Genomic DNA, 112,425 nt, shown 5'->3' on the forward strand with positions numbered 1-112,425 from the left:
CCAAGAAGCTGAGCGCTAGACTACAAAGGACTTTCAACAGTGTAAATCCCCAGTGGCTGCGTAATTAGACTGTCAAAAGCAGGCTTATTAATATTTCCCCTGGAAAAGCAGCCTTGTATCAGAGAACCCTACGGTGACTGCTCCATCCTTTCCGAAATCTGGGCGTGAAGGAAGAAGCTGCACCCCCTTGCCGCATTGTGAGCTTCACTGAAGGTGTTGCACTGCAGTGGTGCGAGTACGTTCTGCAGGGACGCGCTGATAAGGCCCTGCCGCGGCCTGGGCCAGCTGGGAGGAAAGGCAAAGGTAAACAACCTACGGCAAGTGTGCCGTGTGACTGGGCCGTCTGCGCATGCCTCTCACCCTGTGTCAATACAGGTGTGTGCATGTGTGAGTAAGAGCGAGCCAAAGAGAGGACGAGAGGCAGGGTTGTGGTCTGTGTAAACAGCCACAGGCAACTTTAGCTTTAGCGACTCAAGCCCATCAGACTCTCAGAAGCACAGAGAATAAGGGCCTGAGACGTAGAGCCCAGACTTCAGCTTCAGACCAGTCCGCTGGGGTTTTATGTGTAATCCCTCTCAGCCTGTAGATGGTGGAGGAACCCAGCCAACAGGCAGAGCACGCACAACACTGGCCAAGTCCGCCTAGGCCGCCAGACTGTGGGCAGTTGCACCGTAAACATGATGTGAATCCAGAATACGTTTTCAATAAAGCACTCGGGCAGTAGGACTTCTGCTGAACACGGTGTCGTACTAATTCCTAAGAACAGTCACAGTCAACGCAGTGATAAGGACCAGTTTTAGGACCGGTCAGAGGGAGGTCTAAGAACAAACGTGGAGGTGATTAGGACCAAATACAGTCCGAGGGAGGTCTCGGGACAAATTACAAAAAGATTAGGATCAATTCCAGTCAGGAGGAACTCTTAGAACAAATGAGGAGGTGGTTAGGACCAAATGCAGTTGGGTGGAGGTCTCAGAACAAACATGGAGGTTATTAGAACCAATCACAGTCCTTGGGAGGTCTCGGGACAAAGTACGAAAAGATTAGGATCAATTCCAGTCAGGAGGAAGGTTCAGGACCATCAAGGAGGTGATTAGGACCAAATGTAGTTGGACACAGGTCTCCAAACAAACGTGGAGGTGATTAGAACCAATCACAGTCCGGGGGAGGTCTTGTGACAAAGTACGAAACAATAAAAATCAATTCCAGCCAGGAGGAAGTCTTAGAACAAACATAAAGTGACATGACAAGAGACAAGTTGGAATTACAGGGAAGGCTCAGAACTAACGATAAGGTTACTAGAACCAATCCCAGACAGGAGAAAGGGTTCAGAACCAACAAAGAGGTGATTAGGACCAAATGCAGTTGGGTGGAGGTCTTAGGACCAGTCACAGTCAGGAGAAAGGTTTAGGACCAAATGCAGTTGGACGGAGGGCTAAGAACAGACATGGGGGTGATTAGAACCAATCACAGTCTGAGGGAGTTCTCAGGACAAATTACGAAAAGGTTCAGATCAATTCCAGTCAAGAGGAAGGTTCAGAACCAACAAGGAGGTGATTAGGACCAAATGCAGACAGGGGAAGGTCTCAAAACAACCAAGGAAACGCTTACGACCAATGTCAGTCAAAGGGAACAAACAAGGAAGTGATTTGGACCAATCACAGGCAGGGGGAGGTAATTAGCACCAAATGCAGTTGGGAAGTACGAAGTCTTAGAACAACGGAGGAGGTGATTAGGACCACAGCCTGGGAGATCTCAGGACACACGAGTAAAACAACGGCTTTCAGAGACCTGAAGCCTTCTGCTACTCTATATCGTACACAGTGGTCCAATCAGTCAGGCAAATGTAGACACATGCAAATGAGGATGGGTAGAGGGCCTACTCTCTTACTCTGGTGGTCCACTGGGACCGATGAGTCATTGCTGGGAAAAGCAGCAGAGCTTTTTAACACCGCAGTAAACCCACACGTGTCCTCAGAGTTTCATATGAGAGACGATGGGATGTATCCCTGGACGTATCCCTCCACCATGACGTATCCCTCCACTACGGCCAAATAAGCTCCGTCCCCCATGTGCATTTAAGAGAGGTTGCAAGAAGGGACAGAAAGCAAACCTGGATTGACCAGTCGTCTAAATGTGACTGAAAACGGTGGAACCCCCCCCGCCCACCCCCCACCCCCTTCGACCTGAGCCTCGGTTAGCTGGAACACCCCCTGTGCTATGGTGTTAGTTAACCAGCTAGTCGGCAGAAGCTGCACTGCAGTGTCTGATACTCTAGGTGGAGCCGTAGCTGAGCTAGCTAAGCAACAACGGCCAGCTTTGAAATGGGACAGCCTAGATCAGACGTGCAGGAGCACTCCTAGAGAATTGATGGTGAACCAGTCCATGTGGTGGGAGAGTGGCGGAGAAGAAGGTGGGGTGGGAGAGCGACAGAGCAACAGAGCAACAGAGCGAGAAAGAATCTCTCCTCATCAGCCAGTGACATTTCCAAGCTCGCGCACTCCTCCATTCAGTACATTAAACCTGAATGAAGCGCTAAAGGCGCACAGTTAGCCCTACATTGCCCTCCCGCCCCCCACCCCCCTCAATCCTCAATCCGCAAAAGGCCGGGGGGCATATTTACTGCCAGCCCGAGCCGTGTCTCCCACGTTTACTCCAGTCAGCAGTGTATTAACTGAGCACTGCAGGTGTTACATTAACGCTAACGACACTTCTTCTGTTCATCGTCTACGTCTCGGGATCTCTGAGGCGTGCATATGCATTTTCAAATGCCACGTACACAAACCAGATGACTCACGCGAAGCAGACCCTCAGACTCGCAATCTGACTCTCTCACACACACACACACACAAAATGACATTACTCTCTCTTACTGATGTGCAAATAAAGCTAGTCCGCTCACCGACACCTAAAGCTAACCCCAACTTTAGCAGCGGTTTGGACATGGTCCTAACTACACCCCCAAATCATCAATCATGCCTTGGACAACCTTCGTGTTAGCACTAGACTAGCACCATAACTTGTGGACGGCGTGTTAGCCTGGGATTAACATAGTCGTTTGTGATCATCTTAGTCCCAGACACTAGCTACAAATGATCATCTTAGTCCAAGGCTAAAACACTAGCTACAAATGATCATCTTAGTCCAAGGCTAAAACACTAGCTACAAATGATCATCTTAGTCCAAGGCTAACACTTTAGCCACAAATGATGATCTTAGTCCCAGGCTAACACACAAGCTACAAATGATCATCTTAGTCCCAGACTAACACACTAGCTACAAATGATCATCTTAGTCCAAGGCTAAAACACTAGTTACAAATTATTATCTTAGTCCCAGGCTAACACACTAGCTATAAATGATTATCTTAGTCCCAGGCTAACACACTAGCTACAAATGATCATCTTAGTCCCAGACTAACACACTAGCTACAAATGATCATCTTAGTCCAAGGCTAAAACACTAGTTACAAATTATTATCTTAGTCCCAGGCTAACACACTAGCTATAAATGATTATCTTAGTCCCAGGCTAACACACTAGCTACAAATGATCATCTTAGTCCAAGGCTAAAACACTAGTTACAAATTATTATCTTAGTCCCAGGCTAACACACTAGCTACAATTTATCATCTTAGTCCCAGGCTAACGCACTAGTTACACATGATTAACTCAGTCCAATGCTAACACACTAGTTACACATGATCATCTTAGTCCCAGGCTAACACACTAGCTACAAATTATTATCTTAGTCCCCACTGATTAACAGTAGTTTGTGGCTAGTGTGTTAGCCTGGGACTGACATAATCATTTGTCGCTAGTGTAATAGCTTGGTGCTTACACATTAGATACTGGCTAGTGTGTTAGCCTTTGACTAACATAATCATTTGCAGCTAGTGTGTTAACCTGGGACTAACGTATTAGCTTGTGGCTAGTGTGTTAGCCTGGCACTGACATAGTAGTTTGTGGCTAGTGTGTTAGCCTCTTAATAACACAATCATTTGCGGCTAGTGTAATAGCTTGGCACTTACTAATTAGCTTCTGGCTAGTGTGTTAGCCTTTGACTAAGATCATCATTTGCAGCTAGTGTGTTAGCCTGGGACTAACGTATTAGCTTGTGGCCATTGGGTTAGCCTGGTACTTGCTTTATTAACTTGTGGCTAGCGCACCAGCCTGGGACTAACAGACTAGCTTTAGGCTAGTATGTTAGCTTGAGCCACTATAAGTAGCTTTTGCTTGAGTTGTTGTACTTTTATATTGTTTAATAATATAATAAAATAATATGGTCAATTTTTCAGTTTGTAACACTAAGCATGAATTATTCATTTGTGGCTAGCGTGATTAGCCTGGGGCTAGCTTGGCAATTCCGTAGTAGTTTGTGGACAGCGTGTACGTTTGGCATATCCACTATATGGACAAAAGTATTTGGACACCTGCCCATTCATTGTTTCTAAGAAGGCTTTCGACTAGATATTGGAAGAGCATTGCTGTGAGGATTTGACTGCATCCAGCCACAAGAGCATCACTGAGAACACAGTTCCTCCACTGCTCCACAGCTCAATGCTGGGGGGCTTCATATCCCCCTCTAGCCAACGTCTGCCTTAACACATGGTACCAATGGGTTAATGTTTATCTGCTCCAGAGAGTCCTAGTCTATTGGCAGTGCGTCTCTACAGGGACTAGACAAGCTGTGTGTGTGTGTGTGTGTGTGTGTGTGTGTGTGCATTTATTAGAAGGGGTGTCCACAAACATTTGGACATACCAGCTTGTGGTTAAAATGTCCACATTTTTAATACAGTAGCACCAGAGCGGACACACACACACACCTACAGCATAGTACATTAATCACGCCACACTGGAACCAGCGCAGCAGGCGGGGCACAGCTGCTGAAATTTGAGAACTATGTCAACACTCAGCAGTGGAGTTCCAGCTGGAGGCGTGATCCAATAAGACGCGTGTTTGATTGATCATGTTAAAATCCAGTTTGGGACCCAGTCTCTCGGTACGCTCTCGCCCTTTCGCTCGGCCGCCTGCTGGGCGAAATTTAATGAGTGCCATAAAAGACAAGGGGGGCCCTTCAACCCTCCAACAAATCAGGCCGCCTTTCTTGTGCAAACAAGACACCATAAAAGTCTGGACAGTGCCAGATAGGCCGCGAATTGGACCACCCTGACTAGACCATGATAACCAAGCCAGCAGCAGACCAGGATGACCAAGCTGGTTCCATGCTGCCTGACCTTGCAGGTCCTTCAGTATGACCAGCTTGAGCAAATTAGCCATAATCAAGCTGGTTATGCTGCTGGACCGTCTAACACATTCCACTGAACTCAAATAGGAACCTACGCTATGCTGGATCAAGAGCTACACAGGTCAACCAGGTTAGCTACCTGATTTACGAGCATAGGGTATGGGATCGGCTGGATTCCCAGCTTGACTACTGGTCCAACTGTCCAACTCAAATGAAAAAGGCACCCGGTGCTGGTCAAGAGCTAGGGTGGTCAACCAGCTGGCTCACCAGTTTAGGGTATGTTATCACCTGGATGACCAGTTTTTTTAACAACCTTGACCATTAAAGGCCAGCATAGACCTTCTAAAACCAGCTAGCAGCAAAAACTGGGCTGCTTTCATGGGTTTACTTGTTTACATTTACACACTAGCTACAAATGATCATCTTAGTCCCAAGCTAACAAACTAGCTACAAATGATCATCTTAGTCCCAAGCTAACAAACTAGCCACAAATGATCATCTTAGTCCCAGGCTAACACACTAGCCACAAATGATCATCTTAGTCCCAGACTAACACACTAGCCACAAATGATCATCTTAGTCCCAGGCTAACACACTAGCCACAAATGATCATCTTAGTCCCAGGCTAACTAACTAGCCACAAATGATCATCTTAGTCCCAAGCTAACACACTAGCCACAAATGATCATCTTAGTCCCAGACTAACAAACTAGCCACAAATGATCATTTTAGTCCCAGGCTAACACACTAGCCACAAATGATCATCTTAGTCCCAGGCTAACACACTAGCCACAAATGATCATCTTAGTCCCAGACTAACAAACTAGCCACAAATGATCATCTTAGTCTCAGACTAACAAACTAGCCACAACTGATTAACAGTAGTTTGTGGCTAGTGTGTTAGCCTGGGACTGACATAATCAGTAGTCTCTAGTGTAATAGCTTTGTACAAACATATTAGCTTCTGGCTAGTGTGTTAGCCTCTGACTAACATAATCATTTGTCGCTAGTGTAATAGCCTGGTACTTACACACCAGTTTAGGGTATGTTATCACCTAAATGAGCAGTTTTTTTGAACAACCTTTACCATTTAAGGCCAGCTCAGACCTTCTAAAACCAGCTAGCAGCAAAAACTGGGCTATTTTCATTGGTTTACTTGTTTACATTTACAAAATGTTGGATTTGTATTCGTACAGTATTCGTAGAGTAATCTCTAAAATGGGAACATTAGTAACTTTCAATAGAGGACAATATATTCAAGTCATTTTAGCATTTCTATTGATCCAACAGCCAGATTCACGTTGTAAAAATAAGAAAAAAAAATCGATTATTTGAGATTTCAGATTTGTCTGCTTGATTTTTTCACATACAGGAATGTAAATGTCACATACGATCTTGCTAAAAGCTGTAATTTTACTGTAAAAGCGTTTGTGCCTCAGTTTTACACCATTTCCCGTGTGAAACCGATGCCCAGTCTTCGATTATTCTACACGAAGCAGCGATCAGAAGTGGTTTACTCCGTGTTTATGCTGGTGATCGATTATCGTGTCCCGGCAGAAACGCTCGCGTACGCCTGTTCATGTATCAGTTATGCTCGCAGAGAAGTGAAGTGTTCACTTCGGGTCGATTATTTGCCATGCAGAAATGCTGCCCGAGCCTCGATTATTCCCCTGCAGAGATACAGTATTTACTTTCTGCTGCTTTATTTCAGCGACAGAAGAGCACCCACCTCCTTCTTCACGTTCCTCACCAGCTTCTGGCGGGTCTCTGCCTCTGTGGAGAGAAGCACAGGAGTCAGGCCGGCGATAAACGCTGGTGAATCGAGTCGATTAAAAAGCTCTGCTCGGTTTTAATCGCTGGCTTTTATTAATATGTGCTGCTTTTCCTTTGTTTCACCCACCTGTCGTTGCCATGACTGCGACTCCTCTCCTCTCCGCGCGACTGAGCGCCGTGTGGATGGAAGGGAGAGTCACAGAGTCCGGCCCCTCTCGTTTGCATACCACGCCCCCTTGCCGGACAGGACGCGCCTTTTAAAGAGACATGAACACGAATAGTTCTGCTCTTTGATGTAAAGAAGAACTGTGAATTGATACACTTTGTTGCTTATTATAATAATAATAATTATTATTATTATTATTATTATTATTATTATTAATTCTTCTTTACAAATGTACGTTCCCCATCTACAGTCTTATGCTAAGGTTTTGGCACCATTGGGCATATTACATGTTGTTAATAAATAGCTACATGGTTAATTAGATAGAAAGTAAAGTAAATAAAATAAAGAATAATAAAAACATAATAATAATAATAATAATAATAATAAACTGTATGCAGTGGTGTAAGGTTACATTAAATGTGAGATAAAATGTGCACAAATAATGGTCATGATCAAATATTAAATATGAATGTTTGTTTATATACATTTACATTTTGATCTATATATATATATATTTTTTTTTAAACTCACTTAAATTTAAGAAAATCAACCAAAATTCAAGGTGCTTCACAAGTGACTGACGAAATAAGGATAGGATAAAGAGAAATAATAAAAAATATATAATGCAAATTAAATATTTAATATAAAAATGAAAGATAAATAATAAAGATGATAAAAGTTAAATAATAAAATAAAATCAAACAAACTTTATAAATAATACATTAAAATAACAGACAAAATAAAACATAAACTGTTGCAGATAATAAAAAGAGATAAAATACAAATCAAAGTATATGAGTATGGATATTAAGAGAAATTCAGATTTAAGAGAAAGTTTATACAAAACACATTTGACCAGGGGTGTACATATGTAGGAGTATTTATCACTGTATGTCCAAATGTTTGTGGACACCCCCTCTACTTCAAGTTGCATTGCCCCTATTGCTGACACAGATGTGTCCTACTGGCACCATGCTGCCTAATGCCAGACGTGGGCTATAGAGGGGTATAAAGACCCCCAGCACTGAGCTTTGGAGCAGTGGAAGAACTGTGTTCTCTGAAATGATGGATGGTGGTGCTCCATCCAGTACATTTGGGATGAGGTGGGGGGTTGATCCTCCAACATCCTGACATCACTGATGCTGTTGTGGCTGAATGCAGTCAAATCCTCACAACAACAGTAAGCCTTCTTCCCTGGACTGTAGAGACAGGGTGAACTCTTACTTAATGCCCTAAAGCAGGTGTCCCAATACTTTTGTCCATATGTTGTTGTTGTTGTTATTATTAGCATGATTAGCTTCTGCTGCACCATTTAAGGTGGACCGGAACATGATGTGAACAGGAAGTCAGCTTTAGCGTTGCCAGGCAACCTTGAATGGCTGATTGAGAGTTAGCTAACTAAGTGTGTGTGTGTGTGTGTGTGTTTCCCTTCCACCAAAGGCCACCGATGAAATGAAATTCTCCTAATCTGATTTCTGGGAGATAGCGACTTCACGGCGCTGCTAGAAGAGCCGCTCATGTCAACATTAGCATGATTAGCAGGCCTAACTCGCCTGTGTGAATCAGCACCGTCATTAAAGCGTCCAGCCTCAAACAATGTCTTTATTTATCTGAATTTATATATCACACACATTATTATATCCTCTAAATGGCTTTTAAAAAGCCACCAATAAAAAAAAACACACACAGGCAAAGTAAAGCTTTGCGCACTGCGCCACCGTGTGTTAAAGGGGGGTGTTACAGTACAGTCAAATAGATTTTGTACGTTTTCTAAGGCTAAAATATGCCTACATAAAAGATAATTACACCGTATTTCTTTGATAATATTGAATTTCTTAAATGATTAGTATGTAAACAAAGCCAGTCATAGTGGAGGTGAATGGAACCAGACCTCTATGGCACCTAATGGCTATGAATACACTGTTTTATGAGGCACTGTTTTACCACAGTTTGGAGAATATTCTGGACTTAAAATCTACTGCTGGTGGAGGGATACATGCATTGTTAGGCAAAGTAACCCCCAAAGACTTGTCAGATTTTCCACCATTTTATCCTCAGTAACATTATACACTAAATGTAGAAGACTCATGTAGGTTCACTGGTGGGTTTGGATGGTAAATGGCTATATTTGTGTAGTAATCGGGATCATTCTGTGTAGTTTGTATGGTAAAGTAGTAAGTCTGAGGTAAAATTGGTGGAATTCTCCTTTAAAACCAGTATTTGATGAGATAAGAAATGTGCAGGGATGGTTAGACACCATGGCCTTGTTGCACTCTCTTTGTTTTCACAGACTTTGACCTCAGAAAACCTGAGTAAAATTGAGTGCTAATGAAAGCTAAAGAAAGATGCTTTTCCTTCAACGCCATTACTGTCCAGTAGGTGGTGACTTGCACATACCGAATGCTTATCACACAAAGCAACAGTCCGGTACTACATGGTGGTGGTCACCAACTTCTAAAGGCCTTAAAAAGCCTTATTAACCTAACACAACTCATCACGCATTGCTATTAAGTGGCCAATGTCACCTCCAGACCTTGTATTATACCCCTTGTATTATATATATTATTATTGTCATGGCATGGAGGATCTTGCCACCTTATTTTACTTAGGAAAAGAGCAAAAAATCAATGAGGTGGGCCGAGGAGATGAGGAGGCTAGCTATCGTAGGTGGGCAATGGCGTGATGCTTCATTTGGCAAGCCTTGGGCTATCTACAAGTTAGCATAGGCCAGGTATATTGGGTTGATTGACAGGTTTGATTGCCATTATAGGTATGGTAGGCTATGAGTGTTCGGTCAGCAGTGCAGGTAGATTAGCCTGGACCAACTAGGCTGGTGTGGGCTAGCCTGAGGGAGTAGCTGTCAGGTGCATTAGCTAGCGAAAGAGCGGGCAGCTAATGCAGAAGGACACGCGCTACATCAACATCAGTCTTCTATCAGCCCACTACTCTTAAACACACTCGGCCCACAAAAAGCTCCATCAAGAGCTCTATTGAAGGCACACGTTTAGTTATCGGTTAGCTGTACCGCAACGGCAACTGTCATCAAGCTCATTACTCCAAAAATGAAACTAGCACGCTAGCACAGTAGCCTGGACGCCATCTGCCATTGATTTCAATAGCTGTCGACAGAATGAGCTTAGAGGCTTTCAGAGGAGATAACTGAACATATGCCTTTAGCAGGTCCTCGCACGGCGTTTAACATCCAGGCGTACGCTTTTTTTCACTTTCACACTCTCGGGAGGTGCGACTGAAGATTTCCCCTGAGAGTTCGCAAACACCGCATGGACGAGCTAGCAGTATTTTACTCAGACTTGCTAATGGGAATCCATGGGCTGAGATCACCCTGCTAGTCACCTGGGTTGCTAACAAAGTAATGCTAACAGTGCTATAATGAATTATAGATCAATGTTTGTCAGTGTTAAGTAGCTTCCATTAGCTTCTAGCGAACATAAGCAAAAGAGGGACCATTCCGGAAAGGAGCAATGCACACAGCAACAGTTCGCTAGCAAGCTAACATTGTTTTATATAAAGATTGTGACTAGCGGTTGTGAATCATGAAATATGCTATTATCTTAGTATGATTGGGACCAAAACCTAACATTGCAGCCACACATCATCTCCAATATCACTATACTCTGATCAGCCATAACATTAGCATTGATTAGCTTCATCTACAGTGGCTTCATCTGTCAAGGGGTGGATATGTTAGGCAGCAAGTGAACAGTCAGTCCTGGAAAATGATGGGCTATAAGCCGGAAAGATGGACTAGCGCATTGAGGAGCGACTGACTAGCTAGCTAGCGCTAGTGATTTTTCATATTAAAGGCACGTTAGCTGGCTTCCCGCTGCCCTGCACTGATTGTCAGCTACTGTAGAATTACAGAGGACATGCACGAAGTGGACAAAAGTATTGGGACACCTGCTTATTCATTGTATTGTCTCTACCGTCCAGGGTAGGTCAGTAAGGTCGGGATGTTGGACGATCAGCAATAAACCTCATTCATCCCCAACTACCCATCTTGTCATACAAGTATTGGATGGAGCACCATCCATCATCCCAGACAGAACACAGTTCCTTCTTTACAGGTCAAAGCTGGGGGGCTTTATACCCATCTAGCCCACGCCTGGCATTAGGCATGGTGCAGATAGGTTCACCTTTATCGCTTTACACTTCAGAGAGTCCTATTCTATTGGAAATACGTCTTTATAGGAACAAGACAAGCTGAATGTGTTCATTAGAATAGGTGTCCACAAACATTTGGACACAGATGGTACTAACCCAGCGATTTCTATGATTTCTACACATTGAAGGAATATTTTAGCCGGCTTTTATTCTGGCTTTCGTTTAATGTTAGCCATTGTAGAAATTAGACGCTATAATCGCAGTGTCCGGCTCCTCTCTGGAGACACGGTCAGTCTGCGACTCCTCTCAGACGCAACCGACCCCGACACAGCAGGATCTCCTTTCACAAATGCGATTGTGAGCGGAGAGCTGTTATCAAGTGGTGGCTAAACGGTGGACGACACTCTTTAAACGGACTGTAGAACTGGAATGGACTGTCTAGCGTAGCTCAAATGGCAAAGTGCACTCTGATGTCACTCTGGCGAAGATGCTAAGATGCTGCGATGTGATACAGACTTTGGGATTAGCATGAATAGCTGTGTCTATGGTTGCAAATGTCCTAGCATGTTACTCCTAGGTATGAAAGGCCTAAACCGATCAAAGAACCTTAAAGAAACTCACGATCGAGACCTAACTTAGACCAGTTCGCGGCTTCACATGTGTTCCTGGAGCTAGCGTTGCTAACTGAGCTAGCTGAGGCTAGCTCGCTACGTCTGGACTTTGATTGCATTTGTGTGTTTGGACACACAAGCTCCACTGGTTCATTCGGCTGTCGTTTGCTGTTTGGAAAACATCAGATAGGCCTACGGGGGAAAAGCCCTCAGAGCTTTACCCTTCTTCTCTGGGTTCTTACCCATGTTTCCAGGGTCTAAAAGTTTATGGACACTAATGAATGCATTCAGCTACTTTGGGTTGCACCCATTGCTGACAGTCTAGTCCCTGTAGAGACTGAGGTGAGGTGGTGATCATCATCCAACATCCTGACCTCACTAACGCAGCTCTTGCAGTTGCTGAATGCAATCAAATCCACACAGCAATAGCAATGCTTCTCCAAAATCTAGTAGAAAGCCTTCTCCCCTGGACAGTAGAGACAGTTCCTCCAACAAAAGCAGGATAAAGGCTTTTTTATGGCCTTGATTTCAGAAGAAACAAAATGAACAAACAGGTGTCCCAATACTTTTGTCCCTATAGTCTAAACCCATCAGGCTATCATACCGTTGTTAAGCATTAGACAGCAATGCAAAACCAACAGATTCCACCAGAAATCAGCTGGATGTGAGGCAGAACACACGTAAAGGTCTTGCCCTTTGCCCTTTGTGACCTCCGCAGCACCCTTGAGTTGTGGGGATTTAGGTTGGCGGCCGGCGGCTAAGGCTAATTCCCGGCTCTGTGGGGTGTTAGGGGATTTTCTCCTGACGCCTCGTCCCGTTGGAAGCTGTGGCTGAAGTGCGGAGACATGGCTAACCGCCTTCATCAGGACTTAAGCTGCCGCGTGATGATTAGCACAGATCAGCCATAACATTAGAACCACCGGCATGTGTAGGGAATACCATTTGATGATCTGGTTCCAGTAGTAGCTGTTGAGGGGTGGGATCGACATGTTAGGCAGCATGAACAGCTGGTGGTTTTAATGTTATGGCTCTAACAGCATGCACTCGTACATTACATTACAACTAGCTGTGAGCATGTCTCTGCTGTGTGTAGTCTTTATTTAGGCCACACAGATGTAGAGCAGGGAAATGAGATGCAGAGCAGAATCCACGGCCCCCTTTAAAATAGATGAGTGCACACACACACACACACACACACACACACACACACACAGAAGCACGCACACACACTCTTCTGAATAGAGAATACATTACAAAGGTATGATCTGGTAAAGAGAGAGAGAGAGTACCAATATACCAGCAGCTGTTCATTCATAGTATAATATAGGTATTAAACACACACACACACACACACACACACATACACACACACACATACACACACACATATACACACACACACATACATTGTCGGATGCTCTTATAGATCTTTACAATTAAGATCAGCAATGGCCTTAGTTAAAGCTTCATACTGGATATGAATGTTATTAGAGCTTCATACTGGATATTAATGTTATTAGAGCTTCATTCTGGATATTAATGTTATTAGAGCTTCATACTGGATATTAATATTATTAGAACTTCATACTGGATATTAATGTTATTAGAGCTTCATACTGGATATTAATGTTATTAGAACTTCATACTGGATATTAATGTTATTAGAGCTTCATACTGGATATTAATGTTATTAGAACTTCATACTGGATATTAATGTTATTAGAACTTCATTCTGGATATTAATGTTATTAGAGCTTCATACTGGATATTAATGTTATTAGAGCTTCATACTGGATATTAATGTTATTAGAGCTTCATTCTGGATATTAATGTTATTAGAGCTTCATACTGGATATTAATGTTATTAGAACTTCATACTGGATATTAATGCTATTAGAGCTTCATTCTGGATATTAATGCTATTAGAGCTTCATTCTGGATATTAATGTTATTAGAGCTTCATTCTGGATATTAATGACATTAAAGCTTCATGCTGGATATTAATGCTATTAAAGCTTCATTCTGGATATTAATGTTATTAGAGCTTCATACTGGATATGAATGTTATTAGAGCTTCATACTGGATATGAATGTTATTAGAGCTTCATACTGGATATTAATGTTATTAGAGCTTCATACTGGATATGAATGTTATTAGAGCTTCATACTGGATATTAATGTTATTAGAGCTTCATACTGGATATTAATGTTATTAGAGCTTCATACTGGATATTAATGTTATTAGAACTTCATACTGGATATTAATGTTATTAGAGCTTCATACTGGATATTAATGTTATTAGAGCTTCATTCTGGATATTAATGTTATTAGAGCTTCATACTGGATATTAATATTATTAGAACTTCATACTGGATATTAATGTTATTAGAGCTTCATACTGGATATTAATGTTATTAGAACTTCATACTGGATATTAATGTTATTAGAGCTTCATACTGGATATTAATGTTATTAGAGCTTCATACTGGATATGAATGTTATTAGAGCTTCATACTGGATATTAATGTTATTAGAGCTTCATACTGGATATGAATGTTATTAGAGCTTCATACTGGATATTAATGTTATTAGAGCTTCATACTGGATATGAATGTTATTAGAGCTTCATACTGGATATTAATGTTATTAGAGCTTCATACTGGATATGAATGTTATTAGAGCTTCATACGGGATATTAATGTTATTAGAGCTTCATACTGGATATTAATGTTATTAGAGCTTCATACTGGATATTAATGTTATTAGAACTTCATACTGGATATTAATGTTATTAGAGCTTCATACTGGATATTAATGTTATTAGAGCTTCATTCTGGATATTAATGTTATTAGAGCTTCATACTGGATGTTAATATTATTAGAACTTCATACTGGATATTAATGTTATTAGAGCTTCATACTGGATATTAATGTTATTAGAACTTCATACTGGATATTAATGTTATTAGAGCTTCATACTGGATATTAATGTTATTAGAACTTCATACTGGATATTAATGCTATTAGAGCTTCATTCTGGATATTAATGCTATTAGAGCTTCTTACTGGATATTAATGTTATTAGAGCTTCATACTGGATATTAATGACATTAAAGCTTCATGCTGGATATTAATGCTATTAAAGCTTCATTCTGGATATTAATGTTATTAGAGCTTCATACTGGATATTAATATTATTAGAACTTCATACTGGATATTAATGTTATTAGAGCTTCATACTGGATATTAATGTTATTAGAACTTCATACTGGATATTAATGTTATTAGAGCTTCATACTGGATATTAATGTTATTAGAACTTCATACTGGATATTAATGCTATTAGAGCTTCATTCTGGATATTAATGCTATTAGAGCTTCTTACTGGATATTAATGTTATTAGAGCTTCATACTGGATATTAATGACATTAAAGCTTCATGCTGGATATTAATGCTATTAAAGCTTCATTCTGGATATTAATGTTATTAGAGCTTCATTCTGGATATTAATGACATTAGAGCTTCATACTGGATATTAATGTTATTAGAGCTTCATTCTGGATATTAATGTTATTAGAGCTTCATAGTGGATATTAATGTTATTAGAGCTTCATACTGGATATTAATGGTATTAGAGCTTCATTCTGGATATTAATGTTATTAGAGCTTCATACTGGATATTAATGTTATTAGAGCTTCATTCTGGATATTAATGTTATTAAAGCTTCATACTGGATATTAATGCTATTACAACTTCATACTGGATATTAATGCTATTACAACTTCATACTGGATATTAATGTTATTAGAGCTTCATACTGGATATTAATGCTATTAGAGCTTCATTCTGGATATTAATGCTATTAGAGCTTCATACTGGATATTAATGTTATTAGAGCTTCATTCTGGATATTAATGCTATTAGAGCTTCATACTGGATATTAATGTTATTAGAGCTTCATACTGGATATTAATCCCTGATTTATCAGATCTAGCAACTTAAATGATTTTGTAATTAATAAACAATGATTTCATGTCATGTTTCATGTTTGGTCAGTACTGGCCCTGGTCCTGAACCTCTGGCCCGGAGCGTTACCTCACAGCACTTGGGTATGTATCATTACCCCACTGCTGGAGCAATGGCATCCGTCAGCTCCTTGTTCGGTGGAGTTCTGTGCACACCACTGTGTGATTGGAGTAGACAGTCAGTAATGGTGTTCAGGGCATGTTGAAGGAGCTCCTGTCAGACTGATGTTCCTTTAGCTGTACGAGTCAATGCATCCTGACAGCAGCGTCCATCTAGCATGTATGAACCACATGCTTCTGGTTGTTTGGGCTGCACCTTCAGGCCTCTGCCAGTCGTTCTTCAGTACAGTCCCAGGACCAGTTCTTATTGACCTTCGTCTTCAGCACCACCGTGGAGGAGGACCCTGTGTAGCTGGTCTTGAATCAGCATTCTGCCCCTGGAGGATGTTCCTCCCCCCGACATGCTGTTGCGTTTGTGGTCGTGTCGATGGACGTGAGGAATTTCCGAATGTTATGAAATGCTCCACATTGCGGCAGGGCTGACGTCGCCACGTGGGTAAATATGTCAGATTGCTTTAGTTGACGTGGGCCAGGCTGCCTAAAGGACGTGCCTGATGTTGCTGTTGCGAGAATCACTCTATACCTCTGCTCTCCAAAAGAGCAGCAAAACGCAAGTCGATCAGTCGAGACACGTTTGGTGTCCAACATGTGCTTCTTTATTTTAGAACTGGAAATGCTAGGCTAACATCGCTAACAAGGAAAAAGAACGTAGGCAGCCACTGATCTCATCTTAGTAAGCGCGTCAAAGAAGATTGGGGCCAGTCTGGGCCCGGTGTTTGTTAGCAACATTAGCCTAGCATCTCCCATTAAAGAAGCAAAGCTTAGACGTCAAGCATGTCTTAGCTAACCGACTGCTCTGGGATCCACAATCAGTTTTTTTTACAGTATTGACTATAGGGACAAAAGTATTGGGACACCATTCTTCTGAATTCCAATTCAGAATCCAAGCCATTCAGGTCAGAATGCTGGATGATCACCATCCCACCTCATCCCAAAAGTACTGGATGGAGCTCCACCATCCATCATTCCAGAGAACACAGTTCTTCCACTGCTCCACAGCTCAATGCTGGGGGGCTTTATATATACCCCTCTAGCCCAAGTCTGACTCTATTAGCTTGACAATCTTATGTGGTTCTGGTCCTGAAAATCCCTCAAGAATCGGGGATCTCCAGGAATAGGGTTGACACCTACTGCCTTTGCCTCTGGGCAAGTCAAGAGTACTGGCACCAATTGCCCACCTGTTTGCCAAGGGCCAACCTGAGGCGAAATGTAAGGAACTTCAGGAGAACACAGTAGTTTTGGGTTCAGACTGGGTTCTCTCTGTTTCAGAACACTGTGACCCTAACCCAAAGAGTTGGCCAACAAAAAGAGCTCCATCGCCCCAACAGCCATCCATCATTCCAAGCCATTGCGCTCCAGAGCGAGGCACTTTACCCTGCTGGTTCCCTCCAGAGAGATGGTCCCTTCAATTGGCAATTGGGAACCACTCCGGGAGAAAGGATCAGCCATGTGACATAAGGCTAATATCACTGGACGATACACTTGCAGACGGCCATGGCGCTAGACTTCCGGCTGTGGCGGGATCAGGTCACTGATTGTAAATCCATACGCCGGGGCGTCCATCTTGTAGGCCTAACCTTATTTCCTGCACTCTCGAGCCACTGACCTGCGCGATTACTGTAGTCTCTGAAGCCACTTAGGACTTCTTCAATTTGCCCGTACTAAAAGCGGCGGATTCGATTTCCTACTCGTTTTATTAAGTTTGGCTAACGAGGCCGGTTAGACCGCAGAGCATCTATTCTCGGCCTTCCAAATGCTATTACAGCCTCTGGGAGCCAGAGGTTGCACTGGTAAGAGTTTCTACGAGAGCTGATCCCAGGACAGTTTCTGAAAACTCATTCCTTTTACTACAATCCGCTTTTAAAAAGCAGGGGCTGACTGGAGATCAGGACGCGCTTTGCTCTGAAAGGTGAGATCATTTAGACCCAGAGTCAGGTATGCAGTGGTCAGTACCTACCAAGAGTGGTGTTCCAAGGAAGGACAACCGGTGATCCGGCGTCAGGGTCATGGGCACTCACCGATGCTCATGGAGGTCCCATCTCACAACTTACAGGACTTCATACTGGATAGGACATATTTGAGGTCAGGTGGAGTCCATGCCATGACAGGTCAGAGCTGTTGTGGTTGACCATGGTCATACATGTGAAAACCTTCCACCTGCTGGTAAACCATTCGTTTGATTTTGATGGACTAGCTGGTCTACCAAGTTGGTCATACTGGTTGACTAGTTTCGTAAAGCTGCTTAACCAGCTTAACCACCATGACCATACTGGTTGATCAGCATGACCACTAAGTCCATGGTCATCCATGTAAAAAACCTGCTAGTAAACCATTCGTTAAACACATAGTTTGATGGACTAGCTGGTCTACCAAGCTGGTCATACTGGTTGACTAGTTTAGTAAAGCTGCTTAACCAGCTTAACCACCATGACTATACTGGCTGACCAGCATGACCATAATGACCATGGTCATCCATGTGAAAATGTACCCCCTGCTGGTAAGTAATTTGAGTTTGATGGACTAGCTGGTATACCAAGCTGGTCATACTAGTTGGCTGGTTTTGTAAAGCTGGTTGACCATCATGACCATGGTTAACTGTGTAAAAATCTACCCTATGCTGGAAATTCATTTATTTGATTTTGATGGACTAGCTGGTCTACCAAGCTGGTCATACTGGTTGACTAGTTTAGTAAAGCTGGTTAACCAGCTTAGCCACCATGACCATACTAGTTGACCAGCATGACCATAATGACCATAGTCATCAGAGTAAAAACCCACCCTGTGCTGGTAAACCATTTATTTGAGTTTGATGGACTAGCTGGTCTACCAAGCTGGTCATACTAGTTGACTAGTTTAGTAAAGCTGGTTGACCAGCATGACCAGCATGACTATACTAGTTGACCAGCATGACCATCATGACCATGGTGTTCAGAGTGAAAACCCACCCTGTGCTGGTAAACCATTCATTTGAGGTTAATGGACTATCTAGTCTACCAAGCTGGTCATACTAGTTGACTAGTTTAGTTAAGATGGTTCACCAACCATGACTATACTGGTTGACCAGCATGACCATAATGACCATGGACATCCATGTGAAAATGTACCCCCTGCTGGTAAATAATTTATTTGAGTTTGATGGACTTGCTGGTCTACCAAGCTGATCATACTGGTTGACTAGTTTAGTTAAGATGGTTCACCAGCTTAACCACCATGACTATACTGGTTGACCAGCATGTCCATAATGACCATAGTCATCAGAGTAAAAACCCACCCTGTGCTGGTAAACCATTTATTTGAGTTTGATGGACTAGCTGGTCTACCAAGCTGGTCATACTAGTTGCCTAGTTTAGTAAGGCTGCTTAACCAGCATGACCGTCATGACCATACTAGTTGACCAGCATGACCGTCATGACCATGGTCATCAGAGTGAAAACTTATCCTATACTGGTAAACCATTCATCTGAGGTTAATGGACTATCTAGTCCACCAAGCTGGTCATACTGGTTGACCGATTTTACCGAACAAGTCCACTAGTCTGACCAGCTTGATAGACCAGCTAGTCCATTAAGTTTAAATGAGTTTGAGTGTTGGACTTTTGTCCATCGTCCTCACTGGGGGTCATTAGGGGTCGACTAAACCAGTAGAAGCTATGAGATCGGTTTGGTCTGCAGGTCAACGTGAAAAACGTGAAAAATTCGTGCGTTTAAACGAAGTCTCTTTGGTTCGAGCGACGATGTGCTCATCGCTCTTGTCTGGTGGTTGCCCGCTCGCTCAGGTGGGTGGGATTGAGGGTTGGGCTGGTGGGGGGTCTCCCTCGCTCGCTCGCTCGCTCGCTTGCTTGTCCAATCCTGAAGATCTCACCTCACCTCGCTGCTCCACACCGCAGCATGACCGCACGGACAGCCTGACCGGCAGTTTTTTTTTTTTTTGGGCTGAACTTTGGATTCCTTGCTCGATCAGCAGCGATGCCCCACCAGGAGCAACCGGTGGCCCGTGGACCTGTACCCGTACCCGTACCGGTACCGGTACCGGTCATCATCCAGACCGACTCCCGAGACAAATGGAGCAAGAAGATCGACTTTCTGCTGTCCGTGATCGGCTTCGCGGTGGACCTGGGGAACGTGTGGAGGTTCCCCTACATCTGCTACCAGAACGGCGGAGGTGAGAACCTTCAACCAGTAAGCCGCAGAGAACCGAGGTGGGCTCCTCAAGCGCTGGGGGACAGGGTCCGCGCGCTGGGTGGGAGTGGGTTTAAGTGAGTTTACACTCGTTTCTGGAGTACTGGAGGGTTTCCAGTGCTCAGAGAAACTGGGAGAACTGGGATGGAGGCTGTAGAACCAGGCTGGGAACGGTTCAGGGCTCGGTACCGGTGAGGATCAGTGTAAGACCTTCAAAACTCAAGTTCAAGTTTTTTAAATATTACATCCTGACTAATAACTAAAAACATCAGAATTTGATTGTTTACAGTTTTTAGAGCATATAATATTTTTTTCTCAAAAATAAAAGCAATCTAAATATCTTCTGGTGTTTATAATATTAGTTTTTTTCCCTCTACATGTGATTTATTAAATGTAGTGAATGAATTTGTTGAGAATCCAAGTGAAAAAAATACGTTAAAACGTTAAAATGACCTTTTCACGTTACATTAAGCGAATAAACGTCATTTCTAAAAATACTAAAAACACATTAAACTAAACTACAAAAACTGTAAGAACTACCACCACCGTTTGTGCCCTAAGTCTTCCACATTTCTCCAGTAAATGATGCTGATTATTGTGCGGTAACGTAACTGGACCACTATAGGTACCGTCGTTTTGAACGTTTTTAGCCTGACCAAAACGTTTCTAAAGTTTATAAGTTTATAGACACCTGTTCACCCAAATCCAAGAATCCGGGGGTATTAATAGGCTCTGCAGTGTATTTATTTGTTGAGAAAGTCAACAAATAAATAAAATACAGGCAATGAATTATAATTGAAAAAATAAAAACGCAATTTCTATTTCTTCTAAAATATAAAACTAAAATATAAAACTTTCATGTGTTTTTTTTTTTTTTTTTTTTTACTTTTTTACAATATGTAACATTAAGCGAATAAACAATATTTTCTAAAGATACAAATTTTCCACATTTCCCCACCAAATTATGCTGATTATTGTATTGAATCACTTTAAATACAAAGACGGTAAGAGTATTAATCGGCTCTGGAGAAACATCTCCACTGTTCTGGCAGTAAGTCAAATTTTTTAGCTCAGAAAAACTGGGGAAAACATTAAAAAAATATATTAAACAAAACGTATTTATGACATAATTCACTTTTCACTGTATGTAAAGGAACTAAACCAACAGTAACTCTGATTCGGAATGTGCAGAAGTGTTTCATATGTGTACATATTATTTTTTTTTTAAAGATGCAAGATTAAATCTAACTGCAAGAACAAGTGGTTACATAATTTCCACACTGAAAAAGTCTCCATATTTCACCATGAATACAAAACGGGAAAGTTTATAGACACCTGATCATACAAAGGTAGAAATAGGCTGTGCAGAAACAGACTTCAGTCTGTTAAATAAATAAACAAATAAAAAGGTAAATTTAAATTTACATTTAAATTAAATAAATTAAACAAAATGTATTTAACGTGCCATTATTTTTCCACACGTTCCACATTTAATGTTATTTTATGTTAAATTAAGCATTCATTTATTTATTTCCTTCCCCAAGCGAGCTGGTCATGGTGCTGATGTTCTTTTAGTAATTACTAATAATTACTAATAATTCCTCTTTTGATTTTAATATCAAATCAGCAAGTTGATTAATATGACTCGAGGTGATTCCAAACTTTTGAACGGGGTGATGAACGCTTCAGTAAAGCCCAAAGGCAGCACTAGGCACTGGACTCCCGCAGTGCCGGCCACCCAGTGAGCTGTCCATGGTGCTGAATCCCATTCCTCCTCCTCCTCCTCCTCCTCTTTCTTCCTCTTCTTCTTGTTTAACATTTTTAATATTTCTTGATTTATTGTTTGCAAAAACAATTTCCATGATTTCCATGTTGTTGATTCCCAAATCTCTGGTATTTTCCACAGCTTACAGGTACAGTTCCCTTTTCTTCTGAAGCTGAAACCACTGCTTTCAAGCTTTGAAGAAAAATCAATCCCATCCAACCTGTTGCCCTTGGAGACCACAAGCAACCCATTTATTTACATAGAGAAGAACTACATTTACATCTACATTCAGCATTTGGCTGACGCTCTTCTCCAGAGCATCGTACACTATACGGACAAAAGTATTGGGACACCTGCTCATTCATAGTTTCTTCTGAAATCAAGTATATTAAAAATAGGTCATACAGGGGCATTGCTGTGAGGTCGGGACGTTGAATGTTCACCACCCCTAACCTCATCCATCCCCAACTTCTTCCACTGCTCCAGTGGGGGGCTTTATACCCCTCTAACAGCCCACGTCTGACATTAGGAGGCATGGTGCCAATAGATTCATGTTTATCTGCTACAGGGTCAACAACGGATGTGGCCTATGTAACTGAAAGCATTCATTAGAAGGGGTGTCCACAAACATTTGGCCATACAGTTGGTCCTCCAGGAATACAAAACAAAAAAGTTTGTGGACACCAGTTGAAACACACATGCAGCCTCTGCAGTAACAACCTCTACTCTTCCAGGAAGGCTTTTCGCAGCATTAGACAGTGTTGTGAGGATTTGATTGCATGCAGCCACACCAGAGCATTAGCGAGGTACTGAAGTCGGATCGGATGGTACTGGATGGAGCTCCATCCCTCCAGAGAACCCCACAACCCAACGTTGAAGGGGCTTATGCCCAGTCCTGTGGAACTATGACATAGTCTTCATGGGTTAGCCACCATAGCAAGGCCTAGCAGGACCTATAAGGGATTGCTTTTTAAATGAGGCTCTAAACAAGGCAGCCAATCATAAAACAGATCATTTGCATATCATTTCCACGATCTTCAGTCAGTTCTTACTCCGACACTGTCAGGTCTCTGTGATGACTAACCCCCGTCTGGTCTGTGTGTTGGTACAGGTGCGTTCCTCATCCCCTACGTCCTCATGGCCGTGTTCGGGGGCGTGCCGCTCTTCTACATGGAGCTCGCTCTTGGGCAGTTCCACAGGACCGGCGCCATCTCCATATGGAAACACATCTGCCCCATATTTAAAGGTAATGAGCCCACCTCCTCTGTCTTGAAGCCCCGTGGACGTATCTGCAAGAAAATCAAGCAAAGTCAGGGCTCCCTAGAGCTCCGAGTGGTCCAGAGGACTATGGTGCCGCCACCCAAGAGTCGTTGGTTCAAATCCCGGGTCATGCCGCCTGCCTCTCACAGGTGTCTCCTAGCCAATGCTTCAGAGCTGGGTGCCCGACGCTGGCCAGTGATGTCAGGAAAGAGAGCCCCTGAGAGTGCAAGGGTGCTCAACTGTTGTGCTCCCTCAGGCTCCGGCTGCTGATGGCAGACAGCATGACCTGGGATTTGAACCAGCGATCCTCGGGCCTTAGTCCGCTGGACCACTCAGAGCCCTTGACAAGGAGTCGACAAGTAGATGTTGCACCTAGTTTACGTCTTCCTTCTACCCTCTTCTTCCTCCAGGCATCGGTTTTGCCATCTGCATCATCGCTCTGTACGTGTCGTTCTACTACAACACCATCATTGCCTGGGCGCTCTTCTACTTCTACTCGTCCTTCAGCAGCACTCTGCCCTGGACCAGCTGTGACAACGCCTGGAACACGGAGAACTGCACCAACTACTTCGGCAAGGACAACGTCACCTGGACCAACTACTCCCGCTCGCCCGCCGAGGAGTTTTACACGTAAGTGCATGTAAGTGGAAAAAGGAGAGAGAGAGAGAGCGAGAGACAGGTCATGCGTTGTCCTCTGAGTAAGCCTCTGATCCCTGACTACAATAACGGGTTCTCCAGACGGTTCTTTGAGCAATGAAATTGGTAAACCTTTAAAAAGCTCTTAGCGACTGGATAAATGAAGGTTCATGCTCTGAACCTCGGCCTGTCGGTTTCTTCTGAACAGGAGGAACGTCCTGGAGCTGCATGAGTCGTCCGGGCTGGGGAACGTTGGGGTGATACGCTGGCAGCTGATGCTCTGCCTCTTCCTCATCTTCACCATCGTCTACTTCAGCCTATGGAAAGGAGTCAAAACGTCTGGGAAGGTACACGAGACCCCGCCGTTACTAGTCAGTTTTTGAGCACAGGAGCAGTGGCATGCTAGTGCTCATGGTATGGGGTGTGGTGCGGGTACGAAAGTATCAGGCACAGCAGTGTTGCTTCCAGGTACAGAACTAGTCCACCACCACCACCACCACCAAATATCCAGAGAAGAGCCACTCAAGGGACACGCCGACCCCTGAGAAAGGGCTGGAAGATGACTAATTGATTGAGCATCAGCAGATAAGCTACTTTCTCTAACTGTACACCGGGTTTCTGTTAAAGTGGCCATCTAGTGGGTAGGCACTTGCCTGATAAATAAATGACCTGTAGAGGAGGCAGTCATGCTCAGAAACTGACCATAATCTGTTCTGATTGGCTGCCCTGTTTTGAGCTTCATTCGAAAAGCAGCCAAGGCTGAAACACTCCTTATAACTTCAGTATGAATGGGCGGGGCTAAACTGCTGTAAGCTGAATAGGTGGGTTTATGTAAATATGCTAGTTCTTAGTACGTCACAAATACAGATTTTTTTTTTTTGGTGCTGATCACTTTCCAAATACTTTTTTTTTTTTTTACTTTTATTTTGAAAAGCGAAAATCAGCCTCATTATGGTCTTATTATTTCATATTTCATAATAAGAGTATTCAAGGCCTAATTGCGCCTTAAATTAAGCCGATTAATTTCACACCCTCTCTTGCTCTCTCTCAGGTAGTGTGGGTGACTGCCACTCTTCCGTACGTGGTCCTGTTCATTCTGCTGATCCGCGGTGCGACTCTCCCCGGAGCCTGGAGGGGTGTGGTCTTCTACCTCCAGCCCAAATGGGAGAAACTCCAGGAGACAAGTGTGAGTGTTCTGATGAAGAATTTAATTCCTAGAAATCCCGGGTTTGGTACCGGATAACTACGTAAGGTGAAACCCAGCTTTCCAGGGCAGTCAGGTCAGGTTTTGGCCGTATCGCTCGTCCTGCTTTGTGCTCTGCTGCTGCAGGAGGCGCGGGGATGAGGCGCATGAATAAAGCCAGCAGGGCTAATCAGATGCTTAATTGGTTTTGCAGTTGTTTTCCATTATGAAAGGCCCCCCTCACCCCCCCACCCACCCTCACATTCACTCGCGCTGCCCTTTAGATCTTTCCCTGGCTCTGGCTTGCTGCTCTCGCCCCTGTTCTTCCAGCTCCATCACCTCCCAGATCACAACTAGCATAGCTAGCATCCTTTCTTCACTGTTAAACATGGTGTACTGGTTTAACTGGTTTACCTTCTACAAAACGAAGCTGTATGGTTGCCTCATAATATCCATAATACTAACCTAACCTAATAGCACAGCATGAGTCTTAGCTTTAGCAGTCAGCGCTAACAAGATTTTTCTGATATTCTAAAATCTATGGCTGTTACCTGTGACTGAGATTGCTTGGTAGGCTAATATACTAGCCAATTGTACAGCAGGGTAAAATGCTAACAAACCTAGCCAGTTTTAGGGCTGTTCTCTACATTGGGACAAATACTACCATGCTAGCCAACTAGCCCGTTTCAGGACTGTTTTCTAAAGTTGGACAAAAGTGAAAGTGCTAGCAAACTAGCCAGTTTTAGGACTGTTTTCTACATTGCGACAAATAGTGCTAGCAAACTAGCCAGTTTTAGGGCTGTTTTCTACAGTTTAATAAATATCAACATGCTAGCAAACTAGCCAGTTTTAGGACTGTTTTCTACATTGGGACAAATAGTGCTAGCAAACTAGCCAGTTTTAGGACTGTTTTCTACAGTACAATAAATATCAACATGCTAGCAAACTAGCCAGTTTTAGGACTGTTTTCTACACTGGGACAAATAGTGCTAGCAAACTAGCCAGTTTTAGGACTGTTTTCTACATTGGGACAAATAGTGCTAGCAAACTAGCCAGTTTTAGGGCTGTTTTCTACATTGCAATAAATATCAACATGCTAGTAAATTAGCCAGTTTTAGGGCTGTTTTCTACGTTGCAATAAATATCAACATGCTAGTAAACTAGCCAGTTTTAGGACTGTTTTCTACACTGGGACAAATAGTGCTAGCAAACTAGCCAGTTTTAGGACTGTTTTCTACATTGGGACAAATAGTGCTAGCAAACTAGCCAGTTTTAGGACTGTTTTCTACATTGGGACAAATAGTGCTAGCAAACTAGCCAGTTTTAGGGCTGTTTTCTACAGTTTAATAAATATCAACATGCTAGCAAACTAGCCAGTTTTAGGACTGTTTTCTACATTGGGACAAATAGTGCTAGCAAACTAGCCAATTTTAGGGCTGTTTTCTACATTGCAATAAATATCAACATGCTAGTAAATTAGCCAGTTTTAGGGCTGTTTTCTACGTTGCAATAAATATCAACATGCTAGTAAACTAGCCAGTTTTAGGACTGTTTTCTACACTGGGACAAATAGTGCTAGCAAACTAGCCAGTTTTAGGACTGTTTTCTACATTGGGACAAATAGTGCTAGCAAACTAGCCAGTTTTAGGACTGTTTTCTACATTGGGACAAATAGTGCTAGCAAACTAGCCAGTTTTAGGGCTGTTTTCTACAGTTTAATAAATATCAACATGCTAGCAAACTAGCCAGTTTTAGGACTGTTTTCTACATTGGGACAAATAGTTCTAGCAAACTAGCCAGTTTTAGGGCTGTTTTCTACATTGGGACAAATAGTGCTAGCAAACTAGCCAGTTTTAGGACTGTTTTCTACATTGGGGCAAATAGTTCTAGCAAACTAGCCAGTTTTAGGACTGTTTTCTACGTTGGGACAAATAGTGCTAGCAAACTAGCCAGTTTTAGGACTGTTTTCTACATTGGGACAAATAGTTCTAGCAAACTAGCCAGTTTTAGGACTGTTTTCTACATTGCGACAAATAGTGCTAGCAAACTAGCCAGTTTTAGGACTGTTTTCTACGTTGGGACAAATAGTGCTAGCAAACTAGCCAGTTTTAGGACTGTTTTCTACGTTGGGACAAATAGTGCTAGCAAACTAGCCAGTTTTAGGACTGTTTTCTACATTGCGACAAATAGTGCTAGCAAACTAGCCAGTTTTAGGGCTGTTTTCTACGTTGGGACAAATAGTTCTAGCAAACTAGCCAGTTTTAGGACTGTTTTCTACGTTGGGACAAATAGTGCTAGCAAACTAGCCAGTTTTAGGACTGTTTTCTACGTTGGGACAAATAGTGCTAGCAAACTAGCCAGTTTTAGGACTGTTTTCTACATTGGGACAAATAGTGCTAGCAAACTAGCCAGTTTTAGGACTGTTTTCTACATTGCGACAAATAGTGCTAGCAAACTAGCCAGTTTTAGGGCTGTTTTCTACAGTTTAATAAATATCAACATGCTAGCAAACTAGCCAGTTTTAGGACTGTTTTCTACATTGGGACAAATAGTGCTAGCAAACTAGCCAGTTTTAGGACTGTTTTCTACATTGGGGCAAATAGTTCTAGCAAACTAGCCAGTTTTAGGGCTGTTTTCTACAGTACAATAAATATCAACATGCTAGCAAAGTAGCCAGTTTTAGGACTGTTTTCTACATTGGGACAAATAGTGCTAGGAAACTAGCAAATTTTAGGACTGTTTTCTATATTGGGAAACATGGTATTAGCCAATTGGCCAGTTTTAGGACTGTTGGTACTATTGGTACTGTTGGTACTTGGTACCATTACTAACATGCTAACAAACTAGTCTTAGAGTTAGAACAAATATTACCATATGAACAAGCTCACAAACACAGGGGCTGTTCTCTACATTGGGTCAAGTTCTAACATGCTAACAAACTAGCCAATTTTAGGGCTAGTTAGGGCAATTTAATGTTTCCTACATTGAGACAAATACCAACATGCTAACAAACAAAAAATCACTTTTACAACAATTTTCTTACTTGTGACAACAGCTAACAGCTATTAAACAAGAAAATGTTTCCACACTGATAAAAAAAAATCACATGCTAGCAAACACTTAGCAACAATAGCACGCATGAAGTACAGGCAGATCTCTTTCATTAGCGGTTAAGGGGGAGCACATGCTAGCCTTTAGCCTAGTTAGCAGGTCTAAAAGGGGAACGTTGGGTAAGTATCCTAAAAGAAAAAGGAAAGGTGGATGCTGGTTATTAGCATGTTAGCATTTGTCCAGATCAGCTGTTTTTGCTCAGGCCGCTCTGTAAACTACTTTACCCATCATGCTGTGCAGGTGTGGGTGGATGCTGCTGCACAGATCTTCTTCTCTCTGGGCCCTGGCTTCGGGGTGCTGCTCGCCCTGTCCAGCTACAACCCCTTCACCAACAACTGCTACAGGTACACCAACACCTTCATCCACACCGTTGCTCATGTGGGGCTCACGAGGGTGGAGCGTGGGCAAGGTGGGTTCCAGGTGGGTTCCAGGTGGGAACTGCGACTGGTAGCTGGGCTTTCTAAAAGGGCCTCATCATTTAGGCCCCATATGAAGTGTGGCCCCTGACCCTGGTGGGGCCAACATGGAACCCATGGACTACCATTTGTTCGCACCTGGCCCCTCCATCCGTCCGCCAAACTGCAGGAGACGCCATCACCATCAACTTGGCTTCTCTGGTCCGCAACGGGCAGATCCAAGCATTTAGCAGGAATTAGCATCTTGCTAACTTCATTTTATCGCCCAGTGTTTTCCCGCTCAAATAGTTCCAGAGCGAAATGTAATGAAAGAGGGTGAGCGATGGTCAGATGGTCAGGCCGAGGCCCCGGCCAGGGCAAATTGAATTGGGCCCTGCTGTACATCTGCGAAACAGGGCATGTTTAATGGGGCCCGTCTGGGACGGTGACACGTGAGGAAGAGGAGGAGGAGGATGGCGCCTTGAGCGAATTGAATTTGAGAAGCAAGCGAATGACTTCTAATCAGTGATGCCCGGAAACTGTAGGTCCAACGACTGGGACATCGCTAGCTTCATCCCAGGACGGCCCTCCCTCTCCCCCCGACACTTAGCACGCCCACAGTGTGTTAGCACCGCTAACGTGTTAAACCTAAACGTGCCTCCTTCTTTTCTCTGTCTGTGCTCCAGGGACGCCATCGTGACCAGTCTGGTGAACTGCCTGACCAGCTTTGTGTCCGGGTTTGTGATTTTCACAGTGCTGGGCTACATGGCTGAGCAGAGACACGTCAACGTAGAGGACGTAGCCAAGAACAAAGGTGCGGACGCTTAGTCCACTGTAGGGGGGACATACGGTGAGAGAAGACATGGCTGAAGCAGCTGGCGGTGCAGCTAATTGCTGTATAGCAGCATAGCATTATTAGCTAACTCTGCTAACTTGTAGGTAACTAGATAGATAACTACCTAGTTTAGCTTATTGTTGCACATTGGCATTAAATAATTGCTAGCTAACTCTGCTAACTCTTGCGTACCAGCGTTATATATTAGTGTTCGCTAACTCTGCTAACAATAATATAAGCATTATATTATATAATACAATATAAGCATTATATTATTGTTCGCTAACTCTGCTAACTTTTGCGTACCAGCGTTATATTATTGTTCGCTAACTCTGCTAACTTTTGCGTACCAGCGTTATATTATTGTTCGCTAACTCTGCTAACTTTTGCGTACCAGCATTATATTATTGTTCGCTAACTCTGCTAACTTTTGAGTACCAGCATTTGATTATTGTTTGCTAACTCTGCTAACTTTTGCGTACCAGCATTTGATTATTGTTCGCTAACTCTGCTAACTTTTGCGTACCAGCATTTGATTATTGTCCGCTAACTCTGCTAACTCTTGCGTACCGGCATTTGATTATTGTTTACTAACTCTGCTAACTTTTGAGTACCAGCATTTGATTATTGTTCGCTAACTCTGCTAACTCAGCATTTACTAAGCATTTACACCAAGAGTGATGAAGCTTCCTGTTTCCTTTACTGACTGCAGGGCCAAGCCTCCTGTTCATCACCTACCCAGAAGCCATTGCAAACATGATGGGCTCCACCTTCTTCGCCATCATCTTCTTCGTGATGATGATTACTCTGGGACTGGACAGCACGGTGCGTCCCAACATGACCACACACACACACACACAGTGAGGTTGGTTTTTGTTCTGGGGTCTGTCTGGTAACTTCCCTGTTGTGTGTGTGTGTGTGTGTGTGTGTGTGTTTCAGTTCGGTGGTCTGGAGGCTATAATCACAGCCGTGATGGACGAGTACCCAGACTTCCTGTCCCACAGGCGAGAGCTGTTTGTCCTAGGATTGGTGGTCGTGTGCTTTTTGGGCTCTCTCAGCACCCTTACTAAAGTGAGTTCTCCTCAAACACTGCGCCAGGTTTCCCAAAGCATCCACTTCATCAGTGGAAGGGCCACTCACTGGCCACTTTATTGGAAACCCCTACCTTGTGCTTCTTCCACTCACTGGCCACTTTATTGGAAACCCCTACCTTGTGCTTCTTCCACTCACTGGCCACTTTATTGGAAACCCCTACCTTGTGCTTCTTCCACTCACTGGCCACTTTATTAGGAACCCCTACCTTGTGCTTCTCCCACTCACTGGCCACTTTATTGGAAACCCCTACCTTGTGCTTCTTCCACTCACTGGCCACTTTATTGGAAACCCCTACCTTGTGCTTCTTCCACTCAGTGGCCACTTTATTAGAAACCCTTACCTTGTGCTTCTTCCACTCACTGGCCACTTTATTAGAAACCCCTACCTTGTGCTTCTTCCACTCACTGGCCACTTTATTAGAACCCCCTACCTTGTGCTTCTTCCATTCACTGGCCACTTTATTAGAAACCCCTACCTTGTGCTTTCAGACTGGCCACTTTATTGGAAACCCCTACCTTGTGCTTCTTCCACTCACTGGCCACTTTATTAGAAACCCCTACCTTGTGCTTCTTCCACTCACTGGCCACTTTATTAGAAACCCCTACCTTGAGCTTCTCCCACTCACTGGCCACTTCATTAGAAACCCCTACCTTGTGCTATAACAAGCAAAGAACTCTCCAGTAGATCCGATACATCAGAACGTGATGGTTCCTGAGTGCAGTTTGAACATTTGTTGGTTCTGAAACTAAGCCTCGGTTACGTAACCTTGGTTGCCTTCTTTGGTTTCAGGGAGGCGCGTATGTGGTGAAACTACTCGAGGAGTTTGGAGTCGGCTCGTCTATAATTGCCGTCGTCTTTCTGGAGGCCACTGCCGTCTCCTGGTTCTATGGTAAGGAACGAGCTCAAATGGGGGGGGGGACATGTGCTAGATGGGTCCCATCTAGGCCCACCCTGATCTCACATGGGTCCCGTCTAGGCCCCTCTGTAGAGCTACCTTGCCATAGACTTTGGATCCAACCCTCATCCACCCACCTGATCCAAGAACTCACTGCCTTTCGAGGGTCTTGATTGGAGGAAGGAGGTAGGTCTCCAGGAAGAGGGCTGGAGACCACAGCCATGGAAAGGCCTAGTCTTGGCTCTAGAAAGGGTGAAGCATTGTTTCAGGAGCGTCTGAGCAACGCTTTAAGGGTGTGGACGGGCGGACTCCATCATAGGTCAACAGATTGTCCAGATGTAGGGTCAGTTTTTGAAGGTCAGCTCTCCTGAACAGCCTGTTTTTTTTTTCTTCTCAGGTATCAACAGGTTCAGCAACGACATCAAAGCCATGCTGGGCTACACTCCTGGACTGTTCTGGAAGGTGTGCTGGGTGGCCATCAGCCCGGCGTTTCTCGCTGTGAGTTTGACGTGTCCACATGTCCAGTGTCCATCTGAAAAAAGCCGAATAGTTTAGCCGTTCCGCAGCCACTGAAAGATCAACAGGGTAGTAAGCTTACTCTCCACGATTTTCTCATTCTCTCTCCTTCCCCGCCCCTCGTGACACCCTAATCCCTTCTCAAAAACGCCGCGGCACAAATGTCAACCCCATTCACCTCCGTAACCTAATACCGGGCCCTCCTCCCCGCACGCGCAAACCCCTAATCTGTGGACGAGCGAAAGCTGACATTTCCCCCTGCGTTCTCTCCATCAGATTCTCCTTACCGCTCGCTCTTCTTCCCTGGACGTGATAAATGGCCTCCGTCTTCATCTCCACAGGGGTTTGGAGGTTATTTGAACGTTGAGGCGAGCCGGCAAGCCGAGGGCATCCGTCACTGTCCTGCCGCCGAGTTCATTTAGTCCGTCATTTCCAGATGAGATATGTGTAGATGCCTCAGTAGAGTGTCAGAAGTATGCAATCCTTGAGGATGTTTTGGAGGTTCTTCAGTTTGAAACTGTGGAGGAACCTCTCGGGGTGCTTCAAGGCGTTCTTCAAGGGTCTTGTACTTTTAACAGTACCTGGGGTGGGGGTGATCTTGCATGTTCTTGAGCTTGGAAATTGTACCATACAAATGCCGTTGTACCCCATGAAGAACCAAAGGGTTCTTCACACAGTGCCATAGAAGAACCTTCTTAAAGTTCAGCAAACGTCTGCATAATGTGATGGCTCTAGAAAGAGCCAATGGTGCATTTTTGGTTCCAAAAGGTTTTTTTTAAAAGGTTCCAAGAACCTGGGATATTCTCATCTCATTTTCAAATTTAGAGAACCAAATGAGGTTCTTCTTGGAGCGATGTCACTATTTGGTACATTCATGTTTAATAGGAATTATAGGAAGGTCCTTCCAACCTGTTGTAGGTTCTTCACATGGTTCCTCAGTGGCATCTGTCCTAGAACCCTTGGTGGCACCACCTTTTTTCCGTTGTTCGAAAGCTTAACCGAAGATAAAAAAAAAACTGCTTTCTTTTTCTTTGTGCCTCGTCCAGTACATCATCATCAGCTCCCTGCTGAACCCTGCACCCCTCACGCTGTTTGACTACGAGTTCCCTGACTGGAGTATCACTGTGGGCTACATTATTGGGATGTCCTCCTTCATGTGGATTCCCATTTACATGGTGTACAAACTGGTGTGGACCCCCGGCTCCCTCAAGCAGGTGAGTCACGTCTGGTGGCAGTTCCTCACTCACTGAATCATGCCCGAGTAGCCTCAGTCTACTCACTGGAGCTCAGAACATTTGTCCTATTTGGACATAAGTATTGGGACACCTACTTATTTATGGTTTCTTCTGAAATCAAAGGTGTTTAAAAGAGCTGCTTTTGTTGGAGTAACTGTCTCTACTGTAAATGGAATTAAGGCTTTCTACTAGACCTACCTCATCCTTCCCATCTCTTTAATGCTGGGGGGCTTTATACCCCTAGAGCCAGTAGGTCCATCATGTTAATCTGCTTCAGGGAGTCATATTCTATTAAAAATACTTTTCTCCAGGGACTAGATAAGCTGTGTGTGAGTATATATATATATGTGTGTGTGTGCATTTGCACATCTATGTCAGCAATGGGTCCACATGTCCCAGAAGGTCAAAGCTTGGAGGTCTTGCTTGATGTTTTCAGTACGGTTGGCAGCAACATCTGACCTACTGATCGATAACTGACCTTTTTTTGTTATCCCACCTCTACGATTTCAGCGTCTGGCTGTTTGCTTGCGGCCCGAGAGGACGCTGCCGGACATTCACGCGGACACGCTGGGACTCACTCCTGTACCTTAGCCTGGTCCAAAACCTCTCTGGAACCGAAACAGAACCTACACACAAAAGGGGGTGTCCAGACTCCTCTGAGTAAAGAAGCAATAAGTAGCATCTTTCGTCCGACTAAAAGGTTGCAATATGAAAGGAACTGGAGGTTACTTTCCAATTTTGGGCCAAAACGGCGATGGAAGGCTTTTCTGTAACAAGCAGATACTATTATTTTTCTAACATTCTAACGTTTCTAATGATCAAGTGAAATACAAAAGGATCAACGCCACAATCAAAAGGGCGACCTCTATTTTCCGACGGTATTAGCGCCGAGCCAAATTCACTTACTTTACGTAAACTTTTCATTGCGCAGCGGAAAAAGTGCTACTTATTGCTCCTCATCACACCACTTGATGATTTGGGAAGACGAATCATCGCCGTGGTCCATGCAATCTAATCAGTTTAATAAACATATTAACATATTAGCTTATAACGTCAAATATAATCCACCCCCCCTCCATCCGAATTAATACAATACAATGAATAAATGGTTGATGTCTCATTCTTTGTTTAATATTTAATAAAGGAGTTTACTCATTTTTGTCCCTCATCATCAAGTTCAATCAATGTAGTAAGTGACGTCAAGAACGGCAAGTTGTGAAGAATCATGCAAATGAGAATACCTCGTTGCGAGAGTTGCATTTTTTTTTTTTTTAAGAGCGCTTGTGTTCTGCCTTAACTCTGCCTGAAAATCGTTAGCTATTCTATGTTAAAAGTCCATAATCATCTGTACTGGTAGTGTGCCTCTGGGGAACTTTACCACGTTATAAAGACTGTTGAAAATTCGTAAATTCCCTGACGAGACTTGAGCATAAATATATATCACAGAGAAAGATCTTTCCCATTAAGCGTTAGCAGCGTTCAGTCACTTTTAGCATAAAAATAATTACAGCCCAAAGCGATAAATTACGCCACCTAATCTTTATGAACTGGATAAACTGTGGAAGGCAGCAGTTAGCCAAGAGAGCTAACCGCCATTAGTAACACTCTAGATTTCCAAACAATGTGGCTATCGTATACTGTTGTTAGCATCTGGCTACATGCGGTAGCTCCCCCCAAAAAAAGCTCTATTTGGTTTGAATTCATTCCTTTTCTTTCATAATTTGCCTGAAACCTAAATCTCATGGCACAGCTTAGCACAGTATCTGTACCTGCTAGCCTAGCGTTAGCTACCAAGCATTTTTTTTTTCTCCCTTGCGTAAACCAGGGATGCTAGGGAAGGTACAGCAGGAGTAGTTAACAGAAAACCCCATTTTTCCTGTCAAGAAGATTTTTGGTATTATTTTACCTGCGACAGAGAGTAGCTTCATGCTAGCTAGCTAACTAGCAAAAACTGTTTAAGTTTACCTCAGCTGACTTGACCATTCCTTACCGTCATTTTATGACCAATCTGACCGAAATAATTGTCCCAGGTTAGGATTGTTAGCGATATCAGTTCCTAAGACGGCAATATATGGTATTTTTTTTCGCAGTTAAACGTCATGAAAACATCGGAAAATCTGACATCTTATTTTAAATGGAAAGCAGCATTAGTTAGCACACGTTAGCCTTATCCCAGTCGCCCACACTTTATACGCAGCGATATCTAGTTTGGATGGTTTGTTGTAGTCCATTATTACGAGGAATTTTTCACTCGGGACTGCATGAAAGCTAAAATTCGGCTGTTCTGCTGCAGATGCTTGTAGAAGAAGTGAATAAGCGCTGCTAAAGCTTGATCGGTGAGAAAGCTCTAAGGTCCGAGAGTCATGACGTGTACATTTCCTTTCGTCCTGATTTTCAGGTCTAAGCTAAGGATGTCACCAAATTCCAGTTTTCTTTGCTATGAATGTTCGATTCTGATGAGAAGTGTGTTCTTCGTATCACATGTACGGTATCGTAAAAGTTGTGACCGAGAGTCTTGCTTGTATAAATGTCTGAAGTAACAATAAAGATGTAAACAACGACTAAGCTGAATATGACGTTGTTATGAAGCTGTTACGAGGCCTGCTAGCAGCTAGCTAGCTAAGTCCAAGTGCTGGTGACTAACTTAGCATGTGTTCAAAAAAATTGTATTTGTGAATCAAATTCTTGCATTTTGACTTCATGTGACTGAACGTGATATTTGATTAGACTAGAATTCTATATTTTGACCATAATGATCAAAATTAGCTTAGCTTATTAGCTACTATTGACCTTAATTTCACGTCACTTCATTTCAAAAATAGTTTTAAAGGAAAAGCAATTAATGTAATTCTGAATTGAATTGATGAATGTCAGTAAACAATTAGCAAAAATGCTAAATGTGGTTAACTAGCGTAGCTAACAGCAAAATAAAGGGCATTAAAATACTAGAGATTTATTTCACTTTTATTTATATCTATAGGTTAAGTTAGGTCAGTGATTTAGGCCGAAGGGCTTCAGCTGACACGAGATCCGCTGGTCCAGATAGCTTAGCATCCGCCGTAAAATATATTCCTGCCGCTGGTTCCAGCAAAGGGCTTAGGCTGTGTGTGTGTGTGTGTGTGTGTGTGTGTGTGTTTGCTAGGTGCTTCAATGCTCTCCTTTAATCACAATGTCGATTTGCATCGGGCTGAGAAGCGCATTGTGTCAAGCGTTCAAATGAGATGTTTTATTAAAGACTGCGGCCATCGCCGGGCCCCCCGTCGCACCGGCCTCAGGTATGGGGGTCAGAGAATATGAAAGAGACCACGCTAGTCCATATTCAGCCACTTCTACAGGAACAACAGAATGGATCAAAGGCTTTAGAGGTGGGTGTGTGTGTGTGTGTGTGTGTGTGGGGGGGTGGGGGGGGTGCGTTGGTGGATTTAAGGTTCAGAGATGGGGGAAGGAGGTAGGTAGGGACACAAAAGACTGTTCTGTTAATTATCACCACAATGAATAGAGCTGTGGTCCACATGGCATGGAGTACAAATCAGGTACTGATCAGGTTAAATGGAGTAGGATGGATGCGAGCTGCCATCGCAGGGACTGACGGAGGGGACAGGCATCCCAGGAAGGGCAATTAAACCAAAACAACACAAGAGGCCTGAAAAGCTCAGGCGAATAGAAGAGATTGGGGTAACAAGCCTATTTACAACCCTGTTATTTAAAGCTCTGCTTTGAGCTCTGCTGTGATCGGCTGGTTCACGTCAACGCAACAGCTTACAGCCGCATAGCTTAGCCTCGCCTAGCATTGTTTTAAGGCTTGCAACATTGCAACACTGTGGTGATCCTCTCTGGGTCCTCTCAGTGACCTCTCACCTAGCTAGGCGAGTAGTAGGTAGTAGTCTGGTAGGGTTAACTTTTAGCCTAGCACACACACCCAGCCAACACGTTCATGTGGCTCTGAGTTTGTACTGGGTTTGTACTGGGTTTGTACATGTCATTACAGTCCACCTTCATCTCATCAAGGGTCCCATCTAGGCCCCTTGTGCATTTTACAGCCCAGAAGGGTGCCATGTTTCCAGTTCCAGACCTGCTACGGATAAACTGATAAAAGATTTATTACATTTAGGGAATGATTTATGAAATTATATTGTTTTTACTTTGATACTTTAGTGGATAAATATATTTAAAAAAAAAATAATAATAATAAATAAAAATAAGCAGTTTTGGTCTTGTTTGTAATCGAACCCGGCGGCGCTAGGACCCAACCCAGCAGGGCGGATGCAGTGCTTCTCCTCCGCCTCCTCATCCAGCCATAATCCTGAACGCTGGCTACGATGGCGGAGCCGCTCCTCGTTTCTGCCGTTGCTGGCTTCGTGTGGCTTTGTGCGGCTGTTTCGGCACAACCTGGCGAGGTGAAGTCCAACGAAAGGCCGTATGAGGTGTTGAAAAGTCAGAATTTAGGTGAGTAAGTGTGTGTTTATCGCCTTACGAGGCTGAAATATGGTGTGTTTGGAATTGTCCGTTCCACCTTAAATGGCGCAGCAGTTACATTAGGGCGCCTGAGGCGCCCTAATGTAACTGCTGCGCCATTTAAGGTGGAACGGACAATTCCAACAAGAAGCTCCAAAATAAGAAGCAAGCTTCAGCTTTTTAAGCATATAAAGCCACGAAATATACACAGACATGGCTGCCCACCCAAACAAAGTATAATAAGACTTTCTAAAAGCTTTAAAACCCTTTGTCCTCCCCTCCATCCACCTTGCACCTCAATTCAGAGGCCATCGTATCTACTAGCAGGCTTCCAATTTGACCTGTGTCCCCATTGTGTCTTTCCTTTCTTCACCCCCCTCCAGTCCTGTCCATCAGCGTCCTGTCCATTCTCCTGCTGGCCATGCTCGTCATGGCCGTATGTGTCTACAAGCCCCTGAGGCGGCGGTGATGGTGATGAACGACCAACCGGGACAGGGTGCTTTACGGACCGCTCGGCTGGCCTGCATCCCACCCAGGAGTGTGAAGACGACGTCCCGCCGGCTGGTGTATAAATGCACACTTTCACACATTAGAAAAAGGCTAATCGGAGGTTTCTGCTGACTTTGCTTGGCTAGGATTATTACTAGTCTAGTCCCTGGAGGATCCCCGTCCCCCCCAAACTCCACTCAGGTGGTCCGCATTTTTGCTCAGAATTGTGGTGCATGTGTTGTGGATTAATTGGAGAGGCTTGGACAGGCTTGGATGATCTGTTATGGCCTTCCGAAATTATCGAGATATTATTTCAGAGCATCTGATGTGAGCGTTATAGCGCCCTCTACTGCTTCTCAGTGATAATAGGCGCATGTTAATGGTTGGGGGGCGAAAAAAAAAGCAGTACTTTTTTGATTGGTGAATCATTTTTTGTAGTTACCGAGTTGAAGTATTCAACATAAAAAAAATTAGCTACCTCACCAATTATAAAAAATCGCTACGAATACTAGCGTCTGCTAAACATGTAAATGCACTGTTTACACCCATATGTGTGTATTTAGCGTACAATCCATCCCATGCTCCGATAAAAGCTTGAATGTCATGGAAACTAGCTTAAAGCAAGTAGCTTAAAGTTTCAATCTTGAGATATAGTGTCTTTTAAAAAAAAAAAAAAAAAAAAGAAAATTATTTTCTTTGGAGGAGTAGGAGGCACCTCTTTACCTCAGCTTTAGCTAAAACTACAGCTAAACATTACAAGAGTGGATGCTAACGAAGAATCATCAGTCCAAAATCCAAAATTGTTACGTAACAGGCTTGACTTATATTATCTATATTTGCACCCTGAGAATTTACATAGACCCCGCCCACTAGAGAAAGCTCTTCGAGTCTAAACGCAACGGCTACTTTGGGAGAAAATTGAGGTGAGATAAGCGATAGCTAATAAGGAGTCGTCGGCTTCTACATAAGCTTTTTTTCTCCTCAGCGAACAGCGTGCCAGAGTGTTTGTCAGAGTTTGTCTGATAAACATTTTTACTTGTATGCTAACAGCGCCCCATGGTGGAGAAACATCAATCAGAAACACTAAGCAGTAAATTCCAATGTCCAACTTCACAATTGATATATATATATTAAAAAAAAGCTGCCGTTAATTTGTTCATCATTGCCTATATCGGATTGACAGCCAGGCCTGGAGTGAATTACAAATAATCGCTGACCCCAGATTCAGTCAATTGGCCAAGGCATGCTTGATGATCTGATGTGTGCTTCTTTAGTTTACATTGGGAAATGCTAGGCTAATATTGCTAGCCAATACTATACTCAGACTGTCACCTATTTCCTGTGAGTACATGCCCAAAAACATCACCCAGATGTTTGTTTTGAGCATGTTGTTTCAAAAATGGCATGACTTGCGTACTTTAGTCTATAAACACAAAAATAAACATTTCAGGGCTGAGCGGTGGAGTAATCGGAAATACTTTGACCTCAGGACGGCGTGTGGTATCACTCCGCGCACAGTTTAAAAGCCAAGTAGCACTACGAATCAGGACATTGTGTGAATGGTAATGATAATGTAGTTCCAACATTAGTTTGTACTACATTTGCATAATCTTTTGATAAACCGTTAAGTCAATTAAATGAAGATTTTGGGTGTTAATATTGCAGAAATTAAATTGGTGACAGTCCAAGTCCAGTGTTTGTTAGCAGCATTAGCCTAGCATCAGACATGTCTTGGCTAATCGACTGAATCTGGGGTCGGTCATCAATCCTGATCAGTTTTCATCTAGATTTCATCTATTTATTTATTTGTTTTTGCACACTGATCGCTGATCCCCACCACCTCTGGAATTCTATACTGGGGAGTCCCTACCCAGAACACACCTGTACCAGGTATTCAGAACAAAAATGTGGACCAAGGACTGCACCAAGAGATGCTGGCTTTGAAGAATTTTATTTACCACTTCAAATCATTAGAATCGTTACTGTTACTTTCCCACTAGTTGGACACTGTAGGCCACCTACCTGTGCTTGGCTCAGGGCAGAATTTCTAGACTACTGAATCACGTTTTAATGGTTTCTTGATTTCTTGTGAAAGCTGCTAAAGGATCTGTTCTACATGATTACCTGCACTTTGATTTTATGTGACAGTTGTCATGAATGTCATGTTTAGTATTTATTCTCAGATGTTTATTTCATGGTTTTATTTTGTACCTCTGTGTCTTTTGAACTTTGATATGCAAATTAAATCTCATTTCAGTGAAGTCTGGTCTTCATTCCTGAACTGAAATATGGAGGGAAGAAAGGGAAAATGTAAGAGAGGATGCTCAAGCCCTACTGAAAAAGCAGCACTATGGAAAATAGGGTCCCCCTACAGCGGAAAGTGATCTTTTCTCCTCAGCGAACCGCGTGCCAATATGTTAGGTTGTCAAATAAACATTTTTACGGAAGTAACTTGCATGCTAACAGTGTCCCATGGTGGAGCATCAAATAGAAACACTGAGCAGTAAATTCCAATGTCCAACTTAACTACGCATTTAAAAAAAAATAATAAAAGCAAACATTGCCATTAACTCATGTTTGAGGAAAGGCGGTATATAAGATGGGATGTTTAAGTATACCACCACTGAAAAAAGCAACACTATGGAAAATGGGCTCCCCCTATGTCTAATTCGCACTTTGAGTCTCCAATAAAGGACATGTTTTTCTGGACATGCTGAGAAGCATGTGGATTGAGGCGGTAAAGTTATAACACTGAATATTACACAAATATGAGATGCAGTGTTCCACAGTTCTCACAAGAGTTACATGGTGCAGTTAGCAGCAAGCCGAACCCAGGGTAGCACCGATAGCGACTGTTACAGATCAGTGAAGCATCAACATGATTTTGAGGTAAACATTCTACATAGCGTTGCTTTAAGCTAACTGAGCAGCTAGGTCATGTTGTCCCATGCAGATTTGGCTAGACTACTAGCATGGCCAAGCTTGCCGAGTAGTCAGGACCAGGATGTCCAGCCTCACAACTAGCCAAATGAAAACATACACCATGCTGGTCAATAGCTAACCAGCTAGCTTACCGGCACAGGTTATGTTTCATCTGGATGTCCAGCTTTCCAATCACCATGTCCATCTTAGACCATCTGAAACCAGCTGGACTTGGATAGTTATATATCATCAGAAATGTATACTACAGGCCACCGAGGGCGAACGCTCTTGTGCTATTCTTTGCTCTCCTTCCGCTAGCCTGTTTATGTGTGCTCACTCCTCAACACCTAGCAATGCATTAGCGTAGCCTGAAGGGCCCTTTTGCTAATCTAACACTACTCTCATTAACATGGAGGAGGGAAGCAGGGCTTTCTTAGAGTCTTCTTAATACACAGCCATGACAACAGAGTGCGCCGATGGAGCCGTTCCCACAAAGCTGAGAGACTGAGGGCGGATGTTATACTGTATAGCGTGTTTTTAGGTTTAGCCTGAACCACCGTGTTCAGGATCATTAAACTTATAAGCAGAAATTAAAAGCTACAACATTTCTAGTGGAGGTCTGGACTGTGATTTTCCAAAATTTCAAAATGTTGAAGTAATCCTGCTTTAACCAGTTCCTTGTGAGCTTATGGTCACTGTCCTGCTGCATGGCCCACTTTTAGCTCCAGTTCATGAACATATACCCTGACATTCTCCAGTAGAATTGCCTTATCCAATCCAGAATTCAGAGGGCTGTCAGTAATGGCAGGCAATACTGGACCCAAGGCAGCAAAGCACCACAAACCATGACACTACCACCCCCATGCTTAACAGTTGGGAGTAATTTTTACTTATATTGTTATTTTCTATTGGTTCATTTGTTTTGTTATTGTCTGTACTTTTTAAAAATGATATTTCCCAGATTCTAAATTATTTATAATTGTATTATATTTCTAACTATTATTCTTATTATAACACCTGACTTTAGTCTTTTTAAATGTATTGGACATTTGTTGGAATATACTCTTCTCGTTCTCTCGTCCACACACTCCTCATACATCAGTCAAATGAGTATTATTTTATTTTTATATTTTCTGAATTATACATATATATGCATATATATATACACAATTATTTTCTAAATTATATATATATATACATATATATGTATTTCATTTATTTCATTGTTTTATTTATTGATTTTATTGTCTAATGTTTTTACTTAGTTTGAATTCCTTTTAAAGTGACTTTCTTTTTTATAATTTTATTATTATTATATCATTTATTATTATTATTACTACTAATAATAATAACAATAATGGTAATAATAATTATTATAAGCGTTCACTTAAGTCTTTTTAAATGTTTTGTACATTTATTGAAATATACTCTGCTCTTTCTCTCTCCTGTCCACACACTCCTCATACATCAGTCTGATGAGTATTTTTATTTATTTATTTATTTATTTATATTTAAATTATATTTATTTATATATATATTGTTATTTTATTTTGTATTTGATTATTTTGTTTTATTTTTATTGTCAAATTGTCACTGTTTTTACTACTTTTTATTATTTATTTTTACATTTTCTATTGATGAATGTTTACCTTATTATTATTATTATTATTTTTATAACAGCTCCCACTAGTCTTTTTAAATGTTGTAATTGCACATGTATTCCTGTCCACACTCTCAGTCAGATGGTATGGCGTCAGCTAGTACACTAACTCTGTAGGCCACATGTGGGCTAATGGACCTAACCAAATCTGGGCTTCTATCTGCAGGCCTGTGTCCTCCTACACAACCCTGGGCCTACCTGGGTGAATCATACAGCCATAATCCTGCAATCTGATTGGATTAACACGCGTGGTAACCACCGGAGGTCATCAACGTCCACTTCTGCTGGAGGGCTGATTAGATAGACAGGTATCTGGTGGTGTGGATGTGTGTCAGAATGGAGATGATGAGTGATCTCCAGCAAACATGGCCATCAGGTGGGTGAGTGAGTGAGTGAGTGAGGGAGGGAGATTTCTGCATTAGAATACTGCCATCTGCTGGTGGATGTGAGGAGCACAGCCTAGAATGAAAAGGTCCTAAGTAGGCCTTCAGCAACCTAGAGAGTGTTCTTCGCTTTTAAGTCCCACACCGAGACTGTTCATTCTAATAAATGGCCGAAATTTAATGGAAAAGATCCCTGTGTAGGTTTAGCGTAGCGCAGCTGTGTGCCAATGCTTTGCTAAACTAGTTTGCTAGCTATAAACTGCTGAAGTCGTGTCGTTAGACTGTAGAATTATCTGACAGAAGCTTTTCAAAAATCGCTGCTGTCACGCCCTGTGGTAAACAAACCCATCCTAAGAGGCTGTGTGCAAATTTTACTCCCATATTTACCCTGATTCAATGATTTACGCCGTCCAAATATCTTCGCTATACCTCTGCTGGGAGCAAAGGCTATGACGCTTTTAGCCTTTCGAAATATCCTACCATGGTAGCATGCCTTACAATCCGGAGTAGGAAACGTCAGGGGTCCTAGTGTAAGGGTCTTATGTCCAAAGCGCAAGAGAGTTTATCATGAGGGGATTTCTAATCATCTAGAAATTCCGATTTCTAGATTTGTCTAGACAGAATCTCCGGTGCACCTCTAGAGAGAAAAAAAAAAGAACAGTCCTGAAATCCAAAGTCATATAAAGTGCTTTTATTGAACTGAAAACCTTGTTTTGTTTTGTTTTTTCCTCACACAGACATCACAGTTTTACAAATGTCTTCTGGATTTCTTCAATACGATTAGATTTTAACACATACAAACGCTCGCTTCCAACAGGACAGTTATTCCGAAAAAAATTAGCCTGTGCTAACCCTGATATGGTAAAGCTCGTTAGGTCATTTGGCAATTAGTTTCTTGAAAAAGTTCAACGAAACCCCCCCTCAAAAAAAAAAATCCCCACCAGAAATAAAAGGCCGCGGACGTCTTCGTCGGGCCCGGTAACGTAAAGACGATCTCTTCGGTTAGAAAACGAGTCACACGTTTCGACACTGGCACTGCCGTAGGTTTGGTCAGTTGCACTACGAGCAACGTTTGCTACATCAGTAAAGGTGGTGCGGCGACCTGCGGCCCATCCCAGGGGGTCATCGCACAGTGACGCCGAGGAAACGGCTGACATATGACGGAGGTTCAAGTTACTGGCACCTCCCAGAAAGCAAAAACGTCCCCACCCCACCTGAAGAAACCAGACATAATATTGTTTGTTTTTGCGTTGGCAGCTCTTGCGCTGGAAGCTGAAGGAAAGCACCTCTAGAGCGATGGAAGGCGAATTTACACCCCAGTTCCTGAATACCACAGAACAGGCTCTCCCACGTTCACCATCCTGCTCAACCACCATCAGTTCACATCACCCTGAAGAGCTTCGTTGAAGGCACGTGATTTCCCCCGCTCACCCAATTGAGCTATGATGCTAATGTAGCTAACAGGTAATGGAAGCTTTTACCTCACCGAATCACAGTGTCTTAGGTACAACCTATCAGACTAATATGGCTGAGGGGGGGGGGGGGGGCTTGTGTGGTGGCCACACCCCCTGCTCAGATGACTGTTTTTTTTTTTATTCAGAAGAGCGTAGAAACGCTGGGGGATGTGAAGAAAAAGTCGGAGTTTATTGATCTGGGCAGAACCAACGTCTTCGGATTAGCATTAGCAAGGACAGTTCCTACATTTTTCAGAGTTGCTCTGTTCTAGACAGAACTGTTCACAGTGGAGAAACTTCACAACGTGATTAGCTGCCATTTTTTTAGGTGGGACACACTTTACAGATTACTGGTGGCTACTGTTGAGAGTTTGTAGAGAGCAATAGCTACGAAGATTCTGTAAAGTTTGTCTGTAGCGAATGTTTGCTACGTTGGATGAACTTTGCAGAACATTGGTTGCTACTACTTGCTAGGTGGCACAAACTTTACAGGTTGTTGAGAACTACTGTTAAACGTTCGGACAAGCAATAGCTATGAAGATTCTGTAAAGCTCCATAGCTAATGTTTGCTACGTTGGACAAACTTTACAAAATATTGGTAGCTACTATTGACGGGTTGGACAAGCTTTACACAACACTGGTTGCAACTATTTGCTAGGTGGGACAAACTTTATAGATTGTTGGTTGCTACTGTGGAGACTTTGGATAAGCATTAGCAACAAAGAGTCTGTAAAGTTTGTCCGTATCGAATGTTTGCTACATTGGATGAACTTTGCAGAACATTGGTTGCTACTATTTGCTAGGTGGGACACACTTTGCAGGTTGTTGAGAACTACTGTTAAACTAATGGACAAGCAATAGCTATGAAGATTCTGTAAAGTTCCTCCATAGTTAATGTTTGCTACGTTGGATAAACTTTACAAAATATTGGTAGCTACTATTTGCTGGGTTGGACAAGCTTTACAGATTGTTGGTAGCAATTGTTGAGATTTTGGACAAGCATTAGCTACGAGCATTCTGTAAAGTTTGTCCATAGTTAATGTGTGCTACGTTGGATAGACTTTATAGAATGTTGGTAGCTACTGTTTGCTCGGTTCAGGGGTCGGACAAGCTTTACAGAATGTTCTAGCTAGTGTTGCTAGGTCGGACAAGCTTTACGGTATTCTGGTTTGCTTCGCTCTAGACGATTGACAGTGGTTAAAAAAATTAGATGTCTGAATTCTACAATCGCAGTGTAGGTATACAAGCAAGGCTTTGTGCAAAAAAATAGTCCCCAAAGGCCCCATTTTTTCAGGTTTGCCCATGTTTTACAATCATCAATGGTTCACTGGTGGTAGAATCCATACAAGTCTTGATGCTAACTGGTGCGGCGGTATAAGCGTCCATTAGCCTTGTAGCTCCATTGCAAAACAAAAGAAACCTCAGACACCAAACACGCCTCAGCTGATCGGGGTGAGGGGGGGACTGTGTGCCAGACTCTTGCTTTAAATACCAGTTAAACCAACAGACTCTTTGTTCCATATCTGGGGTGAAAACGAGGCAGCGTTGAAAAAAAGCTTGAGGCCCGTTTGTATCACTGGGTGAGTCTACGGTAGAAGAGCTCAGAGCAGGACGAAGTCTCTAGTCTTTTTCACAGTGAGGAGGCACAGTGGTTTCAGTATTGCTATCGGAGGCGGAGCACTCTCGTCTGAAGCTGGGGTCAGATATGTGGAAGCCTTTTGGCCTAGAGAACGCCCAGCGTTCATCCTGGAGACTGACCACCCTGCAGAGTTTGGCTCCGAATCCAATACAGCACATCTGGGATCATCCAGATCATCATCCAGACGCTCCAGAAGACCTTAATTAGCTGGGTAGGATTGAGGTTAGAACTTAGGCTGGACAAACTTTCCAGAAGGCTGGTAGCTACTGATGCTAGATTGGACCAACTTTACAGAAGGCTGGTAGCTCCTGCAGCTAGGCTGGATAAACCTTGTAAAACCTCAGTAGTTTCTGTTGCTAGGCTGGACAAACTTTACAGAAGGCTAGGGTAGGGTAACTTCTGCTGAAAGGCCTGTTGCTACTTTTGATAGATCGGACAAACTTTAAAAAAGGTTGGCACCTACTGTTGAGGTATCACAGTAACGATTTAGACGAATTAGACCCTGCAGGGTGGTAGATCTCTAGTTGACATACTTCGGAACTTTCCAAGCAAAAGGGGAACCAAGTCCATATATGCTTATGTCCCTCTAACCAGAATGTCCCATCACCAGACTCCTCTACACTGCTCCACCCACATGTGTTCTTTCATAGGCACTCTGGCTAGGTTGGACAAACTTTACAGATTGGCGGTAGCTACTGTTGAGAGTTTGGCCAAGCATTACCTACGAACATTCTGTAAAGTCTGTTCGTAGTTAATGTTTGATAGACTTTACATAATGTTGGTAGCTACTGTTTACTAGGTTGGACAAACTTTACAGAATGTTGGTAGCTACTGTTTGATAGGTTGGACAAACTTTACAGATTGGTGGTAGCTACTGTTGAAGGCTGGGACAAGCATTAGCTACAAACATTCTGTAAAGTTTGTCCGTAGTTAATGTTTGATTCGTTGGATAGACTTTACAGAATATTGAAAGCTACCGTTTACTAGGTTGGACAAACCTTGAGGGTTGGGACAGCAGCTAGGTTTTGGACAAACTTTACAGATTGGTGGTGTTGCTACTGTTGAGAGTTTGGCCAACCATTAGCTACGAACATTCTGTAAAGTTTGTCCGTAGTTAATGTTTAATACGTTGGATAGACTTTACATAATGTTGGTAGCTACTTTTTGCTGGGTTGGACAAACTTTACAGACTGGTGGTAGCTACTGTTTGCTAGGTTGGACAAACTTTACAGATTGGTGGTAGCTACAGTTGAGGTTTTAGACCAGCTTTACAGAATATTACGTTGCTAGGTCGGACAATCTTTACGGACGCCATTAAAAGTACAGATTAAAAGTTTGATGTTAATTTCAGTTATTAGTCAAGTGTGTTGTGCTAGATGTTTACAAACAAAAAATCCCGGTAGCTACGAAAGAACACATTTGTTGGCGGAGCCTGTATAAGTTCTTTTCCAAGCGTTTCTACAGGAACCAATAAGAACCCTGAGATACTGTAACGACAGGAAAGCCCACGCTTAAAAAAAACTGAAGACACCTTACTTTTACAGTTCTGCTACTTATACCACAAACATGAACATTCATACATTCGCATACAGAAACACGCCGCCGCGTTTGGCCTTTCAGGGACACTGACGACCACATACTCCGTTATCAACATAATCTCAATGAAGCAGCTCGGAGGTCCTCTCCGAATCTCGAGAGAGGCAGAAAAAGAGAGAAGGTTATCCATACCAAACCATACATGTGAGAAATCTTTCAAAAATAATCCTTTGTGATCATCAAACAGGAGTTAGAGGAACTGTGTTTTTACACTGAAGGTTAAGAAAGGAGACGGTTCCCGTATGAAGTATGGAGGCGAACGCTAGTCAGTGGCAGAGTAGGACGTGGCTGGCTGCAACGATTATTAAAAAAAAAAAAAAAGATTCGCCCTTTTGTCCTTTCCCGTCTCCTCCACCTCCTCCTCCTCCGTCTCCGGTACTCGCTCGTCTCATTTCTCCGTGAGCGAAAGCTGCAGGATCCTCTCCAGCTCCTCCTCCTCCTCTTTCCTCCTCTTCTCCTCCTCCTGCTGGGCGCGGCTGGACAGCTCGAGGGCCAGCCGCAGGTCGGAGTCTGGGCTGGAGGCCGAGCCGGAGCTGGTGGGAGTGGTGTCCAGGTCCGGGACGCCTTCGGAGACAGTCCTGAGGGACATATATATATATATGGGTCAACATGATGCAGAAGCAAGGGATAGAGAGACGTGCTATAGATTTCGTTCACAGATGACTGGCGAATCAGATCACCGCATTGATGAGTAGGGGTTTAGGAGGTGTGTGCAGCACTCACCCATCACTGAGGCTATTTGAGGCCATTCCTTGTGTCAGAATCCCATTGGAATCCCCCCAAGATTCCTAGATATTAAAACACATAAAATAGCATTCAATAGCACAAAAGCACCGGCATGTTTACGGTTTGAGGTGACGGGTGATTCAGGACGTACACGGCGTATTGTATTCTGGACCAAACGGACTGGGCGAGTGGACGGTACGCTTTGAAAACCATGTATTATCATAGTAAAATAAAGATGGAGGTAAATTACATAATAACCCAAATACGAGCGAATAGCTGGTGTCTGACCTGTGGACTGTAGCCGCCGGACTCCAGCAGGCTCTGGTGAATGGCGTACTGCAGCAGCTCCTCGTCGTGGTTGGACGCATGGTGGCGTGGTGCGCTGTGTCTGTTGCCCCCGCGGATGCGGTAGTGAGAAGGAACGGTGAACACGGCGGGACACACCTGGAACGGGCCGGCGCATAGAGCTAGCGAGGGAAAGCGCAGCACAATATTTATTGATGTAGTTTTAACATAAATAGCACCTAGCAGAAGCTTGTGCTCTCCCCGGCCCTGGACACCGATGGCAAAGCGGCATGCCCTACATCAGCAAGCGTTAGCTGGAGCGACGTACCTTCTCTGGACTCTCTGTCATTTTCTCCGTTCTCGGATGTTGGCGAAGGAGTTGCAGATGCTTGAGTCTCGTCCAAAGGCTCATCAGTACTGCACTGGTTGACGCTTCCGAACGTGATGCGGGCGTTGAGAACGTGGAACAGCGGAATTTCTGACGAGATAAACAACGACAAAGCTCGGATCCACCACACCTGTACCTCCTATATCCAGATTCAGGCCCTGAAGGCCTTCACTACCTGGGCCAGGTGTTTTGGATTCGTGTGCAACTGCTGCTGGGTGGGCTGTGGGTTGCACCGCAGGACAGAGCTTTCACTAATTGATGAAAAAAAGGTCCAGGCTGAGCTTCCCGAAAGCATCCAAGCACAAAAATGACCCTTGGACCCCATGTCTATTATATATCAGGCGTTATATATATATATATATATATATATATACATTCGTAACTGCTGCGAAGTGCTTGGACCCCCATGATTGCCACTTGTGATTTATAGCATGTTGGGCACCTACCGATCTTGACGGGGAAGCCTGGGGGAAAGCGGAGGGTGATGAAGTCGCGGAGGCGGGCGAAGTGCGTGCTGGTGCGGGCCATCAGGTCGATGATGGGGGTCACCTGCTCCACCAGAGAGAGGGGGTGCTCCTCACTCATCCACAGCGTGCCCTTAAACCTGCCACACATGCACACCAAGTAAGTAGTCAAACCACCAACTGAACTAACAGTTAACTAGCTGGTAGCATCGTGCGAGAGGTGGAGTCCTAGCTAGAGGGTGCGGTGTGAATTAGCCATGATATAAACTAAACTGGTAGTGGTGGATTCGACCTTTGGGTTCTGATGGTGAGCTCGATGGGCCGGCCAATGTCCCGGTCTTGCAGGTCGAAGTCTGGGTTGAAGTATTCCTCTGGAGTGATGGCTGTAGGGTTTGTGGCCGTAGCGAACTCCAGGGTCAAGTCCTGCCAGTTTGTGCAAAATAATAAAGAAGAATTATTATTATTATGATGATGATGATAATTCTAAGATGCTGGAAGGAATTTATGTGAGCAAACAGCCCTTACCCCTTGAGCGCTGACCTGCTGCTCTACTGTCCCGAGAAAAGACTCCAGGATGTTCCGCTTACCTGCAGCAGAGAGAAACACACCTCTGTACTTTAACCCGCATTCCTTCCAGAGGAGGAGCACAACCACTGCGCCTCATTTACAAGTGGGCCGACCCGAATCGAATAGGCCGTAAAAAGGGGGGACTTTTATTTTGAAAAGCATCGTTTCTCGCTAATCGCTTGTGACAGGCTCACAGAATTATACTTAATAGCCTAATAAATTAACTGAATTGGACCCATGCACACTGACAAGCCCAATGGGTGGGTCCAGTTACTTTTGATTCGGGCCTTTTCCTCGTCAGTGAGGTGCTCCGTTCTTGTCCGGATCACGACGTTCACATTGTTGACGGAGAATACCTGCCAGGAAAAAAATTAATAAATATAAATAAATAATAAATAAAAATAAATAAAAATATCAGTCATTCTAATTATGTGATAGCTTGAAGACAGCTTGGTTATAACCCTCCCAGCTCCGCAGCCGGCCACACTACATACTTCAGCACTAATTCTGTCAGCTATTATTAGCTCTGCTGTTGTTTCATAACAATACACAGGAAGGAATGAGGATGAGGATAAATGTCACACTTGGATGTTTTACAGGAGGTTAAATACGAGTTAGTTGTTGTGATTCGTTGGATTTGATTCAGTAGTTAAATCCCAATGAACTGCATTTGATTCTTAATGCATGATTAAGTCATTAATCACAATGAACTGCATTTGATTCAGTAGTTAATCACAATGAATCGTATTTGATTCTGTGTTTAAGTTGTGATGAATCTGATCTGATTTAGTAGTTAATCACAATGAACTGCATTTGATTCAATGATTAAAGAATGATTACTTGGATTTGATTCAGTAGTTAATCAATTAATCTCATTTGATTCTGTGGTTAAGTTGTGATGAATCCAATTTGATTCGGTAGTGAATCTAAATGAAGTTGAAACATTGGACTCTTCTTGGATTTGATTCAGTGATTAATGGCAATGAACTGCATTTGATTCTTCACTCACCTTCGCCTCGAACCCGTTCACTGCTTCCGTCCTGTCCGTTCTCCAGCCCCAGATTCCAGACTTGCACCTGGACACACAATCAGCATCACAAAACAAGCCTGTACTGCCTCGAAGCGATCGATCGATTGATCGACCATGACCTGGAACTCTACCCAACGAGCATCACCTCTCGAACGAGATGTCCTTGGTGTCCAGGTATGTGTTGACGATGGGCGTGGTCAGTCGCTTGGCTACCTCCTGTTCATTGGGCTCCATGGAGTCGAGTGTGACTTCCTCTATCTCGCGGGAGATGTCGAACCTCTCCGTGTCCACCACTTCCTCCTCATGGTTCACCTCCATCAGCTCAGCACAGCTGTCTGCACACACAAAAGAGAACAGGGTGAGGTCTCGGCCCCTCCGGACCTCCAGTCACTGGTTGCGGCCTATCTTTAAGGGCTCGAACCCCTTAAATTTCACTCTTCAAGATCTGAACTTCTGTCTGTATCAGTTTGACCAGCAGATAGCGCAACTCTGCTGTAGCACTGAAAGCTGAAAATCACACAGAAGGACATGCATGTGTGTGTGTGTGTGTGTGTGTGTGTGTGTACCGTCTCCTTTGAAGATGTAGCTGCGTCGCCCTCTGACCCAGGTCATGTTCTCGAAGCCCAGCAGGGTGGCGTCCACTCTCAGATTGGCACCGCTCTTCCAGATCCGACACACATCGCTGGGACACATGTGGGACACCAGGGGGACTGCGGGCAGGCCGGACAGAACACCATCAACACAAACACCAACCACGAGGCCTTCACATAGGCCGAAACGGGTGGGGCTAACCTGCTGTAAGCTGAAAGGGTGGGGCTAAAATGCTGTGGGCTGAATGGGTGGGGCTAAACTGCTGTGGGCTGAATGGGTGGGGCTAAACTGAGACAGAAATAGAAACAGTGCAGCACTTACTCCAACTGGTGAACTCCCACTTCATCTCCATGTAGAAATCTGGAGACTGGAGCAGAGGGAAACTTCACATGAACACACTCAGACCACTGCAGTCACTCACAGAGCTACTCCCTCCACCACACCGCTGTTCGCCAACTCTGGAAGACTGTCGAAAGCTTATTCTAACCAGTCTTAGCCATGTTTGACATGTTGTTAGCTAGCTAAATCGATCAAACTGCTGGTCACCAACTCTGGAAATTAGTTTTCAGCTCATTCTAACTGGTTTTAGCCATGTTTAACATGTTGTTGGCTAGCTACATCTACAAAAACTTGTTTTTTAAGCCTATTCTAAGTGTTGTTAGACATTTTTTGCTAAAATCTCATTAGCTAAATCGTCCAATCCGCTGTTAGCTAACTCTGGAAATTTGTGTTTAGCTTATTCTAACTGTTTTTAGCCATGTTTAACATGTTGTTGGCTAACGAAATCTACAAAATTGCAGTTGGCTAACTCTGGAAAACAGTTTTTTAAGCTTATTCTAAGTGTTTTTAGCCATTTTTAACATGTTGTTAGCTAGCTTAATCTACCGAACTGCTGTTCACTAACTCAGGAAAACTGTATTTAGCTTATTCTAACTGATTTTAGCCATTTTTAACATGTTGTTGGCTAACGAAATCTACAAAATTGCAGTTGGCCCACTCTGGAAAACTGTTTTTTGAGCTTATTCTAAGTGTTGTTAGCCATTTTCTGCTAAAAACGTATTAGCTAAATCGACCAATCCGCTGTTAGCTAACTCTGGAAATTTGTTTTAAGCTTATTCTAACTGTTTTTAGACATGTTTAACATGTTTTAGCTTATTTTATCTTTTGTAAGAAATATTTTACAAAAATGGCTAAACCGTTTTCAGTGTTTCTGCTGACTTAGCGAACCGCTGACAGGAAACCCACCTCCCGGATTTTGCACAGTAATTCCGGCACGCCCCCGAGCGCCGTGGAGGCTTTGAGGTAATCACGCCGCTGCAGGATCAGCTGCACCATCTCCGGGTCTCCAGTACTGACTGCCTCCTGGAGGACTGGGTAAACACACACACACACACACACTTTATATAAGTTTCAGATGTATTATGTATATGTAATATATAAAGACAGTTATTAATTATTATTTAATAATCATTATTAAATCATTAGAATTATTAGAATGACCACATCCTCTCTGGGAAGTGATGAGCAGCGCCTCCGTCCTCCTGCTCTAGCAGAGCGCTCGGCTTCCTCACTGCTAGTTCGGGTTTCTGTTATCTGATGGTGTTTTTCCTCTATGGGAGAAACCCTCGAGCTGCACAGAGCAGCCGTGCATGCAGAGCGTTTACTTTTACCGTCACACACACACACACACACACACACACACACACACACACACACACACACACACACACATATGCCAGCAGCTGTTTCTCGAGAGTTTATATTTAACTCCTTAAACTCAATGGTTGTTATTCACTTATTAAATGATTCAGTATCTACTAGGATTCTTTCAAAAACTACTGTGAGTTACTCAGAAACTACTGTGATTGACTCAGTATCTACAACAAATGATTCAGTAACTACTGTGAATTACTCAATAAACACTATTAATGATTCAGTACTTACTATAAATTGCTTAGTAACTACTGTAAATTTTGTATCTACTACAAATGATTCTGTAACTACTGTGAATTACTCAGTATCTACTACAAATGATTCTGTATCTACTACAAATGATTCTGTAACTACTGTGAATTACTCAGTATCTACTACAAATGATTCAGTATCTACTGTGAATAACTGTATCTACTACAAATGATTCTGTATCCACTGTGAATTACACAGTATCTACTACAAATGTTTATGTATCTACTACAAATGATTCAGTATCCACTGTGAATTACTCAGTATCTACTACAAATGTTTATGTATCTACTACAAATGATTCAGTATCCACTGTGAATTACTCAGTATCTACTACAAATGTTTATGCATCTACTACAAATGATTCAGTATCCACTGTGAATTACTCAGTATCTACTATAAATGATTTCGTATCTACTACAAATGATTCAGTATCTACTGTGAATCACTCAGTATCTACTACAAATGATTCAGTAACTACTGTTAATAACTCTGTATCTACTACAAATGATTCAGTATCTACTGTGAATTACTCAGTATCTACTACAAATGATTCAGTATCTACTGTGAATTACTCAGTATCTACTACAAATGATTCAGTATCTACAAATGATTCTGTATCTACTGTGAACTACTCAATATCTACTACAAATGATTCAGTGACTACTGTGACCAACTCTATATCTACTACAAATGATTCAGTGACTACTGTGAATAACTATCTACTACAAATGATTCAGTATCTACTGTGAATTACTCAGTATCTACTACAAATGATTCAGTGACTACTGTGACCTACTCTATATCTACTACAAATGATTCAGTAACTACTGTGAATTACTCAGTATCTACTACAAATGATTCAGTGACTACTGTGACCTACTCTATATCTACTACAAATGATTCAGTAACTACTGTGACCTACTCTATATCTACTACAAATGATTCGGTAACTACTGTGAATTACTCAGTATCTACTACAAATGATTCAGTGACTACTGTGAATTACTCTATATCTACTACAAATGATTCTGTATCTACTGTAAATTACTCTGTATCTACTACAAATGATTCTGTATCTACTGTAAATTACTCAGTATCTACTACAAATGATTCAGTAACTACTGTGAATTACTCTGTATCTACTACAAATGATTCTGTATCTACTGTGAATTACTCAGTATCTACTACAAATGATTCAGTGACTACTGTGAATTACTCTATATCTACTACAAATGATTCAGTAACTACTGTGAATAACTCAGTATCTACTACAAATGATTCTGTATCTACTGTGAACACTCAGTAAGAAACACTGCTACAGAATGATCATCAGGTACCGTAACGAATCTTGCTCAGATGTTCAGCGGCTCGTAATCGGACACAAACATCCCGCGCCGAAACAGAAAGAGGAACCGCAGCTCTAAAACCAGTTGGTCTGGTGAGACCAGTGATGGTACAGACTCTCAGTTATGCGCGCAGCATTGAAAGCAAAGGTTAAACCACTGATTAGCATGGTGCTAACTGCATCTCACAGCGCACAGCGTCCTACTGAGGCTGTTTACGCCCAACTTCAGTGTGTATGTGTGAGAGATTCTGATGATCATGAAGGTCAGGTGTAAACACACTCAAACCTCGTGTGGACGGGGTTGAGAGATGGGTCTGGACCACATCACTGAAGCGCACACACACACACACACAAAGCCACTGATGCTATGTGATGACATATCTGAATGGTAGGGTGTGTGTGTGTGTGTGTGTGTAACACTCACCAGTCCAGTTTTTGGCATTTTCTTTGGTCACCTCGGCCCCGTGTCTCAGCAACACTCTGACGGACTCCAGGTGGCCCAGAGACACAGCCAAGTGCAGCGGGGTCCTGCCTCGGGGGTCCACCTCCTCAATGTTGTGCTGGAACCCAGACAAATACGGTACAATCAGCAGCCGTTAGCGGTTTCATCAGGGTCACCCTACCTAGACCCAAATGACCATCCATCAATCCATCCATCCATCCATCTCCTTATCTGCTTCCTCCTGGTCCGCGTCCCAGTGGGCACTAAGCCTCAAAAATACACCAAAACTATTTGGACGGGAGCCACGCACTCCACAGCTCATCCCAAAGATCTTGGATGGAGCTCCATCACCCCAAACCTGCTCTACACCTCCCTAGCTGACTTGGTAGGTGGACACGGTGGAGACAGCAGTGACATCAATGGCTGCCAGACAGCTCATTAGACACCGTCTAGACGTCGTCTAGACATACAGTGTACGTGTTAATTAATGAGATTATCTAATAAATAATGATGATGATGATGATGATGATGATGATCTGAATGTAGCTGGTGAGTGCTAATGATCACAGCTAGCATTTACTGTAGCCCAGCTAGATAGCTAGCCTAGCTAACTAGCTAGCTAAACAGCCTCTCTAGCCCTAGTCCTAACACTACTACATTTTAGCTATGCTAGCTATGGTAATGTTTATAGCTGGCTGGCTGGCTGGATGTGAACTCCAAGGCTACATGACACTCAGCTCAGGGTTTAATGGTCAACCACAGCCTAGCTAGCTAACTCAGCTAGCCAGCTACCCTCCCTCCCTCCCTCCATCACCATGCTAAAGCTAAAGCTAACAGCACCCAGCTAGCCCGGCTACAGCAGCTGTGCCTGATCGCCGCTCTGGGCGATCATCTTCAGGCTGTAAGTCGTGATGAAGGGGCTGGGGGTCCTGATGGTGCTCAGCAGGAGGAGGAGGAGGTGGTGGTGGGGTGGGGGGTTACCGTGGGCAGCTCCTTCTCCAGGTTCCTGTAGTCATTCTCCCACACCAGGCAGTGCAGGCGAAACTTCAGCCTGAAGTCCTCCGAGTCTTCACTGCTGCTCAACATCCTCTCTTCTCCCCCTTCTCACCAAAGCGCCGCTGAAAAAGCCCGAGGAGACTCTTATCAACAGAGCGACGCATTTATCGAGGCGAGGAGCGGAGCTGTCCCAGCGCAGGAGGTCCCCCAAAACCCCCCAACTTTCAAAACATTAACTTCTCTACAAAACAAGGACGTGACAGGACGAGACCACTCGCGCTCACAAGTAGGGGGCGACGAAGCGCAGCAAACGCTCCGTAATACACGAGAAATCAGATTTATTAACAACAACAGCATAATAATAATAATAATAATAATAATAATACCCCAAGCTCTGAAATAGATGATATTTTCGTTGAATATTTCAATAAGATTGAAGAATATTAGCAAAGGAATGAAGTTCGAGCATGCGCGTTATGGTCCGCTCTAGAAATGATGGACTGGACCATTTTCACTTCCGAGAGGGGGGTTGTTTACACTCTCTGTGCCAATTTACTATTCGAGTTTTATTGTGTTTTTAATTATTTAGTAATGCAGCCGAGCTGAAATGACATTAGCGTTCAGATTACACTCCAAATCCGCGTTAGTTTGCGTTTATGAAGGTTGTAAACTGATGCTGGGTCGGTCACACCTTCTGGGCGTGTTCCCAACGACTCACTCGTCCGCTTGCTCCCTTCCCTTCGACAAGGCAGGGCATTTCCAGCTAGGAAGGCAGCAGCCAGTCGAGAAGTGCTTCATTTGGGTTGCCAATCTCAAGGACGCATGCGCAAGTGCACTACTTCTGACTTCAGACCCGCAGCACTTTAGCTCCACCCCTTTCTGCTGAAGCTATAAGGAGTGTACAAGGAGCGAGGCAGCCAATCAGAACCGGGCTTATTTAAATATTTCAGCAGTAGATGATGTTATGGATCATTTGCGGAGAGACAGCGAGTGAGTGCTTTAGTGATGTGGAGGGACCTCTGATTCGATTCCAAGTGATGGGAGTTGATTCAAAGAGTCGATTCCCAAAGAGTCGATTTCACGAAAGGAAGGGGCCAGCTGTTTAAACAGTGTGCTATGAATTAAGGACATTATGCATTATTATAATCAATGGTATGAATAGCAAGACATCAAGATTTAGATCAAGAATTAATATTAGTAGATGGATACATGCAAAATCACCCTAAAAAAAACATTTTGATCAGATTTGCAACTATTTTACCATCATCAACAGTACACATAATACCTCAGAAGACACTGGGTAATAAAAAGGCTATATTTGTGCTGTAGTCGCGGCGGTTGACGCCTGGTTCCATTCACCCACACTGTAAAGAAAACAGAATCTGCAAATTTCTCCACAACAAACCACTTCATACCAAACTTTCTGCACATGACTTTGTTTGCAATGAAAACTGATTAATATTGACCAATTTTAAAAATTTAGCTGACTTCCACTTTAACTTTAACTAACTGAACGGTACGTGAATCATCTCATTTCGGAACCACAGTGATTTTTTATTATTATTATTACTATTATTATTATTATTTACATTTGATTGTACACAACCTGTGCACAACTATCTGTTAAAAGCTGTACATATATATGCAGCCTGCTCGTGTCTTGCGAGGGGGGTCTATTTCCCAGTTTTCGTTTAACGTTTCCGTGCGGAATCGACTCCAAAGCTTCAGAGTCGACTCTCCTCTGCCTCCACTCTCACAAATGCCTGAAACCGAGGAACCGACTCTTTTTTTCGGAATCGGATCGAACGCTTGCCAGCTCTTTTTGCACTAGTCGTGCTGAACTGCAGATAGCGCTGCGCGGCTCATGTGCAGACGGAGTCCTCGCTGCAGAGTTTCCGTGGCTGTGCATCACGAAGCGACGGCTTTTCTCGACACTCTCGGGATGATTTGAACGAGTCGTGCTGTTTCGGTGAAGGCGCTTCACGGCTCGCGCTAGCTCGCAGCTAACGAACGAGCTCGTAGCGCCACCATAGCGCCGTTTGCTTCGGCACGGAGGCGCCGCGACGAGCCGACACGCGTCTGAATGTTGATAAAATGTCCACGTCGCCTCCAGTTCGAGATTAAATGGTGATAAAATAGAGAAACGAACATGTCTAAACGAGGGCGAAGCAGTGAAGTGTGTGCGGACTGCGGTTTACCAGGTAAGCTCCACTAACTTCCAGCTAAACTCAAATGCCGCGCGCGCGCCAATAAAAATATGAATAAAATGACTTTTAATTAATAAAAAATACTTTCGAGACCAAATGTGTGTAACAGTAAGTCGGTAAAGCTCGTGTCGAAGTCTGAAGGGGACACTGACAGGTGTGTGTGTGTGTGTGTTTTGGGTTTTTTTTTTTTTTTTTCATAAGTTTTATCCGAATTATCAATTCCACCTTAAACAGCGCATTTACTACTATAGCATTTAAGGTGGAACGGATAATTCCAGAAAACCCAACTTTTTTTATTTATTAATTTTTTTTTAAAATAAAGGCAGTTTATGTATGAAGTTAAAAAAAAATTAATAATAATTTTAACAACTAGAAAACCCCCAGTTAGCCTCTCTCCACAGACTGTCTGTCCAAAAGTACTTGGACACCCCTTCAAATGGATGAACTCGTCTATCTTCATGGACCCTCGTTGCTGAGGCAGGCCTTCGGTGCACGCAGCCATTGAAAATGCATTGATTGCTTTGGAGGTGATTGATAGCTTTGGCTTGATGCCAGCCCCCATGCCCTGACCTTGTGGCTAAATGCAATCAGATCCCTCACAGCAATGTTCCGACATCTATTGCGAAGCCTTCCCAGGAGAGCAGAAGCTGCACTTGCAGTAAAGCGTGAGCGAGCCTTCCGCCAATAGCCTTGAGTGAGCAGGTGTCCGCAGACTTTTGGACAGTTTAAGTGAAAGGGCTTCACTTCGGGGTCAGAAAGTCACACTCGAGCTGCAGGGGGGCCCCTGGAGAAACCGCCTGACAAGAAGGTTGTTTTGTCCCCCTTTGAACGCGGAGACTGAGAATGTCTTCGCCCTTCTGAGGAGGAGGATCTGCTTCACCGAGAGTTTGGTGAGAAATGTAATGTGCAGTCAGATTGACACGCTAGTCTGTACGTAGCAGGTTAGCCGGATTAGACTGGATTTGGCTTTTGGTGAAACAAAGCTAATGTAGCTAACAAGCAATGGAAGCTTATGGACACCAGTTAGCGTCATCGCAGACACATGTATGCGTCATGTTGTTGTTTTTGTTTTTATTAGAATTATTAGCGTTATGTTCTGACTGTACATGTAAATCATACAGAATTACAGTTTCGGACCAAGATCGGATCAAAACCTGTTCGGACTCCAAACGTCTTCAGACAAAGTTTTGATTCGGATTACAATTAAACCCAAAACAGGTTCAGACTGAATTTTATTAGATTCAGATTAACGTTAAAATCTAAAATGGTTCAGACTGAATTTGATTAGATTCAGATTAGCGTTGAAATCTAAACTGGTTCAGACTGAATTTTATTAGATTCAGATTAGCGTTAAAATCTAAACTGGTTCAGACCGAATTTTATTAGATTCAGATTAACGTTAAAATCTAAAATGGTTCAGACTGAATTTGATTAGATTCAGATTAGCGTTAAAATCTAAACTGGTTCAGACTGAATTTGATTAGATTCAGATTAGCGTTTAAATCTAAACTGGTTCAGACTGAATTTGATTAGATTCAGATTAGCATTTAAATCTAAACTGGTTCAGACTGAATTTGATTAGATTCAGATTAGCGTTAAAATCTAAACTGGTTCAGACTGAATTTGATTAGATTCAGATTAGCGTTAAAATCTAAACTGGTTCAGACTAAATTTGATTAGATTCAGATTATCGTCAGACCCAAAACCTGTTCAGACAGAATTTAGTTTGAATCGGATCAGTTTCTGATTCTGGTTCAGACAGAGCTTTTTGGATTTGCGTTAGTGTTCATTCCGAAACTGGTTCAGACGAAGTTTCGTGAGATCGGACCAGGGTCAGACTACAGTTGCAGTAAAGGGGATTGTTAGGTAAACCTGGTCTTGTCTGTACTCCTCTTCTAACCGCCAGCTGGCTTGTTAATGGTCTGTCAGTAGCGACCACGGGGGTCCGCGACCGCGGGAACCGGTTGTAACAAAGCCGCGACTACGAAAGGCGCTCAGAATAGCTTCTCACGTCTGCACCCTCGTCAAGAGGGAGACCCGATTTAATGGACAGTCAGGGTCAGTCCGCAAACCCTCGAGGTCACTGGTCCGCCTCGTGCTCCAGCTGGCCCGAGGCGTCCCCGCATAGCTGCACCGGAGGGCCCAGTTGTTGTCAGGCGGGGGGTATATTTAGCTGTACAGGCCTGGATTTTATTTTAGCCCGGGGGAAGGGAGAAGGACGGCAACAGAGAGTGCAACAGGGAGAGTTTCTTGCGCCACGACTCTTCGCAGCTGTTGTCTAGTGCTTCCTGTGCTGTGAAGGAAGTGACTCTGCCTCTGCGCCTCTCAGTCAGCTACTGGCTCAGACTAACAGTTGCTCTTTCCGCCTCTCCGCCTGTCAGGCCGTCATTTTTCTTCCTGACGGGTGCTTGGACCCCTGCAGGTTGCCGTTGCTTTCGCTCTGCCATATTGGGAAACTGGCATAACTCGCGTTCCCTTATTGACATAATGGCCTTTTCTCATCCCAGAGGGTCTCCTGAGAAGCAGTGAAGGTGGTGTTAGACGTCATTATTGGGTGTAGTCTCATGTTGTACTCTTTAGAACTACTACAGGGTAAACAGTTCCCTAGTTCATATAGCCGAGCCCATTCAGTCTTTGGCAGCTTATCCCCACCCATTTAGCCTACTGCTTACAGCAGTTTAGCCCCACCCATTTAGCCTACAGCAGATCAGCCCCACCCATATATCCTACATCAGTTTAGCCCCATCTATTCAGCCTGTAGCAGATTAGCCCCACCCATTTAGTCTACAGCAGATCAGCCCCACCCATATATCCTACATCAGTTTAGCCCCATCTATTCAGCCTGTAGCAGATTAGCCCCACCCATTTAGCCTACAGCAGATCAGCCCACCCATTTATCCTACATCCGTTTATCCCCGCCCATTCAGCCTACATCCGTTTAGCCCCGCCCTTAGTCCCACCTATTCAGCCTACAGCTGTTTAGCCCCACCTATTCAGCCTACAGCTGTTTAGCCCCACCTATTCAGCCTACAGCTGTTTAGCCCCACCTATTCAGCCTACAGCTGTTTAGCCCCACCTATTCAGCCTGTAGCAGATTAGCCCCACCCATTTAGCCTACAGCAGATCAGCCCACCCATTTATCCTACATCCTTTTATCCCCGCCCTTAGTCCCACCAATTCAGCCTACAGCAGTTGAGCCCCATCCGTTCACCCTGCAGCTGTTTAGCCCCACCTATTCATCCAACAGCTGTTTAGCCTCGCCCATTCAGTCTAAAGCAGTTTAGCCCCACCCCAGTCCTCCTATAGCAGTTTAGCCCCACCCATTCAGCCTACAGCACTTTTTTACAGCCAATCCACTATGAAAATGGGTGGCGCCAAACTGGAGCAGGCTGAAAGAGCGCATATATACATGTGATTCTGATCTCCCTTATTTTACGACGTGAAGTCATAAGCCGGTCAGTTTCTGACCTTTGGTGAGTATGTTAATGTGTGTCTCTATATCGGTGTGTGTGTGTGTCTGGGTCTGGGTGGGTTTGTGGTGGGGGTGTAAATACAGTGCTTAAAATAAACCCCCCCCAGACAGAATCTTTATCACTGCTGGCTGCATAGACGAAGACATCATCAGCCCTCTGTGTTTGCAGATCTGGGTGGGCTTCAACAAATGCTACATACATGTGAAGAAGCTCCCGGCTGACCATTTGCCTGATTTGCCATTCAGAAAATAGCATCCCAGTGCTCAGTAGGCAGCGTCCAACGCTGTAGGCTTGTATGTTCATTCATTTCTGATGAGATGGGGGCCATACAACGTGGGGCCCATATCATGGAAAACCTACCTACGTTTTATAATCCGTTTGATGTGTGCCAGTGAGCTAAAGCATTCAGAGATGAAGGTAACGGTTAGACGGTTAGCGCCTTTGATGAGGGTCAGATCATTTTGTCCAGACAACCAAGAGGTCAGAGAGACTCTGAAACGACTCCAAGACCAAGCTTATCCCGTCTTGGCGTAACCAAAGAAAGGCTACAGTGAACAGCAGTGCCTCTGCTGCATATGGGGCTGCATAGCTGAAGACGCCTCAAGATTGCCCATGCCGACCCCTGTCTACCGAACCCTGCTGTGGACATACGGGCATCAGAACTGTACCTCGGAGCGATGGATGAAGGTGGGCTAGTCCGAAGAGTCCTGTTTTCGTCCTCCACTACGTGGACGGCCGGGTACATGCTCCCGTTTACTTGCGGGAGGCACTGGATCAGCAAGTCCGATCCGCAGTGGCGCCACCTCACAGCTTGCAAGACTTCCAGAATCTGAAGGATAGCACAGATGCCACCTTCAGGGTGAGGGTGGAGGAAGCTGCTTTCTCAGTGCTGTACAGTGGAAGGCCTATGTAGACATTTCACTTACAGCCTGATGGAAGTCCTCTGTGACTGTGTATGTGTATGTGTGTGTGTGTGTGTGTGTGTGTGTGTTATGTGGTTAGATTTGTAATCTACAAGAGGAAGCTGTGCCGCTGGGTCGGGTGTGTAAAGACATGCGAGGCTGTGAAACGACTGTTTCAGTTCAGGCCATAGAAGGAAGTGCTGAAGGCGGCTTCCTCTTTTCACTCTCGCTGAAAGTGAAAATGTAGGGCCTCAGGCAATCCTCCCATACCAAAGCTGCCAAAGCTACCAGATGCTACCTCACGACCACCACCTACCTAAGTGCCCCCAAAACAGCGCCATCAGTGTCCAACACAGCACCGATGACCTGTAGCTTAAGCTTGTTAGCTCTACTCGCCGGTCGGTATGCTGCCTCCAGAACCGCTCCCTCTACGAGACCTCTGGAGGTGGTATCGGTGCTTTCGGGCCCTGTTTAAGTCCTGAGGAGGTTGTGAGGTGGAGCCCCCCATAGGTAAACAGAGCTTACGCATGATGGATAAGAAAACACCATGTCTCCGAGATCCTGTTCTGATGCTCAGGTGTCCGTTGCAGGTGCTTTCAATAGTGGACAGGGGTCTGCAGATGAGCATGAAAGCTGCCTGTATATCTGGATGACTTTACTTTCACTTTCTCTTTATATTTTCCATTCCATGTTGATATTGTTTGTTGAGTATGTTAATCCAGTGGTTTTTTTTTAGTTTTTTTTTTTTTTTTGCGTATTTGAATTATTATAGTTGTTTTATTTATTGCTGTGTTTTCCCCTCGCAGCACTTCTGCTTCCTTTAGCAGAATCTGTGTCTCTAATTCAGAGATTCAGAGCCTATTTCCGCATTGGTCCTTCATATGCATGAGCTCATGAATGCGTGAGTTTCTCAACCGTAGCGCTGTTACTCTCGAGACAATCAATAAAATTATTTGGTGTGTAAAATATTTTTTTAAAGTTCCGACACGTTTTATGTGTCATTTATTAGAAATCTATATGATCGTCCTGTGCCTTAAAACCAAACAGTAAACCGATTAAAACTATCCATATACAGTATAGATCAGCTGTGATATGACTGCGGCTGCTGCAGTGATGCAGTTCCCTCTCTCTGAGCAGAGAATCGGCGCTGCGTTCCTTCAGCCGAGGCTCCAGAAGTTTATCGATCCTGCAGAAGTGCTGGTGTATACCTTCCCCTGCAGTCTATAGACTCAATAAGCCTAATGGGTATCGATCACTGTGATGTAATGCTCACCCGGCCTGTTGACGGCTTATCCTTCACAGAGGTGGGTCGGATCTGACTCACTCACTCACTCACTCTAGTGTAGCAGGCTAAAAAGATTCTCCACAAGGGGGCGCTCTTACCACTTTTATTAATGTTCTACGAATGGTTAAAATGTTTGTGTTTGTTTGTTTGTGCAGATCCACGCTGGGCGTCAGTGAACAGAGCAGTGCTGATCTGCGATCAGTGCTGCAGTGTACACCGCAGCCTCGGACGCCACAGCTCACAGATACGCCACCTCGTACACACCGCCTGGTCTCCAACACAACTGCAGGTGAGAGATGTCCCATATGTAGTAAATTAGTGTCTGTGTATTATTAGTATGTCCCATATAAGCCATGCGGGCAGTAGGTGGCTTAGTGGTCATAGCACTGGGTTCTAGGCTGACTAGGCTGTGGGCTCTGGTACCCGGGGCCCTTGAGCCTTCTCTTGAATAGTGGATCAACTTATGGCTTACCTATATATTATAATGTGTAGCCCACTCATGCCTTTTACTATAGGTGAGACCTTACTGTGCACATACATTTTCACACACACACACACATACACCTCTCACAAGCCCAGGTGAGACCAGTTATTGCACACAACAACCACCCTGAGCCAGAGTGACCACATAACTTCCCTGTAACACAGAGAGCCCCTCCTCTCTCCTCCTCAGATGGTCCGGACACTGTATAAAAGTGGGTCGAACTCCATTTGGGAGCATTCCCTGCTGGACTCCTCCTCGGCGGCGAGCGGCAGGAGGAAGGCCAGTCCTCAGGATAAACTTCAGTGAGTGCTACTCTTAGCTCTTAGCTTTACTGCAGTGCTACTGTAGATTTGACCGTTTGCATGGTTTGCTGCCTTTATTGCTTTCATTTTTATATAACCCAGATCATCTAGACCAGTAAGTCCCCTTTCATGGCTTGTGAGGGCCATCGTAACACCCCCCCCCCCCAAAAAAAAACAAACTACTGGTGCACACCCCCAGCTTGAGAAACTCTGGACCAGATGATCAGACTTACCGTGATCGGTGTTCTCTTTGCGCCTCAACAGCCCAAACAAAGCCGAGTTCATCAGAGCCAAGTATCAGATGCTGGCCTTCATCCATCGGATGCCCTGTCGGGATGACGACAGCTTCACAGCGAAGGACCTAAGCAAGGTGAGAGAGGTGTTTTCGGTCACCCCCTGCTTATGAATGCATTCAGCTACTGCTGTCACAGATGTGCAAACTGCCAATAGATTAGGACTGTCTGGAGCAGATAATAAGCATGAGCCTATTGGCACCATGCCGCCTAATGCCAGGCGTGGGCTAAATAGGGGTATAAAGCCCCCCAGCAGCATTGAGCTGTGGAGCAGTGGAAGAACTGAGTTCTCTGGAATGATGGATGGTGGTGAAGCTCCATCCAGTACTTTTGGCATGAGTTGGGGATGAATGAGGTGGGGTGGTGAAAGTCTAGTAGAGAGAGAGGATAAACTTGTTTTAATACCCTTATATGAATGAGCAGGCGTCCCAATACTTTAGTCCTGTTTACGAGTAAATGGAAATGTCTCGTTAATAATCTGTGAAGTCATTTGATTGTCTTCCTTGACTCCTCAGCAACTTCACTCCAGCGTGCGGACGGGTAACCTGGAGACGTCTCTGCGGTTGCTGTCCCTCGGAGCTCAGGCCAACTTCTTCCACCCGGTACAAACTGGTCCTTAGTCGCCTGTTTAACGCTCTGAGTCCAGTGCCAGTGCCTTTCTAACTCGTTGCGCTGCTTCTTCGAGCAGGAGAAGGGCAACACACCACTGCACATAGCGGCCAAAGCCGGCCAGGTGTCTCAGGTGGAGCTGCTCTCGGTGTACGGTGCCGACCCTGGAGCTCCGGACGCCAACGGAAACACACCCATTGAATACGCAAGGTACTGCTGCATCTATACACTGAATGGGGTGGGGGGGGTTCTGTCCACTCTGGCCCGAGGATCCGAGGAGTTTGAATCCTAGGTCGTGCTGCTTCGCCATCAGTAGCCGGAGCCTGAGAGAGCACAATTGGCCGCGCTCTCTCCGGGTGAGTAGATGGCGTTGTCTCTTCTCGTCCTCGTCCTGGTGTCGGAAGCATTGCGAGTGATAGACTGAGTCCTAGTGTGAGTGGGTGAGTTAACTGGCTCAGCGTAAATTGCCTGATTGACAGGCTACCTATTATTTTTCCCCTTCCCCAGACAGGCGGGCCACCCAGACCTGGCTGATCGACTGGTGGAGATCCAGTATGAGCTGACCGACAGGCTGGCCTTTTACTTGTGCAGCCGGAGGCCAGGTGAGCTACGGCCTTGCCTTGCAGCGCTACTGCAACTGTGGCTGGGCTTAAAACAACGCTGGGAGTCTACCTAAGGCAAAATCTACCTTAATAAATGAATACGTTTTCTTGAGGGGGGCTTAGATGGAGTATTTCAGTTTTTATAGACCAATCAGAATGGAGATTTTACGTTTAATGAGCATTTTAAATGGTTTAAACTCTCTTTACTTTCAGATTTTTTGAAGTGGTTCAAATTTATTTGAGCAAATAATCAATAATAGTAGCCTAAAACACCAGTTTTGGTCTGAAATTGTTGCAGAACACCTTGATTTGTATCATAACTGCTTTGCGAAGCTTGCAAGTGGCAATCATCGGGGTCCAAGCACCATGTGCCGTTAGCGATCCAGCAGAGCATGAACCAGAATTGAGAAATCCCTGCTTATATATTTTTTCCATGTCTGTTGACTGAAGAATAACGTAATGTAACAAGTGTTTGTTTGTTTGTTTGTTTGGATCTTTTAGATCATAAGAACGGACAGCACTTCATAATACCGCAGCTGGCAGACAGGTAATGCTGTTGTTGAGGTTGTTGAGGTTGCGTGATATTGGCCGTTTCTGTCCTGCGTCACATCCTGCCTGACTAAGCGGCCCTCTACCTGTACTGCTCACTTTGAAGAGCGAACAGTGCTGGCGTTGACTCCTAGTGGTTAACGTGACGCATTTCCTTTGACTTCATTTCAATGGGCTACACTGAGGACTTCTGAGGATTGCTTCCTTCCCTTCCTGCAGCTGCTTGCGGGCTTTCAGGGATGCTGAATTTAACTGTAGACTCTTCTTTGTCCCCTTCACAGCTCTCAGGATTTGTCCGTGTTGGCCAAAGCTGCTAAAAAAAAGCTGCAGTCGGTGAGTCTTCCCATCAAAGCACCTACACAGTTGTTGCTTGCCAATGGAACCAGACATCCGTCGCCATGACTACGACACAGATACAGACATATCCGAACCCAGCTGTGAACCTACACGTGTGGTCTGAGCTTGTGGTGTGCTGTTAAAGATGGTAAAATAGTCCAACCCTCAAAATATAGCTTTTCCAGGGGGACTACTTTAGCGCTCAACGTCCTGCATGTATCCCTCCACCATGAATGGACTGTTTAATACCTTATTATGTCGTAATATTGTTCCACAAGCCCCCATCCTTCTCTGGTGCGTGGTGTAGCTCATTTAGAGTGCTTAGTCTCTAGACATCTGTTTGATAATGATATGATTAAATTAAAATGATTAAATAAAATCAAATAAAACTATTCTGAGAACTTAGAATTTAAATTAAATGAATTCTTTTTACATTAAATAAAATTAAGCTAATGAAAATGAAGTTAATTTAATTATTGTACATTTTAAAAATATTACATAAAATTAAATTAAATGAAACCAATGAAAGTTAAAAAATAAAAGGAATTAAATGAAATGAAAATTTAAAATAAAACTTAAATTAATGAATGATTAAATAAAATTCATTAAATGTACATTTTAAATAAAATATATTGCATTCAATTAACCTAATGAAATTAATTAAATTAAATGTACATTTATGTACAATAATTTATATTCAATTATTTTAAATTAATAAATAAATTAAGTTTATATTTATTATATATTAAATTTAATTTAAATATCTGTTTAAAATCCAGAAGTTTGGTGCAGTCTTGGCCCAAGTCTTGGCCCAAGACAGAATATTTCATATATGTATATACGTACACATAAATCTAAATGTGTGTGTGTGTGTGTGTGTGTTTTGTGAATTGTCTTGCAGCTCAGCAACCACCTGTTCGAGGAGCTGGCGATGGACGTGTACGATGAGGTGGACAGAAGGGAAACGGACGCAGGTAGCTTGTTCAGATATGCTCAGTGACCTGCAGGTGTCCACTCTCACATTTCCGCAGTGGCTTACAGGCACCCACATTGCTTTGCCATCCCTGCTGAATGTTCCTCAACACAGGAAGCATTTCTCTGAAGTTTAAGTATTAATTTCAGTATATATAGAAAAGGGGACATTTCTACACTTCAGAAACTTCAGTTATTTTATGTAACAGAGGGTGCAGGAATGTGAAGTAGGCCTGTCTTGGGTGCTTTGGAAAGACATTCATGTCCAAGAACTGAGAAACTTGGAAAGCTGAGCGTGTTCTGACTGGCCTGAAGTGAGATTTCGAATAGTTCTGTCCGTCTGAATCATTCAGTTCAGAGTCTTGACTGTGAATTCTTTAACGTCTTTAAACTGAACCACTTGGCCTTTGCATAGATCATTTATTTATTTATATTCATTTACTGAAATTAAGCCAAATACTTTTATATGCAGTGTATATATGTATATGTATCCGTCTTGAAAGGGCTGGGTCTCTGCCTGCTTGGGACACACAGACAGCGGAGGGGGTTGATGGTGGTGGGGTGGGGGGGAGGGTTCATGTACCTGATTGTTTTCTCTGTGCCGTCCTCAGTTTGGCTGACCGCACAGAGCCACAGCAGCCTGGTGACTGAAGCCGTGCTCGTGCCTTTCCTTCCTGTGAACCCCGAGTACTCATCGACGCGAAACCAGGCGAGTCTCAGCAACACCACCGAGAGCACAAGCATACACACACACTCTCGCGCACACGCTCTCGGCCGCAGCGCTGAGGCGTACGGGCAGGAAGCGCGCTTGTCTCGCCCCTCAGCGGCTTTAGCGCAGCTGGTGTGCATCACAGATTACAGTGCACACACACACACACACACACACACACACACACACAGATCACGGCTACAACCATGATAATCAGACCACCGGCAGTACGGTAAACCCATACAAAGTGAAAGTCTAGACATGCGCTCGGTGTGTTCGGCTACTTTAGTTTTGCACTGGAGCTGCAAGGCTAATGCAGCTAGCAAGTAATGGCAGTGTATGTGCACCAGGCCTCAGACGCACCACCAAATGCAAGTAATTTGTCCCAATGGTGGCCAGTGGAGTCCAGACCTCAACATTGTTGAATGTGTTTGGGAGGACTTGGATGGCGGGAAGCGGAAAACCCAGCTCCACAGCACCAGCTAAAAGAGCGGTGAGGTGGGGGAGGGAGCACGGCCAGTTGTGCTCTCTCAGACTTCGGCTGCTGATGGCAAAACGGCACGGCTCTGGATTTGATCTTGCGACCTCCCCCACCACTACCACCACCATGTTTATCAGATGTAGTGGTTTGCTGTGGATCTTGGGCCGGAGCTGAGGAACGCTCTCCTGAATTTTCGAAAAGCTTCTGGAACAAATGAACGAAATGCTGAAACATCTGATATCACGTATTGTGGAAGTTGATGAGGCTTCTTGGGTTGTTTTCTGGTACGTAGACGTTTCTGCTTGTTTTGGGTCCGACGCTGAAAAATGGAGAACTGAACGAAGTGAAGGGTGGTCTGAGTTTTGCGCCTCTTGTTTGTGTATATATATATATATATATATATATATATAATCGCTTGGTTTCCTTAAGCAGCCTTTTCGCAGTGGTGGTTTACCAAGCCTAAGATAAGAATCTGTAAAGCAGAAGTGAGCTAATGTGTTCTGACTGTAAGTAAGAAGTGGAGGGCGTGTTTGGTTCCACTGCACCTACAGTCTTTCCACATGTCCTTCATTTGCACTTAGCATGTCGTCTTTGGGTTCCTTCATTGAACCTTAATGTTCTACCGTCAGTGTACAAATTCCTATGCATGCCCGAACCTCTTCAGATTACGTGACGCGATGCGCTGAATGATTCTCTATGATTCTCTATGATTCTCTATGATTCCCAATGGTTCTGAATGATTCCCAATGATTCCCAATGATTCTAAATGATTCCCAATGGTTCTGAATGATTCTAAATGATTCCCAATGGTTCTGAATGGTTCTGAATGGTTCTGAATGATTCTAAATGATTCTAAATGATTCTAAATGATACTGAATGATTCTGAATGATTCTCTCTCTTCCAGGGAAGACAGAAGCTCGCCAGGTTCAACGCTCACGAGTTTGCCACTCTGATCATCGACATCCTGAGCGATGCGATGCGCCGCCAGCAGGGGAACTCCGCCCCGAGTCCTAAAGGTAGAGTCCTGCCGACCAACGCCCACTCTAATACACCCACAGTGTCCCGCAACAAAACAGTCGACGGGAAGATGACTCATGCGAATCGACCCATTCGAATCAGTTGCAAATAAGGACACCGGAGCTTGCGAGTCAACCAGTTAGTATCATCAGGGGTGCAAGGGGGCAGCAGAGACACATCCAGACCAACATCTCAGTATGCTTTCTCTGAGCATTGTCGGGTGGCAGGGACAGAGGGGACGTTTCCCAACCGGTGTTTAAATTGGCTACGTGTTGGCATTGTCAGGTGTGGGGAACAAGAGGGACATGTCTCACTCAGTGTTCAAGTAGACTACCAGTTAGAATTGCCAGTGGTGTGGGAGACAGGAGAGACATGTCCAACAGAATGTTCAAGCGGGCTACCTGTTAGCATTGGAAGAGATGTGTGGGGGACAGAAGGGACAACTTCCACTCGGTTTCGGTGGTACGAGGTATAGGAAAGATATGTCCCAGCCGATATTCAAATGGGCTACCTGTTAGCATTGTTGGGGTATATGGGGGACAGGAAAGATATGTCCCACCTAATATTCAAATGGACTACCTGTAAGCATTGTTTGAGATGTGTGGGGGACAGAAGGGACATCGTCCACTCAGTTTCTGTGGTACGAGGGACAGGAACGATGCGTTCCTCCCAGTATTCAAATGGGCTACTTGTTAGCATTGTCTGGACTGTTTGGGACAGAAAGGACATGTCTTACGCAATGTTCAAATGGACTACCTGTTAGTATTGTTGGAGTGTATGGGGGACAGGAAAAATATGTACCACTCAATGTTCAAATGGACTACCTGTAAGCATTGTTTGCGGTGTATGGGACAGAAAGGACATGTCCTTACGAATATTCAAATGACTTGCCCAATATTTAAATGGGTTATCTGTTATCTTTCCTGTCCCCCATACACCCCAGACAATGCTATGTCCCACTCAATATTCAAATGGGTTACCTGATAGCATTGTCTGAGGTGTATGGGACAGAAAGGACATGTCCTTCCGAATATTCAAATAGGCTAACTGTTAGCATTATCAAGGATATAGGGGAAAGAAAGGACATGTCCCACCCAGATTGGAGTGTGATAGACAGGAAGGACATGTCCCATCCAACATTCAGGGGGAAAACTGTGTGTCTCCACAGATGAGCTGATTCTGAAGCGTGCGAGCAGTCGCCACGCGAGCGACAGCCAAGACCCCGACCAGCCTGACTACGACAGCGTGGCGTCAGACGAGGACACGGACGTCGAAGTGCACTCTGCCAAAACCAACCGGGCTAAGGTAAGCGCGGAGGCTCCACCACTAGGGGGCCCTCAACCAGCATTGACGGGTGTAACAGGTCCCACAGTACACAACCCTCACAACCCATGCCAGTGAGCCGAATCCAGCTCCAGAAAGCAAAGCCAGGTGAGGGCCTATCAGCCTTGTAGCAGCAACCATGTAGCAACACCCTAGCAACCACTTAGGATCAGCTTAAGCTGCCCAATCACTTTGCATTATCTCCCTTAACCCCACAACCCCAACAGGTGGCCAGTGACCACCAACACTAGCAACCATGGAGCAGTACTATAGCAACCACCTGGCCATTGCTTAAGCTGCCCAACCGCTGTGCGTTTCTATCGGGAAATGGACCGCTCACGTTTGATAAAGACCGTCCAACTGTTGAAAGTTAAAGGGAGAGTGGAACAGCATAGCAACCACCTAGCAACACCATTGCAACCACCCGGGAATTGCTTAACCAGCTCAATCACCCTGCATGTTCTTCAGGAACCATGTTTATGGTTTCATGAATGTAATTGGAACATCATAGCAACCATGTGTCTGCACCCTGTCAACTACATGGTAATTGCTTAAGCTGCCCAGTCCCTCAGTACTTTTGCTGTACATGGGTTTTTAAAAAATGGAGCAACATAGCAACCACCTAGCAACCCTAGAGCAATCACCCTAGCGACACCCTAGCAACCACATGCCAATTGCTCAGGCTGCCCAGTCCCTCATTACTTTTTGCTGTACATGGGTTTTTTTTTTAAATGGAGCAACATAGCAACCACCTAGCAACCCTAGAGCAATCACCCTAGCGACACCCTAGCAACCACATGCCAATTGCTCAGGCTGCCCAGTCCCTCATTACTTTTTGCTGTACATGGGTTTTTTAAAAATGGAGCAACATAGCAACCACCTAGCAACCCTAGACCAATCACCCTAGCGACACCCTAGCAACCACATGGCAATTTCTCAAGCTACTCAGTCCCTCCCTTTTCTTTGGTATCAGACCCATACTGATATTCTGTCCCTAGTGCGAACCACGCAAACTTTCCGCCCACTGTGGAGCTCAGAAGGGTTTCAGGCGCCATCTGCTGGAGAAAAGTGGCACAAGCAGTCATAATATTTATTTCACTGCAAAACCAACCTCACACACACACACACACACACACACACCATCTCCTGTTCTCCCTCAGAGTCTGGACTCGGACCAGTCGGACGGCCCGGTGACGGTGCAGGACTTTCTGGAGGTGAAGAATGCCCTGACTGCCTCGGAGGCCAAAATCGAGCAGCTGATGAAGGCCAACGTCACGCTGACCGAGGAGCTGCGGCTCATGCAGAAAAAGGTACAGGAGATTCATCTGTAAGGTGGACGAGAACTTGGCTGAACCTCGGCTCGAGAACCCAATGGGGTCTGGACCCCAGCTGTCGTTTTTTTCCCCCTAATCCCACCCCCCCCCCATCCCGCAGCAGGTGGCACGGATTTTTACACGGACTCCGCCCTCCGGCACCTTGACCCCCTGCTTCTTCTCCAGTGCATGAGCGTGCTCCAGTCAGATCCATGACCTCACACTTCTGACTGCATGGCCCGGCTTTCCATCCCCTCCCTTCCTAGGTGGTGCTACTCTCCACAACCACAGGAATGCTTCATCATTTGAATGGACAGGAGCAGTCAAAAGTTTGGACACACTTTCTCCTTATCGTTGCCAGTGATACATTTTAGTAAAAAATATATTTCAAATGTTTACGTTTTAAACCAGATTGTTGTTGTTGTTGTTGTTTTATGATGTCATGAGGATTGGCTACAGCAACCATGATCGTAATAATAATTAATAATAACACACCCCTCCGAGTGCCTTCGAATCATGTGGCGGTGAGTCCAAACTTGTGGCTGGTGCCGCAATCTGTAAATGTACCGGAATGTTGACCGGACTCCCCAAAAAGCAGCGCGCTGATGAGTTTGCATATCATTAAAAGCCTTACCCAGCATGCCTCGTTTTATTTAATTTATTACACCTGATTTGTTGACATGTTTGGTATCTGACACGTGCTTCTTTAGATTACAGCAGGAGATGCTAGGCTAATATTGCTAACAAACACTGGATTCGGACTGTCGCCATCCAAGATGGCCTGTCTGTGGAGATCAGATTCCTCCAGACTTGGGCTGCGCAATTCGTCAGTTATGCTAATAGTTGTTGGTCTGGTTGGACTCCTGCCATCAGCAGCCGGAGCCACAGAGAGCACAATTGGCCTGGCTCTCTCCAGGTGGGTAGATGGCTCGGTCTCTCTCTCCACATCACTCCCAATGTGAAGCTGGCCGGGCCTGGGCGTCCACCAGCCGATGCATCAGATTCGGCTACCCAACCTCAAACACATTCCACATGGATTTCTGGGCGTTTATGATCATATAATTCAAGAAATAAAAAAATTCTTTCGTAAAAAAATTCGAATGTAGGCCAGTTTTTAACCACCGATGTCCACCACTGTTTCACCTCCTTGCCTTTCTTGACAGCATATGTCTGCTTGTGCTAACACTGTATGCTAACACTCTTAACTATGATCTTGAGTCATGCTGGTTGACTAGCCTGGGCAAGTCGGTCATACTGGTGGACCAGTGTGGTCAGGCTGGTCAACTTGTGTGACCATGCTAGTGATGAATTTCCAGATTTGAATGATTAGCGCTAAGCTAATCCTCTGCTGCTTTCTCTCAGCATCTCCCTCTCTCTCCTCTCTTTTGCTGACCCCTTTTCCCCCTTTAGCTTCACTCTCTGCAAAGTGAGAACGGCTCTCTCAGATGCCAGGTTTCAGCCCCGCCTCCCAGTCAGACCCCCAGGGCCCCCGAAGCCCCAAACCCATCCGTACCCCTGAAAACTCGCTCCATGTCCATGTACGAGACGAGCTCAGGTCTGAGGCCTTTTCTCCCCAAAGGAGAGCCGCCTCAACCTGAGGAGTTCCCCTCCCTGCAGCCCTTCCTAACCTATGTAAGTACACCCTGCCGTCTAACACAGCGCCCTCTAGTGTCACCCTGCGTTTCTGTCCTCTCCTCACCCTTTCCCTGTGTGTGTATGTGTGCTGAAAATGTCCTGCTTTTGCTGGTAGCTGGTTTCGGGTGGTCCAGGCTGGTCTTTGATTGTCAAGGTGGGTGAAAAGCTGGTCATCCAGGAGGGGGACATGTACCCTATGCTGGTTAACCGGTTTAGCTCTTGACTAGATGCTCTACCAGCTTGACCGAGATGGTCGACTAGCCGGGTCAAGTTGGTCACACTGGTTGACAAGCATGGTCATGGTGGTCAACCAGCTTGGTCATACTGGTTAGCTATATCTTGGGCAGGTTGGTCATAATGATAGACCGGCTAATGAAGCTCGAATGTATGCTGGTCAAGAGCTACGCTGGTCAACCAGTGTAACCAGCTTGGCGAGGGACTGTTTCTTACTTTTTGGCCTTATTTTTTTTTTTTTTTTTTACAGGTATATCATCGTGCCGTTAGCAAGAACGCTAGACTACCACATCTGCTAATTCTAAAAAACTGTTAAAGAGTTTATTAGGTAACATTAGCTAGCTTAACTAGCTAAGTTAAGCTCTGCCATTGTTCTACTAGCTAAAGATGGTAGCTAGCTGATCTTTTACCCATCTAATGTTAGTGTTAGCCTAGCTGCTAATGTTCAGTTAGTTGGGCACCGTCGGCAACGTACAAGGTTTCTGTGAAATCACCCAGACGACCAACTTGGAGGTGAGTGCCGGCCAAAGCGTTGATTGGCCGGGACATGTTCGGTGCCTAAAGTTGCTACATTAGCTTAGCTTCTAAGAACTAAGAAAGAAGCTAACTTAAGACATTTCCACCCAATACGTTTGGAAAGAGTTGGGGAGTTGGGGATGATGAGGTGGGGTGGGGATCAACCCACATCCTGACCTCACTAACATTAACTTGTGACTGAATGCAATCAAATCCTCACAGCAATTGCTCCTCCTCCAAAATCGAGTAGAAAGAATTCTTCCCTGGACAGTAAAGAGACCATTACTCCAACAAAAACAGGATTTCAACTGTGAATGAGCAAGCGTCCCAATACTTTTGTCCGAATAATGTAGCTAACTAGTTAACTAGGTAAACCGGGCTAGGTGCTGGTTGCACTAGCTAATAGCTGTAGCCTGTATAGCTACTGTAGCTAGCTAATGTGTTTACTATGCTATAGAAAAGGTTAGCTAACTTGCTATGTTAAGTGGTGGTTTTGCTCTACTGGCTAAAGACCGTAGCTAGCTGTTATTTTGCCATGCTGTTGGTAACTTAACTATGCTGCTAAATTAGCCTAGCTGCTAATGTTTAGCTTTGTTGGACAGCATGTTTCCATGGTCGATTAGCCCGTGTGAAAGGAGGCATTTCGAAGGTCATCTTCGGTCCAGCACCCTTTGTTTGTTTTTGTGTGTGTGTTTTAGCCGGAACGGGGTGTGTTCTCGGCCCCCTTCTCCTCCTCCTCGTCCCTCCCCTCGTCCCCGTCCTCATCCCGGACCCTGCGCTGCCCTCAAACTGTGGAGTTCCCTCCCTTGTCCTCCTCTCTTCCACCCTCGCTCATGTCCTCCGTCTCTTCCTCCGCCCTCCAACCGTCATCGGGCTGCTGCTGTAACCTGGGATGTATCTCCATTCTCCACCTTCATCATGAGCATCATCTTCCTTATTACCATCATCACCTCTGAATCTGTCCTGCTCTTTGTGGCCGTGTGTCTGGCTTTGCTCATAAGCCGGGACGCTAAGCGTCAGCTAGTCCCTTGCTTCTGCTGCTAACGGCTCTGTTGCTACTTCAGTTGCATTTCATATTTTCAACACTGAAAAGAGCCAAAGCTAGCTGCTAACTGTTTCGCTGGTTTGTGTAGATCAATAGGTCAGCATGCAGATGTATGTAGTGAATGGCTAGACTTCTCCCACCCTTGTAGTATGATTAAAAACGCAAGATGCCTCAATCCCCAGTGACGTTGTGTTAGCGGCAATTTAAAAAGATGTGACGCTACGTGTCTTTTGCGGGTGAGATTTGCTGGTTTTCAGCCGCCCAGCTCTGGAAGCATGGTGTGATGGAGGGTGAGCAACTAACCAATGGAATTGGATACAACTGTTCAAAAGACAGGTCTTCAGTTGACCCAGGTTTGTACAGAAGAAAAAGAACCTAGTAGGGTCCTGTTTGTGAAGTTTGAGTGACCTTTTTCTTTGAAGTTCTGTTCATTACATTACAAAATTTCAGTTTTAATTTTTTCAGATTTTTTACCTTTTTCTAAACAAATTTGACCAGTCTTTTTTTTTTACGGATTTGACAGATTGTAAATTAAATGAGTCAAATTTGTAAAAACAATCTATTAAATCTTTTAAAATAATTTTTAAAATTTGACTTAATTTACAAATTTGACTCATTTAATTTTTAGATTTGACAGATTGTTTTCACAAATTTCACTGGTTTCACTTTGACAGATTTGATTTTTTTTTTTTTTTTGCAAATTTGACAGATTTACCAGATTTAGTTTTTTACAAATTTGGTTTATTTTGTTATTTTTACAATTATTAATACAATTATTTTGGCTTTTTATTAAACTTGACTGATTTATTTGACAGAGTTGACATGTTTTTACAGATTGAACAGATTGAAGTCTAAAAACATTTTTAAAATATGTAGCTAATTATGAAGAATTGCTGATTCTAATCTGACTGCAAAACAAGCTTTTGTTTTCATCAAAAAATACACTTAAAATACACTTAATTGTATTTAAATTAAATTCTATCCAATTTCTGTACTTACAATTTAAAAAAATGTCAAATATGTTTATGACAAATGCTTGTAAATTTGATAACAGCATAAGAACAGTATATTTTCATAAATACATAACTATAAATTTGTACTTCTTAAATACTCATGACTTTTGGACATTTTTGAAATGTCACTTAGAATTATGAAACTGTCCTGTGATCCCAAAAGTTGTTTTTACTCAAATAAATACAGTCTGTTGTAGTAAAACTAGAGATATCCTTTGAGTTCATTCAGTTGCTATTGGCCCACACTCCTTTTTAAGGTGGAGCTTAGTTCACAAAAACCGTTGAATAATAGGATGGCCAATTTTGGCCAATCTATTTTCTGTGTGTCACATGATTTGAGGCACATGTCATCTGATAAGATAAGATAAGATAAGATAGTCCTTTATTAGTCCCGCAGTGGGGAAATTCACAGTGTAACAGCAGAAAGGGATAGCAGGACACTCAGTTACAAAAATTTGGATAAATAATTTACACTATATATGCAGTGATAATGCAGTGCTTGGGTTCGAGCCCATTCTCTGCTGTCACTGTGGGACATTTCCTTTGTATAAACCTTAGCAAATAAGTTAGCGTTCTTTTTCTAGGTAATTCCTTTCGTTATTTCACATAGACACCAGCAACTGTAGTATTGTTACCAAATTTGAAGCATATTTGCAAAATAATATACTGATGAAGTGCTCACTGAATTTGTTAAAATAGTCGTCACAAATAAATATAATTCAAAGTTTTGAACTAGTTGCCAAAATGACTTTTCATTTATATTTTCTCAATGATTGCTTTACTTTGGTCTACTTTACTACTGCTTTACTTGGGCCCCTTAAATTGCCGCTCAAAGCTATAATTCCAATAGCATCTGAACGGTTGATCATACAGCTCTATAACAAGGTGTATTTTATCAAGCGCCTCCTACTCAACAAACTATGGCTGCTTTATGGACGCTAAATTGTGGTGGTCAGATATTATGAAATAACTGGTGTAAGGGGTCAGTCTGTTTGCATATTGGGTGTGTCCTCTCTTGGTCCCTTGGACATGAGTTCAAATCTTGTTTTGGGTTGCTTTAATTTGCATTGCATTTAAGTATAATACTTTTAACAGCATGTGAACAGTGTAAGGGTCAGCCTGTGCCACTAAAAAAGGTAAAGGTAAAGGTGCACGTACTACTGGTACGGTCTACCGAGGTTGCTGCAGCAAACAAAAAAAAAGAGAAAAAGAAACTTCTGTAGCGTTTGAATGCTTCATCAAATGGCTCCAACACAAGTATTTAAGAAGTACTAAAAGTATACTTCATAATAATGAATTTATAAGAAATATTCTAGTTTATATTTGGTTAATTTAGTTTACTTGCAAGCAATTGATCACCATAAAATTTATGTATTTTTAACATTTTAAAAAAGTGAAACTTTGTAAAAGTAGTAACTTAGAAGAGGTTTTATTAAAATTTTAAATTGTAATTTATTTAGTAAATTAAAATTGTATTTACAAACTACTCTGACATCTCAGTATGTTTTAAATACAGTTCAATGTACTTTGTTCACTAGAGTTAATGTTTAGTCAAGGTCAAATCTGGACCTTGTAATCCTGTGGTAGGTTTGAAATTTTGTGGCAAATCAATTACATTAACCTTAAATAGGTTACACAAGCTAGGATTGAAACCTGGACCGTCTTAATGGATATTTCTTTATTGTATATTTTTAGTACATTAGGACAGAGGCTGTCTGTCTAATACATTCCGTGAATAATAGTAAAGTAGTTGTAATAGTTATTAAATGTTTTATTTTCACTTTCAAGTTTATGTAAAATATGGATTTCAATACATATGCAATAGTATGTTTGAACTTAAAACAACAGTTTAGACCACTTAACAAAATAAAACATAAGCTTTTTTCTATTTGGTACAATTTTAGTGTAATAAGTACAAAATAGTTCAATTTAATCACAGTTTAGACCACTCAACACAATAAAAGTTATGCTTTTGTTTTAATTTTATAGAATTAAGTGTAATAAGTACAAAATAGCTCAATTTAATCACAGTTTAGACCACTCAACACAATAAGTTATGCTTTTGTTCTAATTTTATAGAATTAAGTGTAATAAGTACAGAATAGTTCAATGTAATCACAGTTTAGATCACTCAACACAATAAAAGTTATGCTTTTGTTCTAATTTTATAGAATTAAGTGTAATAAGTACAGAATAGTTCAATGTAATCACAGTTTAGATCACTCAACACAATAAAAGTTATGCTTTTGTTTTAATTTTATAGAATTAAGTGTAATAAGTACAAAATAGCTCAATTTAATCACAGTTTAGACTACTCAACACAATAAAAGTTATGCTTTTGTTTTAATTTTATAGAATTAAGTGTAATAAGTACAGAATAGTTCAAATTTAGCACAGTTTAGACCACTTAACACAATAAAACATATGCTTTTGTTTTAATTTTATAGAATTAAGTGTAATAAGTACAAAATAGTTCAATGTAATCACAGTTTAGATCACTCAACACAATAAAACATTTGCTTTTGTTTGAATTTTATAGAATTAAAGTGTAATAAGTACAAAATAGGTCCATTTTATCACTCTGACTGCCAGTACACTTTAGTGCACTGTAGCATAATAAAGTTCAGCAATCTGGAGTCTACTATTTTTTCACTAGAGGTTGTATGGTCTGCTTGATGCACTTCTGCATTTCTGAATGTGATTCTTTACATTTGCTATCATTTATACTCTTTCCAAACTTTCCAAAGTATTTTGCCTGTTTCTGCAGCTGTAGGTACACAACGCGCTGCCTAGCTTGTCCATGTGCTTCAGTGCGGATGCGTCAGTCTTAAGCACAGGTTTTAATGCGGTTATTTGTGGTTAATTCGGTTTCTTATTACCGTGTGTTTTTAGGTCTCCAAGGCGGATAAGCGGAGCAGTGTGTCTGACGGCGATTATGACAACACAGTCCACGACTCTGAGCTGGAGGATTCTGGGTAAGACTTTCTGTACCAGGACTAGAGCAGATCCTACTTCTCCTCATGTTGACTAAACGATTATACGATATCATAAGTGCATTTGCTGCCATTGGTGACACTTAGATGACCAGTGAGTCTATAATGTCTCTTTATCTCATTTAGTCTGGACGGCAAAAGCAGGTTGCGGGTTCTCGGCTGGGGGGAGGGGCCAGATGACCAGGAGGCGGAGCCTAACGCAGCACTCCCAACTACAGAGGACGTGATCCGCAAAACCGAGCAGATTACCAAAAACATCCAGGAGCTGCTAAAGGCCGCCCAGGACAGCCAGCAGGACAGGTCAGACAGAGACACATACAGCTACCCTCAGTGGCCACTTTATCAGAAACCCCTCTCTTGTTCCTCAGTTCAGCTGTTGGATGCACAAATGTGTGTTTTCCATCCTCTAGCCGGTAATCAGTGGTCAGTTTCTGTCCACAGTGACTCTTATCTGGGTTTTTTTTGGGTGGTGGTGGTGGTGTTGGTGGGCCCTCACCCAACCTAGCATTCACACACAGCAGTAGCACCCTACAGAAGTTTAGCCCCACCCACTCAGCCTACAGAAGTTTAGTCCCACCCATTCAGCCTACAGAAGTTTAGCCCCACCCATTCAGCCCCACTCTTAAAGCCTTAAGCAGTTTTGCTCAGTCTGTTTCAACTAGACCAGCTTAGCCCCACCCATCCAGCCTAACAGTAGTTTAGCCCCACCCATCCAGCCTACAGCCGTTTAGCCCCACCCATTCAGCCTAACGCTAGTTTAGCCCAGCCTGTTCCATCTGCACCCGTTTCACCCCACCTATTCAGCCAACAGCAGTTGAGAAAAAGTAAACGGACAGTGCAGACTGTGGCCTCTTTAAGACTATGTATGCCTGTGGTTTTTTTTTTTATCTTAGCAGGCCGAGTGAGCCGCGGGACAACGCGCGGAGGCTCCGGCACAGTCTGGGCTGTTTTAGCACCCTCATGCCCTGGGCCGAGAAGCCCCCCTCCCCTATGCAGCCCTTCGGGCTCCGTAGCTCCGGAACATCTAGCAACCCTAAAACCCCCATCAGCCCCAACAACCCGGCCTCTTGGTACTCTGGCCTGTGCACCTGCCTCCCAGGCACAGTGTCTTCCTCTCTTTCTCTCTGCCTCGCTCGCCCACTGACTCACTAACCCCCTTCACCCTCCTGCAATCGGATGAGCTACTGGCATGCAGCCATTTACTAAAAACACTGGGTATACTAAATAACAGATACATACTGGAGAAGTCAAAGATCAAACACAAGATCAGAATCATACTGGATATGTGAACCTTCAAATACATGCATTACTAGGTTTGTGGAAGATTCGATACATACTGGATATGTAAACGTTAAGATGCAAACTGAATTCGATGCAGTTTGCATAGATACATGATATATGTGTACATTGTCAGATACATACTGGATATATGAAAGGTCAGATACATGATAGGTGTGTACATTATCAGATACATACTGGATATGTGAAAGATCAGACACATGATAGATACTGAATATGAGAGATCAGATACATACTGGATGTGTGGGATTAGACGGATACTGGATATGTGAAAGATCAGATACATATAGAAGACGTCAACCATTAGATACATGTAGTAGATGTGTGGAAATGAGATACATCCTGGATATGTGAAAGATGTAATCAGATACATGATAGATCTGTTAAGGATCAGATACATACTGGATGTGCGGGATTAGACGGATACTGAATATGTGAAAGATCAGATATATGCTGGATATGTGAGTTTAGATTCACACTGGATATGTGGGAGATCAGATACATGATAGATGTGTACATTATCAGATACATACTGGATATGTAAAAGATCAGATGCATAATGGATCTGTTAAGGATCAGATACATACTGGATATGTGAAAGTTCAGATATATGCTGGATATATCAGCTTAGATTCACACTGGATATGTGGAAGATCAGACACTACTGTGTACATTATCAGATACATACTGGATAAGTGAAAGATCAGATGCATACTGGATATGTGAAAGTTCAACTATCAGATACATGTAGTAGATGAGTTAAAATTAGATACATAGTGGATATGTGAGAGATCAGATACATACTGCATGTGTGGGATTAGACGGACACTGGATATGTATAAGATCAAATATGTCCCAAAGAAGTCAACCATTCGAAACGTGTAGTAGTAGATGTGTGAAAATCAGATATGTCCAATCAGACAATACATGCAGTATTAACAATATTTACCTCTTTCATCTACCAGTCTGTGCTCACCATCAAAATGTACTAAATCTGTATGAACTAATCCACTCATGGTCCACTGCTGGAGGTGCTTCAGTCCAGTAGTTCGTTCTGACGGCTGGTTGCTACCGGATTGCTTTCCTTTTCCAACCCGGCCTGTAACACAGCTGAGATTGTGATTGCATGATCCCAGTTAGCGCGTAGCCACACATCATCATGGACAATGTAATGGCAAAGAACCTCCAAAAGTTCCTTAAGGAACTTTACCTTTTAACCGTGTACGCCAGCTGTTAAACATGGTGGTGGGAGCATCATGCTCTGGGGCAGTTTTGCTGCTGGCTTTCTAGGCTTTCTGATTGGCCTTCCCAAAGTCCTGCCCTCAACATTCCACCAGAATTCTGCTTGTTGATGCCTGGTCAGATCTAGCCTAGTACAAAACATAACTGAAAGCCTAATAATGCCATTTCTGTTCATGAAGAGTGTCTCTAAACTTCTGACCAGACGTATACGCAAAGCTGTTCCGTCTGTAGGATTGAGCTTCCTAACGGATTCTTCTGCAGTGGGTTTGGCTTCAGTTCTTGGTCCCCTCAGTCGGATTAGGGCCCCTTCCAGACTCTAATACCCCTCTCGTTCTCTCCTCTTACAGCTTTGTATCCTGTGCAGAAAGAATACACGTGGCTGTAAGTGACATGGCGGCGCTATTTCCCAAGGTAAGAGGAGCTCGGTCCAGTTGGCTTCGTAAGGCCCCATGCTTGGAGTTGTTGACCCATTAACCTTAAACTGGCCTACTGACCTACTGCAGTGTTCGGCTACTGCAAAGTCTTCTTCACGTGTGGGTTTACTTAATATGAGCATTATAGAGCGCCCCCTACGCTTCCTGTAGTGTATTACAGTCTGTCAGAATGAGCGTGTGGATCATATGAACATTATAGAGCGTTATAGAGCGCCCCCTACGCTTCCTGTAGTGTATTACAGTCTGTCAGAATGAGATTGTGGATCATATGAACATTATAGAGCGTTATAGTGCGCCCCCTACACTTCCTGTAATGTACTACAGTATTACAGTCGGTCAAAATGAGTGTGTGGGTCATATGAACATTATAGAGCGTTATAGAGTGCCCCTACTCTTCCTGTAGTGTATTACAGTCTGTCAGAATGAGCGTGTGGATCATATGAACATTATAGAGCGCCCCTACGCTTCCTGTAATGTACTACAGTATTACAGTCTGTCAGAATGAGTGTGTGGGTCATATGAACATTATAGAGCGTTATAGAGTGCCCCTACTCTTCCTGTAGTGTATTACAGTCTGTCAGAATGAGCGTGTGGGTCATATGGACCTTATAAAGTGGTCCTTCGACTCCTTTGTTCGCTCATTCTCATCAGGCTCTTACACACGACTCCAGGTTGTGTTTTCTCACTCGTCCAACAGAAGCCTCGGTCGGAGACGGTCCGCGGCTCCTTGCGGCTGCTCAAGGCCAGCGCCCACCGGCTGCAGGTCCAGTGCAAGAAAACATCCACTGCAGACAGCGTCTTCATGCAGCAGATCATCCAGTGTGCCTACGACATCGCCAAGGCCGCCAAGCAACTCGTCACCATAACCACCAAAGAGAATTGCAACTGACCCCACCTCCCCCTCCCCCCCCCTAGCCTCCTTATGGCTCCGGAAACCAGCAAGCTCCGCCTCTTCCTTTCCTCGAAGTCACCCGCTGACGTGTGTGGGTTTTTTTTGTTGTTTTTTTTAATATTTTATATTTTATATCGGTGTTGACGTTTTTTTGTTTTTTTTTTGCATGCATTTTTTTATTGTATTACTAATGGACAGAGCCATTAGTGTGTGGTCAGTACGTCTGTACGAACGATGTGTGTAAGTACAAAGAGGGAGTGGCGTGGCCGGGTTACGGTGAAGAGGGGACTCTGTAAGTGTTCTCGAAAGCTTTCTGTCCAAATCCAGGCTCCGCCCACGAATGCATACTTTACGTAGCTGTCGCTCGATTGGACAAGCTTTGCGTAGCTGTTGAAGTGAGCCAACTGTACCATACAACTGTGCCAAAAGTGTGTGGACACCTCACAGTTTTTTGTTTTATGGAAGCACCTTCATTGTGTATATGAGCTTGTTGCACCCCCCCCCCCAGACTCCGCTCTCCCAGGACTATGGGAAATTGTGGCCAGTCAGTCAAGGGAGCATGTTCCAGGACCTTGGACTGATGACATTTCCAGAGGCAGTGTGGATAGCGTAGCGCTTCAGCACTCCCCGGCCCTTGACCAGTAAGTTTGCGTCGTCTACCACTTTCTAGTTCAGTTTTCGCTGCACCGAGACGCCTCCATTTCACACGAAAATAGAGCTTGATTACGGTTGACTGGGGCAGCTCTAGCAGGGCGGGTGTTTTTTAACATACTCGCTGGTGCAGCACTGGTTTAAAAATCACCTGAGCCACCCACATCTATAGGTAGCAATGGGTGTGATGGGTGAAACACCTGAAGTCAGGGTTTACGAGGGTGTCCACATACTTTTGACTATGTGTTGTATGTTAGGGGTTCACTGCAGAATTAAAAGAAGAGTTTAACTGAAAGATGAATGTGAATGAAGTGTCACTGCTTAGCACAGAAGTTACAGCATGCGTGCATTTGGTGTTATCGCTGGCGATAACGGACTTCTACGATTTAAAATGAAGGTTTATTGATGCTGGCGGTTCTGTTTGTGGGTCAGAATCACAGGTAATGACTGTTAAAACATTCAGCAACCAGACAGTGGAGCGTTTACGAACTCTGGGCCTGTAAAATAAAATACAAATTGTAAAAAATAGCTAAACTCTTTAGTACTCTTAAATCTTTTGGGAGAAGCTCAGGAGTGTCATAAACTGATGGGTGCTATTCTTCAGCATGTCGGAGGTAGAGGAATGTCTCAAATAAAATAAAGTGTATGTCTGATCTGATGCTTCACTGTATTGTTCTAAAGCTTTTTTTTAGGATCCATATGCTGGCAGTATGCTCCTAGAGAAAACAAGCGAAATACAAAATGAGTAAAGAAATGGGGGGAAAATCTAAATATATAAAATAAATAAATAAAAATTAAAAATAATCAAAATAAACAAAAACATCTAAAAAAATTAAATAAATAAATTACATGTAAAGCAAAAAATAGCTTAAATAACTAAATCAAAACAAAAACTACACCTAATAACTAATTAACATGTAAAAAAAAAAAAAAAAAAAAAATCACTCACTCATTAGCAAACAAAGACAATATATGTTCTGGTGGGCTCTGCCAGAACCCACCCCAATAATATTGCCCGATATATCGTCAGGCCCCAGTGGGCTCAGGTCAAGTAGCAGACCTCTACTTCATCCTGGGTCCTGGTTTAAACCCTTTACCGATGTTTACTGAACCTCTGGATTTTCAGTCATGACCAACATTTTGGTATTTTTCATCAAAAGCGTATTTATTTAAATATGTGACTACATACAAAATCATATAAATAGAAAAAGATGTGATCATGTCAGATTGTGTCCCTAAAATCGCTCAGCTAACACTCAAATCATCAGTTCAGAAAATGACTTCATACAAAACTACAACAATCTGCAGATTTAAAAAGTGATCAGTTCTATAAAAAGCCTAAAATCAGCTACGCCGTTACCATAGCTGACCCAGTTCACCCAAATGCCTCCGCTATAAACCTGGGTGTTCCAGTTCCAGTTCTGGAGAAGCCCAGCACTGCAGTTTTCTCCTCTAACGTCTCAGACTCGGCACATCTGCTAGTAAACAGCCCACCTGGCCTCTGAGGCTGGTGTGGTAAAGCTGAGGAAAGGGGGAAGGCCTGCAGTGTGGAGGTGCCTCAGGGCTTGGTGCTGGAAACTCAGGGCTAAAGGGATTGTAGCGTGGACGTCTGTGAGGCTTGTCGTCATGTCCAGGCTGAGCGGGGTCGGCTGCGAATCTGCAACAGCGAGGAAAAAAAAAAACAATGAAGCTCGACCGATCTCTCATTCGGCCGATAAACCGATCGATATATTAAGGCTGTGTAATTTTTGTTACGACTATTTATTTAAAAAAACAGATCACAGACAAGTAACAGTTACATTAAAAAAAATAATAATTAATTTGAGCCAAAATTGGGTTGGATATTTGCTTGTTAAAATTGGTATTGCTGGAAAAATTGCTGTGGTCAATCCTGATCATCTACATGTGTCATCTACAAATCAGTATTTTTATTTATATATCATTTTTATTTATTTATTTATTTATTTAAGGACTTAAAATATACATAAAGGTTTCCTCAAAGCCTTCATCATGTATATAGTGAAGGCTTTGAGGAATATAGGGCTTGCTTGGCCTCACAAAATGACAGAACATATGAAGGCATCTGTCACAATTTCCTTGGTTCTGGGCAAAAATCCATATCCCAGAATATCAGAAACAGTAAGCCTATCTATTTTGCTACAAATACTGATATTTAAAACCCAAATTCTATTTATACAATATTAATATTGAGAAACCGCACATTCTATACAGCTGAATTTCATAGAAAGAACACCTTTCCAACTGTTGGCTGTTGACTGGGGTGGCTGGTTGTGTTGCAGCCAGTGGTCCCGGGAACATTTAGCGGGTAATAGAGAAAAATGGACTCACAGAGCGAGAAGCCTTTTGTAGGAGGAATGGGCGAAAGGGGACGACTGTTGGCTGCTACAAAAAGCGGACGCTAGCCTACTTACTTAGGACTACTTGGTCTAGTGAGACATTTACATGGACATTTTTCCTCAGGAACGCTTCAGCGCCATCTGTTGGCTCCCTTTATGTACCGCATGCCGTTCGGGACCCCAGTCACAGGTGCAGCAGGAGTAACAGAGCAAGTCAAATCAAATCAGCGAGTAAAGATGCAGAATCCAACAGGGTTAAAAACTTGGCACGGAACCATACGGGGACCTACCCGTTCCTCGTAGCCTCGCGCCGTCATTCTCCGAGTCTCCTGGCGCAGCTCCTCCTCCTGACGTCTAAGCTCCTCCCTTCGCTCCGCCTCCTCCTGCTCAAATCTCTGTTGCTCCTTCCACTGCTCCCTGCGCCTCCGCTCCACCTGAAGCACACAAGAGAAGGGAGCTTCAAGGAAGCCTTTGGAGGACCCCATGAACCTCAAGCAGCAGTGACTAGCTGTACACCCCCCCTCGTACCTGTGTGTCGATGTCCTGCATGCGGGCCGTGCGGAGCTGCTCCTGCTCCTCTCTCTCCTGCTGTTGCTCCTCCTCCTGCTCCTCCAACAGCCTCCGGAGCTCTGCCCTTCTCTGCTCCGCCTCCTCTAGCTCCCTCCTCTTCTCCTGCATCCGCTCGCCCAGCTGCTGCTGACGCACCCACAACACCTGCAACACACACACATACACATCATTTCTACAAACGTTTGTCGCCCCCCCCCACCGCTTCCTGTATTGTATTACAGTCTGTCAGAATGAGGGTGTGGATCATATGAACATTATAGAGTGTTATAGAGCGCCCCCTACTCTTCCTGTAGTGTATTACAGTCTGTCAGAATGAGGGTGTGGATCATATGAACATTATAGAGCGTTATAGAGCGCCCCCTACGCTTCCTGTAGTGTATTACAGTCTGTCAGAATGAGCGTGTGGATCATATGAACATTATAGAGCGTTATAGAGCGCCCCCTACGCTTCCTGTAGTGTATTACAGTCTGTCAGAATGAGCGTGTGGATCATATGAACATTATAGAGCATTATAGAGCGCCCCCTATGCTTCCTGTAGTGTATTACAGTGTATTAGTAGCCCAGCTGCAACACACTGTAATGACGTTTTACCTCCTGCATGAGTTTCTCTCTGGCCCTCCTCTCCTTCTCCCACTCGGTCTCTCGCTTGTCCCACACTCTCTGGGCCTCCTCACTGAGAGAAAACACACACACACACACACACACACACACGTAAGTAAACGTCATCACCTTCATTCACGTTCCTGCCGAGCTAGGCCTAAGAGAGTGCTCCTAGTGGTGGTGTGTCACAACTGTCCGAACACAATCGAACGCTGGAGGCGTAGCCAGGTCCCCTCACCGGTGCAGCAGGTCGAACTCGGCCTCTCTCTGTCTCTCCAGCTCCAGCTGTTCCTCCAGAACGTTCTTCATCCAGGCGGCGTCGGCCACGGCCCTCTCCCTCCGCGCGCTCCGCAGCCTCTGCTCCTCATCCTCCCCCTCCAGCAGAGCCTCCAGGATTCTCCGGTCCGCCTCCTGGTGGACGGAAAGAGCAGCGCAGCAGATTAGGTACTAGCAGGTTGTTGGACCGGCTACAGCTCAGCCCAGCTCAGTCTCACTGTTTAGCTCCACTCTATACTTGTATATGGATGTGAAAAAGATGCAATGACCGAAACCCACCAGCTCCTCCTGGACCTGCTGCGCTCGTCTCTTCAGCTGTGCACGGTACTGACGGCTCAGGAAGCGTCTACGGGACACAAACGGAGAACAAGCTCAAGGATTTTGTTTGTATGCATCTCGGATATCTAGTAATCAGTCGCGATTGGGACGCTCCCCATGTGTGGGTAGGGAGCTTTCTGTAAGTAACTGTTTCGCTACCCTACATATTTACACTAAATAGGCATGAGGCTTCCTTTATTGTTGGATGCGCTGTTTTTTTTTTATTATTATACTATTAGGACATTTAAAGTTTGAAGGCCTCAGAATCCTCAAGCCAAGCCTCTGTGATGTGCTCTCTCCCCAGTCTGGGGAGTCCTTATCCTCCACGTGTCGGGAGCATTGCTAGGGCTAGGGGGCGCTACGAACGGGCAGCACCAGATTTGGAGAGGAGCCCGTGTCGGTGCTTAGAACGTGCCCTCACCCGAACTCTTCCTTCTTTCGGCTCTCCTCTGCTCTCCTCCTCTCGTCCTCCAACCGCTCCACCTCCCAGCGTTGAGACAGCAGGGCGTCCTCCTCCTTCTGCAGCCGCCGACTCTGCAACACACACCTTTATATAGTCCCTGGGGTGTACTAGCCGTTATCAGATCGATGGATCGATCCTTGGTTCTAGAACCTCCCTCACCTCCTCCTCCCTCAGACGGAGCTCCTCCATCTGTCTGCGAAGCTGCTCTGCCCTCCTTCTCTCCTCCTCTCTCCTCCTCTCCTCCGCCTCCTTCATCCTGTCTAGCGCCTCCCGTCTGCTCCTCTCGTACTCGTTCTCAAGACGTCGCTGCTCCTCGGCGTCCAGCTCCTCCGCCTGGCGGTGAGAAGGGTACGTTCGGTCTCTGAGCTCACGGATGTTCTCGCTCTCATGAGGCCGAATGCAATCAAACCATCTAGTTTGGATTTCTATTTAGTTGCATTAAAAAGGAGTTACCTGTTTTTTCTGCTGCTGCTGCACTGGCCACTGGCTCACCACGTGATCCTTATGCAGCTCCGACTCCACCTGCAGACGGAGCAGTCGCAGATATTCGTACTATGCCCTGGTGCCCTGCTGTTATACTACGGACTATGTCCATGCTTGTGGGTGGGTGAGGATGCAGAGGGTGCTCCAGGCTTTTTGGGAACTCACCTTCCTCAGCTCTGGATTGTTGCTCCTCCAGTGCTCCTTCAGCAGCTCCTGCGCGAGCTGCAGGGTCAAGAAGATGGACGTGTTTTCAGTACAGAATGCTGGTCGTATCCTAAGCTTTTACCTCCGCCTCCGGCGATCGTACTACGGAGGGTTTCAGGGTGCTGCTTCACCTTATTCCTGCGCTCCTCCCTGGCCGACCGCAGCTCCTCCGTCCGCTCCAGCTGCTGCCTGGACACCGCTCTTCTGTCCGGCGCGCTGGCCTTTAGCTCGGCCTCCAGCTGGTTCCGCTCCTCCTGCAGCATCGTCCTCAGTCGCTCCCTGCGCTCCTCCAGGCTGCGCTTCTTCTCCTCCTTTGTCCTCTCGCGATGGAACGCGGACATGCTGGAGACAGGACAGGACAGGACAGATAAGAACTACAGACAGAGGTTCTGAATGCTCAGTTCAAATCAGTTGTTTTATCCAGTATATACTTTAAATTAATCAGCATCCATTATGAATGAAGTATATACTTGAAATGATTCAGTAACCATTATGAATTCTTGAGTTATACACTTTAAATTATTTAGTAACTATTCTCTAACTCTCTATGAATTAACTATTCTGAATTATTAACTATTATGAATTATTGAGGACCTACTACAAATTACTCAGTAACCATTATGAATTATTGAGTATACACTATAACTTATTCAGTGTCCATTATGAGTTATTGAATACATACTTTAAATGATTCAGTATCCATTATGAATTATTGAGGACCTACTATAAATTACTCAGTAACCATTATGAATTATTGAGTATATACTTTAAATTATTCAGTGTCCATTATGAGTTATTGAGTATATACTTTAAATTATTCAGTAACCATTATGAATTATTGAATATATACTTTAAATTACTCAGTAACCATTATGAATTATTGAATATATACTTTAAATTACTCAGTAACCATTATGAATTAATCAGTATGTACTATGAATTATTCAGTAACCATTATGAATTAGTTAGAAGGTATTATGGCTTTTTCCGTGTCCACTCTGAATTGTTTAGTATTTACTAAGAATTACTAAATTATTAAATCTACTATGAATTAGTCTGTATCCACCATGAATTACTCCGAACACACTGAATTAGTCGGAAGCTGTTTGCATCATTTAGTACCCACTATGAAATATTCAATATCCACTGTGAATTAGTCACTATCTATTATGAAGTACTCAGTATCCACTATGAATTACTCATGACTGATGATGTTTTTGCTGAGAGGCACGGTGGCCGCTACCTCTGCTGATAGGACTCCCGGGAGCTCCAGTGTGCCTGTTTGCTGCTGCGGACGTTCTGCTCTTTGAAGTACTGCGAGGCCAGCTCCCACTGCTGCCTCCAGCGCGCCTCCTGCTCCCGCTGACGCACCATCTGACGCTCCAGCGCCCGCGTCCGACTGGGCCAGTGCGCCGAGAGGGTCGGCAAAGCCATGGGCCCTGCGAGGCGGGTGGGTCAGTCTGTCTACTGGTCCAAAAAGCTGGTCCTGGGGACATGGGTGATATGACAGAAGGTTAGAGAGGACGCACCGTGCTTCATCATCACTTAGTTCATTCTTAGCACCACCAGCCCACAATGTGCCATCACAACATTTTCTACACCCTTACACCACCTCCACCAGCCTGGACTGTTCAGACAAGGCAGGCCGGGTCAGTGGATCCATGCTGTCGGTGCCTAACGCTGACTCTGTGACCGTCTGCAAGACGTCCCTCAGGCTACGTTTCTCCGGTGTTGGTGCAGCCTCAGCTTTCTGTTCTTGGCTGACAGAACTGGGACCTGCCGTGGTCTTCTGCTGTTGTAGTGCATCCCTCCTGAAGGTTGGAGGTGGTGCTGTGCTTTCTGAGAAGCTTTCTGAGAAGCTTTCCTGCTTCTCCACAGTAGTACAGAGAGGGAGGCCACCACGCTCTTCATGCCAATGGATGATGGGAACATATCTGCATGATTTTATGCACAGATCGTTGCATGACCCAAGTCTACGGATCACCCCAAGGCCTGGACACCTGCCGCCAGCCGGACCCCGGCTTCTTATTCCTGATTAAGAAGCAGGCCTTCTCAAATATTCAGTTTTACACTTTCAGGCCAGTTTGGAGAACTCGCCGTAGAACATCCTGCTACTATCATCATCATTATTATTATTAATAATAAATATATCCAAAGCTGGCCACCCAGGCAGAAACACACCAGCTGGTTGACCAGTATGAGTTTAATGGACTATGGATTAGCTGGTCTTCATACTGGGGGACCAGCATGGTCATGCTGCTGCTGCTTGACCAGCTAGCTAAACCATCAAACGTAGCTAGCCAGCTAGCTAAATAAATGAATGAATGAATGAATATGCTAAGCTGCTTATTATTAACCAGCTTGGCCAGGTATTGCTAGCTAGCTAGCGATATGTAGTGGGGTGTGAGCTGTTTAGCTGTGCTCTGTAATATTAACGGCCAAAATTAAAAAAACCTGTTAATATTATTATTAGTTGTTATTATTAGCGTTAGCAGAGCTAGCATTAGCTGGGTGCTACAGTGAGCCTGTCTGTACGGTGTGGTGGTGTGTCAGCTAACTGCTACCGCTAGCGAGTTAAACTCACCGAGCTGAACACACTCCGCTCGCTCCAGGACGACTCCTCCGTGTTCTGATATGAATATTAATATTAATTTTAAGGTGTAAAATTAAAGCTGTAAGGCCGGTTAGCATTAGCATTAACCGTCTGACCCAAACAGCAGCGCCTCGCTTAGTTACCGTTTGAATTTCCTAGTTACGCTACGGCGCGCGGCGAGGCCCAAACCCCAACCCCGCCCCCAACCTGGCGTTTCCCTTTCAGCCCAGCGTCACCTGACCCACTTCACTTCACAGCCAGGGTTCATTCAGACTGTGTGTGTGTGTGTGTGTGTGTGTGTGTGTGTGTGTGTGTGTGTATGTGTATATATATATATACACACACTTAAGGCTTATATATATATATTACACACACTTAAGGCTTATATATATATATATATTACACACACTTAAGGCTTATATATATATATATATATTACACACACTTAAGGCTTATATATATATATATTACACACACTTAAGGCTTATATATATATATATATATATATATATATATATATATATATATATATATATATATTACACACACTTAAGGCTTATATATATATATATATATATTACACACACTTAAGGCTTATATATATATATATATATATTACACACACTTAAGGCTTATATATATATATATTACACACACTTAAGGCTTATATATATATATATATATATATATATATATATATATATATATTACACACACTTAAGGCTTATATATATATATATTACACACACTTAAGGCTTATATATATATATATTACACACACTTAAGGCTTATATATATATATATATTACACACACTTAAGGCTTATATATATATATATATATTACACACACTTAAGGCTTATATATATATATATTACACACACTTAAGGCTTATATATATATATATATATATATATATACACACTTAAGGCTTATATATATGAAAGTGTATGTGTTCAGGTTTTGCTGTCATCAGCGCTCCCTATGAACCCAGAGCACGAGTGAAGGTTCATTGGAGGTGGGTTTGGATGGTAAATAAGGAGGTTATTAATAATAATTTACATTATTATTATTATTATTATTATTATTATTTCAGATTTACCTTTATTTGATCATAATCAGTATTACATATAGTTCTCTAGTGGGTTAGATAATCAATAAAATGGCTATATTTGTGTAGATGTGTGATTCCCTTCACCACCACTGTAAAGAAACTGGTGGTAAGGTGGAGTTCCCCTTTAAGTGATTCAGTAAGTAATAAAGACGTACAGTGGCATCGTTTTAATTTTAATTAATTAATAATTTCATAATAATAAGTAATTAGCTGTTAATTACCAACACGCTACTGGCATCATAAGTATTTATAAAAATAATTACGTGGATATAAAAGCCATCGAGTACTTCAGATTATATTAAATAATGTTTACGTCATTAATATTAAAGTGTTCTGATTATTTTTGCTGAGTAATATTCATCGGAACTAGCTCCTGCGCTCTGATTGGTCAGTCAGGCCGCGGAGTGGGCGGTGCCACGCGTTCCGCCGAGTGGGCGTGGCCTCCGCTCCAACCCGGCTGTCGGCTCAGCGGAGAGTTCAGTCGAGGAGTTGCCGGGTTTCGAGCTCCGAGCCCCGGCCGGTTTCCGCGCTGCTCCGCGCCTACGTGAATGTGCTGCTCCCCTGTGAACCCGCCCCGCGCCGCCCCGCCGCCCCGCCGCCATGGCTCTCCTCATGGAGCACCAGTTCAAGCAGCTGCCCGCAGACAAGCAGGTGGAGACGAGGCCGTTCCTGGAGGCCGTCTCCTACCTGCCGCCCTTCTTCGGTGAGTTTCGGCTCGGGGTCCTCCTGGGCTCGGGGTCCTCCTGGGCTCGGGGTCCTCCTGGGTTCGGGGTCCTCCTGGGTTCGGTTGAGGACTTTAGTCTTAGTCTTTAGTACAGTTTTAAGTCCCTGGACCGCAGCTGAAGTTCGGGGGCTCGGGGGCTGACCCGGTCCACCTTAAACTGCGCCCTGGCGCCTGAAGCTCCTGCGCTTTTTAAGGTGGACCGGGTGAGAGGGTCACTGCTGAGAGGGACAGGCGGAGGAGCCTCCTCTCCAATCTGCTGCAGGTGTAGTTCAGATAGTGTGGAGGAAGCAGCGCTGGCTCTGTAGCTGTAGTTCACCTGTAGTTCATTTACACTGCACCTGTAGTTCACCTGTAGTTCATTTACACTGCACCTGTAGTTCATTTACACTGTAGCTGTAGTTCACCTGTAGTTCATTTACACTGCACCTGTAGTTTACCTGTAGTTCATTTACACTGCACCTGTAGTTCACCTGTAGTTCATTTACACTGCACCTGTAGTTCATTTACACTGCACCTGTAGTTCACCTGTAGTTCATTTACACTGCACCTGTAGTTCATTTACACTGCACCTGTAGTTCACCTGTAGTTCATTTACACTGCACCTGTAGTTCACCTGTAGTTCATTTACACTGCACCTGTAGTTCATTTACACTGTAGCTGTAGTTCACCTGTAGTTCATTTACACTGCACCTGTAGTTTACCTGTAGTTCATTTACACTGCACCTGTAGTTCACCTGTAGTTCATTTACACTGCACCTGTAGTTCATTTACACTGTAGCTGTAGTTCACCTGTAGTTCATTTACACTGCACCTGTAGTTTACCTGTAGTTCATTTACACTGCACCTGTAGTTTACCTGTAGTTCATTTACACTGTAGCTGTAGTTCACCTGTAGTTCATTTACACTGCACCTGTAGTTCACCTGTAGTTCATTTACACTGCAGCTGTAGTTCACCTGTATTTCATTTACACTGCACCTGTAGTTCATTTACACTGCACCTGTAGTTCATTTACACTGTAGCTGTAGTTTACCTGTAGTTCATTTACACTGCACCTGTAGTTCATTTACACTGTAGCTGTAGTTCACCTGTAGTTCATTTACACTGTAGCTGTAGTTCATTTACGCGGTATCTGTAGTTTACCTGTAGTTCATTTACACTGTAGCTGTAGTTCATTTACATAGTATCTAGTTTACCTGTATTTCATTTACACTGTATTTGTAGTTTATCTGTAGTTCATTTACACTGTAGCTGTAGTTTACCTGTAGTGTATCTGTAGTTTACCTGTAGTTAATTTACACTGTAGCTGTAGTTTACCTGTAGTGTATCTGTAGTTTACCTGTAGTTCATTTACACTGTATTTGTAGTTTACCTGTAGTTCATTTACACTGTAGCTGTAGTTTACCTGTAGTTCATTTACACTGTATTTGTAGTTTACCTGTAGTTCATTTACACTGTAGCTGTAGTTCATTTACACGGTATCTGTAGTTTACCTGTAGTTCATTTACACTGTAGCTGTAGTTTATGTGTAGTTAATTTACACTGTAACTGTAGTTCATTTACACAGTATCTGTAGTTTACCTGTAGTTCATTTACTGTATCTGTAGTTTGTGTAGTTAATTTACACTGTATCTGTAGTTTACCTGTAGTGTATCTGTAGTTTACTTGTAGTTATTTACACTGTATCTGTAGTTCATTTACACTGTACATGTAGTTTACTTGTAGTTCATTTACACTGTATCTGTAGTTCATTTACACCGTATCTGTAGTTTATGTGTAGTTAATTAACACTGTACCTGTAGTTTACCTGTAGTTCATTTACACTGTACCTGTAGTGTATCGGTGGTTTACCTGTAGTTTGTAGTTTATCTGTGGTTTACTTGTAGTGTATCTGTAGTTTACCTGTAGTTAATTTACACTGTATTGGTAGTTTGTGTGTAGTTTACCTGTAGTAATTTACACTGTATCTGTAGTTTACCAGTAGCTTCTGTAGTTTACCTGTAGTGTATCTGCAGTTTATACTGTTTATCTGTAGCTTATCTGTAATTAATGTATAATGTATCTGTAGTTTATCTATAGTATAGCTGCAGTTTATAGTGTTTATCTGTAATGTATAATGTATCTGTAGTTTATCTGTAATTAATGTATAGTGCATCTGTAGTTTATCTATAGTGTATCTGCAGTTTATCTATAATGTATCTCATATCAGAGCTATAAGTACAGAGCTCCAGATGTTTTCAGGTGTGTGTGTGTGTGTGTGTGTGTGTTTGCTGTCCAGCTCTTTGCTGCTCTCTTACACACACTGTGTGTCGTCTGGACCGGTCTGGCCCTGTGCCGTCGTTGCCACGCGGGTCATGTGACCGATCGTCTCATTCTGCTAACAGGATGTGATGACAGGAGCGTTTGGGCATGTTGCAGTATTAATGAGTGAGCTCGTCTGGTCTGGGACCCCCCGCACCCCGTCTAATGAGAGAGCAGCTTCGGCTCGGGCTTCAGGTTCCAGTGGGAGGCAAATCAGTGTCTGATCATACCATAAATATAAGCTCTACAGAGAAAGTTACTGATACCATTACTTCTGTCACAGTGATATAAAATAATAATATAATAATATATATCATACAATTATCTTATCTATCTTATATTAGTGTCCAGTCCTTCAAACTAAACACATACGTTTAACAATCCTAACCTAACCTCATTTATATTTAATAATTATAACAGCAGCAGTTAATAATCAATTAACACATTGATAATATTAATATATATGATATATAATTATATGAATATGAATAAAAATATAATATATTTGATTCAAATGATATTATTTGACTATTACATAATTTTCCTTAAACAAATAAATGTTACATTTATTAATGTTATTATTTGTAGCAATATAGGTAATAATCTATTAATATTACTTGCATAATTTATGTTGCTATTAAATGATTTAAAAATATATAGTAAAAATGCATTTAATTTATTATTTATTTATTTATTTATTTAATTCTATAATTTAAGCTATATATTTATAAATTATATAAATGTATTCAAATATTTTACCCTAGTATTTCATTTTCCTTTTATTCATTATTATTATTATTATTATTATTATAATTATTTTTTACAGTTATGGCACTTTGATTGACAGTCCATATCTGGACCCAGTCTGCTGTTCTCTGGTCCAGAGCTGAGCGCTGGGGTTTTTTCCACTCCTGATGTGGACTGTGGGACGGGTCTGCGGGAGGAGGTGATGGGATATCTGCCGGGCTGGTCCGTGGAGTGCGGGTCATTATTTGGTGTGGGGTGTAATCTTTTTTCTGGGTCCGGTTTCTGCGCGGTCTCGGCGGATGAAAACCCTCTGCATGCATAATTTAGCCGGCTCTCCACTCTGCGAGTTGAGGAAATTGATTGGCGCTGGGTCGGGTTTCCACAGCCCATTCACGGCCGGACCGGGCCGTCGGGGGCGGCTTTGTTCGGAGCCCCGAGCTTTTCATGAATATGATAAACGGCCTCTAATGAGCTCCGCCGGCCAGATTAGATGCCGGCACTTTCTGTCTCTGACCTTATTGTGTCAGCGCCCAGAAGACCGGGGCAGGAGGAGGATGGAAAATAGATATATTAGGGTCCATCCTGGCACATTTTAACGGACAGGATTCAGTTCCAGTCCTTTGTTTTTACCACTGTGTTCCAGCAGAGCGCCCTCTGGTGTCCTCTAGGAACGTTCTGCGAACCAAGAAGTTCATAAGGCCGGACCTCGTTTCCCAAACGTTCTTAAGCCACATTCTCCGATTTTTATTAGTGCGATTTCGTTCAGTTTACGTTAATTTGAATATGAAATAGAATCAGAATTATGGGTAATTAGAAATTTAGTTTTTAGAGAATTGCATTTAGGAACGTTCCCACAAGCTAAATGTTTATCCTAGAAGAAAAAAATCTCAAAATTCTTCGTAATTATTGTTCGTTTTTTTTTTTCGTAGGAAGGTTTAGTAAGTCCGGCCCCGGACTTCTTCCAGCGCCTGGAAGGGAGGAAATCGGCATCAGGTTCGGATCAGATTGCGATATATATATATACAGTAGTATAGTATCACAGAATACAACGTTTCAGTTATTGCCCTTGTTGCCGTTGTTGTTCTAAAAACAGGGTTTTTTTATTATTTACTATAAAAGAAATATTTAACTGAAAAATTTGAATACTCCCGCAGCAGGACGGTTACGATGGGAATCCGTTGTTTACAGAACGTAAAGCGCAAGTGATGTTCGTGTGGGTGTGTATATTATGAGGGAAAGTGAAATCGGATCTGATCTGATCTGATCTGGTCAGACTGGGGACTGGTGTAAACAGAATCCGGTCAAAGTAGAATATCGGTCATTTATTTATTTATTTTTTGGAAATCTAGGAATTTCCTTATTAAGACACTTTCGAAACTCCCCTGTCCCCTGAACTGCCTCCCTCTTCCCATCCGTCTTGCCGGTCTTGTTTTCTTCACCCTCTTACCTGAACTGTGGATCTCGGCGCTTCTGCAGTTCCCTCAGGCCGAGTGTGTTCCAGTCGTGAGTCTCGTTTTCTAGAAATTTGAACCCTGATCTTAACGTTTAAAGCTTAACGTCCCAGAGCTGAATCTCCTACAGCTCACAGGGCGGCTCAGACGTTTGCCCTTGAGACCAGGGTGGCTTATATACCGTCAGCCGATCTGGAGGACGCAGCGGACACGCCCTCATTGACTGCTCAGGGCAGGACGAGGTGCTTGGCCTCGTGGGACTGTGCAATTAGTGCACCTATCAAACAGGTTCTTATTGTTGTTAAAGGGGGAGTCCACCGTCTCCACAGTTCAGTGTTTGAGCTGTAAACAGTCCTTCAGGGTGGGGGGTTGGTGCGAAATCCATGTGAAAAAAACTTCAGTCGGATTCGCAGGTTCCTTTCCAGTGGGGCTGAATGGAAACAGGCGTCGGTCGCCATGACTACAGCACAAATATGACCACTCTTTTATTGACTATCAGAACCCACCGGTGAAGCCACACATGTCCTCTGAGTGTTACAGGGAGTGTAGGTGATGGTACAACAGTGGGGAATCGGACTAAATATGCTTTCTTTAGGGACTACTTTTTGCCGCACTACACCCTGCAGCATGGACGGTATCCCTCCACTAGTTTAATGATATGCGATTTTTGAAGCAGGTTTTGGACCCAGAATCTTCTCAGTGTCTTCATCACCATCACCACCTTTTCTGATTCCATTCACCTCCACTGTAGAACTCCAGGTTTACACTGAACCCATTAAGGCTCACACCTTTGTTGTGATGGCACAAGGTGAATCTACCGAATATCTACCGTAGAGTGTCTAGCTTAGGCATACGGGCCTCCTCCTCCCCCCTAACGCACCGTGCACGATGCTAGCCAGTGCGGTTGCCGTTCTCCTTCAAGCTCCAAGGTGTGTAGCCTGTATGTTCTCATGTATCTTTTCCTCCCGTTCCTCCCCTCAGACTGCCTCGGCTCCACCGTTTTCGCACCCGTGAAGGCCGACATCTCTGGCAACATTACGGTAAGTGCAGCGTCAAGGAGCCGAACCTTGAGTTTCATCGTCTGCGATTGTGCTCGTGGTAGATCCTCACCTACAGCCACTCCCATTTCTGTCCCTGGTGTCCAGAAAATCAAGGCGGTGTACGACACGAACCCGGGCCGCTTTAAGACCCTGCAGCAGATTCTGGAGGCGGAGAAGGAGATGCACGGAGCCGAGTGGCCCAAAGTCGGAGCTACGCTCTCGCTCATGTGGCTCAAGAGGTGAGACTTTGGCGAAGATCGTAGATGATTGTGGGGGTCCACACTTGACCACCAGGAGACCACTGAAGTCACTGAAGTTTTTTTATTATTTTTCAGGGGTCTCCGGTTTATTCAGGTGCTCCTCCAGAGTTTGGTGGACGGCGAGAGAGACGAGAACAACCCCAACCTGATCAGGGTCAACGTCACCAAGGCCTACGAGATCGCCCTGAAGAAATACCACGGCTGGCTGGTGCAGAAGCTCTTCAAAGTAAGGCCTTGTTTTAGGGGGCTGTAGAGTTTCCAGAATTACCCCTAGCTCCCAGTTCCTTTACAGCTCTGCAGTCTGCATTAGCATTAGAGCAGTTCCATGAACTTTTCGTTCCACCTTAAATAACACACACTGGAACTGCGGCACTATTTAAGGTGGAATTGGAGAGTTAGCATCAGAAGATTAGCTCTATTTGGTCCCGTTTACTCACTGAAACGATGTCCCAGAGGAACTCTGTCTAGGGACCATTGTCCAAAAACGAGGACCGGGTCTATTACTGGCGCCTACAGGAAGCCAGATGGCGCTATTGCTACAGCAAACGTAAGGATCTAAAGTGGATCGGACCCTTAAAAGCCGATACCTGATCCCCTGATCCCGAGTAACTAGATTTGATCGGGACATGCGTAGCTATAGCTATAGCAACCAATATGGGTGTTATATCGTTAAATGTCCAGCCGACCCACTAGGGGGCGTTCACACAGCAATCCATTTCCAGTCCATTTCTGTTGATTGTCTCTGACGCTGTTCTACCTTCCTTCCACAAGGCGGCGCTGTACGCGGCCCCATACAAGTCGGACTTCCTCAAAGCCCTCTCCAAAGGCCGGGAGGTGAAGGAGGAGGACTGTCTGGACAAGGTGCGCCAGTTCCTGGTCAACTTCACGGCCACCATAGACGCCATCTACGAGATGTACACCAAGATGAACGCTGAGCTGGACTACAAGGCGTGATGTTCCCCTCCGCGTCAAACTGCTGGACCAACCGGCTCCCCGCTGGACCCCTTCATGAGAACGTGCTCCCGTTGGACCAATCGCCTTTTTTGATTGTTGTTCTTGTTGCTGTTGTTGTGGTTGCTTTCGTTTGAGGACAGCTGGAGTGATCTGACTTTCTGTTTCTTTAGAAGACTGCCGTGGTCTCCAGTGTCGGCAGAGGTCAGGGGTTCGAGCAGGAGCCTCTGGAGAAGGTCTGCTGTGTGTTGTCTAGAACTAATTCTGACCGAATTCATCCGAGTAGTTCCAATCCTGACCTTCCTCCAGAATAGCGGTAGAGCTTCTGGTGTCTCCAGCGTCTCTCGGTCCAGGAGCTGAGGTGCACTGGACTCTCTGCTCTTCTCTGATTGGTGTGAAGCAGAGCACTGCAGCTTCAGACGGAGAACAGGGTTCTACAGTAGAGCAGCCCTGGACCAGCTGAACCAGCACAACACCAGCAACCCGAACCCAGAAAAGAGACTCAGGAGCTCAATGCTAATGGAGAAAGCGGCCATCTGAAAGAACCCCACTGACCGTTCTAGAACTATACTGGTAATTCTAAACATGCACTGATGGTTCTAGACAAACCTGATCATTTCACAACTAGACTAATAACTCTAAAGCCACAGTGATCAGTCTAGAACCACACAATTACGATCATTTTAGAAATATTACAACAGATGTAGAACGATACGGATCATTCTAGATCATTCTAGAACTAATAACTCTAAAACCATATCAGTAGTTCTAGAACTTTCCCAAACATTATAGAACTACATTGATAGTTTTACACAAAACCACACAAATAGTTCTGGAACTTAAATTGCAATAATTATAGAACCTTAGTTCTAGAATTTTAGTCAACTGTACTGATAATCATTCTAAAACCATATAAACTGTTCTAGAACTTTACCAAATATTCTAGAACCACATTGAAATGTCAAGACCCATACTGATCATTCTAGAACTATGATTATAATTCTAGAATTATGATGGCCATTTTAGAACTATTGTAATTCTAGAACTACAGAAATAGTTCTGATACGATTACGATAATTCTAGAACCTCACTGACCATTTTAGAACTAGAGATTATAGAGTTCTAGAGTTACATCAATCATTCTAGAACCATATTCTAAAAATCATATACATTATTCTAGAACCACATTGATAATTCTAGACCCATACTGATTATTCTAGAATAATCAGGCCATTTTAGAACTATTATAATTCTAGAACGATTACGATAGTTTAAAAATTCTAGTTACATCAATCATTCTAGAACCATATTCTAAAACTAGATCAATAGTTGTAGAACTATGCTGATAATTCTACATTCACACTGTCACACAATCTTTGTAGAATTATACTGATAATTTTAGAACTATTATGATTATTCTAAAACTAGAAAAGATAATTCTGGAACTATTGATAATTCTACATCCACACAGATCAGTCTAGAACTACAGAATTACACACAAATAAATCTAGAACTATTATTATAATTCTACAATTACTACAATCATTTTAAAACTTATAATTCTGTAACTTTGTTGATAATTCTAGAACTCCAACTACATTGATCACTCTAGAATTATAGAACTACACACAGATCATTTCTGAGATGTTGTTAGAATTATTACAGTCATTTTATATGATTATAAAAAATTCTACACCCACACTGATCATTCTACACCCACACTGATCATTCTACACCCACACTGATCATTCTACACCCACACTGACTGTGCACATTCTACTGAACTCTCTATAAAGGGCTGAAGCTTTAAACCTGTAGAATACTGTTTTCTATTCAGAGGAATAGAAATCAGGAAGTGACGCAGGGGGAGGGAGGGGAGCTTTTACATGTAACTCTTACGCTGTTTGATTTTACCTCACTCTGTTCTGTTTGTGTTGGTCTTTCTAGGTTTTTTTTGGGGGGGTGTGTCTTCAAACTGTCTCACTGATCGTTTGCTGAAAATCTGAAGTTATGCAGTTTCCCCTTTTTAGTCCGTCAGCCAAACAAGAGTGCTGTAACACTGGAGCCATGAGGCTAATGCAGCTAACGAAGCTACACCGATCGTGCTAGAACTACACTGATAATTCTAGCCCTAGAAGTAGATCGACAATTCTAGGCCTAGACGACAATTCTAGCCCTAGACAGATAATTCTAGCCCTAGAAGTAGACCGATAATTCTAGGCCTAGACGACAATTCTAGCCCTAGAAGTAGACCGACAATTCTAGCCCTAGACAGATAATTCTAGCCCTAGAAGTAGACCGATAATTCTAGGCCTAGACGACAATTCTAGCCCTAGAAGTAGACCGACAATTCTAGCCCTAGACAGATAATTCTAGCCCTAGAAGTAGACCGATAATTCTAGGCCTAGACGACAATTCTAGCCCTAGAAGTAGACCGACAATTCTAGCCCTAGAAGTAGACCGACAATTCTAGGCCTAGACCGATAATTCTAGCCCTAGAAGTAGACCGACAATTCTAGCCCTAGAAGTAGACCGACAATTCTAGCCCTAGAAGTAGACCGACAATTCTAGGCCTAGACCGATAATTCTAGTCCTAGAAGTAGACCGACAATTCTAGCCCTAGAAGTAGACCGACAATTCTAGCCCTAGAAGTAGACCGACAATTCTAGGCCTAGACCGATAATTCTAGCCCTAGAAGTAGACTGACAATTCTAGGCCTAGACCGATAATTCTAGCCCTAGAAGTAGAACGATAATTCTAGGCCTAGACAGATAATTCTAGCCCTAGAAGTAGACAGACAATTCTAGCCCTACAAGTAGAACGATAATTCTCGGCCTAGACCGATAATTCTAGCCCTAGTAGTAGAACGATAATTCTAGAACTAGACCGATAATTCTAAAGCTACCGACTGCCCCTTCATGATAGAATTTTAGCTTCTTGTCGAGCGACACTGACCGTCCTAAAACTATACTGATAATTCTGAACCTACAGGATCATTACAGAACTCTACCAAAACTTCTAAAATTATACAGGTAATTCTAGCGCTACATCGGTAAACCTGAACCTACACTGATTAGAGCGGAATCGATAATTCAAGAACTGCACCTATAATTCAGTTCAGGAACTATTTGAGAACTATATGATAACTCTAGAGCTGGAGCAGTTTTAGAATTAGGCAGACCGTTCTAGGCCTGCAGTTTTGCTAACAGGTGGGATAATAGCTGCGTTAGCCTCGCAGGTCAGCCACAGCACTACAGGGGGCGACTCCAGGCTCTGATTGGCTGCGAGGAAACTGGACTTTCACTTTAATGATGTAAACAGTGCGTCAGACTGTCTGGACCGTGTGTGGTTTTATCGAGCCTGTCTTCGTTTACAGCCTATGAGTTGAGGTTTGTTGTGCCTTCTGAACCAAAGCCTAAAATGATGTCATCTATAATTAGGTTTAAATTTATTTGATATTATTGATCAGATACTCTCTGTGTCTCTGGTTTCTCTTGGTGTCGGCTATTGCAGTTACCTCGTCTGGGAATGGTGGCCTTACTAGACTTTCTACTCAGTTTGCCTCTGACTGTTAATTGAGGAGTGTATGTTTATTTTTTAGCCTTTCTCTGTGTGTGTGTGTGTGTGTGTGTGTGTGTGTGTGTGGTGGGGGGTGATACTGATGGGGGGTTTTTATGCTTTGAAATGTGAACAAACATCTGCACTGACTGCGCTCTGGTTCTATAAGTGATTTGTACGTGTTTGATGAATAAAGCTACACTGCTGTGTTTTTAAACCCACTCCTCATCCAAGCTTTTTATTAGGCTGTTCTCTGGAGGCCGTGCAGTACCGCGGAGAGCCACACGAGGGCGACACCGCCCATGTTTTGTAGCCAGCTAGGAGACCTGTGTGAACATCCATTAAACTCTTTTGTTTTTTTGTTTAGTCCTAATTATGTTTAGATTCTTTAGTTTTTTTTATTATTTTTTTATTTAAGAAATCTATGGATGCTTGTTCATCTCCATTCCTGGCAGCGACATCAAAATGATGACAGTATCTTTAATAATAATAAAAAAATAATAATAATATTTGTACAAATGACTTAATTTCTCAGACTGTAAAAAAAATAGTCTCAAAATGTAGATTAATCATGAAATAATCTTGAGAAAAATCAGGCTGGTCCAGAAAATTGTCTAAATAATTTTTACATTTAAAAACAGGACTTTTATTTTAGACTGTTTAGTTGAAATAATGACTATTCTTTAAAGTAGTTATTTTGTTTATTTTGTTATTTATTCAGGATTTTACATTCAGGAATTTACATTTAATTTTAAAATAATACCTCTTATATTTTAGATTTATTTTATTATATGAAGACTTAAATTTTTTTTTGAGTTAAAGATTTTGACTTAAATAATTTAAAAAAATTAAATAAGGACTTATTTTAGACTTCTTTTTTTCAAATTCTGGATATATTTCGAGCTGTATTATATTATATTATTAAATAAAATTACCACTTTTTAAAAAGTACTTTTGGATTAAAAAAAAAATTAAATTAAATCTAAAGTCTAAAGTAACTCATTTTATTTCTTTTTTTTTTTTAATTAAGATTTTTTTTATAAAGGACTTTTTAAAGGAAATTATTCATTTTTTTTTTACATTTAAAATGACTTAAAGACCTTATTTAAAGTTTAATTATGACCTTAGTTATTTATTCAGATTTTGAATTTATCTTACATTTTTTAAAAATCTGGATCGATCTTAAAATAATTATGTATTTCCTTCAGATTTGACTCTTTATTTTGGACTCATTGCCTCGAAATATTGATTTAATCCCTTAAATACTGAGACTTCTGACCTCAAAACAACTGTTAACGCTTCATATCTGGAGATATTTCTCATTATGTCGAGATAAACTTCGGGGAATCGTGTTTTAACACGGATGTAAACATCTCGAGAAAACCGCTCACTGTGTCGACATAATCCAACTACCGGCAGAAACCCCCCACCGCAGCCCCTCTTCGTCTAACTGCTCAGAGTCTTCACCTCAGTGTCCGACCTGGACTCGGACACACCCCCACCGCTGGAAATGACCCAGCTAGGCTAGGCTAGGCTAGGCTAGCCCCCCTCAGCCCTGCCTGGCTGTGATGGACTGTTGGGAGCTCCTCTCTCTCTCTGACTCCAGACCGAGCTCCACAGACCTCCTCCACCTCCTCCACCTCCCCTCCGTGTCTCGGTGCCGGACTGCAGGATGGCTGGACACCGCAGGTCCGCCGTGAGGACCACTGCAGACCTCCTGGGGGGACAGAACCACCGTTAACCCGGATTAAGGACGAGTGTGAGAACTTTTCACTGAGGGCTTTTACTCCAGTGTCTTCTCTGGACGCTTCCCTCGGTCGGGCTGTCCCCTGCTGCTCCTCCGGTGAGACATGTCTCCGTTTGCTCCTTTGTTTGTTTGTTTGTTTGTTTTTGAAGTTTTTAATATAGTAACTTACGTGACGTCATGAGTAGACTCTATAAAATGTGAAACAACCTGCAAACTGTTTGGTTTACCTGGCGTGGTTCCACCTCCACCCCCACATCCACCTTCCCTTTGGTACACCAAGTTCTGGAGTTCCCTTTGATCCACCACCGGCAAGAACCCATTTCAACCATGGTGGTCCTCAAAGTTCTCGAACGTTGATACCTTGATGGAGTGAATGCACCATATATCAGCCTATGGTGATGGTGGTGGTGTTGGTGTTGGTGTTGGGCTAAAGTCTCAGTTCACTCCTATTAGTACTTAAAGGGGAAGTCCATGGAGTTTTAAAATTCCTGCAAAGTTCAGTGTTGGAGATGACCACTGAACTCAGAGTGGGAGGTTGGTGTGAAATTGCGATTTACTGTAGATAATCTAACCGACTCGCAAGTTCTTGACCATGGTGGTGAATGGAACCGGATGTCGCTGGCCATGACAACACCAGTGAACCCGCAGGAGTCGTCTGGAGTCGAGTTTTATATATGGAGCGTTTATATCTGTGTTTATGAGTGTTAGTGGTGAATGAATCTGAACAGAGTGGAACCGGGTTCGGGGACTATTTGTCGCGCCACGCCCCAGCATGTATCCCTCCACCGTGAATGGATTCCATGGACAACCTCTTCTCAGAACTCTGGTAGAACAGTGTCCGGTGTCTCCCTGACCCCCAGCCCAGTGTTGAGCTCTGTTTTGATTAGCCGCCCTTCATGCTAACTCCCTCAGAAAGTAGTCCAGGCTAAAACACTTCAAGGTGGAGGGGGCGGGGCTAAACGGCTGTGGGGTGAATGGGTGTATACGCTTTGCGACATCACGAAAACAATGAATTCTAAAAAGTAATGGAGTATTAATATCCGTAGCACTGCTTGAGGGTAATGTCAGTGGAAATGGGCGGGGCTAAACTGCTGTAGGCTGAATTGGAGAGTAAAGTCTTTAATATAATGTATGATAAATGTAAGTATGAAAATTATTAATATTGTTTATGTAAAAAAAAAGTGTTCTCTCTAATCAGAGTCCGTTACGGAAAAAACAGGGCCTTCCAGCTGTGGTCAAGCAGCTGGCTCTATTAATAAAAGCCTTCCCTATTTTTGGGGTCCCTTGGCTGTCATAGGGCTCGAAGCTGGTTCCTAAGGGAAGGGGTCAGCCCTGGCCATCATGGATGGTGAGGGCTGGAGGTGGGTGGACCGAGCACAGCAGCAGACTCTCTCTGAAATGTTCCCACAGCCTGAAACTTCAGTGTCACCACAGGACAGACCAGTGTCGGTCAGGGGGGTCTTCTCCGAGACAAGGCTGTGGAATGTCCTGCTCAGGCTAAGAGAAGAAGTTTGGCTTTAGAAGTAGATTAAAGGAGTAGGCTATGAGAAGCTCTGAGTTTATCTGGGGCAAACAACTCTCCCGCCAAGTAACATACCTGTTGCTAGACAACCACAGACCGCTAATTGACACGTCAAAATTGACATACCATAAAAAAGCAGTATTGAATAATAATATTTTGCGGCAACAATCATGCTAATTTCCGTAAGCTCCTCTGCTTCTGTTATTTTGTTAGCGCCATGCTAACAGCAGTGAATGTCTCTTTTCCTCACTGGGTCACAAAGGCTGCCTACTCTCTATGTAGTGCCCTATGTAGGCTAGGTCTTAAAATATGCTCAGTTGAGCCACAGCCTGGGTTTAATACTGTTTAGCTAGCTAGCTCTACTGCTATGACACATAGCTACTAGTGCTGGGAGGGTGAAGGCTTCCACAGCCTTCCTCAGAGACACATGGAACTTGACCACATCTTTATAAAACACCTGTTAATTCTGCTACACCAGGTAGCATGGCTAGCATTACGCTAGCGAGTAGGTTGAGAGGTCAGTGAGGTCGGGTATGCTGACTGGGACTCCCAGCCCATTGTTAAGCTATTTTTATTAGACAGTGGCCTGATGATGGCTACTGTTGTGAATTTTAAAGATGGATAACGCCCAACCTTGCTGTTTCCCAAAGATAAGAACTTCTTAAAACATCTGTTGTAGAACCGAAAGCTAATCCGTGAATGGAGATGATTCCTGATGAGGGCTTTAACCAGGAGAACTTCAGGTAATCCATAGTACTGGTCATCTCAAGCTTTTCATAGATCTAGTGTTGGAGGTTCCTGGTGTGAGGATTGGGAAGATTATCGGGAGGAAAGCTATGCTAACAACCCAGATCAAGAACTCCTAGCGTAATAACTAGCTGAGACAGTTCCCAGGGAACGCAGAGATGTAAGGTGAGGTTCGTGAAGCGTCTAGACGTGGATACTGGATGATAAACACTAAATTTAGACAAATTCAATTATATAAGACTTAAGTGACCACCGAAATTACTTAATACTAAGCTAGCGTTCATATTTCCTTCTGAAATGCACCATAAACACCCTAATAAATACTTAGTCCTGACCTTAAGGTCAGAGTTTGGCCCAAAACTTCTGCTTACGTCCGAACCAGGCGACCACTCAAGACATGTTTAGCGCCTTATATTTGCGTTCTTTCATTTTACGCTGTAGCTATGAGGCTAATAGAGCTAGATGCACAGCAGTTAGCGGTGTGCTAGCTGCTGTCCTGAATAGACCTGCTTACAACACTGTTCAGTCCAACATGGACTGAAGTAAGGACCACAAATACAGGCTGAAAGACGCTGCTACTTTTGCTAGCATAGCTAACGTACTTTAGTTTGCATGTTCGTAGCAAACAGTGAATCCTGCAGCGTTAGAAATTCCCGAACTCCTCCGCACTTTCAGGAGATGTGTGTGATTGTTTAGTTAGCATCATGTTAGGGCACGATTTAGGATGGACAACCAGCATCGTCGACCAACGTAACCAGCAAGACCACTAGCATTCCTTATGCTGGTTCAGGAGCTGGTTAACCATCTAGCTTACCTGTATAGGATGACCATCTGACCATCAGCTAAAGCTGGATTCTTCACTCACAGCTTGTCTAGCCCCTGTAGAGAAGAACTGCCAATAGAATAGGACTCTCTGGAGCAGATCAATAGATGAACCTATTGGCACCATGCTGCCTAACGCCAGGCGTGGGCTAGAGGGGTCCAACGGCCTCCAACGACTCGGCCTGACTTTGCTGGCCCATGAATCCAGCCTCTCTCCAGGGCAGAGGCACTGTTGGAGGTAGGCCCATTTCCTGAATGCGGGGCCAGTGGCTTATTAAGCAGGGAAAGCGTACAGGGCTTGGGGGTTGGTAGGGTGCAGGTGCAGGCCTGGAAAGGTGGAGGGACCTGTGGTCTGTATGAAGGCCATGTTCTGGAGACGTGACCTTGTTGTTCTTCTAGACTTTTGTCAGAAAGTACCTGTTCGACCGGATTCTTGGGGGTTGGCGGGGGATGGTTGGAACTCTATCGGGCGCTGGTGGGACGTGCCTGAACAAGATTAGCTGTGTGTGGATGGTGGTTGGTTGCGATAGGTTGCGAGATTCCTGAGCAGTGACTGAAGCGAGGCATCCAGAGGGAAAACCACCAAATTGTGTAACACAGAATTGCAGGGCCAGCAGGGATGGGATTTGTTTGATTAGCCAGCCATGTGCTGTTGTCTCGGCACTCTTTGATGACTGGGTGAAGGCGAAAAGCCCACGTGGGATTTGGGGAAAGAATGGGAATCGGCTGGTCCGGGAAGTCCCAGCGTCACCGGCAGGCACCGCGACAATAGATGTTGTGATTTGAAGATGTCTGAGGGCGCGGTGTTGCTTTCAGAAGTGGGTCAGCGAACGTACTCCAGCTTGCTCTAGCATAAAACTTGCTCTAGCGTAAAGCTAGTAGACATTTGCGGTTGGCGTCGGCTTGGGTGTAAATTTGAAGATCGGCAACGAACATCTTTGTTGTGGTGCAGTTAGCCAAACGTGAACAGTAAAATATAGAAGTAAACACACATGAAATGTAGATAAATGGTGTGGCTGACTTTATTTTTTGTTTTTGGAGCTCGATTAGCTAAGGAATTAACATGCACTTACATAGACAAAAGTATTGGGACACTTGCCCGTTAATTCATTCGCTGTTTCTTCTGAAATCAAGGGTATTAAAAAGAGTTGACCCTGCTTTTGTTGGAGGATCTCTCTCTACTGTCCAGGGAAGAAGAAGGCTTTCTACTAGATTTCTACTTGAGCCTTGCTGTGAGAATTTGATTGCATCATTAGTCAGGTCAAGATGTTGGATGATCACCTCCACAGCTCATCCCAAAAGTACCGGATGGAGCGCCCCACAGCTTACTGCTTTTTTTTACCCCTCTATAGCCCACGCCTGGCCCATAGCAATCAACAACGGGTGCCGCTTAACACGGCTAAACACATTCATTAGTAGGGGTGTCCACAAACTTTTGACCATTTAGTGCAGCAGTTCGCAAGCTGGGTATCATATGGTATGATGATCATATTGGGTTGTACCCTCCAAGCCTCTCTCTTAGGTGTTGCTAGGGAGGGCGAGCGCTCAGCTAGCATTAGTGCGCGGGGCGTAGCGACAGGCGGCGGAGAAGGAAGAGCATGCGTCAAGTGCGTCTGGAGCTAATCTGACAGGATTTCTTCTGCCACTGCGGCTTTTTATTATTATTATTATTTTTTATTAGACACCGCTCAGATTCGCTCCAGTCAAACGAAGCGACTCCTTAAGTCATTCATCCCTTGATGGCTGAGAATAGACTTCCTGATATTTTGATGTGTGTGGGTTAGCAAGCTAAGTTCAGCTCCGGTTAGCGCTAAGCAGAGATGACTGAAGCTACGCTGGTCTTAGCGTGAAATCTCCAGCTTTTATAAAGCACCTGTTTAATCCAGGTTAAGGTTAAGGCTCGGCAGACGTCAAGATGTCCCCAAAATCCCCCCAAATCCAGTCAGAAACTGTTTTCCCCCAGAGCTACAAGGCCAACGTAGCTAGCCTAATGCCAAGCGTGGGCTATAGAGGGGTATAAAGCCCCCCACCAGCACTGAGCTGTGGAGCAGTGGAAGAACTATGTTTTCCTGAGTACTTTTGGGATGAGGTGGCCTCCTGGCCTCACAAACACTGCTCTTGTGGCTGAATGCAATCAAATCCTCACCGCTATGCTTCTCCAAAATCTAGTAGAAAGCCATCCTCCCTGGATGATAGAGAGC

General features: G+C 43.6%; 6 protein-coding genes across 12 annotated transcripts in view; 3 read left to right on the forward strand and 3 right to left on the reverse strand.

Moving 5' to 3' along the window:
- The window catches only part of sgsm1a (small G protein signaling modulator 1a), a 57,509-nt gene extending 50,303 nt beyond the window's left edge, over positions 1 to 7,206 (reverse strand). Inside the window, exons 1-2 of the mRNA XM_072664452.1 lie at positions 7,146 to 7,206; positions 6,975 to 7,018 (exon numbers count right to left, since the gene is read on the reverse strand). Of these exons, the coding sequence (XP_072520553.1) occupies positions 6,975 to 7,018; positions 7,146 to 7,158 (57 nt within the window). The 5' untranslated portion in view covers positions 7,159 to 7,206. The remainder of the gene's footprint in view (positions 1 to 6,974; positions 7,019 to 7,145) is intronic.
- Positions 7,207 to 20,030: 12,824 nt separating this feature from the next.
- On the forward strand, positions 20,031 to 33,760 carry slc6a4b (solute carrier family 6 member 4b). Its single transcript, XM_072664355.1, has 13 exons — positions 20,031 to 20,226; positions 23,120 to 23,254; positions 23,679 to 23,898; positions 24,113 to 24,251; positions 24,956 to 25,090; positions 28,439 to 28,542; positions 29,280 to 29,407; positions 30,141 to 30,253; positions 30,368 to 30,499; positions 31,313 to 31,412; positions 31,816 to 31,916; positions 32,981 to 33,148; positions 33,680 to 33,760. The coding sequence occupies exons 1-13, from the start codon at positions 20,031 to 20,033 to the stop codon at positions 33,758 to 33,760; spliced, it is 1,752 nt and encodes a 583-aa protein (XP_072520456.1).
- Positions 33,761 to 43,762: 10,002 nt separating this feature from the next.
- Positions 43,763 to 56,945, reverse strand: ankrd13a (ankyrin repeat domain 13A). The gene is made up of 15 exons (XM_072664627.1): positions 56,552 to 56,945; positions 55,553 to 55,688; positions 53,064 to 53,188; positions 52,140 to 52,185; positions 51,794 to 51,937; positions 51,373 to 51,562; positions 51,207 to 51,273; positions 50,472 to 50,553; positions 50,156 to 50,217; positions 49,923 to 50,053; positions 49,613 to 49,770; positions 49,107 to 49,256; positions 48,782 to 48,960; positions 48,491 to 48,555; positions 43,763 to 48,345 (listed from the first exon to the last, which is right to left on the reverse strand). The coding sequence occupies exons 1-15, from the start codon at positions 56,654 to 56,656 to the stop codon at positions 48,156 to 48,158; spliced, it is 1,830 nt and encodes a 609-aa protein (XP_072520728.1). The 5' UTR covers positions 56,657 to 56,945; the 3' UTR covers positions 43,763 to 48,155.
- A 1,460-nt stretch (positions 56,946 to 58,405) lies between these two features.
- Positions 58,406 to 85,906, forward strand: git2a (G protein-coupled receptor kinase interacting ArfGAP 2a). Of its 7 annotated transcripts, XM_072665351.1 has the most exons (21): positions 58,406 to 58,767; positions 64,589 to 64,722; positions 65,107 to 65,219; positions 65,484 to 65,589; positions 66,028 to 66,114; positions 66,201 to 66,331; positions 66,629 to 66,723; positions 67,225 to 67,270; positions 67,554 to 67,605; positions 68,510 to 68,582; positions 69,192 to 69,289; positions 70,676 to 70,787; positions 71,957 to 72,093; positions 73,272 to 73,421; positions 74,835 to 75,056; positions 76,508 to 76,698; positions 80,759 to 80,842; positions 80,987 to 81,160; positions 81,754 to 81,930; positions 83,749 to 83,812; positions 84,533 to 85,906. In XM_072665351.1, exons 1-21 carry the CDS (start codon positions 58,716 to 58,718, stop codon positions 84,722 to 84,724), a joined length of 2,490 nt encoding a protein of 829 aa, XP_072521452.1. In that variant the 5' UTR covers positions 58,406 to 58,715; the 3' UTR covers positions 84,725 to 85,906. The 7 variants fall into 7 exon arrangements, with proteins under 7 accessions (XP_072521452.1, XP_072521446.1, XP_072521447.1 ...); XM_072665345.1 differs by lacking the exon at positions 76,508 to 76,698 and having other exon boundaries at positions 58,407 to 58,767; positions 80,760 to 80,842; XM_072665346.1 differs by lacking the exon at positions 76,508 to 76,698 and having other exon boundaries at positions 58,407 to 58,767; positions 80,760 to 80,842; positions 81,757 to 81,930.
- A 610-nt stretch (positions 85,907 to 86,516) lies between these two features.
- Positions 86,517 to 93,382, reverse strand: tchp (trichoplein, keratin filament binding). The gene is made up of 13 exons (XM_072664682.1): positions 93,235 to 93,382; positions 91,894 to 92,136; positions 90,782 to 90,992; positions 90,612 to 90,668; positions 90,417 to 90,485; positions 90,123 to 90,296; positions 89,922 to 90,034; positions 89,462 to 89,528; positions 89,145 to 89,317; positions 88,898 to 88,979; positions 88,264 to 88,449; positions 88,026 to 88,169; positions 86,517 to 87,035 (listed from the first exon to the last, which is right to left on the reverse strand). The coding sequence occupies exons 2-13, from the start codon at positions 92,082 to 92,084 to the stop codon at positions 87,003 to 87,005; spliced, it is 1,500 nt and encodes a 499-aa protein (XP_072520783.1). The 5' UTR covers positions 92,085 to 92,136; positions 93,235 to 93,382; the 3' UTR covers positions 86,517 to 87,002.
- A 1,574-nt stretch (positions 93,383 to 94,956) lies between these two features.
- gltpa (glycolipid transfer protein a) lies at positions 94,957 to 102,431 on the forward strand. The gene is made up of 5 exons (XM_072664907.1): positions 94,957 to 95,059; positions 100,559 to 100,617; positions 100,723 to 100,856; positions 100,953 to 101,103; positions 101,649 to 102,431. Exons 1-5 carry the CDS (start codon positions 94,957 to 94,959, stop codon positions 101,829 to 101,831), a joined length of 630 nt encoding a protein of 209 aa, XP_072521008.1. The 3' UTR covers positions 101,832 to 102,431.
- Positions 102,432 to 112,425: the final 9,994 nt, after the last annotated feature.

The sequence above is a fragment of the Salminus brasiliensis genome, chromosome 20 (assembly GCF_030463535.1).
Source record: "Salminus brasiliensis chromosome 20, fSalBra1.hap2, whole genome shotgun sequence".
NCBI classification, from domain to species: Eukaryota; Metazoa; Chordata; class Actinopteri; order Characiformes; family Bryconidae; genus Salminus; species Salminus brasiliensis.

Excerpts from the sequence above, each read along its gene's own strand:
- slc6a4b (XM_072664355.1), top strand. The coding sequence starts at position 20,031 with ATGCCCCACCAGGAGCAACCGGTGGCCCGTGGACCTGTACCCGTACCC. Across the intron at positions 25,091-28,438 it reads AGAAACTCCAGGAGACAAGT|GTGTGGGTGGATGCTGCTGC; the intron begins GTGAGTGTTCTG and ends CATGCTGTGCAG. Across the intron at positions 28,543-29,279 it reads TTCACCAACAACTGCTACAG|GGACGCCATCGTGACCAGTC; the intron begins GTACACCAACAC and ends TCTGTGCTCCAG.
- ankrd13a (XM_072664627.1), bottom strand. The coding sequence starts at position 56,656 with ATGTTGAGCAGCAGTGAAGACTCGGAGGACTTCAGGCTGAAGTTTCGC. Across the intron at positions 55,689-56,551 it reads TGGAGAAGGAGCTGCCCACG|CACAACATTGAGGAGGTGGA; the intron begins GTAACCCCCCAC and ends TCTGGGTTCCAG. Across the intron at positions 48,961-49,106 it reads TGACAGAGAGTCCAGAGAAG|CTCTATGCGCCGGCCCGTTC; the intron begins GTACGTCGCTCC and ends TTCCCTCGCTAG.
- git2a (XM_072665351.1), top strand. The coding sequence starts at position 58,716 with ATGTCTAAACGAGGGCGAAGCAGTGAAGTGTGTGCGGACTGCGGTTTA. Across the intron at positions 58,768-64,588 it reads TGCGGACTGCGGTTTACCAG|ATCCACGCTGGGCGTCAGTG; the intron begins GTAAGCTCCACT and ends TTGTTTGTGCAG. Across the intron at positions 70,788-71,956 it reads CTCCGCCCCGAGTCCTAAAG|ATGAGCTGATTCTGAAGCGT; the intron begins GTAGAGTCCTGC and ends GTGTCTCCACAG.
- tchp (XM_072664682.1), bottom strand. The coding sequence starts at position 92,084 with ATGGCTTTGCCGACCCTCTCGGCGCACTGGCCCAGTCGGACGCGGGCG. Across the intron at positions 90,486-90,611 it reads ACAATCCAGAGCTGAGGAAG|GTGGAGTCGGAGCTGCATAA; the intron begins GTGAGTTCCCAA and ends CTCCGTCTGCAG. Across the intron at positions 88,980-89,144 it reads GAGTTCGACCTGCTGCACCG|TGAGGAGGCCCAGAGAGTGT; the intron begins GTGAGGGGACCT and ends GTTTTCTCTCAG.
- gltpa (XM_072664907.1), top strand. The coding sequence starts at position 94,957 with ATGGCTCTCCTCATGGAGCACCAGTTCAAGCAGCTGCCCGCAGACAAG. Across the intron at positions 95,060-100,558 it reads CTACCTGCCGCCCTTCTTCG|ACTGCCTCGGCTCCACCGTT; the intron begins GTGAGTTTCGGC and ends TCCTCCCCTCAG. Across the intron at positions 100,618-100,722 it reads ACATCTCTGGCAACATTACG|AAAATCAAGGCGGTGTACGA; the intron begins GTAAGTGCAGCG and ends CCTGGTGTCCAG.